This window comes from Melozone crissalis, unplaced genomic scaffold (genome assembly GCF_028551555.1).
Source record: "Melozone crissalis strain CALT ecotype California unplaced genomic scaffold, PUWL_Pcris_2 ptg000016l_1, whole genome shotgun sequence".
Classification (NCBI taxonomy): domain Eukaryota; kingdom Metazoa; phylum Chordata; class Aves; order Passeriformes; family Passerellidae; genus Melozone; species Melozone crissalis.
In genome coordinates, this window is record NW_026535794.1 from 47,877,816 (window position 1) to 48,000,728 (window position 122,913).

The following is a 122,913-nucleotide window of genomic DNA, read 5'->3' on the forward strand; positions in this document are numbered from 1 at the left end:
ACAGATGTCACTGGAGCTTGCCAAACCTAAGTGACACTGACTCGAACACCAAGCAGAGGAAGGATGGTGGCTGCCATTTGGTTTAGAAAGCAGGATTTTGGTGCAGCAGCTCCACACAGTTGCTCTGATGAGCTATGTGGGTGTGTGTGTCAGGAGGAGGAATATACCACTCTTCCCCAAGTAAGGAAAGCTCTTAAGCTCTGAAATGCAGTTCTGTATCAAGCAGTGGAGGGATTAATAATTTTTGCTTTACAGCTGGGCTCAAGATACAATTCTAAACCAGTTTGGTCCAACATACACTGACTGAGGAAATTACATCAACCAAGTTAAGCCTGAGGCTTGCTTTTTTTTAAAAGGAGGAGCTCTATTCAAATACCACATCCTCACCCCCCTTCCTAGCAATAGGTTAGAGTCGCTTTTCTTCAGCTCAAATCCGTTCTTGGATCTGTCAGCAAAAGAAGACCCCTTAGCAAATGAACTGGTGGCAGCCTTTGGAAATGATCCAGCTTGCATGTGAAGTTGAATGGAGAGCAAACGACACCCTCTTGAGCCAGGGAATGCTGTGGGTGACAGAAAAACACCCTGTGGTAGATGACAACTGTGTTTTCATAGCCAAGCCATAGCCTTGGGGCTACAGGAGAGGGAAGATGAGACACTGCAGTGAAACCACAGGGAGGAAGAGCTCTGTGCCCTAACCCTCAGGGAGGCCACTGTGGTTGCACCTCTGGTCACAACAAACCCAAGAGGATGACAGGTGATGTTCAGCCCAAAACACTGCACCTCCCCAGAGCAGCCCAGACCGGCAGGTAATTTTTGCCCCAGGCAGAAGGAAGCTGGTCCCACCTGGAAGCTCCAGCCCTACCTGACCATTTTGCACCATTCATACTTCTGGTAGGAAGAGTTCCGTACATGGGAACTCTGTGTTTGTGCCCCCTACCTCCATTGCTACAGCAAAGAGCATCAAAAGCTGGTTTATACTTCACAGCATTGCTCCAATACTGTCTTGAGTCATCATATTTGGGTATTAAAGCATCATAGTTTGCAGTAATAGGTCACAACATGTTTGCCAATTTTATTAATTTGGACAAAATAAGATAAAACTTATTTAGCTTTCAAAGTGTATGCACCATGCAAATGCCAACTGATCTGGGTTTTAAAACAATCTAAAGCTACAAAAAAAGGAAGAAAATTATTTTTAGCTCTGATTCAATGCACAGCAGCAAGCTCCCTGTATAACATAACGAGGAGCGTGGAATGATGCAGAGGCAGAGAAAAACAGCCTTAGAGAATAAAGCAAAAAAGAAAAAAAGAGAAGAGGAAACTTCTGAAGCTATTATTGCCTTTGCAGTCTTCTTATCTGGAACTGAGTACAAGAAATAATTGAATTACAGTGCAATAATTACTGGGTTAATGAGGGCAGACAGGCAATTGCAATATTCCTAGTTTTCTTCCTTCCCTTCCTTTCCTGAAAATACTTAAAAGAATTGGTAAACAAAGTGGGTTATTTATAAATACAGATAGACTATACATCCCAAACCAGTACAGCTAAGCAGGGAGAATGGAAAACATTGTTTGCCTGGGATTTGGAGGCATTTAAAGGAGAAGCTTCCCTTAAGGAAACAGCCAGCTGTATACTTCCAGAGCTAACTTCACAGCTGGCTGTTAAACACCCAAGCTGCTTTAAAACTCGACTTGGAGATGCTGAATACATAGTTTTAACTCCTAATGAGGTGTTAAGTGGCTCGGTAATTTATTTCTTTCCCAGGGGCTAATGATCACGTCAGAAGGGAAAGGGCGGCTATCAGCCTTGACATTTCGGTGATCCCCATCAGGACTGGTAGAATTATTATCGCCTCGTTCGCCACAAGGCAGCGAGCTCTCCCGGCGTCAGCAGCGCAGTGGGATATTCTTTTTTCCTTATTCATGTTATAGCAGCCTGTGTTTTCCCTGGCCAGGGCTAAACACCGCAGGAAGGATGACAAAGAAGGGGCCTGTGTCTGGGGAAGCTTGTCAGGCAGTCTCAGGAAGATGAGGAGCTCCCACTGAAAGCCAAAGCTGTGCCAGCTCATTAGCGCTCTATGGGGGAAACATCTCCTAATGACACGGGATGCAGCTACTTGCTGCCTTTTTTTAAGCATCAGGTTTTCTAACTCAGCTCAGGTCAGCTCTAATCAATGTGGGTTTTAAGCCTCAGGCTGCCAGCTGCTTTTGAGCAGAGCCTCTCAGAGCAAAGCTGGGAATGGTTTGCAAAGGTTCCCTTTTCTGCTTTTCCAGACCAGGCTGAAATCAGGAGGAAGTAAATATTTCATTTCATTTTGGTGACTTTATGCCCCTGTAGGTGCAGCTTTGCTGAGGCACAGTCTATTGTGCCAAGCAGCAATGTTTGTGGCCTTGTGTGGCTGCAGAACTCTCACTTAATTTCTCTGCTAGAATTGCTCACTGAGTGAAATGAGGCTAAATCCTAACAATTTCCATAATGAGGCCAACGCAAGAAGTCAGTCTGTCTGCAAGTTGGGAAGGACTGTGAAGAAGTTACCATTTAAGCATACTAATAATGATGAAGTCCAGATAAATTCTTGCTCTTTTGTGGTTTTGCTTGGCTCAGTAAAGATGAGCTGTGTGGGCTAACATAGAATCAGAGAATGGTTTGGGTTGGAAGGGACCAAAAGATCATCTCATTCCAATCCTCTGCTAAGGGCAGGGATACTTTTCAGTAGACAAGGTTGCTCAAAATCCCATCCAACCTGGTCTTGAACAGTGCCAGGGTTGGGGCATCCACAACTTCTCTGGCCAACCTCATACAAGTGGTAAGGTAAAGAAATCAACAAATCCTATTGTACTGACATGATGTGTGCGCTGAAGATCTGTGGCTGTGTATGGTCAGGTCTGCAGATGGACTTTGAAGGTGAATCTGAAAACAAAAGCCAGCTGCCTGGGTCAAGAGCTTGCAGAAAGGTGAATATTTAGATAAAAAGTATATTGTATTATTTTTTCTGTTCTTTTTTTTTTTTCTTCTCCTCTTTCTTTTTCCCTCTTGTTCATTTCTTGTGTTTATAACTGATATTCAGTCCAGTATGAAACATCACTATAGGTCTTGTCTTAACAATAATGTAGCTCTGGTGGGACTGGTGTTAGCTTCAGAGAAAGAAAAATGTGGCCCCTGATTTCCATGAATGAGGTAGGTAGGCTTCCTTTGTGCTGGGTTGTTTGTCAGAGCCCTGTGTTTCAACCTCTCCTACAACAAAATAGAGATTTTGGTGAAGATAAGGTGAAGACAACAAAATAGGCTTGGTAAAGATAAGATCACAGTAAAGGCTTGTCATACCTGTTGTCCAATTATGTCAGTCTATAAAAACAGCTCCAAGTGAATAAAAATAGCTTTGACAGTGTGAATTACAGTGTTCTGTTGTGTGACTAATTTCAGTGCCTTGGTGTGATAACTTAGTTGCTGAACAAGACTATAGAATGCCTTGGTAACAGATGTGAAACTCGGAGTTAGGCCCATCTTAACTCTTTGTCTTAGCATGTTTTTGAAGTGGACTTTGCCAATTGTCTTTTCCACCCCCCAGTCTAAGCTAGAAGGAGGAATAACATTTTTCCTGCTCTATTATCATGGCCATTTTTGAGTTTTAATCTATATATTTCAATCCACCTGTCCCCCTGCTCGCGCTGCCTTTTGTAGCTGCACAGGGCCAACTGCTGGATGCATTGCCAGGCTTAAAGGACACTGCTGACAATCCCATCTCCTGTAAGTCTGTAGGTCATGTTCCTGAGGTCAAGCAGCCTCTTAGAAGCCAGACAAATGGGACATGTGAAGCTAAAGAAACACAAACATGCATGCAGGACCATCAGACCACTAAAGCCAGTGGGGTTATGCACACTCTGCAAAATGAGCAGCTGCTTGGAAACTTTATTGCGTGGAGAAGGAGGTCTCAGCACAGGCAAGATCTTCCAGCTCACTCAGCTATACTGCATGATTTTGAATGACTGCATGAATAATGGCACAGGAAGGGAAGGGTGTTGTATAGGGTGACCCTTTTTCTTCTACAGAAAAATAACCACTGCCACAGAACCAGACCAAAGTTCTCCTTGTTTGGACTTCTTCCCCTCATGCTCTGCTGTATGGTTAGATGTGAGCACAAACATTACTGAAGACTCAGCTTGGTTGAGTTTTAATCATGGGTTAATCATGGGTTTGCAGCATGCCAGCTTCCAGGGGTATATTCCATTTTTAATTGCCTCTGCACTGCTCCTTTGTACTCTGTAATTTGTCACACTGCAGGGGACTCTTTTGCAGTGTCTGTGCTCCATTCTGTTGTATGTCACCTCATCTAAAGTTAAACTCCAGAACAAAATAAATGTTATCCTATCTGTTGAGCATTAGGTATTGAATAGGGGGTTTAACTGAAGTTAGATGCTATAATTCATTCTGACACAGCAAAGGATAAAAGGGATAATAAGAAGCCCTTGCATAGCTAAGCTTTTTATCTAAGAAGCCTTGTGGTATATAATTTTATCTTGTTAATATATGAATCTAAGAGTCAGGTGGCCAAGATTTCACAGTCCAGAAATAAAACCATAATGAGCAATGATTCAAATGCAATATATGTCCATGCCACCAGCCATTGCAGTACAATGACATTTAATTTTCACATGCATACAGAAATACCTTTCTATGGATATTGTCTTGAAAAATTGGTGAGCTGGTAGGAGAGGGTACTGAAGGAAGAAAATATTTGCTTTGACTCATGCAGGATAAATGCACTGCCCAAATGGTGTTTCTCAAAACAAATTGCTGTTCCAATTTTCTATCCTGCCCAGCTTGACTTCACAGGGTTGTTTGTATGTTGCATTAGTTCCAGGGGCAAGGGGAAAGCCTAGGACAGATCAAGCTCTGAGACTTCAGGCATTTTATTTTATTCCCCTGTTTTTCAGTGGTAAAAACAGCTTAATGGCACTTCCATTGCAACAAAGGTGCTATGAGGAAACATTTCTGTGATGTTCCTTAAGCACGTAGATTAGAAAGACTGGGCAAAGGACCTCAGCAAATGATTCCCAATCCCACATGGTTAGTTTTTCATTTTTCAGACCTGCTCCTTTTGGATCATGTAGAGCAAGTGCCTCTGAGCAGTTTGTTAATGTGGCTTGAGGTCATCAGAAACCTCCAGGAAAATCCCTTCCCTGGTAGTTTCCTAAAGGGTTTTCCCCTGCATGTCCTATCCTGGACACACAGGATACCCACATATTATGTCTGAACCTTGCTGTTACAAGAGAGGAAAGATTAAATACTCTGTGTGGTGCTCTACAACCCCTCTGGCTGTGTTCAGATTCATGATCCTTTGCTTCATTTGCCTCAGACCTCAGGCCACTGCCCTGCTGGCCAAAGTCTGAGAGAGAGCCTTCTTAGGGTTTTATGTATGGTGAGAAGACTCATGAGCCATACAGTACTTGGCCCCACTCAAAAACATTTATGCTCAAATCTTTCAGGCACTTTACTTTCATTATTTTCCATTACTGTAAAGTAATTTCTTAAATTAAGAGATCAAAACCCTGAAATCTCACTAACATAGAGACACTGAGGCCTCTCTCTTCTTCAGGTTCCCACCCTTGGGATCATTACGGTAGCAATGTAATGATCTGGGCACAGAAGTGAGGAGACAAAGCTCTGAGTTGCTTTTTAATGTCTTCATTAAAAATGAACATATTTTATGGGCATTTTCTTCTAATGTGTAATTTCACTTTGCTATGAAATCCCAAGTTCTTGGCAATGTGATCCCACTAGAGAAACATTCAGCAAATAACACAAAGCACAGGCTTTTACTGGACTTTCTAGGACTGCACAACTTATACTTTGTAGGAATCCTCAGTAATATTTGAGGGGATGATAATTATAAAAACTGAAACAATAACAAAAAACAAAAAAACCCAAGTTGTTCCTCAATAAGAGCTTGAAAAATACTCCATCTGGCTTTTATGAAGTAGATAACCAGGATCAGTCTTCTGTACAGCTGCTGATAGGAGAAATTGTGGTGTTGTCAGTTCCCCAGGATGAGGTGAGAGATGAGAATTTGACTCCGTGTTCTCAGAAGGCTGATTTATTATTCTATTCTATTCTATTCTATTCTATTCTATTCTATTCTATTCATGATATACTAAAACTATACTAAAGAAAGAGAAAGGATACATCAGAAGGCTAAACAAGAAGGATAATGAAAACTCGTGACTGACTCCTCAGAGTCCGACACAGCTGATGGTGATTGGTCATTAATTAATTTTAAAAATTCACATGGAACCAATCAAAGATGCACCTGTTGGTAAATGATCTCCAGACCACATTCCCAAGCAATCAGATAATTATTGTTTTCATTCTTTTCTGAGGCCCCTCAGCTTCCAACAAGAAAATCCTGGGCAAAGAGGATTTTTCAGAAAATATCATGGTGACAAGAAATCTCATGACTAAAAGAATGGCAGCATAGAACCTCTTCCATTAGCAGGGACTGTCCCCATGTAGAGCTTCTGTATTCTCTCAGCTGGATGCACTGACTGTATGCTCAGTCTCCCCTCAGCCTGACAGGCCATCAGTCCCCCAAAGTCACAAGGTTCTGAGCTACATGGCTCAAGAAACAAGGTGCTGAGCATGAGCAGCAGCCTTCTAGACTCACTCCTTGTTATGCAGGCACAGCATCAGTTGCCAAGTCAGCTCTGAGCACATCTACTCCCTGTGAAAGAGATGGAAGCTCCTGCTCAGATGACTGCTAAGGCTAAATGGAGCGTGGCTGATAGCCCTGAGACCTCAGAAGAGCATGATCTGTTTTATCCCCATCACAATTTTCATTATGAAACAACATTTCAGGGAACAAAGTCATTTTGAAGTGGTAGTTCAATTTGGTTAGCTTCAACTAGCTTAGCAAGCTGAAGGTGGGGGCATTTTAAGATTAAACACTCTTAAGTTTTTTTACAGTTTGGCATGAGGCAAAAATAATGGTAACAGTTCCTCATTGGGAATACAAATCCAGCATTTAAGCTTGTGTGCATCTCATCTGTCTCTGTCCCTGAGTTCTGATTTATTTTTCCCCCCTAGTCCTTTCCTGACATTTTTAAGCATTAAATGTTAATGTAATTAAGCTCTAATGTGACTGCAGCCTCTAAGAAACACAGCATGCATTTTTGTCATGCTCAGAAAGTCTCACAGTAGTGTGGGAATTTCTTCTTTTCCTTCAGTTTTCTCAAGCTTTGGAACCTCAGTTTCCAAAAGTGATGCCAGCAACCAGTACAAGTGGCCCCAGCACATGATGGGAGTGTGGCTATGGCATAAACTTTAAAATAAACATTTTAAACTTGAACATCAGACCAGAATGTTTTGTATCATATTGTATCATATCATATCATACCATACCATACCATACCATACCATATCATATCCACTGAGCCCTATCCTAGTAACGCAACTAGTCATAATAAATACAATAAAATAATGTTTATTTTTTTTAGGTGCTAACAAATGTAATGACCATGAGCTAGCAAGGATGTTTCATGCAGTACTGGGCAGGACTCTAATGTGACTTAAGTGTTTGAAATATTTCTTCTGATGGATGGAAAATTCCATTTGCTGTGGCAGATGGAGATCTTTTTGTGTTGCTTCTCTTTGGGGCCATGCTCTCCAATGAAGAAAGTGTTTCTTTCCCAATCCCAGAGGTATCTGTCCCCTTCTATTCCAGTGTAGTACATCACACATCATGGCATTTGTGTTTGGTCTGTAAGAGCAGTAAGTTATGGGAAAACACTCCTGTTGTCAATTACGGTAACTCCTACAAAGTAGTTGGCTGAAGTAAAACCTTCCTATAATGGCTAGGGCTTCTAAGCACAAACATCCCCTTCACATAGTAATCATAGCAACAAAAAGCCCTCCAACTTTTTAGTAAGGAAGTGTTCTATTGTTTCAATTTGCTGTAATTAAAGCCTGCTCTTCGCATTAGAAAATCAAATTCCATTTACAAGATGAATAATTCCCTTGAGTTCTCTTTGCTTCCATTGTTCTGAAGAGATCAAACTTCTCCCTGTTTGGCTAAGGAGGCCCTGCAGTTTTTTTTTCTCTCTCTTCAAATTAACCCCAAATAACATGCAGAGTGAGAGCAGAATAAGAGCTCTGTGATGCTGCTGGTTGCAAGCCGCCTTGTTTCTCCTTTTCCAGAGAAGGTTCCTCTCCTCGCACAGAAGGTGACTCCCTTGACTAGGGAGTCTCTCTGCTGCACCATTTCAACAGAGCTTTGGCTCAGAACTTGTGGATTTTATTCATACAGTATTAACAAACTACTATATCCCTTCCTGCAGAATCAGAATCAGAAACAAATCTTAATTATTTGAGAACAGATGGATGAGGATTTTCTGCTTGTTTCTTTCTTTTTCTTTTTTTTGATCCAGCTTAGATCACATATCTTCTTTAACTAAAAAAATCCCAAACCATACAGCTGTAAGCCACTTTACTGTTTAAAATGGGATGGTTATCCCCACGGATCTGCAAAGAATGGATATGAAACAATCAATGCCATACAACCCCTGCTCTATTCCCTTTTCTCTCTCTCATGTCTGTGCTCTCTGCAGCTTACCAAATCCTCCTCCAGCTCCTATTTATCATGCCAACAAGTCCAAGACCACCATTTTCTACAAAGCCGCAGAATAATTTAGGTTGAAAGGGAGATCATCTAGTCCGACCTGCTGGTCGAAGTTACTTGGAACCACAAAGAGCTGTGCTTCAAATATCTCCAAGGATGGTGATTCCTCAGGTTCTCTGGACTCCTGCCCTCGGGCTGCACCTCTGTCATGGGCATATCTGCAGGGGAAAGATCACTCAGAATTTTCTGCTGAAATTTAATGCATTTCAAGAGTTTAATGCTATTAAAATTAGTTCTATTACTCTTAATAGCCAGGCCATGGTTAGCAGTAATGGATTTTCTCCTCTTGCATCCAGGCATAAGGGACTCTCCTCCATCTCAGCAATCCGAGCACTGAATTTGAATCTCAACACAGCTTTAATGCCTCAGAGGCATAGGCAGGAGTCTCTTCCTTGTCAGGGAGAGCAAAAACGCCGCAGCAGTGAGCTGGCACAGCCTTATAAGCTGAGCTGTGAAGAGGAGATAAAAGAGGGAGCATGCTGGGATACCCAGAGAAATCCTTGTGCCATCCCATGCTTCCTCATCCAGCTCAGGCTTTGCTGCTGCTCCTGTGCCAGTGCCAGCTCCAGGGCATAAACAGATCTGAGGATCAGGGGTGGATGCCAAGGGAAAGGTGAGTTGGTGGCACAGAAGGTGGGAAGCAAAGTTTCTCCTGGATAATTTGCTCCTCGATATTAAATGGACCTGAGTATAAGTCTCTTGTGGTGACATCATATGAATCAAGGAGCTGCGAAATGAAGTCAGAGGCAACTGGGAAGACATTCTGAAGAGTGTTGGATATCTTAGCTGTGAGTAGCCTCTGTACTTTTTGTCCAGAGATTAAAATACGTGAGCATTAAATATCTGATCATACAAAGTGACACACTATAATGAACGAAGACCCTTACAGATGATTCCTTTAGCAACATAAATCAGTCAAATATTATAGGTTTTTCATGCTGCTTTGAAAAAAAAAATCCTTAAAAGTCTGGGGGCCGTTTTTAACAATGAGCTTAGAGCAATTGTTTGACATCACAAACATCCAAAACTTTGAACAAGAACAACTATGCTAACCAAGGAATTTTTGTTGGGATATTCCAATTTTCTAATTTGTTTGTTTGTTTGTTTGTTTAAAAGCTTAATTTAACACTTAAAACCAAGATTATAGTTGACTTTTTATTGCATGTTCCAGTTCTGGAATTTGAAACTTCTTGATGCAATGTTTTTGAACAATTTGATTTAAAAATGTGAGTTAGAGGAAGCACTGTGAAATTCCTGAATCATGTGAAAGAAACCTGTCTTGACCTTTATATAAACAGATGGTTTTTACCGTTTTCTGTTTGGGTGAGGTTTTTTGTTTGTTGTTTGTTTGTTTTGTTGTTGTGTTTTTCCCCTATTTGGTTTATGCTAACGCAAATTCTTGTCTTGCCTTTTTGTTTTCATGCACCACGCCTGGCCTGATCTCTCGGGAATCTCTAACCCTTCCTGAAATCCAAGGGGAAGAACGTCCCTGCCACTGCTGAGGGACTTGCAAACACTGCAGAGAATTTGTCTCTGGTATCCACTTTGACTTATGATCCTGCAGTGAGCTGGTGGAATGTTTTTGCCGGGCAGTGCACCCAACATTGTCCCTGCCACAGCCTCCACCCAGCAAAACCAAATGAAATTCAGAGCTTAATGCAGGACAAAACACAGTGCCTTTCTGATTCGAAGGATTTCTTCTCTAACAATGTTTCTTTCATGACTTGTTCTTGTGATACAGAGTTATCATTGTGCCTTAAACAATGACTAGCTTGAATCCAAAGGGAATCTGCAAGTTTGTGTCACCTTATCTAAAAGTATCGAGAAAAGAGAATATAGACAGAGAAAAACTCCTTCCCCACTTCTTTTCAACCTATGGCAAAGGTGGGGAGAAACCTCGAGTGTTTGTCTTTGGAAGAATGAGCCCTTTCAGAAGCAGGTGGTGTCAAGACCGATTGATGTGGATGCAGTTAAGTGTCCTTGCCAGCTCTTAGTGTGCATGGCTGCCTGTTCCATGCAGCCCCTGTGAGGGCCACATGCTGATACCCTTTCTCACAGTAGGCAATCCCCCACTCTCCAGCTAGTCACAGTCACACTGGAGAGGGCTGGACTCAACGAGGGCAGTGCAGATGGCAGATCCTCGTGCACAGTGTGCAAGGCAGGCTCAGATCCAAAGACCTTGCAGAGCTTCATCAGCAGCCATTAGAAACCTGCAAACTCCAATTGGTGTGATGGATACTAGTAGGAGTAACAATGGCAAGCAGTGAAACACCATGAAAAAAGTTGCAGGTGAAAAAATAAATAGTAGGAGTGATGACTTGGTTTGGTGAAAATCAGTCTCCCCATCCCTGTGCAGCATGGAGGTGACAGTGCATGTAACAACTGTTGCTTGCTTAGGGTAAGCCATACCTGGCAAATCTAATGGTCTAAGAGGTGAACTGAGTGTGGTGTGGGCAGCCTTGTGATTTGCCAAGGCAATGCTGGATGTCAGGCAGACCAAGGGAATCACACATCCAAAGTAGCTACTGACACTCTGAAGCCCAAGACACTAGTCCATGGAACACCACCATGCAGTCAGCCCTCAGTGTCAATCCTAAGTGTGGAGTGAGTTCTCATCCAGTTTGGGATGGCAGTATGGTACATACACTGAAGGAGCAGCAGCTGTCTTCTCAAAGGTGTTTGATTACCACAGTTTGCATGCACAGTCAGAAACAGTCAGAGTCAGCAACATGCACTTTTGGGATGGGCCTTAGTCAGCTTAAGTGAGTCATTCATCCAACCATTTCTCTGAGTTTGACTCCACTGAGTGTCCCACCTTGCTTCTGTCCTGTCTTAGGAGTCATGCTGGTGGGTTACCAGCATTCCCTGATGTCACTTGGTAGGTAGCAGGACAGGGATGCCCAGCACCTTGCAGTGTCAGGTGACAAGAACATCCCCTGAGTCATGGGAGGAGCAGTTCACATGCCATAGCTGCAAGTGCACAGGTTAAAGGAGACATGCTCCACGACTAACACAGGAAGAATGTGGCTCGTTTACTGGCTGGCAAGAATGTGTGTGTGTGACATGGCTACATGTGGTGTGAAATCAGAATTAATCAACTGCATGCTTTGGGACACTTGGGAGAAGGATTAGAACCTGATTTCAGGATACCTGGTGAGATTACTTTTGAAGCAGGAGGTGCTGGAGCCATTCCTGAACCACAGCAAAGTCTGAGAATCCATCACAGGAAAAACAGACATCCCACAATACCCAGCAGAGTGTTTGCATGGAAATGACAGCCAACCAAGATGTGCTGAGTTGTTTTTGTGGTGAGTCATGGTGGTGAGCACGCACCAGGTGAGCAGGAATGAGCGGCCTGCAGAGTGTGGGGAGCTCGTGCTCTGACACAATGCAAAAGCTTGTGTAACATGGTGGCAGATATTTTTCCTCACATCTCTTCAAACTTTGAAAAAGTCTCTCCAAAACATGTTATTTGGCTGGAACAAGGTTTGAAGCTGTGGATGTGACCTCAGCTAAAACTTCACACACAGTAAAAAGAATACTCTAATATCTCACCTACTTTAAACCTTTATTTAGGCAGCAAATTCCTCACCCCAGGATATGTAAGCTTTATTCCTGTCCAACAGAACTTCAGAGTTCCTGTGTTTCCAATTATTAGAGTACATATTACTTGGCATAAGCAAGGACTAGGATCTACCCTTGGAATAGTAAGCACTTCAGGGCTGTGGGGTTTGTTTTGGGAGAACTCTGGTTTTTGCAATGTGTATGACATCTGGCAGCAATTCACCAATACTTTGGCATGGTGGCTCTTAGCACCATGTTCTTGAGCGCAGCTGAGTCAATGCACAGCTATATTCTTAATCATGCTGTTGGAATTAGTGAGATAAGCTAGAAATAGACTTTGGTCTCTACTAAATGGGCCACCCTGATGACTCTTATTTATGTTTTTGAGCCTTTCCTGACCCATCTGTGACTCAGGTATACTCAATTTGAGTGGATGATGTTGATTTCTCCTCCCTAGGTCTCTACCAAAATTCATCTTGTCCATTTTGCCCTCTGGCTTTTGAATTTGAACCTACCCACCCAAGTCCTTGCAGGCTTTCTGACTCCACCCACAAGCTTTGTAAGTATATGGTCTCCCACACCCTCTGTCATTAATCAGCTCTTTCTGTCCTATCCTTCAAATCAGTAGTCCCATCAAAGAAAAAAGTGAGTTTGGTACAGCCGTGCTGGTGGGGTTTTTTGAACAGCTAATTACATTCCAAGGACTTAAAATCCTTATTTGTGCCAGGGTCTTTCCCATGATCAAAGCTAGGTCCTTCGGTTTGGTTTTAATTAGCTCAGTGGAGTTCAGTTCCAGGTGCTCAGGGGCTCCACTGGTGCAGCATTGCTCAGATGCTCTGCTGCCCATTCCCCAGATGCTGCTGACCTGAGCTCACCTGTCTCCTCCAAGCAGCCATCCTACAGGACCTGTTCCTAGAGGAAGACCTCTATGCTGTCTTGCTGTTCTTCCTCCTGCATGCTCTCATTTCAATAAAATCTGGCTCTCAGATGGAGAAACACACGAGTCAATTCCACCAACAGTGCAGGCCCTCCTGCTTGCCCAAATCAGCACAGCAGCCTTTTAAATCACTCTGGACATTTTCCTTTGTCTTCATGGGAATTGGATTGAGCTTTCACTGAAGGTGTCGTAACAACGAGGCAACTTGTGCTGCTTGTCAGGGAGGCTCCTCAGAGAAGTTCAAAGTCTGCTGGGAGTGGTTGAAGCCATTAAACCATTTTAATTGTTGGTACAGGACTTGAAATGTGAGAGACATATTTTCTCAGGAGAGCATTGCAGAGATGATAATTTAGGCAGTGTGCTATGTTTTGTGTGAAGAGTCTTAATCAAAACATTTTCTGTTTCATAAACCAATGATCTGATCCTCAACAGAGCTCTGGTTTTATACTGGGGCTCTATCCTCTGCAGATCTCTGAGAATTTGGGACTAAGGGAAAGTTTGACTCTACTTTGTGGCTTATTTTCTTCTCAGCAAACAGAATTATATATATGAAGGGAAAAAGACAGGAAACAAACATTGCACAAGTAAACCACACAGAAACCTGACTGACCCCTCCTTATAGATGAGAAAATTAGGAGAACTAAGAGTCCAGGTTTTGCCTATCTGAATAATTTTAGGGTCTGAAACACAACTGTTCAAGGAGTAGAGACTAATCCCTTATATTTTCATAACAAAAGACTCCCAACCAAACCCAAAACACAAACCAAAAGCAAACCCCCCAAACAGCAGAAGTTATAAGTATTATATAAGTCTGGGCAGAATTGCAGTGGCTGCTACGGTAACTGCAGAATCACTGAGTTAAAAAGCTGTAAGCATGAGTTAACTAATGGTCATGAAACTCTTTGAAAAGTAAAAGGTAAACATTATATGGATTTTTTACACATTTCTCTAAAACTTATTAGCAAGAAAATTAATTATGGTAACTTAGTAACTACAGGTAAAGGATAAAATTACAAATTATGCAAAACAGTAATTTATTCAGTTGAGGGGCTGACGGTACAACTGCTGATGACCAAAGTGCTGTGTGAAGTGCTGAAAGCTATACTTTCCAGCATATTGGTTTATTTCTCCTCTTCTCCTGCTTGGCTCTTGAGATGCCTAAAATCTCATTGCCTGTGTCTCTTCCACAAAAGAGTGCTGAAAGCTATACTTTCCAGCATATTGGTTTATTTCTCCTCTTCTCCTGCTTGGCTCTTGAGATGCCTAAAATCTCATTGCCTGTGTCTCTTCCCGCTTGCCTTTGTGTGGAACCACAGACAGCTCGCCCTGGGTGAGAGCTCAGGCACCTGGCTCACAAGTCACCAATTCTGGCTCTCCCTCGTGCCACATTCACACAGCAGTGATTTATGGGCATTTTTACTGGAGGCTGGATGGACTAGGCCTCAAAGAAAACATTAGCTGGGTCACAGCTCCACCACATCCCATGTTTCTCATCTGGGAAGTTCAGGAGATGCCACCACTGGAGGCCTGGAGTAGGCAAGCTTCTGTAAGCGTGGCCTCAATGAGTTTGCCTGGGGTCAAGGAAGGACTAGATTTTTTAGTTCTTTTCTATCCTTGTGCCCCGAGGGGTATCTGAGTCACCTCAGATGTGGGGCATGAGAATCAAATCCCCCCCTGCTGTCTATGGAAACTGGAAAATGCATCCCACGCTCTGCTGGAGATTGTGTTCTCTAGCTTGGGCTCCTTTTGTTTCCCTCTAGGATGAGCTGTCCTACTGGTGAGCCACTGGTTGAGATCTCCTCTGGAAGGCAGAGGTCTGCGTTTCAGACTCAAGCCCAAGCCAAGTGAAGCCCTAATCAAGGTATGAGGATGACTCACTTCTGCTCACCCTTCTGACTGTATTTCTCTGTAGGATGTGACACCCGTAACCTGGCAACACGGCACTGGTGACATCACTTTTTTTGCAACAAGTTTGGCAGCTGTATAGAATGCCTTACAGGAAAAAGAGCTCACATCATAGACATTGGATTCCCAAGAAAAACCTCATGTGATTGTGTGCTCTGCTGCTCGACCCCTCATCCCTTCCCCAGGGATTTTATTAGAGAGTGGGCTAATTTCAAGTGAATTTGATAAAGGTGAAATGTCTTAAAAAGAAAAAGTTTCTAAAAGAGCCACAAATATTGATGACCATTAGAACAGAGATAACCAGATTAGTGACCCCACTGAGACACTAATGGAGACTCAGTTTTATTAATAAAGACCAGAAAATCAAAAAGGGAAACAGCCGCCAAGAATCAGCCTTTGTAAGTCCCACTGCTTATGAAATTGCTAACTCCTACTTGTTATTACTTGTCTTCATAAAAACACTGCCTGTCTTCTCCCTCGGGCATCTGTTACAAGTGTTGCTGAAGATGTCCTTGCAGAAAGAAAACAATTACTTTAATAGCTCCCTTTAATAAGAATACAGGCACTGCAGTTAATCAGCTGCCTTTTCGAGCCCTTGCCCGTTAAGAGCCCAGTGCAGCAGGTCTGAAAACACAGGGTGTAAAAGTGTGATTGCCAAGCCCCCCAAGGCTGTGTGAGAGCTGGAAAAGGCACTGCTATCACATGGTGGGCTGGTAGGAACTGCAATTGCTGCCTGAACACTGAAGGCAAACTCTGTGTTTTTCTGTTGAGTAATATCTTCTGTCTCCTTCTATCCCTCATCATAAAACTCAGTTTATTTGTTTAGAGCCTCTGCAGTGTAGATAAGGGATATTAAAACAGGCAAAAATAGATTAATACATTCTTTTAAGACCAACTTAAAATGCTAAGAAGTTAGCCTTTAAAATCTATTGGCCTATAGGCAGATTTTTTGCATCAATTGTGCCAAAAGACACTGTTCACCAGCACCTGCTCTCACTCCATCAGGTTCAAGCACTTCCATATCATACTTAAACATTGCATTTATAGGCCTGAAGTACTGCAGAATCTCCTTCAGATGGAAAATTTTTGGTTTTGTTCTTTCTTCTTTGAAGAATTCCTGAAGGGAAGAGGCATTTGAGACCTCCAGAGCTGGCAAGCAGGTGACACAACCCTTTCCCTGGGTTTCTCATGTGACCAGTTGCTTGCTCTGGTGCCACTCAGCCGTCCAGAAACCTCTTTCACTACCAGTTTATGGGGACAGGATGTGAGATCTTCAATTGAGGAGGGCTGTGGACAGTGGCAAAGTAAGTCCAAGATCAACAAATGGCAAAACCATTGTTCTCCAGCTCCTTGCTTTGCAGCACTGTCCAGTGAAACACAAAAAGGCTCTGCAGGAAGTGTGATGGCTGCTCCCAGGGGCATTTTGAGGGTGTCCCCCCACACCTCTCACTGCTGGAGCCTGCCTGGCCCTGTGAGATCCTCCCCATTCACACCCTCAGAGCAGTGAAACTCAATTTTGCTGTCACTGAGAGGTTTCTAAGCCAGCCCTGGCCAGCAGCCAGCTGCTCAGTAGGCAGCAAGCTGAGGATCCTGAGGAATAAGCCACCCACGGTGTCTCAGAGCCCTCTAAACCTGTTGGGGTTGACGGAGATTCAGGAATCCTGGATTCATGGCCCCTTGCCAGGAGAGGTGCCAAGCAGACCAGGGAGGCTACCTGCCAACCAGTGATCACCAGGAGACCATGATCAACCCATCTCTTCTTGAATAAATTTACATACACTGAGCTCAGGATTGGATCAAAGGTAAAATCTGGTACCTACCTGGGTTTCACGAGATTTATTTTCTGTTGCCTACACTGGCTGTCAATAATTTTGCCATTGCTTTTTCAATAATTTAGTGACTGAACCTCATTTTAATGGATTGCCTCAAATTAATGGACTGCCTAACACTGATGTCAGGCCATTGATTAATCTTTTTTTCCTTTGTTTTCTGTTTAACTTTTCAAGACCTTTTAACATCTTTTGGTGCTTTCCTGAAATGTGCCAAAGGTTGACTCAGATCTCAGCAAGCTTCCTGTAAATGTCAACAAGAACAAAAAATAAAGGTTTGGGGCTAATGGAATGATAATCCCCTCATTCTCCCCCCACCCCCCAGCCCACATTTCACATTAGAATGAGGTCATACTCCGCATTAGGTGGTGGGACACTTGTTACATCCCTCTGAGCTCTGCTTCCTCAGCTGCATCCAGTCTCACGGGTTAATTTGGTGCTGCAGATTCAAGAAATGTTGGATAGTTGCTGTCAACAGAAAGTGCTGGACAAAAGGGACATCTGTTTTCTTTCTGAAGATGCTCCTGCCTTTTTTTCTGAAACACAGAAAATCTAGTGCTGCCTGCGACGTAGATGATGCTTCAGATGGATTTTGGGGCTTTTCAGCTTCAAAACTTAGTTAATGAGCCTGGATCAATGCAAAACAACCTGCTGTAGAAAGCAAAAGAGTGTGTTCTCCATTGAGATAACAGCTTGTGGAGCTATTACTGCAATAACACTGCCTTGCAAAGAATACTCATTTCAATGGTTAATTGTTTCCAGCTCCGTGCTGGTACAGTCCCAGCAGGAACAGGCCCAGCATGACTCCTGCTGCATTGGCCGCTGCTATCGCAGCGCACAGAGCACTTCCCAGCAGACGTGGAAGCATTTAATCACCTGAGTGAGCACTTTCTGCACTCCAGCAGCCAGCAGAGAGCCAATGCCCTGATGCAGCCAGTGCCCTGATGCAGCCAGTGCCATTCCTGTAATGGTAATTTTCTAACTCCATTGCTGGGGCGAGCAGAAGGGAAATGTGGGATGTGCAGCAGAGTGTCCAGAGCCAGGGTTAAAGCACCCGTGCCCCTGTGCAGTCTGAGAGCCTGGTAAAGCCTGGTGCAGCCTGCACCCCCTTAAGAACATCACATTCTGCTTTGCCAAGAAGCTGAATAAATGTAACTTTTTATTTCAGGTGAAAGCAAATAATTTCCATTAAAAATGCCAATTTCCGTTAAAAATGCCATGAAAAATACATGTACAAGCTGCTACTGCAAGCAGTTTCATTTCATTAGTGGGCCAACCAAGAGTCTTGATGTTGAAAGTATATGTGTACCATATTCTGTGCAGCTAAAAGAAATACATAAAGACAGTCAGCACAAGGCAGCATCAGGGCGCATAGCTGGCATCTGCAATCATATGTTTGCTCTTTCTTTCAGTTCCCCCTTCCTTTCAATTACACCCACCGATTATCTTTCGATTCATTGACATTGCAGTCACTCCTGTGTGGGCACAGTCAAGCTAGTTTCAAATGAGCTAATTTGGCTACAGATAACATTGGAGACAGTGCAGCATGGGACTGGATGCAGTAGAAACTGAGTAAATATCTCAGTGGCTTCCCCAGAATGGGCTGTGGTGGGCTGCTGTGGCTCTCAGCACACGAACAAACTGTGTTAAATCCAGCTGAGGCACACGGGCAATACACAGCCACGATTTTGGTGCAGAATGTGGTTACTCTCAGGGAAGGGCTAGGCATGCTGCAGACCACCACCTCGGCTGAAGCAGACCTAGTATATAGACCTAATGTGTCCAAAAGCATCATTCTGTGGGTGGGGAGTTTCAGTTTGTTCAGCACTCTTATAATTGCTTGAGATGTTAAATAAAAAAAAAGAAAGGAAAAATGCAGACTTTACCCTGATGTATAAAAGCATAGTGCCTGCAGGAGCACAAAACCAGTGGAGATGACTGATGAGGCTTTCATGAGGTCTGAAAACACACCTATGACCCACCAGATGCAGAGAGACGAGCCCAGGGAACTTCTGGGACAGTAATGCTGCAGGCAGCGTCTAAACACCTGAGACCTGGGGACGGGAAAAACCTGCCCTCAGCGGCCAGGCGACAGCACTGGGGACGCTCTTAGTCCCCCTGTGCCCAGGCGGGAAGGAGGAGGAGGTCAGCCTTCCTCCTGCTCCGATCCCCCCGCGGGCGCTGAGCCGGGATCCCTCCATGGGGAGCGGTGCCGGTGCCGGTGCCGCTCCCGCCCGCCGGGCCGGGCCGGGCCGGTGCCCGCGGTGCCCGGGCGGGGGCGGGCGCGGCGCGGGTGACGCCCGGGGGGCGGTGGCGGCGGCGGCGGCCCCGCCTCGCCCGGCCGAGGGGCGGGGGCTCCCGCAGAGCTGCTACTACCGCCGGCGGGGTGTGAGCGCCGGGGCCGGAGCTGGAGTGGGGCCGGGGGGACAGCGGCTGCGGCGGCTCCTCCTGTGCCGGAGAGCGGCGGTGCCCGAGGAGGGAGGAGGAAAAGAAGAACGAGGAAAGGCGCGGGGGCCCCTCGGCGGGGCGCAGGGTTCCGCTGACCGGGCGAGTGTGGCGGAGCGGGGTCTGTCCGCAGCTGCCCCGCCGCCGCCCGGTGCGCCCCGGCTCCCGCGGAGGTCCATGAGCGGCGGGCGGGCAGCCCCGGCAGCGCCCCGCGCCCGCTCCCCCGGCTCCGGCAGCGGCCCGTGGCGGCGGTGAGATGGGGGGCAGCCTGGGCTGCCACCGCTCCATCCCCCGCGACCCGGCCGACCTGTGCCACAGCCGCAAGTTCAGCGCGGCGTGCAACTTCAGCAACATCCTCGTCAACCAGGAGAGGCTCAACATCAACACGGCCACGGAGGAGGAGCTGATGACCCTGCCCGGGGTCACCCGAGTGGTGGCCCAGAACATCGTGGAGTACCGCGAGTACATCGGCGGCTTCAAGAAAGTGGAGGACCTGGCGCTGGTGAGCGGGGTGGGGGCGGCCAAGCTGGAGCAGGTGAAGTTCGAGATCTGCGTGAGCAGCAAGGGCAGCTCGGCGCAGCACTCGCCCAGCTCCGTGCGCAAGGACCCGGCCTCTGAGCACCACCTGTCCGCCACCAAGATCAACATCAATACGGCCACCCCGGCACAGCTCATGAGCATCCGTGGCATCACTGAGAAGATCGCCAACAGCATTGTGGACTACCGTAAAGAGCACGGGCCCTTCAAAAGTATCGAGGACCTGGTGAGGATGGACTGCATCAACTCCTCCTTTCTGGACAAAATCAGGCACCAGATTTTTGCAGAGCGCTCCAGGCCCCCTTCAACAAATACCAACGGTGGCCTCAGCTTCATGGCCAAGCCTCACCCCAGCCCCACCTCTCTAAGCCTGCAGAGCGAGGACTTGGACTTTCCTCCCGGGGGTCCAACCCAGATCATTTCCACTCGCCCCTCTGTGGAGATGTTTGGGGGGGTGAGGGATGGCAGACCCGTCTTCAGGGTGGCTACGTGGAACCTGCAAAGCTGCTCCGTGGAGAAGGCCAACAACCCCGGCGTGCGGGAGGTCGTGTGCATGACACTGCTGGAGAACAGGTAAGAGGCAGCACCTGACCTGCAAGCCCAGCTCCATGCAGGATTGTAGGCTCCTGCCTTTGAGGCACTGTAGAGTCTTGTTGTGATCCTAGTGGGACTGACTCCTTCCCGGGATTACTAAGTGTTTCCCACTGCTTGCATGAAACCGTGTTTGAGTCATAGCGCTGGGACTGTAGTGGCTGTCCCTCCATAAAGCTGCCGTAACCCTCGATGGGCACTGGAGCTCCTGAGGAGGGGTGTGTGTGTACACACAGCTGTGCAGGGGAGACTGGCCTGTCACAGTCACCTCAGGCCTGTTAGTGGTTGGTCAAGGACTGTTTCTCCATTAAGAGCCTTTTGAAGAGGTCGTGGAGAGCTGCCTTTCCTGCCAGCAGCTGGGGGGCAGTAGCAGGAGAAGGGCTGTGTAACAGGTGTGGAATGCCACAGCTCGTCCCGTCCCGCAAGGGTGACACAGCTTCTTAATGAGTGGTCACGGGGCATCTCCTGAGCTGGAGGGACTGCTCATCCTTGGGGATGTGAGACATGGAGCACCTGCCTGGGGAGGCTGTGCTGTCCTTGTGCCAGGCTTTGTGCCCTGACCGCACTGAGCACTTGGTGGTGTGGCAAACAGGACGGTACTTCAGGTGTTAATGCAAAACTGGGAGTTTGGGTTTTGGTTTTTTGTGTGTAATTGGTCAAGGGTGCTGGGGATGACTGTCTTACTAAATTTTCTGCTGGACACAGAAATGCAGATTGCAGTAAGCGTTTTGAAATAACTCCAGCCCTTTCCTTTTCATGTGTCAAATCTGTCTCAGCTGATCTGGTATTTAGTTTACAAGAGAGGTAAAGTTACTTTTCTCTCTGGCTGTGACTCAGACTTCCAGCAGGAAATGAATAGGGGCAGGGGACTCTTGGGCTTCTGCAAAAGGGATGTTTTGGGGAGGGGAAGTGCTCGTGAGCTGTTATCTCTGTCCTTTTCCAATAATATGCTGAATAACAGCTCTTGTTGGTGCGGTTGCAGAGGTCAGGCATGCGAGCAGGACAGTGGCAGTGATATGAAATCTGTGCTGCAGTACAGTATTTGTGGCCAGGGATACCTCTGCCGTGCACTGCTTGGGAGCCTGGTGCTCCCACATAGGAAACATCTGTCATCTCACAGCCACCACTGTCTGATTCCCAAAATGAAGATGATAAACCAGCAGGGTTATTGAGATGTTACACTGATAGCTTCAGCCTAACATCTGTCAATATTCTGCTTCACTAGTTCAGGTATCCTGTGCTTCCCCCTTTGTCTCCACTTTCTCTTGCTATTTTTTTCTCTTTTTTGGTGTGGGTTTTTGTTTGTTTTTTTTTTTTTTTTTTTGTTTCGTTTTTATTTTGGGGTTTTTTTTGGTAAGCAGCTGGAGTGGACCTGCTGGGGATAGAAACTCAGATTATCTCTAGTCTCATAATAATTCTAATAACAAAAGTGACTTTCGAGATTTATTTATATTTTTTATATACATAAATAAGGGATTTTTAAGGACCTCCTCCAGTAAAGTGCTAACTGTCACTTCTGCAACTTCAGCATTTTGGGGGGAAAAGCTCCAAACAAGATGAACCACCTATTACAAAAACCAGGAAGATGTAGTGGCTTCTAAAATAAAGCTGCCTTAGCCCAAGCTGATCACTGTGTGTGTAGAGTGGAAATTAGTTTAAATTTTGCCCTGAGACTGCATGGTGCTTAGTTTCTGTGCAGCCTAGCCAACAGGCACTTAGTTGTGCTGGGTGCTGTAAAATGTCTCCTGGATACTTTGAAGTTTCAAAGGAGCCTGGTAGAAATGCTTGGTTTTGTTCTGTTTTATTGCACATATCTGTGTCATCAATCACACAGGGTGAGTGCAATGCAATTGTTTTCTGTACTTGATCCAATTTGTGATAACGTGAGAAGCTGGAAAGAAATGAGAGCATTGTGTATCCACAGACAAGCCTGCAAAACTTTCCTGGGAAAATAAATGTGGGAACAGAAAAGAGCAGCACTATGCAGGAAAAATATATACATTGGGAAAAGCCATACTCAGCAACTCAGGGAGGAATTTCCTCTTGCTTGTGTGAGCATTGATGGGGTCAGGGGAGCTTTGTAGCTGTAAAACAGCCTCAGCTGAGGCCAGAATCTGCCTGCATTCTGCTTTTGAGCTCTGTGGTCTCACTCCCAGCTCAGGTTGTGTACCCTGGGAATGGACAGAATGCCTTGCAAACTAATCTTTGCACAGGTAAATCAACTTCAGTAGACAGTCAGCTGGAGAAATTCACCTCTTGCTTCTCCAGGCAAGAATATATCACTGCACAGGGCTCACCAGCTTTCAGCCTCACAAAATCCGTGGGTGTGTTTTCAGGGTGCTCTGTGGGTGTCCCACGTGTGTGGCTCAAGTCTCCAGCTGTGGCCCAAGCTGGAGGTGGATCTGAAGGCTCTTTGGCCTGACAGTAGGTGCTCTCATGTGCTGTGCTAATGGGCACCTGCTTGCTGCTGCCCGTTCCTGATGTGCAGGAATAAGTGTGCTCCTTCATGCTGGCTCCTTACAGTCAGGGCTGGGCTCAGGTCGTCCAGGATGCTCTCAGGAGCTGGAGTACTGTCTTGTTGCAGCTGGAGGAGCTGCCTCACCTTGTTTCTTAAGTCCAGAAATAAAGAACAACAAGTCAAGAAGATCAGTAAAACTGTGTAAAGAGAAGCAAAGAATCTAAATTTTATGAACTGCGGTCTTTTATGCCAGTTAAAAGGCTTGCTTTTTACAAATTTGTTGGTTGGGGTTTTTTTGTGTTTTAATGACATGGTCACAGCAAGTAGCTTTAAAACCCCTTGGGGTTGTTCTTTCAGGTGTTAACCACAGTACTGCTTCTTTCCAGGTGAGGTAGAAGGCTGTGATCCTCCTGTCTTCCAGCCCTTTGCCTTGAGGGAGCAGTTGTGTAGGAAGGAAAGAGGGCCAGACTTTCATTCAATCCAAAGAAAAAGCAAGAAAATGTCATATTGCAACCTGCTGAAGGGAGGAGAGGAAAAAAAAAAGAACTTAATTCAAAGTCTCATGCTTGTTCCCAGAAGTGCTAAATTTCTGGAGAGCAGTGAAGGGAATGTACACTAAATCAGTAAGCATGACTACTACTGCGAAGCTATTTTGAAATTCATTGCTGTAGTGCAAAAATAATGAAATACAGCAAGGTCCTCACCCTCTTTTCTCATATTACAAGGATCTATGTTTATCACAGTGTTTGAAGTGAAGGAGTGAGGTGTTTTCATTCAGAGGACTATAGGGTAATTTTAGAAGAGCTTAACATGATGAACGAGGAGGCGAGCATGACACATAATTGGATTGAAGTATCAAGTCTGGGGTGAGTTTGCCCAAACCTGCAGTGTTTCTTGCAGGTGTTGTTCAGAAAATCTGGGATTTATTGACAAAGAGTCAGAGTTGGCCTGTCTCTGGGGATGCAGGTCATCCCCTCTATCTGACCTCCATGTCCTCCCCATTCTCAGGGGGAACCAACTGCTTCTTCTCACCAAAAAAATAAAAAAAAATGTAGGGTTAGAGTAGCATGATTAAAAGGGCAAGTTCAGGTCAAAGGCAGCGAGTGTTTTTGTGGAGAAGAAGTAGCCCCATGTTTCCAATTCCAGAGGATGTTTCCTCTGGACAAGGATGGTGGAAGTACCTCAGAGCTGCCCCATACCCCAGGTTCATAGGGAAGGGTACTTTGGCCACTCCTTGTCCATACCTGCCTCAGGCCTGTCCCTCCTTGCCATAAATTGAGCTCGTGGCTCCTGTGACACCCTGTCACTGCTTTCTCTGGCTGTCAGGGTGCCAGCTGGATGATCCCATGAAGAAGTGTGGGGACAGGCATGAGCAACACTGACAGAGAGACAGGTGCAAACTGCAGTTTTGCTGTGTGCTTCGAAGTCTGCAAGTAGCCAAGGGCAGTGATCAGCTGTGCACCTTCCCCAGCATGGCTTCCAGTGGAGGTTTTCCAACTAGTTTTCATGATGTTTTATAATACTGAACAGCAACTTTGTGAAGACCTCTAAACTTTTTTTTTTTCCTTGGAAGCACACTTTGCAGTTGATTGAATGAAAATTGATGGAAGGTTTGAAGGCCAGAAGTTGTACTCTATGTAAAGGAGGAAGACCATGTGTCAAGATGATGGTGGGTCCAAAGGTCCACAGAGCCCAGCTCTGCTTCCTTTCAGATGTCAAGCAGTTCAAGCTGTTGTTTCCTTCTGCTGCTTTCTTTGCGCAGCTTCTTGATGTGGTTACATCTTCTACATGCAAAAAGTGTAAGTGATAAAGTCTTAACACTTGTTGCAAAAACTGCAGAACCACAGAAGAGCTCAGGTTGAAAGTGACCTCAGAATATCATCTGACCCATCCTTTCCTGGGAAGGGGAGCCTGGATGAAATTATCTATCCCTGTGTCCAATCACACAGGCTGGAGGCTTGAAAACCTCTAGGAGGTTGTTCCAGTGATTGACTCTTTTCACTATAAAAAGAGTTATAGCCTGCATGTCTATAGAGTAACAAATACAAATAGCAGTATAAGGTTTGGACTTAGCACTGGTGTTGTTTTTTTTCTTTGGCATGGACAGTAAGCTTTAGGAACATGTCAGTCCTTTTTTCTTCCCAAGGTTTGTAACTGGTGAGCTGTGTTCAGTTTGGTTAGATGCATAGAGGTCTCTCAAAGGCAAGAAATTCATCTCAATTTTTGTGTCTGGGACTTGAATGAGTGTTCCAGCTGGGGCAACAGTAGGTAAACCTCAGCCCAAAATTGCTTCCTGGGAGGCAGGGTGGACAGGCAGGCCCTGGGTAACCCTTGCTGTGCCACCATACTTGAAAGTTCCTCTTCTTAGCCTTACCTACCCTAGGAGACCTTAAGCACATCCTCTTGTCACCTAATAAAAAGAGAAGTTTCTGAGCCAACCTCTGAAGCAGTCTCTTCCTATTAATACATGAGGAAAACTTAATCTTGCTCAGGCCCCTGCACTAGGGGCTGGAGGCAGGAGAACCACTTTTCCCGTTGTTCCTCTACACTAAATAACAGGGTGGGGCTTTTACTTTCCTCTCTGGTCTCTTAGTCTGGGACAGGAGGCAGCTCTTTGCTACTGGGGCTTGTTAATTTGCTTGGGAAGGGGTATGGTGTGGTACCTTGCCTCTGGGATTGTATTGGGTTTCCTGTCAGGATGATGGAAAAGATTGCACCCTGATGGAGCAGACATTGTAGTAATTTATCATGGTAGTAGTGATGGGTGTACTTGCACACTTCAGAGGTTCATCACCAGCTTGTATTTGTTGTTTCTATGCTGTTGCTGGAGCTCTCAGTGGTCAGTCAAAGCCCTGAGGTGCATCTGTTTTATATCTCTTTCTTTGTAAAGCTACGTGATTTTCCCTCCAGTGGGTTAGGCTGGAGCCTTGCCAAGGAAAATTCCCCTGCAAGAAAAGATCAGGAAAGAGGGCCTGGCTTGAGTAACCTGACCATGCTAATGAGTCTTAAGCAGCAGAAGAACAAATACACCCTCTTCTCCTTATGTAATAGAGAGGAAATCCTGCCTCCTGCAACTTCAGAGAAAACTTAAGGAAAAAAAGGAATTGTTAGATGATATCATTTATGTGCACTCCACAAAGGGATTTTAATGAGAAGTAGAAAAAATGAGGCATATAAAGCCACCATTAATCTGCACTTTCTAATGCCTCAGAGGACAAAAATGTGGGGTGATGGAAGAGCTGTTGTTTTGGGGATTGGTTTTTTTGTTGGTATTTTTTTTGCTTCCGCCTGCATGAGACCAATGACATTTTACCTACTGGAGACTAGTGGGAGCCTTGAACTGCCTTCTGCATACCATCTGGCACGGGAAAGCAGCAGGTCAGACCCTGAGATATGTATTTTCCAGTGAAATGAGACTCAACTGATTTACTCCTGTTCAGGATTTGGCCCATTCCTTTGCCTGTGTAAAATCACATGAAGGCTGCCAAGCTTAATGCTAAAGAGCACTGCCCTCTCCCTGGGGCTTAGGGCTCCTCTGAGGTACTGCTCCCATCTTGGGTAGGGGCTCCAGCCCCTCTCAGGACTGCTGCTGGGGGAGCAAGTGATGTCAGTTTTAAATTATTCAAATAATATGCTAATTGGATTCCATTTCCAAACTTCTGCTTCCTATGGATGCAGTACTGAGCCCCTCTACAAGGGCATCACCTGCTCCTCCTGCAGGAGGGGGGCTGCTTGTTCAAGATACTTTGCAGCTCTTGGGTCTTTGCAGGAGAGATCACAAGCAGAGGGTGGACTTGCAGCAAGACTCTGAAGGGTGGATGCCATCCCTGTGTCCAGAGACTTGGAGAAGGCATCTGGAGCCACGTGCTCTGCAGGAGATCTCGGAGGAGAATGCACTGAGCTAGCTGCTTGGTGCTGCTGGGTCTCTGTTGCCACAGCCCCCACAGCTTTCCTTCCTCAGACATGACACAGGAATGTAGGGCAGGCCCTTGAAATTACCCCCTGAGTAGCCTTTCCAGGGATTTTCTGTTTTAAATGGAGATCTGGGCATTGTTTTAACTTTGCACAACTGCAGTTTCAGCGTGCTTCCTGAACATTCAAGAGCTGTATCCAACCAGTCATTTTTATCTGCTTTGAAGTTGAGAATGTGGCTGGAAAAATCGTATAGTTAAAGGCTGGTTTATCAATATAAAATAAAACATCATTATTCTTCTCCTTTTTAAAATTATAACCATGCCTTGCCACTGTTACTTGTGCCATAAAGCTTGACTAAAATTAAACAGATCAGTGGGGAAAGAGCTGGTTCATATATTATTCTTTTCTCCCAACATTTCTAATTGATACATCTGGCAGCACTTAATGGCCACATAGTTTCAATCCATGCCTGCTTGACTATTTTGCACGTGTTTTGTGTCACTGGATTCATGTTTTACATTGCAGGTATTTTGGTAAACCAGAGCCGCCAGCTTATTCCTGTAGATCCTGCAAGGTTTGCTTTATTCCATGTGGCAAAGATTAAATGGGTTGGCTGATTTATGGTAATAAATTGGTGAATTATTAAGTGATGCTGTACTGCCTGTTCCCGAATCACAAGCAGAGGCTACAAGACTGTAACCTCATTCTGCTTGACTTCTCAGCAATCTTGTGCCACATGGCTGTGGGAGACAGACTGGGTGTCTACACACAGGGCTTCGTCCTGTAAACAGAAATATTTAATGCTTTGTGACTTTTTCCTGTGGTTTGGGAACCTGCAGTACAGCTGCAGGAAGGGTGATTTTCTAACTTTGTCTTTGAAAAGAGCAACAAGACCATTTCTAATTCTTACTGGGAAAGAAGAACCAAGGCACTACTCAGTTCTTGACAAGGTGCAAGCAGAAGCTTGGTCAGTCACTGTTTACTAGAGGAAAACACTGTCTCTGCAACCAAGTGCTGGGTCTAGCTTACTGTGAACATGGGTCTCCAGCAGTGTTAAACAGGAATATTTTGGACAGGGTTTTTTCAAATTTAGCTGCATCCTTCTTGATGTAATTGAGCTTCAATGTGTTTCCTACAGCTTCATTGTTAGGAGGACCCTGCTTCTTTAGTTTCTAATTAGTGTTTCTTTGGGAACATGCTTTCAAGATTTGGCTGGATGAGGAGAGAAGAGGTGATAGGTCATGGACTACAGTGTGTGTGTAATTTTATTTTTAAGTCTCATTGTTCTTCATTGTAATGCAAGTGTAAGCTGACAGATGGAAGCACAGTGTCCTTACTGAAATAATTACAATATGCTGCAGTAATTTCTTAAGACTATTATATGGTGTGGTGTTGGAGACAAGAGCCACGGCACATTAATAATAACAGTGTTTAAAAATAGGAACACAATAGCTTCTTCACTTCCAGATTTTTTTTTCCATTATTATTTTGCAGAGGTACTGTGCTTTGTTTGAGTAATAGCTGGTGATCCCCACTGATTTATCAGAGAGTAAAAGTGCATGATGGCTTTGCTGTGAGGGGAGGGGAAGACCTACCAGAGACCTCCCTTCTCATGTTTCTCCTCTCCCTCATCTCAGGCCTAGGTGCTCCACAGTGGATTCCAAGATGCCTTGTAAGGTGCCAAGAGCATGGTGGGCACCATATCAGTGGTAGATAAACATGAAGGGAATACGCAGCTGTGGTAAAAAAGGATATTTTCTGTCAATGAACTGTTTCATCTCACCCCTGGCATATACAGCCTATCCATGTCCTGATCAGACCATGTGACATTTTCAAATGGCACGAGTGTTTTAAACGGCTTGGTCACCGGCAGGGAGGCTCAGTGCTGCTGACCTCCTTTCCCTCCCTGCTGCTGGGGGTTTGTGCAGGAAGGAGCCCAGAGTCAGCACTAAGCTGTTATTTTCAGTGCCTGTGGTAAAATTATTAGAGGCCAGTGAGTAAGAGAAATAAGTTTACCCTGCAGGTGCCCCATGTGCGTGCATGTTCCAAAAGTTCAACTGTGTATAAAAATATAATTTAAAAAACAATTGATTCCTATGGAAAAATACATCTGGGGTTGTATTGTTGTGTGTGCTAGGGGATGGCTGAGAACACTGTGGATACTGGCTGTGCACTGCGAGTGCAGTGGAATTAATGCAGCCTGCTTGTGCAGAGTGGATTGGAATCCCTCTGACTGAGTCCGTCTGGAAGGGAGCAGGCTGTCTGTCTGCTCTGTCCCTGTATCTGTCACGGAGCTGCGAGGAGAGCACAGTAATGCCCTTCTGCTCTTTGTGGTGAACATCCCAGTGGGCAAGGCTTTACCTGGGGGCAGCTCTTACTGTAGGCTTACGGATACAGGTAATGAGGAGGAACCAAGAAATTTCCTTTTCCTTCTGCGTGACTATTTTTCTCCCTGTTTTTAGAGGTGTTTCAGGTAATGTGACCAATCTCCTGTGCAAATTTAGCTACAACAGCTGTCCAAGCCGTTCACAGCTGAACGGGTTGTTAATGGGTTCCTGAGCAGCTAATTGATCGGCTCTGCTCTGGCTGCGTGAGGCAGTGGCAGCCTTCCTGCCCCAAATCCCTCCTGCTTGCTGCACGCCAGTCCTGCAGAGCCGCCGCTCCCTCTGCTTCACAGGGCGGGCGGAATAAAGGAGCTGCTGCTTTTGCCTTCGGACTTATCCTTCCCCTCCCTGGTATTTATTTATAGCCGCGCTGTTCCCCTGCGCTTCCGTGTCGCTGTGTCGGCCACAGCCCTGCGGGTGCGCTCGGCTGCCCGGGGCTTGCTCCAGGCTCGCTGGAGGTAATTGCCGGTCAGTGCCCGCTCTCTCTAGCTCGGGCTGGGCTGGGGTAAAGGTTAGCCACCTTTCTGCCAAGCTGGAAGCAGCGCGCTGTTGGATACACACTGGATGTTAACTTAGAAACCTTATATTTGGGTTCTTTATTTGTTCTGTTTAAACAAGTAAGACCAAGTGTGGTTCCGTCTCAGCGCCATTGAATTGCAGGGTGTTGTGTCAAAAGCAGGTCTTAATGAGGTGTTGAAAAATGAACTGTCAGGCAAGTTTTCCTTTCATATATGCAGGGCAAGTTCTTCGGGTTTGCTGTCAAACTTATTGCCTTTAGAATGTTAAATGACTGCCTTACTCTTCTTTTTTACTCCTAAGCAGGCAGAAACATGGAATAATGTGAACCCCTGTCAGGGAGGATACTCTTAGCTAGGAATAACCCATATGACTTGTTTTAAAACAGTCTGCTCTTCTAACAGGGCAGGAAATTTCCAGTGGTAATCCCATTTAGGCTAATATGGGCAGATACTGCTCTTCCACCAGACACATTGATGGGTAAAAATTGCCTTAGGGAAATCTTTGAGTTGTTCCCCTCTTGTGGTGTGTGGGGCTGATGGTGGCGAGGCACATACCAGCACCACAGTACACAGGAGAGGAAGTACACTGTGTCTGCAAGAGATTCTGCCCCCATACACAAAACACCAGAGCTGCTGGTGAGTTAAGAGCTAAAATAAATGCTGTTACCAAGAAAACACTGCAGTGGTACCTGACTACCCTTTGCAACCTTTATTCTGACTGGCCCAAGTTTTCCTATGATTCTGGCAACAATGACAGTGCAATTTTTGGCTATCTGTCTATATCTTCCTGCTAGTCCTTTGTACAGCTAGCTCTTTCCATTATCTATAGCTGTGTTTACAGTCCCCTTTCATAATTAATGGGGTCTACCAGCTGCCCACTGCTGTCCCTGTTGGCTGCTCTCCTGAAAACACTGCATTGAGCAGTAAGCAGCATGTGGCCTGGGTGAGGGCAAAGGGGTTGGTACTGCTGGCAGATAGCACAGAGGTACTTCCAGCACATCCCAGAGGGGTCTCTTGGTGAAGATTACCCATTGGTTACCAAGAAACCCCTACAATGTCTTTTTTTATTGCTTCTGAGTTCTCTAGTGCAAAGCAGCACTGCATGAAAGGAAGCTGTGGCTTAAAGGACAAGATACGGTTTCAGTCATCAGCTGGTGGATATAGACACAGATAGATATTTCATAGACATTTCAACAATGTTGACTCTGGGCTGTTGTCAGTGAAAGTTCTGGAAGCATTGGAAGCTGTGTGAAAGCCACCTCCAAGGATGTGGTGTTTCCCATTTCTATTTTAAACTGAGAGCACTTGGACTTTGCTGATGTTTGACTTGCTTCTCTATCCATTTTTCTTTTTTTTTTTTTTTGTTTTGTTTTGTTTTCTGTGCGTGTGTGTATGCAGCAGATTTTTTGAGGAGCTGGATGCAAGGATGATGGTGACCTGTATTGCCCAGCTGAGCTCTGAAATTTGGCAAAAAGAAACTGAAAGCAAGAAACTGGGCAGATATTTGTATACTGGTTGTCTCTAGGTTGAAAGGAAGTTGCCTCATAGGCTTGCTTCTATCTTCGACCTTATATTTGAAGCTTGCTCTTGCAACCTGAACATGAGTCCCCCTTCCATGTCCTCTTTCCACCCATCCTGAATCTAAAGCCTTTTCACTGGTTTTACTGGCTTTTTGGTATGTTCAAGTCTTGCCATACCTTGAACACTTCCAGTTATCTCAAATGCTGCTTGATCAAGCCTTTGCTTTCACACCACGAGGGTTGAATTAAATCATCTCTCACCTACAAGGCTGAGGATTTCAGTTTCCTTGGATCATCTGTGATACTTCCCCCAAATCATTCTAATGCCATCTTCTTGCTCCAAGATGTGTTGCAGCATTTCTTTCTCTGCTGAGGCCTCTTGCCAGGCAGTTTGAAAATCAGTGCCTTTTAAGATAGATCAAGTTTCAGGCAAAAGCTGCCTGAAAACTGCAGCCTCGCCTTTTATGTCTGAGGGTGCTAGGAATTCTTGCAATTACAGGAGGCTCTTGTACCATTGCTTTAAAGGAAAAAAGTATTTATGTTTTCTATCTCTTTTCCTCAGAGGCACTAAAAGCTCTGCAGAGAAATAGCTTCCTGATGTGTTGGTTGTGGTATTATTTTTAACTTCTTCGAGCAGTAGTTTCAAAGGAGTTTGTGTGTACGTTAGGCACTTGGCAGTGTGAGTACTCAGTATATTTTCCTATCTGATTATGCTGTGCGGGTGCGTGCTGCACTGACAGTTTATGATTCCTCTTCCATATGCATCCCATCTTCCTGAAGATAGTGTTGGAGATGTCAGCTCTGTGAGGAGAGACTGATGAATTTATATCAGAAGAATCTTTTTTGTCTAGCAGCTCTTCAGCACAGCACTCTGTTCAGAATATCTCTTAAAAATAGAAAGTACTGGAGGAATATCAGCTTTGTCATGACGGTGTCGTTCATCATCAGTGCCAAACTGATTTGGCTAATCCCTGGTATTAGTAGGAGAAAGCCTGAGTTGCCCACACAAGGTTCCCTGTGCCCCAGTTTTTAGAGTGCTTGGTGAGATATTTTTGATTATTGTTTTGGAGTCTACAGCCAGACCAGCACAAAGTGTGTGTACTCACTTAACTCATACCTAAGAGTGTTTTTCAGTAGGAATGTAACTATGATGGTCTAAAAACTTCAGTTCTTCTGGAGATGAGATTTCCTTGTGTATTTATCTGCTGCAGGCCAATTTCATGTTATCAAGGAGCAAGGGTCATACAACAGCATGAATCCAGCATCCAAAAAAAGCACAGAGATTGTTGCTTCCCTTTTTATTACTCCCTGTGCTTGGCTCAAGTTTCACCTCCCAGGTCTACTCCTCAAAACTGGGATGTTCCTGGAAAGGCTGTCGTATCTAGAAGTTTTTTTTCCCACTGAATTGGTGGTCAAACTTTGGACAGTTTTATTATCCCTTTTTTTCATCCTACTGAGTGCTTCATCCAATCAAATACTTCTGCATGTTTCTCTGTCACCCTATTTTTATGTCTTGTTTTCCATACTGGCATTCTGCCTTATGGGTACAATGAATGGCAAGATACATTTTAGTACTGTGTTATTGCCCATAGGTATTAAATTACTGGTTTGATTGTTTTTATAGGCTGTTTTTATAGCACAACTTTAGGAGGCAGTCAGTCATGCTAACAAAGTCTGTGTGAGGCACACCTCTTCAAATAATCTGGAATGATTTCCATGGAGCAATGATTACTTCCTCTTCAGAATAATCAAGAAACAGGAGTGGGATCAACATTGTTAAAGGTTTATAGTTTCTCCTCCATGACTTTTAGACCTGCGGGTTGTAAACACCATTGAGAAGAATCACTGGTGCCCTCTTTATGTTGCCTTATGTGCACTATTGAATTCAATAAAATTGTCACCAGGCCTCAGCATTCAATGTTCTTGCTCCTTTTCCCTGGGGGTGTCTGCACTGCCAGCTTCACCATTTCCCCAAAACACTGATTTTGGGGTGTTACCACCTGCTCCAGCTTGAGAAGATCAGTGGCAACCTGGAGGCATGCAGGGCATGGCAGTGGGGAGCCAGGGCATCAGGGAGAACCTATGGGGAACATCTTCACGAGCATCCACATAATCCTGTTTCATGCCCTGCATGTAGTTTGTTAAGAGTTTGTTTGACTTGGAACTTGTTAAGAGTTTGCCTTGGATCTTGTTACAAAACACGTAAATCATATCAAAAGCTGCACAAGACATAATTTTGCACCAGTATGTGCATCTCCATCAAGCACGATTTCCTCCTGTCATCCCTTTCCAAGATACATTTGCATTTCAGCTCCAATATTTGGAGAGCTCTGGGTCTGCATAAAGCAGACTTTCTCATTCCCACAGAGGTCTGGTGTTTCTAAGACTGTTTTGTGCCGAAGCCCCTGACCTAAATAAGGTTAAGGATCTGGGCCACACAATTAGCACCCAATGCCAAGAAAGGAAAAGCTAAACTTGAGCCACCATTCCCCCCTTGGCCAGGGCTGCTCTGCATAGATTGCTCTGTAGTCCTCTTGCATCCTTATGCTGTAAAGGCCATTCTTATGTGCAGACGTCTCCGAGCCTGGCACGCAGGGGTCCTCTGTGACTGAGGAGCTTTCAAAACTCCTTCCTGCATGTCATTGTGCAGCTAGGAGCTGGGATTGCTTCCAGCTCACTGAAGACACTCCGACATTGTTCCCTCCTAGTCCCCTCCTTCTCCCAGAGCATGGTTTTTCGGAAGGCTAGCATGTTCCCTTGCTGGCTTTCCAGGCGGGAACACAAGCGGCGGTTCCTGGGAATAGCGTAACCCTGAATTAGCGATGAGCCAAGGCAGAGGGCGGCTGCATGGTGTGATGGTGGGATGAGCCCTTGGCTCTGTGCTGTGTGAGGGAGGATGCCTGGCTAGCCAGGCTGGCTTGTGGCTAGGCTCCATTTATCTGCTTGCTGGCTTGCCAACAAGAAGCACAAGTGTTTAGCAGTGGTGGGGATGGGTTTCAGCAGGAAGAAATGCTGTTCCCCCATCCCCCTTCTTGCAGCCACTCTGAGGTTGATCCACACCTGGTTTGCTGTTTCATTTGTGTGCTGGTAGCCTGGGGAAATAAAAGCAGGTTAATGGGACAGGGAGGAGGGTGCTTTCTACTGAAGTGGCTTTTTTTTCCCCCCAAACCCAGATACAAGCAGAGAGAGAGAGAGAGAGAGAACAAGGTAATGAATAAATAGAAATATTCAGATATCTTTACAAGGGCATCTTTCAGTGCAGGGATTTGACGTTGGAGATTTGGATTGTGTCATTTATAAGATGGTGGACTGAAGGTGCGGATCCAGAAGACTTTGCACATCCCTCAAGGCATTCACTGGTCCAAAGGGAAAGAAGAGTAAAGGGAATTTATTCCAGCTAAGTTCAGTCACCTTTTCCTGCCTTCTAGCAGGTCAGTAACTCAGGTGAAATTAGAACAACTGGCTGTGCTACTGTTCACTCTGCTGCTCCTTCTGATGTTATTAGCTGTGTGTATTTGGAGCACTGAAGGAGATATTTAAGGAGAGGGAAGCTGGGATTGAAGCTGGGTTTTTTTCAGGTTTTCTTCATATGATGAGAACCTGGAAACATCTATAGCCATGAGCACCAGCCAGCATGACTGGGATCCCTAAATCAATGGTGGATCTATGGTGGGTCCTATCTATTCCCTGAATAGATGTTGGAGCCTCCTTTGCAGTGTCAGGCTCTAACTTTCAAGTTTTTCCTCTTAGGAATAATGAAAAATGGTGAAGATAGTTTCTGAAAAAAATAGCAGAATTAACTTAGAGCTACACTTAACAACTTTGCAGGTCTGTTGTGATCTGTGGTCTCACACATTTTGCTTTCATCCCTCAGAGCATGTCCTGTGGAAAAGGCTGTGTTCCTGGGAGACAGGACAGCTAAAGTGGGAGGTGGATAGTCAGTCAAATCCCACAATGATATGCATGATCTTAAATTGGATATTAGGAAAAATTTCTTCGCTGAAAGGGTTGTCAAGTATTGGAATAGACTGCCAGCCGAAGGGGTTGAGTTGCCAACCCTGGAGGTGTTTAAAGGATGTGTAGATGTGGTGCTTAGGGGCAGTTTTAGTGATGGACTTGGTGCTGTCAGGGTAATGGCTGGAGCTGGTGATCTTACAGCTCTCTTCCAGCCTAAACATTTCTCTGATTCTATGGGTTGCCACTGTGAACTTTGGGTCACATCCTGGTGTGACATAAAGGGCACAGCCGTCGGAGACACATTGCTCCACCTCCTCCAGCTAACCCACATCCCTTTACCTCACATCCTGTAGACAGGATGGGTATTTCCCTTCTTGAAAGAGGGCTTTAAAGCATTATTGTGTTTTGGGATGGGGGTAGGGCAAAGAGGAAATCAGAAGCCCAGCATGCTGGCTTTGCCGACTTAGGAAATCAGATGGTTTGCCTTGTGAGGGATTTCTTGAGTGCAGAGCTGGTTGTGAAGTGGTGGTTTGTGGCAATGTTGACTAATTCATGTTTTCCTGCCAGAGGAGGGGTAGTGTGATCCCAACAAAATGTTGGTTCTGCCTCATGGTGTAACAAAATTCCCTTTGCACGCTGTCTTTGTGTCTGTGCACACACAAGTTGCCCCTGCTTGCTCATCAGAACAGGTTATCTCTCTGCTTCTGGCTGTGGTCAGCAAGCTTCAGCTGGTGGGAGGTTTTGTAGTGACCCAGGCTCTGGGAAGAGCACCCTGCCATCCTTTTGAATGAAGGGAGGAGCATCACTGCTGAAGATCTGTTCCAGTGTTAGCTCAGCCTCTTCTGCCCATGCTGACTACTAAAATGTGTATTTTTTTTGCCTGAACTGTTTGTGCTTTTCTCTGAAGAGGAGAAGGACAATTCAAAATTCTCCTTTCTGCTCCCTTCTTCTACCCCACTTCTCTGGGAAAGCTGTCCTTAGCATTTTCCTCTATGCTTATGTCATGAGATATGTGACATATGTTGTCATCTCCTCCTGATGCTCTCCTAAAAGAGGAAGGCACAACTGCAGCCTCTGTAGCCTTTCTTCCCCAAGGGTACTGCTTCTTTCCTCATCCTCCCATGTCTCTACATGGTCATTTGTATATCTGGCACTGTCCAAGTGAGACCACCCAGTCTTGTCATCATTGCCTTGCTGAGCATCCTTGGTAAGAGGTTGGCTATGATCTGTGGTGTCACCCAGAGACCCATCCCACCTCTTTGCTCCATTAGGGCTCATCTTTATGTTTCCTCATGCTCCTGTCCCCAAGGATGGTGCTGCTTAATGGTGACCTTACTGAGATGCCAGAATTGCCATCTTGCAGTCAGCTTTTTTATTCAGTGAAGTGACTGAATGCTGCTGTACCTGCTCTCTTTTCATCATCTGTGATATGGCCAGTCTTTTCCTGAATATTGGAGTTTCAGGCATTGGGGAAGCAGTTGTGATTTTCCTTACTGGCTTATATGTATATGCCACAGCAGGGTTATCATTTGCTTAGTGTTTTATTGATTAGGCTAGTGAAGCTGGTGAGCCTCTAAGGGACCACAGGCAGTTCAGCTGTAGATAAAGATTCAGGGAGCCCCAAGTGCCTGATTGGCATTGTGTATGAGAGGAACCAGCCTGATGGGGGACTGCACCTTTCCAGCTGCTGTTCCATGGACTCCCCTTCATCAGGAGAACACGTGGATGTGGAGGTTTTCCTTCTTCTGGGTATCCTGGCCACCTGGACTGCAAAGCAACATCAGTCCCACTGAAGTGATTAATGTGTCTGGAAGCTTCAGTACTCTTAATGTGTGCTGCACATCTGCAAAAACCTGGAATGCTTAGCCAAGGTGAATGGAAAGGAGAAATGGCTTCTGCCTCCAAACCCCTTCTCCTTTCTGAGCCTTGAGTTATGGAGCAATAAACAGGAAAAGGAATGAAATCACCTTTTGATGCTGTGCAGGTATGTTAGAGTTATGCCCTATTAAAAGTTCAGTAAACTCTATTAACCTTTCTTACACTGCTAGGACTTGCATAACATCAGGAACTTCTTTCCCTTACAGTAGTACAGAGGCTGTGTCATGTGTGTGCTATTTTTCTCTTTTCTCTGTAAAGCAAAAAAGACATGCTGGTTTTGCTTAACCAAGGGAGATAAGAGAACTTCCTCTTATTCAGTCCTGTGGCAATGCAATCCCAACCCAATACTATCCAGCTGAATTTAACCATGTGGAGACAGCTGCCTTTGGCAACTTTTATTTTTATTAGTGAGAGGGAGTGAGAGTCAGTGTTTCCTCTCTTTCAGTGTGAATCCTAGTAACCCCTAAGATGTCTGGCTGGATCCCTGCCTGTGCAGGGTTATTTCAGTTCAGGCAGTGCACCCTGCTGCAGCTCGTGGCAGGCTGCATCCACTCACAGGCAAAGCGCCTTAAATCTTTGCCCTGCACACACTGTGTAGCACAAATAAGAAGATGCTGAGAATCATGTGTTTAACAAAATCTCCTTTCCATGGCTCTTTGAAGAGCTTTAAAAAGATTTATTTTTTTTTTAAATCCCCAACAAGCTCACAGTCTTTTAAAATTAGAAGGATTCAGGATTTTACTTTTAAGTTTACCTGTACCCTCTCTAAAGAAAAACCTTTGGTGACAAAGCTGACACAGCAGAATCGTGTTTATTGTCCACTATTATGCATCTAGTAAAGCAGATATGACAAGTCCTCTTTTCTTTAGACCTTAAATCTTTCCTTTTTTTCTTGGTGGATACTAGCAGGCTGGTTAAATAGAATTCCTCCATAGATGCAGTCCTCTGTAATTTATGTAATAGTAATTTCTACAACTTTGTAGAAAATGTAACCATTTTAACTGGTTATATACCTGCATGCTGGCTGTGCACTGCAGCAGTTGTGACCGTTTGCAGATATCACTGTTTACTGAGAGCTCTGAAATAAAATTAATGCCCCTTTACATCCTCCCAGCCTTTGTGATTTCTTAGGTGTTCTGCTTTTGGTTTGAGTTTTTATTTATTTTGGCTTCTTTTTTAAACAGCATATGGTCATTTAGGATTAAGCTGCAGCTGTTCAGTGTTTGGGAATTTATTTGATGCCCTTTGAGAAAGAAACAGACTTCTGTTGCTTAACAGGGCCTTGCTGAGAAGAAGACTGACACTTCCTGTTGCTCTCCTGGGCTTCTAAACTACCACTTGTCATCCACCAGGTTTTTCCTCTGCCTCCACAATTAATCCTCTGAAAACCAGGGCTTGCAATTTGTAATCAAGATTCTAGCTAGGAGCTATTTGACTAAACTGTGGGGGGCGACAGGGAGGAGGAAGGGGGGCTATGACAAAAATCAGAGGAATGATCCAAATAGTGAAGAGTAAATGCTGAAGTAGTGAATAATGCATTAATGCTGTCCTTAAGTGGGAAGTAGGAGCCCTGTCCACAATATAATTAGCACTTATATAAATGTATGCATTCCTGCACTGTAAAATGCCTAAATGAGGAACTAAAACATGAGATGGTCTAAGTGGAGCAGACTGTGGCTGGGAACTGTAGCCACTCTGGGTCAGTCCCATCTCCTCTCTGACACGATGCTGCATGAGTGCACTCACTTCTCTGTGGCTTCAAGCACACTCTGATCTGTGAAGAAGAAGCAGCACATGTCCCTGACATCTCCTGCTAGCTTCTTGTTACTCTTTCTCAGCACCCAGAGCTGATCCAGGTTAATCTGGGAGCTTCTTGTCTGCCAAGTAAATTGGCTTCACTTAACCAGCTGCTGAATACAGCTTGCTGAGCAGGAGTGGTGACTGCTCAGACCATGCTGTCTGCAGCTGCAGGAGACAGCCAGCCAGACTATGCCCTGGCTATTTGGGCCATCACCACTTGCTGCCTCTGTAAAGCATGTGCAAGTCCACAGGGAATGGTGTATGGAGACATTAACTTGAAATTACCCAGGCAGGAGAGCTGCTGTGTGGTGGGAACATGGCATGGGGTGAGTTTTCTGAGTGGTCACTTCTGGCATTTGATCAGTCCTGCTGCCCAGTGAGGGAGATGGAGCCCTGCCATGGGGTCACCCCAGGAGGGTGGATGTGGCCAGCATGGTCCTGGTGCTGGCACTGGGAGCCGCTGCCTGGGCAGTGCTGTTGTGTTTCAGCATGATGCTGCTCTGCCTGCCTTGTTCAGCTGTGTTGTACTATTCCTTATCAAATTCAGGGGCACTTGGAGACTGACACTAATTCTCATTTGTTTGCTTTTTATTTGTTTGAACACTCTGACAAATGCAGGGGTTCTGTTGGCTATAAAGTCATGACTCATGCTCTTGAAATTGTAGGAAGTGCTCTAGGAATTACATGGGGTTCTGGCTTCGTTGCTGCTCTGCCATTCACCTGGAGTTTCAGGAGGCTCCACTTTGATGGCATTCCTCTTGAGCTTCCACAGGACATGGCTTTTCCTTAGGACCAAGGGGAAACTGTGAGCCGTCATGCTTCTGTGCACAGACCTCTGCTGCAGGGAAACATTTACTAGGCAGGCTGCTGTGCACAGTGTTTGTGCAGACATTGACCAAAAGATCTGCTTTTGTAACAGTGCCAATTATCACAGGCAGTATAAGCTTCTGTTGTGTACACATATAACACTCTTGATTTGAAACTTACTGTTCCACATACAAGTATTCCACAATTTAAAACTCCCAGTGATAACTTCCATCACAGAAACTTAAGATTTTTCCTCTTCTCTAGGAGAAATAGATCACTTTAATGAGGCTCCTTAACTGATGGAGTTTGTCCTGATCTCAAAGTCATAAGATACTAGAACAAAGAGGCTGCTGTGATAAGTGAATGTAAAGTAACTCAACTGTGCTATTTGCTAAGCACATTATACAACAAGGGGAAAAACCTTCTGCTGTGCTTTATTCAAGGAAACTTTTAACATGGTACATTAATAAACCCAAGCCAGAAAATGCCACGCAGTTTAGGATCTAGGCAGGAGCTCAAATAAAGGATTAGTTGCCCTCCACCTACCTCATTCCTGGGGTGTGACTGATTTGACTGTGGTCTCGTCGTTGGTGAGACATCCCTTTTGTGTATCTTTTGGTCAAATATTTCACAACAGCATGTCATCTGCTGTGGAGGGCAGCTTCAATCTTGACAGCAGGCTGCAGTCCAGAGAGCCTGGGAACCACCAGATGAGATGCTTACGTGGACAGAGGTGACATCCTGTTATGAGAGATGAGAGCAGCAGGGAAAGTGGAAAAACCCTTTGCCATCCTTACCATACTTTAAAGAATCTGGCACAAGTACTGTTGGGGCAGGGGAAAGAAAAACATTACTTAACCCCTGTATCTGGTAAGATAAGCCTGTTCCTCTGTCAACAAAGACTGTTTGTGGCAGCAGATATTTGTCATGCAGGATAATTATCCTTTATGATGAGTAATAAGTTATTATGCTGTATAAGAGTGTGTAATTTGAGGGAGTGGCCACTGTGGCAGCTGGTAGCCCTTGAATCCAGAAGACCCTGAAGAAACTCAGCTGTGTCAATGAAGCCTTGTGAAGCTCGAATGGAAGCCCATAGCTCAGCACTGCAGGTAAAATAACGCCCTGCTTTACAAGTGGGCAGTTGGTTGGTTTGGGATCTTTAAAATAGACATTAAAAGAAGCTTCCTCAGTCAGAAGCTGGTGCAGCACTGGAAGATGTTATCTCAAGGTCATGGTGTCTTGGTGTTTTAGAGGTTTTCAAGACTACAGCTGACCTCATGGTAGCCCTGTGTTGAGGACACTGCTGCATCAAATGGTCTCTTTTGACCAATGCTCTTGTGTTTGTGGCTCTGCAGTACTGTAGAGGCAGGCACACAGGATTTGGTTAGTAGAAGTGTCTTCTCTTTGCCACACACAGTCTCAAGGAATTTTCTGAGATGCAGTACAAAAAGTGAAAGGTAGCAGCCTGTGGAAATAGACCATAGTCTGCCTGGTTGCATGTTTGCATTGCTTCTGCTTTCTTTTTGCATGGTGTGTCCCTTCTGCTTGGTGTATCTCTGCCAGCAAACTGAGCAGAGGCTGGTTTGAGGACAGCTGTTGGCTGGGAGAGTGTCGACTCAGCCAGTTTTTCTGACTTTGAGAGGTGAGGACGGATTGCATTTGCTCCTGGATTAGAGTTACAGCTATGTGATGCATCCACGGGAGGTTTAAATCCCAACCTTTCCGTGTTACTCCGATACTCGGAGCACAGGCTATATACGGTTGTGGCTTTTGGCTAACCAGAGGCTTAAGCTTCACATAACCCTCATCACACTTCAAAGTCATTACTGAAGTACAAAACAACTGGACTGATAGAAAGACCGTCTGCTCTGTTATTTGGGTTAAAGTTATATAAATGGCACTCCAAATGCCCCATAAGCTAAATTCCCTTTTCTAATGCAGTATCATGTGATGTTATAGATGAAGCTTATAGGATACTTTTGTTAATTAGCTCTTGGAAAGAAGGCTTTTAACTTTTTACCCTTATTTGACAGGTAGTTTTCTTATCTAATTTGTGCTTTCTGTGGGCTCTTGCAGATGCAACCTCAGTATTGGCTGACTGTTGTTTTCTGGCTACAATGTTCTTTGCATTTCTGGCAACGCAAGAGTGTAGTGTTACATCAGTGTAAACAAAATTCTTTATGGCTTAAGATCAACACCACTTGTAAATAGAAGTGAAGACTGACAGAAGGCTGAGATGTTTTCTGTGCCTTTTCTGACATTTAAAGGCTTGGGTGCATGCAAGATGGAGGAGTATCATCTTCACTGGTATGCAAAACTGATTTTCTGCCTTTGCTGCCTCTGGCCTGCTCCTCTTCACAGTTTTCCATTTCTTCACTTTTTGTTTTGGACTGTGCAATTGACCTCTGTTTTAGGAGGGTGAGTATTCATGTTCATTCAAAGCTTGGGTTGCTCTGTTTTCAGTAACCTTTGCGTGGGCTAGCTGAGTGACAGTTTTGAGGAATTCTCATCTATTGTGACCTTTCCTTCACCATCTGGGATAGATGCTGTAAGGAGAGCACCCCAGTTGTTGGCGGTGGGTCCTGACGCCATTCCTGTGTGTGGAGCAGCAGATGGCTGTGCTGACTGACGCTGCGCTGTGTTGACATGCAGACTTGATAGTGTTAGGCTAGGCCTGCTCTGGAGACTTTTGTTGGAGTCATAATGCATGAATGTTATCTTGTTAAACCCACACTTTCCCCCCCTCTGACGGCAACAAGATCTCAGTCACCTTGACAAGTCTTTGGATGCCTGCCCCTTGCCCTTGCAGAGCACTGGTGTCAAGGTCTTGTCACCAGCTTCCCAAGCTCCACTCTAGGAATACAGGTGGGCTGGCTTTTGGCCACAGAGTGGGAAGTCCCTAAAACATATGGGCTGTCTGCTAATGAAGTTTCTGCTTTGTTTCCCACCTGTTATAATGATGCAGTTCATTTTAGCCTTTTTGTCAAAATGTCCTTGAATTTGTGAGGCAACATAAGCTGCTTGTGAAAGAGCCATGGAGAAAAGTGCTTGACCAAAGCACTGCTCTTGGTTTCTCCTTTTCCCTCATCACAGTGCCTCTCAGTAATTTTGTAGGGTCTCTTGGAGCATTTCTTGTGCACATTCTTATGTTTCAATACCCAGTGTTCAGTGTCTTCCACCACTTAAACAATTCCATTTTGGCACGAAGTCTTCTGCAAAAGATGCGCATATGAAATGCACAATGGCTGTGGCGCTTCGCCAGCCTCTTCGAGGTAGGAGCCAGCTCTTGAGGGTCAATCTCTTTCTTAAGAGTGTGCTGTAAAAAACTGCAGAGTTCTGTATCCAGATTCAGCCAGGAAGCTTCAATACTCTTTGCACAGCACCAGGATAAATCTTAGTGGCACTCAGGTGTTACCAGCTGATCGTAGTTGTACTGCCATAAGGCTGCACCATTGCTCTTGAGCAAGTATTTTGTAAAGCAAAATGCCTTTCACTGTGTAAACTCATTTCTCTGAGATGAGGCTGTGCATGTATGGCAAAGTAATACTGCCTTAGGTTTCTGAGGCTGAATAAAGGGCCATGACGAGCTTTCACATGACAGCTTGATGGCATATGGTTCACGTACCTAGCAGAGAAAGGGACGTGGGCTATTTCAAATCACATTTTATTTTGCAGGGACACAGAAGCATATTTTTAAAGTAGAATCCCAATTAACCACTTTGCATCCCAAGGCCCCATAATTTTGCTGGAAGCTTTGGAATTCATGGCAGAACGGTAGTGTGGTGGTGTGCCCTTTCCAAGCATATCCATTTATTTAACTAGAGACTACTCAGTTTTTCCACTGCTGCTGTAGGGCAGGATTGGGTGGGAGAAGGTGCTGTTTCTGGAACTAGGAGACTCTACCCCAGCAGGGAATGATTCAGAAAATCCAGAAAAAGAGCCAAATGCCAGAGACTACGTACACCATAACATAATGCCTATATTTGGAACCTGTAAGTCACCTTTGATTTTTATGACCTTCTAAATTTTTGTTTTCAGTGTTGATCCTCCTCCCTTATTGGACAGATTTGAATAATTCAGTGCAAGTTAAATAAGCTGTTCATGTCCAGTTTAATGACTCAGAAGAAATCAATGTTGCCACAGACACAACATTCTCTGTGAGTCTTTCTTTTCCTGCGGAATTATAAGGAAAAAGGCATCTTTTGAAAAATTGAAAAATAAAATCCTGTGACTGTGGACATTATATGGAGGATTTTGCCCAACTTCAAAACAATTGAGCATAAGGTGAACTGGTTTGGATGAAGACATTATTGTTCTTAGCTAAATATAATAAGAAATTAAATACTGAGGAGGAAAAGTGCATTTTATCATTATTTGAATTAAGCCAAAAAGCAACTCTCCCCCTTTTTTTTTTAATGCAGGGAACTGATTTTGGTTTGCTGTCTGTCAGAAGGGAGTTGCAACAACTGGTGTAATTTTTTGTGCATAAATATAACACATACACACAGACACGCCACTTGCAGTAGTACTCTCTTCTGTTGCCTGAATTATCATGTAGTGAAGTGTTTGTCACAGGAGCAATCAGTGGAGGTGGAGGTGGTGACAAAGAAGCCTGCTGGACTGTCACCCTGAGTTTTGAATGATTTTGGGAGTTCAGCTGCATTGCCACTGTATGTAATTGGTTCCTGGTAGTATTTATGCGTGGACAAGATTGCTGTGTTTAGTATAATTTAATATAGGTATTTGATTTACTGTTTCTTTATTCATTAGGTTACTATTTTGTAGTCATTATGTTCCTGGCAGTCTCGGGCCTTTTGTGGTTTCATCTCATGCATTTGGGAATTTGGGACATATTTTCAGCTGCCTAGTCTATTTTAAACTCTCTTTTAAAATAAAAAATCAACAAATAATGGGTTAGAACAGATTGATCCTTTTGAGCCATTTGCCTAATTAACCTTTGCCTCTCAGGAATCAGCTTTGATTCTGTTCAATCAAGTGCAATGTATCCCAGCCCTTAAAACCAGCATTTCTTCTGAGGACCTTGGAAGTCTTCCCTGACTTTTACTTTTCTAACTGCTGCTGCTCTCTTGGCATTGCACCAGTTTGCAGAGACCGAATTGGAGAAGGACAGAAAAGAGTAATAACAGGATATCAAGAGAAAAGGCCATAGGACGGCCTCTAACTTAATCAAGTGTTTCTGAAAAGTACAGTTAGCACAGTGCTTGAGACTTCAAGGTACTCTGCCCCTCAAATGCAGATTTATGAACCTACTAATGAAAGAAAGAACAGTATTTACGTGTGCATTGCATGCGCCCAAAGGATGACCCTTGTGGGACTTCCTCTAGTGTAAAAGTTTGAGGGAATCTTCTGAGAGACTTTATACAGGTAGAAAGTCTCTTCCCCCCTGTCTTCTCTCCCTTCACCTGAAAAAACGAAACAGTTAGGCCCACGATCTGATCCTCTGTGTGGAGAAAGAGGTAAATGGGAGTCTTCCCAGTTGCTCCTAAATTACTCTCTCTGATAGAACCTCCCAGAATTTGCACAAGTGACCCGATAAAGCCTCACAACTCAGGACACACCTTTTCTGGGTAGATGGATAAGGGTGATGTTTCTTTAGCCTCACAGAGATTCTCTGAGTTTTGAGCACCTCCCCTCTTAATTTTGCTGAGTGTGACCTGCTCTGCTTACTGGTGCAGTGGAAGTCTGCATGCACAGCAGCATGGATTTCATCCATTTGGAAATAGCTTGGGTTGGGTGCTTCCAAGGAGGTGGTCAAAAAGGCTTCCAGGTTTCATTATACATGATCATTCACGTGTTTCCTGCAGTTGCTTGTGGTTTGGGTCATTGTGAGAATGTTGTATTCCCTTCCAGAAGTCTAGGAAGAAGGTTGCTGTTCTTGCAGCCTTTTGGTTTTTCTCTCATGCCTTGGGAATGCACAATGCTCAGAGTTTATGAATCATCGTTCTGTCCCTGCAGTGATACAGCTGCACTGAAACCACAGCATCAGCTGAGCATAAATCAGATCCTCAGTGCAAAGCTCATAGGTCCTGCAAAGGGTTGGCTTTGCTGCAAATTTGGGGCAGAGAACAGCAAGTGGAGAGCATCCCTGAATCCAGGGAACCACTGAAATAGGAAAGGAAAGAAATGAACTATTTCAATTGCCTCCTGCCTTGTAATGCTGCTGTTCTCCCCCTTCAACTCTCAGTAGTAACCATCCATAATTCATGTTTTCCTTCTTCTAGTTCCATTACAGTTTCCTTTCTCCCTGTGACAAATACTTCAATCACTCACATAATGTAATAGGATCCATGAATGCAAACGTCAGGGTGGGAGTGTTTGTGTGGCCTGCACTGCATTGCCAATTTGCTTGATGGATTTTGGCTTCTCTGCTCCTTCCATTTACTCCCGGTTCCCTTTCCAACTGCAGTGCCTTGATCTGCTTTTTGGTTTCAGACCATGGTGCAGGCAAATCAGCAATGACTAGACTTTGAAGAGTATCTGCTTTCATCCCAATGAGGGAGCTGCAAAAAAAGTAGCCTAAATAAATTCACCTGTTTTATAGTTGTGTATATATATGAATGTTTTAAAAATTATATATAACATGTATATGATCTGTTTTATGTGTATCTATAGTATAGATAGATATAAATACATTTAATATGTAGGAAATGCAGCTCCCTGATTTTATCTTTATTTCTTCTTACTGTGGATATATTTTTTCCTGAGAATCTTCCAACATATTTTGTTGTGTCATTAGCTGGCAGTTAGTCCCAAAGCAATATGGCATGGTATTCCCATCCAAACCCTTAAGCTGACTTCAGAAACTCTCTGGTGGCTTCCAGCAGCCGTTAAGATGTGGCACTGGACACAGTTTTCCCTTCCATTTAAGGAGTGATTGAGAAGATGCAGATGCTTTTATTGAAAAAGGAGAAACTGGGGATTTTTTCCTCATCCAACTCCACAGGGGTAGATGAAGGAAGTATACAAGACTGAAAGTCATAGAGGATGCTTTTCTTTCCTCCTTCTGCTTTTGTTTCTATGGGGGTGTGAGTAAACAGGGTCTTGGGGGGAAATGACTACTTTGTAAATGGGATATGCCAGCAAAAATAAGATGTATTTTTACAGTGCATGCATTGATGAAAGCCTTAAAAGTTGCTCCTTCACTATGACGGCATCCCACTTAGGTGACCCATTGTCCTGGTCGGCGTGGGCAGCCCCAAAAAAGGAGTGGCACAGATCCCTTTGCAGCATCAGGGTGCTCAGACTTGCTCCCCCATCATCTCACTGTGCTAAATTTAGTCTGCTAGGTGCTCTTGGTGCTATTGGTGGGAGCCTGTTCTTTGACCTACCCTTGTGCAAGGTATTCATCACAGGGGCAGGCAGAGTCAGGAAGAGAAGCCTGGGTCCCATTAGTCATTAGCAACAAGGTCCAGCAGCAGGTTTATATTTAAAACAAAAAACAGCCAAACAGAAAAAAAGAAGAAAAAAAAAAAAGAAACCAAAAAAACACCTAAACCCACCCCTTCTATACACACCACTCCCCCCCACATCTCCTCACGCCTGTTTAAGCCACAAGGATCTGCAATATCTGTGTTTGTCTGTGTTTGCCACTTTTGGGCTCTTAGCTTTCCCTGCTCTCCATCTATTTCTCTAAGTATCTAGCTATGCTTAAAACAATCAGAAAAGAGTTAATCACAGCCCTTAACCTCAGGCTGTTGACAGCTGGGGCAGCAGGGACCACCACAGCCCTCACAGGGAACACATACATGCATGGAGTGCTTCCCCATCCTTATTGTTACTCGCCCCATCATCCAGCAATGCCAAAGGAAAAACAGGGGCTGTGAATGGTGATGAGTGTGCCCTTTCAGCAGCACAAGTGGAGATTAAGGTGAGGAATGGGGAGAGCAGGCAGCTGATGGGTAGTGCTCCCTCTCAGGTGCCATTAGCACAGCTCAGCTGCATTTTTTTTCTTTTTTTAGTCCAACTCTTACATTTCATGCCCATCTCTTAGAGCAGAATAGACTTAGAGGCAAGGCTGGTTTGGATAGGTTTGCAGATACAATTTTGACATACAAATTTGGTGGCCCAAGTGGTTTTGTCCTGTTCTTTTTGTTAACTAACTCACGCATGTGGGTCTGTCAGTAAACACTTCAGTTACATGCATTCATGCTCTGCTCTTAGATATGTAAGTGTTCCCTAAAACTTCACCATGGGCCATAATATGTTTGTGGGATCTTATCTCAAGAGCAAAGAGGAAGAGTATGTAGACTAGAGGAATGGGAGAAAGGAATTATTTTATGTTGCTCAAAATGGTTTGGGATTGAGTGGTTTTTGCATGGGCTATTTATAATAATGTCTGTGAGTAGCTGAAGCAAGATTTGGTGCAGCTGTATGCTGAAGAAGGCGACAGAAAAGCAAGAGAAGGCAAATGGCATTTCTCAATGTTGTTAACTTTAGGCTTATGCACTGGCTGATAGAAAGCACGAGAGTTTTAGAAAAACTCAGGCCTCGAGCAAAGGTATGTCTTTTGTAGGGCACCGTTGTGAAGCCAAGTGTTCACTTAAACACTTCACTGAGTCTCTGATTGCTGAGCTTAATGCTTCACATTTTCCTCACTTTCTCCTCTTTCCCCTTTCCTCAAAATTACCAGCTCCATGCTGTGCTCAGCTCAGCAGAAATAGGTCACTGTGCTCACTGATGCTCTGCTCTGGGGACCCTCTCTCTTGACAGTGGCAGCCAGGTGACCTGTGTCTGTAATGGCTGCAGTTCTAGTTCTGTGCAGGGGTGGTCCAGAAATGGACTGTAATTCTAAAAACCTTCCTACCCCTAAAGCACTCTTCAAACTGATTTCTGCATGGATGGAGCTGGGATCTGCCTTGTGCAGCAGTCTCAGACCATCCCATCTGCCTTGCTGCAGAGCCATGGGTTCTCTGGTTTGCAGGAAAATGCCCCTCTAGTGGTTCTTAGGAGAGCCCCAACATTTCCCACTGCAAGAGCAGATGGGATTTTGTGGGCAATGTGAATTCAAGCTGGGGAGTGAAGCTTGGTGCAAATTAAACGCTGCCATGATGGCTCAGGGTGAAGAGGAAGCCATCAGCAGGCAAGGGACCTATCTGCAAGTTTGCAACGTTGCAAAAGACTGCCAAAAAAGACTTAAATTACTCTAGGGTATGTGGGATTAAAAAGAGAAACTCAATGCTACTTGTTTTTGAGTAGGAAGACTTTGAGGAAAGGATCGCAATGATACCCTGAGGTGTAGAAATGTAGGCATTTGCTCAGCACTGTGACTAATCTTCTGGAAACCAAAAGGAATTCCCTTAGAGGAGAATGCCGTGCGTCACCCATGGCCAAAAAAAGAGGGAGTCATGTTTCCTTGACAGCGCATCATGTTTGCATATTTTCAGTGCTGGAGGAGAGTCCTTCATCCTGATCACTGCATGTTTTCAAGTATTTTCAGTGTGCCTGGGGTGCCAGGATATTAATTTCAACAGCTTTGTTTAAATAGATTGCATAAGTAATTCAGTCAGTGAGTATTTATAATAGAGTTTCATATTCAAGCAGAAGCATTTTCAGTATAGTTACTCATATTACAGCTTCTTAACCAGTACAATTTAAAGCTGGGAAGTTAGAGCAGACTCTCCAGGAGCCATAAGGTTTCTTTGGGAAATATGACTTTTCTACAACGTTTTTCATGAGTTAGTAGTTGCACAACATGGTTGAGGATGAAAGAAATAATGCCAAGGATATACATAAATAGAGTAGTACTTCAGTGTTGTATTGTGGACTGCAAGAGCTTGGGCTTCAGCTTTGGCTTTTGGTAACTATTTGCATTTCATTTGAGTTTTTCTTAATTGGAGAATTCCTCCCCCTCTTTTCCCCCAGTTACTGTCTGTATTCACATCTCCTTTGAAATCCTTGTTGAACCAAAAAGCTACAAACAGCAAATGAATTTATGAGCTGCTCTCAGTGGTTGTAAGATTGCTGATGTAGTGCCTAAATAAGCAGCCTGAAATCTTTTTGAAGCATCAAATGCCCAAAGCAGCAGCCTTGGAAGAAGCTGCATTTCCAAGCTGACATGGCATCGAAGTAGCACGTACTAATGTTGCTTGGAACTGCTGGAAGAAATAGCAGTAAATAACTGGTTATCAAGAGCAATTTTCCAGGCTGTAATCCAATGGACAGAGAGAGTGTCTGTGATGGTTCTTTAAGGAAAGAAGGATCTTGCAGCTGATTCTTGTGTTTGCAGATTCCTTTTGACCAAGAAAAAATACCTGAGGTATTTTCAGGTGTCGCCTGAGGAGAAAAGAGTAAAGTACTGGGCAAACACTGATTTCTTCATTTGTAACAGCAGAGAAAGTATTTTTCTCTCCAGGAATCAAACCAAAGTTGCTGCAAATCATGCAGCAGCTTTGAATTGAGATTTGATTCTAACCCTGCATACGCAGTATCTCTGCAAGAGGTAAACCCTTTGTATGGTTTCTTCACCACTGAACAAGGGTACAGCATCTCCATAATATAACAAAACAAAGTAAAAAGATTCCTGCCTCCTGTTTCATTACTTGCTTCTCTGTGACTGGATACTTTTTAAAAAAATAAATACATAGCAGTTGAGAAAGTTCTTGTGGGGCTTTACAGGTACAAATGGGAAAGAAGATAGCTTTTTACAGTGAGAGGATGATTTTTAATGAAAGTGGTACTTGCTTTTAGGGCAGTCTACATCTTTCTTCTGTAGCTATTGAGTGTCACATAACTCACATATAACATTCTAGAAATAAATCAGTCAAATGGTAGAGGCATCCACAGCCTTGACTGATTTGATTAAGTAATCAGAAAGTCTAGCTTCAAAAAGAAAAAGACAACGGTAATTTGCATACCCCCAACCCATGTATGCATAGACTTGCAGCCACCTTTGCAGCAGCCAGGTGCATGTGAGCACCCTGAGTGTGTTAGCCTACCTCCCTCTCAGCTGTCCAGTGTATTTCTCAAATGCACTGCAACAGAGGTGAGTAATTCAAAATGAGGTGATTCCTGAATTCAGAGACAGGTCTTGACTGTGCCTGTATTGTTCCTGCCTGGGTTATTGTTCTCCAAGGTGCATCAGCTAAGGCTGCTTCTGAGTTGGACACAGCACTGCGGTGTTTTTTAAATGGAACTGCCTTCTTTCCTTGCTGCCCGGCCCATCTTTATTTTGCATGCTGGCTGAATTGCAATGAAAATTATGTTTACAAATACCTTGTATTGGTTTTGTACTTTCCCTAGCTGCCTTCCAGTTCAGCTGAATTTGTGTGTGTACAGCCTAGTGTGTTCACCAAACAGTAACACCAAATCACACGTCCCCTGCTACCACAGTGGTTGGGCTTTAATGGAATACCTTTTTCATTTTTCTGATTATCCCACTGTTTTCTGAACCATCTCCACCCTCTCTGCAGACTAGAAATGCATTGTCTGTGGCTATTTTATAATTCATTGGGTATAGGCTTTTTATGATACCTTGAAAACACTGAAAGCTAGAAGTCCATTAAAGTGAAAGCACATTGGTGCTTAGGGATTAGGCTGTGAATACCTGCAGTGGGAAGCCATAGAAAGACAGGACTAAAACTATGCTTTGCCAGCTGCTCTTGCAGGATGGATGTATATAATTAGCATATGAGGTGTCAGTGGATGCTCAAGAATTATGCAGTATTGCTCTGAGGATTTGAAAGGCTAATAAAACTTTTTGTATTATATCCTTTGGCAGGCTTCTGTGTTGACTATTCACACCCTCTTGAATATAAGCTTTTAACTATACTGGCTTTTTACTGTGTCTGTGTGCAGGGTGGTGAGAGTAATTTAAACAATATTTATATGCATCATTTAATTCTTCTGTTGCCATAAAAATGTTTTTGTAACCCTGGGTAAAGGAAATTATCCTCTGGAGTTCAAGGATAATATATTAAGTGACTGGGTTTAAGACTGGGTAAGGGAAGTGAGCCTGTGCAGTTGCAATACAGGTATGGAATCCTGTTTGAGTGAATCTCATAACCTTGTTGAAGTGAATGAAATTCAGGGTGCAAGATTTAGCCCCTAGAGGTAAACCTAGAAAAGATTCAGCAGGTGAAGAAATTTGGGATTGATTAACAAAGGGCATTACAAGAATAATAATTGAGGATTACCTTTCTACCCTAACTTTAAATGGTGGTGCACATTTCTCTCATCTCTCCCTCAAATTTCTTGAGCTGGGTTGTCTTAATTACTGCACCTCATATATAATATTGTGAATCCCTGGGAATGGTTTTTTGGGACTCGTAGAAACCTGTTGACCCTAAGGAACAAAGTTGACTACAACTGATAGAAATGTCTGGAACAATTTTCTGTGTTTGTCATTCAGAAGATCCTTTGGTGTTAATTTGGGATATTGCAATAGTAATGATTGATGCAGTTTCTCTGTAAGGCAAATTCAGATATGCTTGTAACTTAGAAACCAGAAAATCTGCTTGTGACAGCTAATTCAAGGCAAACAAAGTGTCACTGTCTCTCTTGCTTTGTTTTGTTTTATCATGAGCATTTCTTGTATTTCTTTTTTCAAGAGATAGGATAAAAACAGTGCTGCAGTTCTGCTGTTTCTTCCATTTCTGTAATGCTTGCAGTAGAGTGATTAATTCTCTTTTTCTCTCTGTTTTTTCTTACAGTATCAAGCTTTTGGCTGTGCAGGAGCTGGCTGACAGAGAAGCATTGGAAAAGGTATTTAAAAATGTATCTAATGCAATTATTGTAACAGATTTAAGCTTTTAAAGCCCTCTGTGTAAGGTATGCTTCCTAACTTCATGGAATACCATGCTGCATAGAATAGGATGTTTTCCTAGCTACATAGTGCATGAAGGCAGAGGGTCAATGTTTTGTCTAAGCTGACTGTGTGCTTTTGGTGTTTACTGATTTTACGGCAAGCTTGGGGTAAGCAATGCTTAATAATAATCAGTAACTGATAAATCCAATGTTGCTCTTCATCCAAGGGTATTGCAAGCACAGCAGGCTCAGGTCAGATAAGTGGAAGAAATTCTTTCCTTTAGGGGTGAGAAGGCACTTGAACAGGTCCCTCAGGGCTGTGGATGCCTCATTCCTAGGAGTGTTCAAGGCCAGGCTGGATGGGGCTCTGAGCTACCTGGTCTGGTGAAAGGTGTCCCTCCCATGGCATGAGGGTTGGAACCAGATGATCTTCCAACCCAAATTGTCCTATGATGGCCTGCTTCTGGGTGAAGAACCAAATTTCTTTCTGCTTTATGATCCTTCTGGCCTGGCAAGTAGGACCGGACTCCCAGTGCCCATACTGGGGCCAGTGGCTCGCCTTCACTTTCTACACCAACTCCTTCACCTCAAGAGCAAGGAGCCAGCTGTGAGGCAGCATGAGAGTCCTTTTAGCATGCAAAGAAAACAAGTGGATTCTGAGTCCCGTTGGAAAAACTGCTGTCCTAGAGCGGTCATTGAGCTGGTCCTGATCCAAGCAGCCCCTCTGTACCTATGAGTAGTGTGGCAAGGCTCAGGGAGGAAGGAGCAACCCTTCTCCTGCCTTGGACGCATCCTTGACTGTGTGAGGGAGGATGTCCTGCAGTGCTGTGCTCAGGCTGCATCTGCTGGGTGCTCTAGAAACAATGAGTAAAACAAGATAGAGCAGCAGTGGGTGCTTCAACCGCTGACTGGAGATGTATTTCACCAAGATCCTTCGTACACCCCAGTTAATTCACACAGGGCTGTGGTCATTGCTGGGTCCCCAGGGTGAAGCTGGAATTGAGAATCTGACTCCACGTTCTTAGAAGGCTAATTTATTATTTTATGATATTATCTTATATTAAAGAGTGCTGTACTAAAGCTATACTAAAGAATAGAGAAAGGATTCTTACAGAAGGCTTAACAAGATACTAATGAAAAGCTTGTGATTGACTCCTCAGTGTCCGACACAGCCTGACTGTGATTGATCACTAAGTAGAAACAATTCACATGTTGGATAAACAATCTCCAACCACATTCCAAAGCAGCAAAACATGGAGAAGCAAATGAGATAATTGTTGTTTTCATTTTTCTTGGAGGCTTCTCAGCTTCCCAGGAGAAGAAACCCTGGCAAAGGGATTTTTTCAGAAAATATGACAGTGACGTGGGGCATCTCTTCACTGGTGTTTGTCAACTCTGATTTTGACTTGAAGAGGTAGATTTTGATAAAAGGCAGTGACACAGGACTATGCAGGAGACATTGTAGTTTTTCACACGTGAACAAGACATGGTTCTCAGCCACTCATTGTGCAAATCAGGTTTATCTTAGCAAATTTTCATTGTTTGCAGCAGTTGGATCCTCTGGCTCCTCACACCCTGTACCCTTCCCACCTTTCCAGCAGACCTGTACCTCCCTTTGGCCCAATGCCTCCAAAAACATGGCCTGGCAAGGCTAAATGATCTCAGCCTGGTGGGAATGGCAGTTTGAGGCATTGTCTGAAGCGCTGCAGGAAGTTCTTCAGAAAGGCTCAGCCTCAGAAAAATGATCTTTCTAAATTGAGCTCTCTGAATATTTGATATCTGCTTTCATACAATGCCAAGCTTAAAGGATTTACAAGGCCAGTTTAGCCCTATGGAAAATAACAGGCTTGAATTATGCAAGTTCAAAGAAATTTGCTGTCTTTATTTTTTAAGTACAGGAGGGGAAAGAAGCTCACAGAATAGAACAAAATCCCTTGTCCACCCTGTTTGCAGAGTCAGGTTTTGAGAACCTGAGTGCTGAGTTTTGTATTTGTAAGTCATTATTTATCAGCATTATACTGCAGGAATACAGAATATGATTAAATGGTAATATTTTCATATTTATTCTAAAATGGGTGTTACTGGTTTTCAAAGGGAAGTTTCTTTTAAAGTAGCTATGGACGTGATAACTTAAAACTGTTTTTCCTGTTGGACACCTTCCAGTCTGTCGTAGATGGTTTTGAACTTTGGAAACTTTCTTGTTTCTAAAATTTGCTGCCCAGTTTTGAAAGTGTTCTTATATATTTTTGTCACTTGCATAGAATCCTGGAGTGAGCAGCAGCCCCCTGCTGAACAGACTTAGGGGCTGCAGATTAGCTCTGTGAAATCAAACCACGTTGAAATTGGGTGCATGTGCAGCAAGTCTCTGGAGAACCAGGGCCTCAAAGCAGTGTCATAAAATTATTCTGGCCGTGAATAACACAGGCAGACTGTGAGGTGAGGCACACGAAGCCAGTGGACTGTTGGAGCAGGCTGGGAGAACTTGCTTGAACTGTTGGGGTGTTGCTTGCTAGAAAAGGATTTTGTGCTGTTCTATCTTAGGTACCTAAGTGTCTTTAAATGTTTCTTCCACCTTGACTATTGAAAATGAACTAAACAAATGGAGTCTTTGCATGACGTAAAGCTTCTCACAGTGTGGTGAGAAGCTTTGTGTCATGCAAAGACTCCATTTGTTTAATTTCCTAAACCCGTTTTGGCAAATTGGGCCAAAATGGCCCTTTAAGCCCAAGATCTACCACACTGGTGGCATTAATGCCTGGCGTTGCCAAAACAGGAGGCATGATTGCCAGGGTTTAATTACAGCCTGTCCAGGACTTGGACAAGCTGGACTGACCCTTGGATGCTGTTCATGAGCTGGTTTGTTTTTCTGGGGTGCCACAGTCTCCTGCAAGCACCACAGACAGGGTGCTGCTTGTGGAGCTGAGCCCCAGCACCATGCTTACTGCTGTTAGGAGGAAAGGGAAAATAACAATTTATTTCAGTGAACCAGGTCACATAAGAAGAACAAGAGCCTTTACCTGGAGAAAATTCTGTGTCAGAGGTGGGTTTGTGTTTGTTTGGCCACAGTCTGTCAGATCCATTCCGGCACAGGCTCCATGTGAGTGGTCTTGCAGGCAGCTTAAAACCAAGCCTGTGCTTACCTGTATTTTGTCCTACCTTGAGCCTTCAAATCAGCTTCCCCCTGCCCCCTTGCTGAGCTTGCCCTGCTGCTCTGGGATTGTGTTACTTGCGTGCCTTCCCTTCAGCAGTGCTGCTGGCATTTGCCGAGGGCAGGGAGGAACACAGATGGCCAGGTGCCATGGGAGGGCTTCCAGCCATGCCAACCTCGTCCCCACAAGGGTTCAAGGCTGCTCAGGCTTTAGGAAGAAGTGTCACAGGCATTCAGGCCTGTTGGTGCAGAGTCCTGTATGGAACATCTCTTCCTCTTCCAGAAGCACAGCGCTGGGAGACGCTCCCAGTGACACTCTTGCCCCAGTGTGTGAGTACTTTGCTTTATCTAATTTTGGCAAGTCCTTAATTGCAGAAGAAGAATTCTACTTGCCAAATGTTAATTGTATTTATTTGGGGAAGGGGAAAAAATAATTCTCCCAAGGAACATGCTGTTTTTGTAGTTTAAAAATAAATCTGTGTAAGTAATTAGGTTGAACTGCCTGGCCAGGTGACATTTCTCATTGGTTACTGTTTTAGCATTTAAATTCATAGCCCTTTTCAATAGGCAAGCATGTACACCAAAGCAATTGTTCTCACTGGTGCTTGATGCCAGTAAGTTATGCAGGAAGAATCATCCATCTTACAAGAAAAATAAAAATATTCTTTGCATTCTAAGCATTTCCTGCTGCATCTTGCAAGTGTTAACAAGAGCTCTTGAGTTCATTTCTGCTTCAGAGGTGGGTTATAGAGGAAAATAAATAATTTGTACAATTCAATAATCCCCTGACAGCTTTTTAAAAGGTAAGCCTGCTTTGTGAGCAAGCAACAGTAACCCATTGTTTTCCTATTTGTGTATTAAAATGTAAATGCATTTGCTGTTACTCAAGATGACAAAGGACTGTTCACTTGACTCCACAGAGAAGTTTGTTGGCTTCTCATCTAGGAAATGCAAATCATGTGATTCTGATCTGCAGTTTGTAAAGTGTGGAATTCACTTGCAAAGTGATGATTGTTCTGCCTGGAGTTGGAAGAGATCTACTTAGACTGCTATGAGACACACTAGGTGCGCCGAAGGATAATAGGAATTGGGGTGAGAATTTTGATTTTGTTAAGGGATGATGTTCTTGAAGTTGACAATAACTTGCAGCTTGAAAATCAGTCTAAGTCACACAAGTTTCACTATTAAGGCCTGCCTATAAGAATGACTGCTAATTTATGTGAGCTATGTCCAAGAGGTCAGTGAAAAGAAAGCAAAAAGAGCAAAACAATTATCAGTAGGCTTGCACTGTCTGTGTGGGGATTTTCACCTTCACTGGAGAAGTTTTGGAGGTCACAAATCAAGAGGGATTGCAAGTCTTTCACCTGGTGCTGCTGAAGCACAGAATAAATTCTCTGGACACCAGGGAAGGCAGTCATGCACCTTCTCAATACAGGAAGGTCTCTCTTCTGTCTGCTGGTCTAACCTTACTTGGTCATCCATCAGGAATTTCTGCTGGAGATGATAGAATGAGAAAATTCTGATCAACCTTCTCCTCCAGGTAGATTCCCCCCACACCATCTAAAGAGACATTTCTCTTTCTTCATATTTACCTTGTTGCATTAAATGGAAAACTTAGCTCTGTAAACAGACAATGTCTATAATCTGTGCTCATTTTTGGCTTTTCCCACCTCCATGAGCAGTCCTATTGTCTTCCACGATATGGAATCAGTTTCCTGGATTTCCTCGCCCATAGGAAAGACCAGATGTCTGTATCTGGGAAATATTTGCTAAATTCAGCCCCTTCCCATCACACAGAATTTTCACACTGTGCATGAGGAAGCAGTGAAGCACAACTGAGGTGGTACTGAGAAAGTGGCATTATTTTACTAGAAGAAATTTAACATGCCTGCCATTGATCAGAAGTGGCTTTTAGTGAGGGGAAATTCAGTGACTGCTGTTGCACTGTTTTACAGGGCAAGATGAGGCAAAAAGGGGGTGCTTGTTTACTTTTAGTAGCATTGCTCTGCTGGTGCAATTTCAGCTGCAGTCAAAAAGAGGTTTGTAAAATGCTGAGCTGCCCTGTGTGCTCTCTGCTGTAGCCGCCTTCTTTTTACACAGCACGTGGAGAATTTTAACTAAAAATTTGCTTTTGTTTTCTTGATCCAGTGTACTGTTTCCTCCAGATATTATCAGAACATAAAAAGTGTGACGTCAATTGAGGTTCCAGAATTTCCAGTATGAAATGCATCTGCTGGAGGTTTTTATTTATCTTTTGTCTGCTTTTGAGTAGATTGAGCCAGATCAGTGTTTAATCATGATTAAGCCCATTGTAATCTCTGTTCTTTATAAAATCCCTCTCTGAGCAGAGCAGGTTGTTTATTTGTGAAAGGTTATCCCTAGGAGCTTTTTGGTGTTTGAAAGAGAGGTGCTGGTTTTCATTTGCAGGGGTAAGCATAGGCACATCGCATCTTGCTTGCATGGATATAAATGTGGTTGTGTGTGCATTTGATGTGATGATTTTTTTTTTTTCAAATGTAGCCCAGAAATGAAGTTAGTCTGGGACTGTGTGCATATTTTTAATTGCCATAATCCTTCTGTACAGTGTGAGCTCTATCTTGCAATCTTGCTTTGGGCTGTTGGTTAAAAAAGATCATAAGGCGATTTGCAACGAATGAATTAGTTGCTGAAAAGGAGTTATATTTACTGCCTGTTCTTAGACCTATCCTTTCCAGAAAGCAGTTGACCCCTTTGAAAATGAGGAACATTTGGATGTCCTCTAGAGTCAGAAAAGGCAACAGCAGTCTTGCTTTCAGAGATCAGAAAAAGGAGATGTCAACTTGGCCAGTGACTCAATCAGGACATTTGATCTGTTTCTTCCAGCCCTGTCACTGCCTCATTTTCCTGCTCCCCATTTTTAGAGAGGATAGCAGGAGTCAGGTCTCTGAGCTATGGGATGGACTTCTGCAGAGTTCATCAGCTGATGTAGGTCCTTCTGCCCTGTTTCTTCAAAGCCATCATAGAGTCAGTTATTGATCACTTAGAGTAAAAGGAGGTTATTCCAAATCATCCCACTGATTTTGCTTCTATTCTTTTTCTCACCTTATACCCTATTACTTTACCTTTTTGCTTTCCCACACCCTCCCTGTATTTCCCCCTCTCTCCATTGTCTTGCTTGTTTACCTGAGTGCAGGCAATACTCATGAATACAAAGTATTAATTTTTTTTCAGACTGCACCCCATGGGCTCATGAAATCTCAGAGTGGAGGAAAGAATACCTGTAATTGGAAAGCAATAATTTTTGGCTGAGTGGAGCTGCAAATGCTGTAACATTTTTTACTAAATGGGTGCCTTTTTTGGCATTATCATGTCTACTAAATTGTCTTGGGAGCACTGCAGCTATATTGTGTTTGCTTCCAGCCTTTCATATTTTTCCTCCTTTCTGTCCTCTAGGAGGGATCTAGATGGCTGGAAGTTTAAGGGCATGTATTGGTGGACCTTACAGTTCTGGCCGGGTCCATGATGATTTCAGTAGCTCTCTGCAGGAGGACCTGTGACTATTTTGTCTTTCCAGGCCCCTCACCTGCAAACTATCATCACTTGGTCAGCAGCATTGGAAGCACAGGCTTTCATCTACTAGGATTTCTGGTGTCTTTGATCTTGGCTGGATTCTTTTTCTCTGTAGTTGCATTGCCCATCTCTTTTTTGATGATCAGTGGACTTCAATAACCAAAACACTAGAAGCCATGCTATACACAGCACAGGGAGCTACAGAGAACACAAATTCTCTTAAAATGCTGTCCCTTATCAGGTGCCCTCTTCCCTAGAGCACTGCTGAGCCTCTCTGAGCAGTGGTGGTATGGAGATTCCTTGTTCCAACAGCTTGGCATTTTTTGTAAATCATCTGGTCGTATCCCAAACTCACCCAATAACAAAGTCATTCTCTACACTTCCAGAGCAGGGAGAAACAGAAAATATATGCTTATAAGTGCTGGCAAGTGTTAAGGTTTGGTTGCGAGTAGTAAAAGTAAGAGGGGACTTACTCAGTCCTTTTTCCTTGATTTCTTCTGGAAGACAGTAGAAGGCAAAGCAAGTTCAAAGAACAGGAACAGTTTTGAATAGTCATCAATTTGAGCAAGAGTGGTTTTTTTAATATATTGACATGGCAGCAAGGGTGTTTTAATGTCATTCCAAATAACTTTTTATAGTAATACATATGCTCTCTATGGGAAGCCAGAATCCATGGCATCTGTTGGAGCAGAACTTTGGTCAGGGTTGAAGGACAGTCCTGTAGACTCTGTGGAGGGCATGCTAATAAGGACAGAGAGAAAAGCATGTATTGTTACTCATGGAAACTTATAAATAAAGAATGAGCTGTTTCAGAAAGGAATCAATGTCAAATTGGGCCCTCTGAATTAAGAGCTAGAGCTGTAAAAACAAAAAAAGAAAGGAGTATGAGATTTTTTTTTTTTTAATTTTTTAAAGGTAAAATAACATGGCTTAGTGCTAGCAGCCTGGAAGAGGTCCTCCAGATAATAAGCATTAAAAAAAAAGGAATTAGGAGGTGAGGTAGATTAAAATAACTTTACAGAAGATGGCCCAGTGTTCTGTAGGGTGGTGTAATCAATGCCTGAAGGAAGAATAAATATTTGAGGCTGGCAGTGGTTGTGAGTCATATTAGATGTTTCTTTCTTCCTTGTTTTTGTGTCCTTACCATGGGAAAGAATGCTTGCTCTAAGCAGAGATGTAAATCAGTTGGGGAAAACAGTAATACCAACAGTAGGAAAGAAATGAAGCCACAAAACACCCAACTCACTTGCTATTACCTCTAGATATTATCATGAGATGGAGGGAGACCTAAGCTTACATGCTTAAGCAGCTTTCTTTGATTAATAACATTCAAATATTGGGATTTGCCTGCTCCCTTTCAGTTTTATTTGTTCTTCTTTCACATTAGAGCATTTCCCCCTCTTCCTCTTCTCCTCTGGCTGAAGGTGGCATGCAGATGAGGAGATTCAGATGACAGCAAATCGATAGAGCTCATTTTGTTTGGGGTGCTTTTAGTCAGTGAATAATCTACTGTTCCTTATCACTTTTGTATCTTATGTTTCATAGGATGGTTCTCTATTTGCTTTCTGTATTAAGGGCTAGGTTCTGATAAACTCATTGTCACCTCCTGGTAGTTCCTGGGTGAGTAAGGTTTTATTCACAGTGGTGTCATTTTACACCACACCGCAGAAATTGATTCCTGGGTTTCATGGGAAAATAATTGATCCAGGATTAAGTATAAAAAACCAAACCCTCAGGCCCTAAGGAAAAACAAAAAAAAACCCTCCCAAATAAACTTAAAACCCCAACAAAACCCCACAAAAACCCCACAAACAGCAAACATCTAAAACCCACACAAACAAAAAACAAACCAAAACCATAAAAAGATGTTCCAGAAGCCATTGACTCTTGGTTGCCCAGTACCTGATATCCAGTCCAAATGAGCACATAGTTTAGGTCTCCAGACAACTGCTGCATGGATGCTCATGATTTTTGTGGTTCTGTGATTTTAGCATAGCTACTCAGTTGAGTTGGGTGCTATGTGATGACAACACAGTGCAACTACTTGAACTCACTCAACTTTGGTAAAACCATTGTGATAAAAAAGATATTTTCACAGTCACCAGGGCTTCTTTTTATTCCTTTTTATATAATGTCAATCCCCTTGGCATGCCATTATAGCTGCAAATGATAATAGTGCCTACTTAACACTGTATTGAAAAGACTACAAGAAGAAGTTTGTGACCATCCTTGATGACCTCTAGAGCCTTAATTTATGAATTATGTTTAAAATAAAAAAAGTCTTTAGGAGTATGAAAAGAAGCAGTCAGGAAATATCTTCTGCCAAATGAGTCCATCCTGCAAAGTATAAGAAAAACCTCAGCTTGTGAATGGAAACATGAAAAATTAAGAACCCACAAATGTTCTACATAAAGGCCTGGTAGATGTGGCCGTCCCTTTCCAAAGGGAAAGGACAGCATAGATTTCCACCAAGCATCTCTGAAGACACCTTCCCATTAAATGGCAAATTGGATGAAAGATAATGAGTATTCAGTTTTGACAATAGGCAGCTGTACATCCCATAGTTCTTCACTGGTGTCCTCAGCACTAAAAATGTGTTAGTGGAGTTACTGTATTGCCTCTTTCAGTTGTTGTTTTGCTGCTCTGTGCCAAAGATTCTTCCTTGTCTTCCTTTTGAAGATCTATAAAAAGACACTGTTTATATAAATAATCACCTTTGTTTAGGATGAAGGTAGGAGAACAGGCCAGTAAATGATCTGCATTGTTCTTCTGGGAACATAGTGTTTAAAGGTGAGCAAAGAACTGGGTTTATGGGCAACAATATGTTTTTTAAATCATATATTCAAAGATTACAACAGTAATTTCCTCTTAAATAGTACAGAAAAGTAAGCATTTGGGTGGCTGTGGTGAGCTATAATTCATCTGGGAGGGCAGTGTAAAAACTCGCTGTTTCTCATAAGTTTTTCCAAAGCAAGTAAAACTCAAAAGTTTTTCCCAAGTAAGTACTCAAAAGGGAAAGCAAGTAACTTGGGAGTGCAAACTTAGGCTCCTACCACTCCCCAATGGATCCTGTAAAGCCTGACTTAGGGAAAAGAAAAAGTGATCTGATTCCAAGAAGTTTGTGTATGGAAACAAACCATCACCCACTTTTGATAACTGAGATAATGTAAAACTTATCGGCAGAATTATTTCCGGCACATTCCCGAAGCACAATGGGTGAGTAACACAGCAGCAGCAGGAGAGGGGTGCGTGTCCAGCTGGATCCACATCCAGGGGCTGCTTCAAAAGAGAGTCAAGCTTGTGAAGGGGCTCAGATACCTCATGTGGGAAACAATGCTGGAAGGTTTGAAAAACCTTCCAGTCCTGTCAAGCAGCATTTACCTGCTGCCTAACCCCAGGGTGCCTTAAATGATGGTCTCCTCTGATGCTTTGCTTTGCTGAGACATTGAGTTACCCACCTCTGAAGCAGGCAGAGGGACTGCACCACTTAGCTTCTAGCCTATGTATAGTGGGCTTGAAAAATGATCCTTCCTCATCCTGTCCCCTCGAGAAGCTCAGTCCCGAAGGTTTCCTTTTTTAAAAGTATAAAGCTTAGAAGTGGTTTTTGCAGCAAAGCTGGGAATTCAGGTCATCGCAAGGCTAACAGGGGTGAGGCTGTGGTATGGTAAATGTTTGCTCTGTGGTCTATAGCGTAGTGCCTGGAGCTGTCATTCCAGAGCTGAGTGAGAATTGATCTTCAGAGGAAAGAAATCCTTCCTCTGTGGGTGTCTGAATTACTGGTGTGCTCTTCAAGGAGCAGAAACAACATTTTTCCAGGAGAAAAATTAGTCCTTCTTGAGTTGAGGAAAAAGCTGTAGGTGCCTTCATATGGACCAAGCTTTAGGACCCAAATTTGCACATTATCCCACCAAATGAGCTTTGTATGTCCATAGCACACAAAGGTGTGTAGAGGTGATGACTGTGCCTATGGGTCCTGCATTATTTCTGAAGAAAGACAAGGGCTGAATATTTGGCTATGCTGAAGGACTCTGCCTTGATTTCACCTTTTGCAATGAGTGTATAGAGCTTTTTAAAGGGTGAATTAGGTAATGTGAAGAATGTGGAGGGTAGCAAGAATTTATTTGGTCATGAATCTAGATGTTTTGATTTAGTTCTAGGAACAATAAACCAGGACAGAAAGCATGGGAAGGTATTGCCCCAGGTTTCAATGACCCAGTACAAATAGGACACTCTGGCATGACCAAAGGGGCAGATAAGTTTTCCAGGCATGAATCTATGGCCTTTGCCTGTTCAGTGGATTGATTCCTTTTTTTTTTTCTTTGTTCTAGAATTTTTCTCCCAAACTTTTGAAATTTTAAGAATTATTTCCTCAGCTCTAACATCATTGTAGAATTTTGTACAATATTGAGAAAGAGAAAACTTTTCCCATCACAAATATATACATATGGCTAAGGCTGAAACTAATTCCCTGAACGAGGGAGTTGTTCTCCTTTGAAAACACTTATAATTATGCCTATCAGACCCTCATCTGCCTTTGTCTAATATCAATACATGAACAACACAAGCAGTAAAGATGATGCAGTCTTTAATGAAGTCTTCCTGAAAGGGACTATTTGAATGGGCATGTGAATAATGAACATATATTAACTTAACATAGGGTCACCCCAGTTTTCCTACATGCCACTTGTGTGGAATAGAGCTGGTGAGTGCATCCTGCACGGCAGGGGATGCATCTCCTCCTCATGTGTGTGTTTTTCAACTGTGTTGCAAACAGGAAAGGGATATGCTTGAGAGAAAGGCAAACAAGCAGTGAAGGCCTGAGACAACATTCTTGTCACTTTCAGGCTTTATTCATAATAAGGCTTCCTTCCTGCTGTTACACGTGGTTATAGGGGAATGCAGATGTCACTGAAACACCTGATGCTGCTCTGTGTGCCCTTCCTGAGTTGCTCCAGCCTGTGGGAAGTGCATTCAGTGTTACCCAGCTGCACAAGTGTGCTGAGCGTCCTGGCCCCGCTGTGTCTTTGATCTCCTCTTGGCTTGCCTTGCGCCAGGGTGTGCCTACACCAGGGCAACAGTCCCAAAGCCTCTGACCTGTCCCTACCTCAATAGCCAGTACAATAAAATACAGCACCCACAAGTCTCTTCAGCCCCCAACTCAGCTTTTCCTCCTCACAAATGTGATCTAACAGAACACTCATCTTCTGGAAGTCAAATCAGAAAGTTTTGCTTGAAAACCAAAGGTGTTGGTTTCAGGTTTCAGGCTGTAATGTTTCTGCTCCTGGCTTTCTGGGTCAGGCTTCCTTAGGGTGAGCCAACTGTAGCTGTGTCCTGTGGTATATTGGATTTGGATTATGGGTGTTCAAGTCTGCTTTTTCAATTAGAAATAAGCAAACCATCCAGTTGGATGAATAAAGAAAGGATAATAAATTATTTTTTAATTTATACAGTACATAGGAATAGAGCAGGGAAGTCAAGTATGGATTAAAAATTAACATTGCCAGATGGTCTCATGAAACCACTGTCTATTTTGTTGTATTTTATATCAGAAATAAATTAGATCATGTTTCGGGATGGGATTTTTATTGGAGAGTGTTGTGGGCCTTCTCCTCAAGTGCCACTGCTCAATTTACAAGGTCTATCTATCTTAGATCTCTTCTGTTTATCCTTCCTGTGTGCACCAAGTCCTTCATACTGGGAGATGCTCTGTAGCACAAAACAGCCCTTACCTCAAACTGCAAGTGTATTTCCCCATGGAAAGACAAATCTTTGTTAATATATCTGCACATAGCTGAGATGATAAGGAATTGATAGAAGTTTCTTGCTCATCTTTGGTACTCATTAAAGCTGCTCCCTCTAGTGCTTATTAAAAGAAAAGTAACTGTGCATATGTGACATGTAGAAAGGGAAAATTTATTCTGCTGTTCTCATCTCTCTTCTCAATTGAGGGGAACCAAAATCACTTTTTCTTTGATGAAGCAAGTAGTTGTTTACCTCAACTGCAGTGCCCTTTTGGCCTGACAGCTTCTGTGGTGGCTAACCAAAATGGATATTTAAGTTTTGAGTGCCTTTCTGAAGCTCAGGTGATGATTACTGCACCTAGATGTACCATGCCACAACAACAGGCTCACCCTGCAATCTCCCCTTCACTGCTCTTTCTCCCTGTGCCCTTCTCATAGTCTCTGCTGTGGCTCCAGGTCTGAAACAAAGGTATCCTCCAAAGAGCAATCCCTGGCTAATAAGAAATGTGTAATTTATTAAACCCTAAGGCATTGTTTTCCTGGGTCACATTTAGTTTCCTCAGGGTTTAGGAGTAGCCCGTCTTCTTTTTGAGCAGAAGATGTTCACCACAAGGGAGGTCGCTGGCTCAGGGGGGTCCCCAGACCTGGCATTGCAGGAGTAACACTTGCCAGGCCAAGATGTTCAGCATGGAGTGGTGTCATCAGCTGGGAAGGATGACCCTGCTGCACAAACAGCACCCCAAAATAAAACACAAAGTAACCAGAACATCCTGGAGAAGAGGATGGTGGGAGCTGCTTGTGTGCAGAATTGCAGAGCGCTCGCTGGCAGCTCTACTAGGGGGCAGAGTTACTGCACTGGGAGAGACCAAACTTTATGGCCAAGTTAGATGTTCTTGCAGTGCTTGGAGTGCCCTGGAGAGGCAGGTAGGTGTGTTAGGAAGACTGTAACTGCCTTATGGTCTCCAGAATGCACAAGCCCAGCATATGTCATTTTCCCTGCTCCTGAATTAGTCCAAGATCCCTTGCCTTTGCTTCTCCAGTCACACTTCTCCTCAAATGTGCATTTCTCCAGCTTCTTCCAGTTGCCCTCTGTTCTCTTCCTAAGTCAGCCATAAGTACCTGTCTCTGCTTCTGGACAGGCAGGGAGGGACTGGTGCCAGCTCTTTATCAGGGTGGACAAAGAGCAATTGCATCTTTGGATCCTCCCTTCTTGGGAAAATGACGTGTTGCTTATCAGCAATTGCAACAGAGCTTGTCCCATTTCCTGGGGTAGGGGCTCTTATTGGTGCCCTGTGTGCCAGACAGGGGCAATTATAGAACTGCAGGCTAATTTTTGGTTGGAGAAGACCTTAAAGATCACTGAATCCAATGGGCAGGTAGTTACCTGGCACAAGGAGGTTGATCACTCACAAGCACAGGCTTCCCTTTGTTCAGAGCATGCCTTGGAGCCTCGTGCTGCCGTGTTCCTGTTCCCAGGCAGCATTGCCTATGCCACAAAAACCAGCACCCAGCTGGAGGAGACCACAGGGCATCTTGTAAATAAGCCTGGGTGCTGTTGGTCTCACAGTGTGTGTGTGTATGTGAGCTTTGACTTGGTATATGTAGGTTATAATGAAGAGGCTGATTGAATTTCAGGAAACTTGCAGCTTGAAAGGCTCTAGGGAAAAATAAAGCTAGAGCTCTTTTCCTTAGGAGGATTTTGGGGGGGGGGGGGGGAAAAGTTGTTTTGATTAACTGGGATTTTAATTTTTCTTTACCACTTGAAGAATTGCCTCTCAAAGGGGGAGCTCTAACTTAGCTTTGCAAAAGAGGAAAGGCATTTTTTTTTTCATTCCCAACGTGGACTAGGAGCTTGTCTGTATATTTTTGCTGCATGAGGGAAAGCGTAATGTTGGTTGACGTTGGGTTTTGTGGGCAGAACAAGATGATTTGAAAAATGCCATTCTCACTTCAGCAAAAAAACATGACCTCAGCAAGTATGCTGTCACAGCTTCAAATATGTGTGCCTTTAAGCCTTGGAAAATGAGTACAGATTGAAATCAGCTGCTGTAGGCCAAGTTCTCTGTGGCTGGAGCCATACCCAGAATGGGCTTTTTCTTCTGAACAAACTGTGTAATCTTATTTGTTGTCTTTTTGCTTCCACAAAGTCAAATCAAGGCCTTAAAAAAAATCAATTTGAAGGAAGCAAACTATTCAAACTAGCCGACTGCAGATGTTCTTTTTAATAAAATGATGGTTTCTGTAGGATTTTTTCAGTCCTGTCATATGCTTTGTGCTAGCTGGACCTTCTAGGCAGCTGCAACCTAGAGATAAGTCTTTTGTCAGGTTACATTTAAACTCCTCATTTCAACAATATTTTTGTTTTTCTGATTCAAATTATTTAAGTGTAAGAAAACTCATTAACCAAATCACTCTGTTTGAAGACATCAGAATGGCATCAGGAGTGAATAATTATTGCTGCTGTGATTTATTGTGTTAGCTGGGTAGCACCTGGTGATCAGGTGAGAGCAGAGCTGTGTTCCCAGACTGTGCAAACACCCTACCCACCTCTGAGTTCCATAAATCAGCCCAGCCCCAGCACTGCCTGAAGGTACATAATGGGCAGCAATGTGTTATGTTACTGTGGCATTGTGAATAAAAAGCCCCAGCCAACCTCTGCACGTCAGAAAACTGTTTTAAAAGCTGAGCCGAGGGTTTTTGCTTTGGGTGTGCAACCAGAACAGCTCTTGGTCTTCTGAGGCAGATATGGGTGCCTGGGCTGTGTGTGTCTGAGAATCAATGCCTACAGCTTCAGCCTGCAGGATGCTGAACTTGCAGACAAGGGAGTCAGCGAAAGATCAGGATTTGATTTTAGTTTCCGAATCATAAGATAAACATGAAAACAACTATGCCATTATTTTACTGATATCTATGTAGGAAATACTTATATCCATGCAGCTTTGTAGCTCTTCAAACTGTATGAGACATCCCACTGCAAAGAGTCACTGTGCACACGAGGTTATTGTTTGCCTTGCAAATCCTTTGTTAAATTGCCGCTTGATCTGGAGGGGTGTTCTGGATCCAAGATTTTGTCTGAGGATCCTTGTTGATGGTGAAAGCTTCTGCATTTCAACCCAGTTTCTCCAGTACCAGAACAAAATGATGCATGGTGGAAGTCCCTGTTGCTCTTTCACAGGGATGAGTTTTTCCCAGCCCCTTTCTCCACAGCCAGAACCTCTGCCACAACCAGAGTGTCCTACTGCTGCCCATCCCTGCCAGCTTCCAGCCAGAGCCTGCCTGCAGCCAACATCAGCCTTGCAAAGGACTCTAGCACCTGTTGAGCCTGGTTTTGAAAAACTCCTAACAAAAAGTATTCCATATTGTCTACACCAAGGGGTTTCAGATCCCAGAAATTCCAGGGTGGTTTTTCTTATTTATTTTTTTAGTTAGTTAGTTGGTTTAGTTAATTAGTTACTTTTATTTCAATCTCAAGATGTTACACAGGCAGACTCAGGGGCTCTCCACAGTGTCCACAGTTCTGGTATCTCTGATCTGCTGGGCATTAGGATGCAGCCCCTCTAGCTCTGAGCCTGAGCTTGGACATGTGATGGTGTCTGAGTGCTGTGGCTATTCAGCAGTGCCCAGGGAGATGAGCAGCTCTGGGAAGCATGAGAAGGATGTGCTAGAGCTGCGTGCAAGTGTGCAGCTGCTTCCTTCATGCACGGAGGAAATGGAGCACGTGTCCCTGGCGTAGTCAGAGGAGCCTTAACCCCAAAGCTCCAGCTACTGAGCTTGGCCTACACCCTTCCTCTCATGTCGTGCTGGTGGCTGTGCTGTTGGAGTGGGGCCAGCCACGCTATGGGGGCCTCCTGCCCCCAGGAGGATTCTGCAGCTGTTTGAGAAGCCCCAGGCCGGGGTGGGATATGGTGCAGCCAGCATCTTCGGAGGCAGCACAGAGGAAACCCCTTTCCTGTCAGACAAGTAGCTCTGGAGGAAAAGAAAGCGGTCTGAGGTATAAATGTTCTCCTTGCAGGATTTGCACGGAGTTATTTTAGTTTCTATTTATCTCCAGTTTGGGGGTGAGTCAGCCTGGGATGTGGCTCAGACCACCTCCTTTGCAAGCCTTCAGGGAAGGCAGACAGCACAGCCTGTGCTCCTCTGTGCCTCTTACCATGCTTTACTACACACTTTATTTTGCAATTTTTTTAAAAACCTCTCCAAGCTGATGTTATTTTTTCCCCTTTCCTCTCTCTCTAGTTTTGTATGGAGCTGAACCAGCCGACGCTGCCAAACATCCGCAAGTGGAAGGGCCCTAGAGGATGTTGGAAGGGTGTTGTTTCCGAAAAACCCTCAGGCCAGCTACACAAGGTACATTAATCCCTAAGTCTGAACTTTGTCTTTGTTTTTTTCCCCTCCCTCTAACCAAGGACATATTTTGAATGTTCAAGGCGATACTTTTTGGCAAGGTTTGTATTTCTTGTTTTTTAAGCTGGCTGTTCCTATAGCTTTTAATTTGACTCTACAACTTATGTTTTGGAAGAACTGTAGCACACTTGTAAGGAGGAAGATGTGAGTGTGTATTTGGTGTGCGTGTTTTTGGGGGAGGTGGACAAAAGCAGAACATATATATAGATGAAAAGCCATGCTTTTGGACAAGATAAAAGTTCTGAGTTTTTCCCCTGGCAGACTGTAGTACTTCCGACATTTTTTGTGCAGGTCACCTGAACTTGCTCCCTGGTGCTGCACTGGCTGGCATTTGGAAGGGCTTCCCATTTTCCTACCATTTTCCTAGTTTGCAAGTGAAGAGCCCTCAGAGGAGCCCTGCAGCCTGCCATCCTCACCTAGAAGAGTTTAGCTTTTGTGTTCCCCGGAGTCCTCAGCACAGGTGTTAAAAATACTGTGGGCTCCATTTGAAATCTGCACTGTGCTGCACTGTGCTTTTCCCTGCAGCATCTTCTGCTCTGGGAATATATATATATATATATATATATATATATATATATATATATATATGTGTGTGTGTGTGTGTTCATATATGTATTTAAATGTGTGTATATAAATGTATTTATGTATATAAATTTATATATTTAAATGTATTAAATATATAAATGTATTTAAATTATAGAAATGTAGAAATGTATATAAGGTGTTTAAATGTATATATATATATATATATATGGTTAAATGTGTACTGCAGGGAGGTACTGATTTATAAGGTGGTGACAGCTGCACCTGCCTACTCTTGACAATATTCAAAATGTAGCTGCTCTTGGCTGGACATCACTGACAGTGCCCAAAAGCAGTTTCTCCCAAGGGAAATCTCTCTTTTTCACCTTTAAGGGTGCTAATGAGTTTCCAGAGTAGTGCCCTGCTTGAGCTGGAGACTGTTCTTGCTGAACAGGGTTGTTCAGTGCGGTTGTTGCAGTGTAGATGTTGTCGTGGGTAGAAGCAGGATCTGAGACCTGTCACATAACAAGTAGTGCCTGTTAGCACACAGGGCAGTCCTCAGCAATCTATTGATCCAGAATGATCCATTCTGAGCACTGTTATTACTAAATAAGTGGCTTCAGCTGTGTCTTATAGCCATGCTGCTTAGAATCCACATTTCTTTATTTTGGCTTTCCCAAATCAGGTTGCATCACCGTTCACTGCTTTTGGACTCATGTTTTCACAGGTGCACCTCCTTTTATTGCCCTTCTGAGAAAAACACAAGAATGAGGGGAAATAAACCCAAACAAACCAAACCCCACCACCTGGGCTGCACAAGGATTGTACTCTAGCTAGACAGACACACAGAGTCAAGAAGGGTCTGGAAAGATGCAGAATGTCTGAATGTGTCTAAAGTATAATACAATCCACACTTAATTGCAGTGCAGAATGTAAATGCCCTTCAGGACATTTTTATTTGTGGCTGGAGTTTTCCTTTGGGATCTCTTGTTAGGCCAGATGATAAAAACACTGAATATAAATAGCTGTGCAAAGTTGCCAAAGTTGTTCCCTCCACTTTTTCTTTTTTTTACTAAGAATTATTAATAAATATCTCAGAATTTCTATGTTAAATTCAGAGTCTTTAGTCAGTTCTTTCTTGAGCTGTACTTCCAAAGATAACAATGGCAGCTTTGACTACAGGGTGACTAAATAAAAATTATCACCCACGTTGTTTTACGGACAGGAATATAAGGATGAACAGTTTCCCAAGTTATGGGAGAAATGTGCAGCCAAACTAAGAATAGAAATTTTATCTATTGACTCTTCCTTTTAGCTGCTTTAACAGGAATCTGGCTGAGCTGTAGAACCCTTCAGTAAGCCAAAAAGTCTCTTCTTTTTCTGGGGCTAGTTAGTCCATCAGGTTTGAGCACTGTACACAAATGCAGTGACGTAACACAGTGTAACCCCAAGGACACAGCATCTTTGGCACAAGGTGATTTTGGGATGCTGTGTAGGGCTAAATAACACAAAATGGTTAATGGTGCTTCTGGCTTGTCCTTCCATACAGTCTGGGCATTTCAACCAGGCAGTTACTTGTGACTGCCATGTAGATACAAAGTCTGGAGCCTGGAAATAGCCAACAGCTGTTGACAGCAGTTTTATTATTTCACATCTTTTCCTGTATCAGTTTTTAGACCTTAGGCTTCTTACTGGTGGAATAATTTTGTCAGTATTTTAAAGGTGACTTATTGAAGGAGCTGCCAAAGAATTTGAACCAGCCTGAATCCCTTCAAGGCTCTTGGGAAGTCAGCGGAGCAGTTAACACTTTTTTATTGCAGCTGAAATGGAGAAAACTCTTCCTTACAATAGATTTAATTGTGATTTGCTAAGGGAAGTGGGTTTGAATGATGCCAAGGGAAATGGTGTCTGGGTGATGGGAGAAGAGGCTGACAGTGTTTGAATTAGATACTGCTGGTGGTGTCACCAGCATAGACAGCTTTCTGAAAATGCCAATTCCACGTCATAAAGTGATCCAAAAAAATCCCATTCAAGATGATAGAAGCAGAGCTGAAAGGAGCAGAGAGCTGAGCATGAAACATACAAGCTGGAAAAGACAGAGAAATTGATAGGGCTGAGAGGTCTAGACCAGATTTCATGCTAAGAGGCTGAAGGTGCGAGGATATTTATAGCTTGCAGCTGAAAAAAGGCAGTGAGATGGTGTGGAGCCTGGGGACAAGGAACAACTGTGCACAGCATCGTCTGCTGCAAGCCCTAGCAGTCACCCAGTGACCTCAGGACACCAAACTCATGGTTAGACAGTTAATCATGTGGGTAACAAACTGCCTCATTACTGACCACACTCAGAGGTATCCAATGCCTTGCCTGGAGTAGGAGGAAATGGGGATGTGTCAGCCAAACACCCACATAAGGGGCAGCATCCTTCAGCCCTGCAGTGGTCCTGACCATGCTCTGCCTCTGGAAGATAAAACAGACTGATAAATCCCTGGCTTTAATGGGGCAGTGCTGGAATTAGCTGTGTGTCCAATAGCCAGTGTGCAGGTGTGAGGGGCTGTGAGTAGCAGAGTGATGAGTGTTTCAGCTTGGCACATTCACTCTTCAGTGAAGTCAGTGAAGCTTCCCAGGAAGCATTCCTCCCACATCTGGTGGGAGTTTCAGTAGGGGTGAACTGAAGAAGCCTATTTGTCCTCTGTATCTTCCACTAAAAGCCCAGGAAACTGTTTCTCCTTTATGCTTGGGCATAGCCAATTGGGCTTCCTGCTCTCAGCAGGCACCAAGCCTAGATAGATAGATAAATAGATAGATAGATAGATAGATAGATAGATATGGGGCTGCCTTTGGGCAGAATGTTTTGTTTTTACCATCTTGTGACCGTCATTTCTCTTTTTCCTTTTTAATTCCAGGGAGTTGAATATTCTGGCTTCCTCTGGGATACAACAGCTGGCATTGAGCTGAAAGATGCCTCGTCTCAGGAGACTGCACAGACTAATGGCAACGGGAGGCACTCATATCCTCACCCTTATCTTGCACATTTCAAGGTAACTGCCACAGTGCCAGTCCAACCTTGCAGAACTTTTACTATAAAGAATTTGGCTATGGTGAAAAGAGACATAGCCTTCTCACTAATAAAAATTTGCATAAGCCTCTGGCCTTTATCATCACTGTCCCATGGCTTGGTTATGGATAGGTGCTTAATGCACCTTAATACATGTGGTAGTTCACCACAATCAGTCCTTTCCCTTGCTCCCGTGGGAGCAAAGCCTGCTGCAAGGGAGTATTTGAGAACCTGAGGATCAGTGGATCCTCAATAGCAGCCAGGCCACAGGGCTGGGATTCATCAGTGCCACAAAGAGGGATGAGTGCAGGGAGAATGGAGATTAATTTTATATATCTATATATACACACACACACACACACATATATATATATGTGTGTGTGTATGTATATACATATATAGAGGTATATATATATATGAGTATGTTTGTGTATAAGGTGCAGTGCTTCAGTGAGACTTGGGTTGGCCTATGTTCTGTTGCTGTCACACTTCAGAGTTTCCATTTTAAAGTTTTTTCACTAGGGTCAAACCTATCCAAAAGAACATAATCACTTCTGGAACCAGTTCTTGGGCATATGGTGGAGCGAATATATGAGCAGAGAGAGCCCATCTCCACACAGGCTGTGATGAAAGGGTCCAGTTTAGGGAACGTGACATCTCTGGTAATGCTTTGAGAGAAGCATTAATTGAATAATTATTAATAAATAAAGTATTAGTAATAATTAATCATACAAATAGGTTGAAGTGATTCCCAGAAGGTGAACAGGAGATTGCAGGGAGCCAACAGCTCCTTTCAAGGTACATTAAGTTTCTGGTTAGTCTCTGTGACAAGGCAGGGCTAATCACAAGACAGCAGTAATTAGCCCCTGTAATGACCATGACATTATTTGTAGCTTGTTAACAACTGGTTTGGCATAAACTGATTTTCATAAGCAGCTGACTTCTTCCTGCTGACTTTTTCACCACCGTGGTGAAAGGAAGCTGTTTGCTAATGCAAACCAGTTTCCCCAGAATTGAGAGAGTATGAGGTTACTGCAAACAAAGCTGCAAAACGCAAATGCCTCCCTCCTCTTCCTCCCCACACTGAGACACACCAGACACACCACATACACGGCAGTGTGAGTCCTACTGCTCCAGATTTACCTCTGAAGCTGCTGGGGGCAGGCACGTGGTTTTGTGTTGTGACCTTCCATTCCCCACGTGCAGGCACTGATTTCTCCTCCTTGTCCCCAGGTTGGAATGAATGACCTGACCGTGGTTAACCTGCACCTGGCCCTGCCGCCCTGCGCGGGAGAGAACAGTGGCAAGAACCACGACAGCCACAAACTGGCAGCCTGTGCGCAGAGTTTGCAGGAGACTCTGAAAGGTAAGGCACGGGTTTTTCCTGCCAGCTGTCACATGCACACTACCTAATTCAAAGGAATTTTTAAAAGACTGAACTTTGCCTCGGTGAGCATTTCAGAAATACCCTTATCAGCCTCACAATTGTCTCTACCCATATTTGTGTGATGCATAGCGTGACAAACGTGCTTTTTCCTTGCTCATTGTCTTACAGTCTTTCCTAATTAACACAAACAGCACAGGAGATCCTACTGGCTTTTACACCATTTTTTCAAATCAAGTTCCTTCTGGTTTTGTGCTACTGTAACAGCAAGTTCTTTCAAAGGAAAGAAAAGTCACTAGAGTTGAGATCTTATTTTAAGTGCTTTGTGGAAATGACACCTACCTGATATAAGAGCTTAATTTTTTTTTTCTTCCAAGAGAAATAGTTCTATATATTTAATTTTTGAATAATTGGAAGCTCTTTGGAAAACCCAATGTAAATTCGCAGATGGCTGCTAATGGAAAAAGAGACCAAATCCTGCTTTGGTACCTGGATGTATTATGTAGAATAATTTTATTGATTTGAAATAAGTGGCTCTGGCTTTACACCAGGATGAAATGGCACCAGAATTTAGACCTGAGCTTGAGCACTGAAATAGGCAGCTGGATTTCTTTACTTCATTTCTGTGAGTTTGCTTTTTTGAAGCTTGCAAATTATGTTTAACTTCCTGCGAAGCAGAACAAAGCAGTTTAGATTCTAAACGTTGCTGATCTTGTTATTGGAACAGAAAAAGTCCAGCCCTTTGTTTACTGCTCAAGAAAGATGTGAAAGGGTTACAAGGTTATTCGTGTGATGGTTTTCAACTTGGCCCAGCTCAGCAAGTTTGGTAACTCGGAAGTGTTAATGTCCCTCTTGTATAACTCAAGAGGTATTTGCAGTTTCTCTGCGTGCTCTATTGTAGTTCCTTTTGAGCTGCAGAAGCAAGTCAGAGCTATTTTGAGTGCTACTGATTTAAGTGTTTGTCCACGCACTTTAAAATTGGAAAGGATGAAGGTAAACAAAAGGATCATTTGTTTAATCCCCAAAGGCTGAACTGAAACATGGGATAAATGTGTAGCTCTTCTGAAGTCAACTGAGCAGCACTTCCACTGCATCTAAATTTAGACTGTTGGTGTTCTCTTTATTTCATGTTTTAATATTTTCATATGGCCAGCACATTACTGGAGCATGCTTGTTCTTGGCGTAGTCTTTCACCAAAGAAGAAATTCAGATTCCTCCAAACTTGTGGGATGCAGGTGTGGTCTCCTAAGGAAATGGTAGTGCACACATGTGACTTTGAAGTACAGAATTATCCTGCCAAAATGAATTTCATGCTAAAAATGGCCACCATCCTCCAGTTTCTTCCAAATTAGTCCACAAAATATGGGCAGTAAGAACTGGTTTGTGTGTGGGTACTGCAGTACATTTGAGTTTCTGTTCCCATTTTGCTAACAGATGCCTGTTCTATTACCTTTTATTCTTACTAAGAGGCAGGTGAGCATTTGAGGAACATTGTTTACTATCCACAGCCTCCCTTGATGCAGGGTGTAGTATCTCCATATTTCTCCCATTAGATTGGTGGGTCCTGGATCCTTTTTCCCTCTCTTTTCTTCCTTTCATCAGTACTGGAGAGATGCAGTGGCTGTTAGCTGCTCACAGCTAACTCTTTGCAGCAGCTCTTCTGTCTTCTCCCAAGAGCTCCCCCAGTTTGGCTCCAGTGTGGTGCCCATGGGCACACACAGATATTATTCTGGATGTCCTGGTGGTGGCTGGACCCAGGGACCAGGGTGCTGGGTGCATTGAGAGAGTCCTGAGGAGAAGAGCTTGCAAGTGCTGGTGGATGAGTGGCTGGACATGACCCAACCATGTGCACTTGCAGCCCAGAAAGTCAGCCTCATCCCTGGCTGCATCAAAAGCAGCGTGGCCAGCAGGGTGAGAGAGGGGATTCTGTCTCTCATGTGACCCCACCTGGAGAGCTGCATCCAGCTCTGGGATCCCCAGCCTAGGAAGGACATGGACCTGTTGGAGCAAGTCCACAGAAGGGCTGTGAAGATGATCAGAGGGCCAGAACACCTCTCCTGTGAAGAAAGGCTTAGGTATCTGGGGCTGTTCAGTCTGAAGAAGAGAAGACTTAGGGAATATCTTACAGCAGTCTTCCAGTACCTAAAAGGAGCCTATGAGAGAGCTGAAGGGGGACTTTTTACAAGGACATGTAGTAATGGAACAAGGGAGAATGGCCTTGAACTGCAGGAGGGTAGTTTTAGATCAGATATCAGGATATTAGGAAGAAATTCTTGATTATGAGGGTGGTGAAGCACAAGTTGCCCAAAGCAGCTGTGGATGCTCCTCCTTTGCTGTATTCAAGGCCAAGCTGGATGGGGCTTTGAATGATCTGGTCCTGTGGGGGGACCCATGGCAGGGGGCTCAAACTAGATGATCTTTAAAGGGCCCTTCCAACACAAACCATGCTGTGGTTCTGTGATATCTTCTCCCACTTGGCTTGGCCATGTTCCATGGGTTACCCATGCATCAGGGACTGGACTTACAAGACTTCTGAGAAGACTTCTTAGCAGCCAATGTAACATCACATCCTTCTCATCATATGTGTGTCACTCTGTCCAGGAAGGATTTGAGCATTTAAGAGTCTGTTTAATTCATGAGGGAAATCATCCAGAGCATGGTAAGGGCATGGCAGGAAGTATCTCCTACAGAGGTCCCCTTGCCCTGCCATGAAGCAAAGGAGGGTTTCCCAGCTCCTGCAGAGAGGCAGATTTCAGCACTGCAGACCTTCTGCAGGCACTGTCAGTCCCTCAGCTGATTGCCTTGGCACTCCAGAGCTCAGCCACTGCAGCAGAGGGCTGAGTTAAGCTTCTGCTTTGCTCTGCTGGCCAAGAGCCACCCGCAGGCACTGCCAAAATTTGCCGGTGCTTTAGTGAATTTGAAGATGCCTTTGCAAACAGACCAGACTTGTTTTTTCACCTGAGGAGTTCTCCATTGACAAGGCACAAGGCACATTTGGGCCCAGAGGGTGTGAATGTGTGTGAGCGCTGCTGAGAGGTCACAAACAGGACACGTGCCTGGCTGCTGTGGGCTGTATGACACCATGTCCCAACAGATGGAGGCTCTGGGTCCGTGTGGACAGTGCAGTCTGTGTCAGGGACCTTTGCAGCAGAAGATTGGTTGCTAAGAGAGCTCCTGCTGCTCTGTCTGTTGGAGGAGGAGAAGGACCAGATTGCATTAGCCGAGGAGCCTCTGGCTCCTGAGGAGCAGAATCAAGCCTTGCCAGTCTTAAACTCATTTCTTCCAAAAGAGGAGAATCACAGCACAGCACCAATACTATTGTCTTACTTTCTGTTTTTCTCTCCATCTGATTGTAATAACTGTGGGCATCATGCTTGCAGTTTTTGATCAGTTATCATCCCTCATTATGAGAAAGGGCATGATTTCTTCCAGAACTTTTGCTAAGTTTGGCTGAGAGCCATTGGGGCTCGTCCATGAGACCCCTGAGAGCTGCAGCTGCTGTGGGCAGCTCTGCTCCCTGCCTCTCCTGAGAGACCCAGGAGTGTCCAGTGAGACAGAGTCACACACTTGGGCGCATCCAGGAGGGTTCACTTCCTTCCCTGTCATGGCTGGATGTCTGTCAAGGTCTTGGGAGACAGACAGACACGAAACTGCAGTGCTGGCATGCATGATGTTGTTGTTGCAGGAGCTGGCAGAGGTAGGAGCAGGGCTGAGAGTGAGCCAGGACAAAGGGGAAATGAAGTTGGTGGTTGTCTAGAAAACTGGTTGCTTGCTCTTCTTTGCTTTTAGCACAGGGCTGCCTGATGTGTTCCCCACTCCTCTACAGTCTGAGGAGCCCCAGAAGCTCCTCTCAGAGGGGAACAAAAAGTACTCCCTTCTCTCACCAATGGCAAATGGGGTTTCAGCTTCTTTAACAAGCTCCAGCCTGTTCTGTCTGTCAACTTTACACTTTGTTATGATTTTATGCTTAGTTATTCTGCATGCAAATTCTAAACGGGTGAAGAATATAGTGATTCTCTCCCTGGGCAGTCAGCTGCAAGCTGACTTTTTACCTCCTTCCAAGCATGCATCCAAGTGCTGGATCATTTATCCTCTGCTATTTCTAACCTCTCCAGAAGGGAAAGGTTAAAATTTTCAGTCAGTTAAAATTTTCACTTGTAAGTACAGTGGGGTTTTTCCATAGATATTTCATGTAAGGGAGGTAGTCTTGAAGATTTGCTAAAAAAAGCATGAGTAGTTTAGGATAGAATAGATTAGATTTTGTGCATAATCAAGGTACTGCTGTTAAGGTCCCAGCCTGTCTATCATTTTTAAATACCAAGGATGTGCTCCAGAGGTTTCTGTAATGGCCTTTTCCAACATAGTGTGGAAATGGAAGGAGCCAAGTGCTGCCTGGGCCATTAAGCAAGTGTTAGCACTGAAGGACCAAAGTTACACTTCAGGATTCCTGGTCCTGCCAAACAAGAAATCTTGCAAGAGATCTTTGTCATGAGATGTATGCACAACTACCAGCTCACAGTAGGCATGATCATCCCATTAGAAAAAGACTGATTTTTCTTTTGGGTTCTGATGGAGCTTTAAAAAACTCAGGTTCAGATTCAGCTGGGTTTTTTTTTCCTTCAAAGGTGGGAAGACTGCTGTAATGAATGCTTTATAGAATAGTATTTAAACTTCATTTATTTACAATATAATTTGGGACTTAGGGCAGAGAAATCACAAATATTTTCACTAACTATTCATTGCCCCTCTTCATCTTAGCAAGCACCATGTTTTGAAGTATTTGTAAGTAATATCCCTTCAATCTCTCTTGCTCTCTTGCCTTTTCCCAGTTCATCTTTTCTGCACTGCAAGACAGGAGTGGGATAGATTTTGTTGAGCTTGTGCTCCCTCTCCTGGAAAGCGACTTCTACAGCAACAGCAAAAAATGAGGAGGTTTATCCAGAGCACTGAGTGTGGTAGAGAAAGTCTGTCCATCCCATCCCCTCTCACACTTCAATCCCAAGAAAGAAAAAGCCTATAGGCTATTCATAGATCTCTTCTCTGAAGTCAACTTTGGGATAATTTTTTTTTGTGCATTTGTGCCTCATTTCACCATCCTTCTTGAGTGCCAAGTAGTGCCTTGGTAGCATCTCTGGTCAGCTCTCAGCATTCTTCTTCAGTTGTCTTGTCAGACATTTCTGGCAGTGGTTTGAGAGGTGTGTGCTTTGTCCTCTTACCCAAGGGCACAGGTGAGATGTTTGCATCCACATCTGTGAGGCTAGGAGATTGGGGTCTGGAGTTTCTATTCTCCTTTATTAAGGTTGGAAACAAAACATAACTGAAGTAATTTTCTGTTTCAAGTTGAGCAGTATCCCTTCAGTCAGCCAGGCAAAATAAAGTTGGTCTAGGCAGGGAGTGGCTGTGTGGTTTCTCACCTCATCTTCTGCCATCAGGTTTGCAGACTGCTCCTTGGTCCTATTCCTTGGGATTTTTTAATGCAGAGGTTAGAATGAGCACTGCACTTTTGGCAATGTGGTGTATACCAGCATAAGGCTGCGTCTTCCTGGGTTCCTCACAAAAGTGTTCTTGAATCTTAAAGAAAATATATTTTAAAACAATGTCTGCATAAGTTAAAGCCAGAAGATATTTCTTGCAGAAAAACAAAACAAAAAAAAGGGAACAGATTTCTAAAAATTTCTGAGACTAAAACTGCTTGTCTTTGAGTTTGTCAATAACAGGGAGTAGCAAGGAAAAGACACTAATCTTTGGGCTTCAGTAATGCTTGTCTCTCACAGTACCCCTCTGGACAAAATGTTCAGTACACATGTGGATAACCACGTTACATGATGGGTGAGCAACCAGGTCACAGATCAGGCCCAAAAATTTACAGTGAATGGGGTGACATCAGGCTGGCATCCAGTCACTAGTGGGGTTCCACAGGGCGCCATCCTTGGCCCAGTTCTCTTCAGCATCTTCAGTAATGGACATGGGACTTGAAGGAGTACTAAGTTTGAAAACAACACTACAATGTGAGGAGCTGTCAGCTCCCTTGAGGGCAGACAGGTCCTGCAGAGAGACCTCAACAAACTAGAGAGATGGAAAATCACCAACCATATGAAGATTAGCAAGGGAAAGTTCCAGATTCTGCACCTGGGATGGGGCAACCCTGGTTGTGTGCACAGACTGGGGAATGAGAGGCTGAAGAGCAGCTCTGTGGGAAAAAGACCTGGGGCTCCTGGTGGATGACAAGTTGAACATGAGTCAGCAGTGCCCTGGCAGCCAGGAGGGCCACCATGTCCTGGGGGGCATCAGGGACAGCATCACCAGCTGAGCAAGGGATTGTCCCATTCTGCTCTGCACTGTGGTGGCCTCACTTTGGGTTCTGGGGGCAGTTTGGGGTGTCACAACATAGCAAAGATTTAAGCTGTTAGAGAGTGTCCAGAGGAACACCATGAGGATGGTGAAGGGCCTTGAGGGGAAGTGGTATGAAGAGCAGCTGAGGTCACTTGTCTGTTCAGCCTGAAGGAGAGGAGACTGAGGGGAGATCTCATTGTGATCTTGAACATCCTCAAGAGGGCAAGAGGAGGGGCAGGTACTGATCTCTTCACTTTTGTGCCCAGGGACAGGACCTGAGGGAATGGCCTGAAGCTGAGTTCAGAGGTTTATGTGGGGTATTAGGAAGAAGTTCCTCACCCAGAGAGTGGTTGGGGACAGGCTCCCCAGAGAAGTGATCACAGCACAAAGCCTGCCTGAGTTCAAGAAGTGTTTGGACAGTGCTCTCAGGCACATGGTGTGACTTGAGGTGTCCTGTGCCAGACCAGGAATTGGACTCAGTGACCCTTATGAGGCCCTTCCAACTCAGCATTTCCTATGATTCTATGTCTCTATAATAAATGAGATTGTATTTAAAAATAAGCATCAAATGTATATGGCTGGTTTTATTGTCATGAAGAGAATGGCCATGAGTGAACAGTCAGTGAAAAGGGCTTTTAAAAGCATTTCTTTCAGGAGTTCAGAATACAATCACTTTGTTTATTCAGTATTTGTACTTTTCCTCTTTCCATTAATCCTCTTTTACTTGAGTGATGGATGTCCATTCCTCCCATTCTTTTCTATTTTTCTTGTTTTCCAGGAGAAAAAGATGTAATAATCCTTGGAGATTTTAACCAGGCCCCAGACAGCAGCGACCATGACATCCTGAGGAAGGAGAAGTTTCACCACCTGGTCCCTTCCAGCACCTTCACCAACATCAGCACAAAGAACCCACAAGGGTCCAAGTCGCTGGATAACATCTGGATCAGCCGGAGCTTGAAAAAGGTTTTCACAGGTAGAGCTTGTTTGAAGTCATGTAACCTTTATTTGTGTCAGGCTCGCTCTGGGCAGTGTCACCTAACATTTCCCTGTGCCTCTCTTTGCTGCAGGCCACTGGGCTGTTGTGCGAGAAGGGCTCACAAACCCATGGATCCCCGATAACTGGTCCTGGGGTGGGGTGGCCTCGGAGCACTGCCCCGTGCTGGCTGAGTTTTACCTGGAGAAGGACTGGAACAGGAAGGAGGTGACGCGGAATGGGAACGGGGTGACGGTGGAACGCAGCGACTCCCACACAAAGCACGAACGATGACGTGAACTCGAGGGTGCCTCTCCTGCCACCCAGGGAAGGCTCTGGTCACTCGTGACCCCACGGCAGAGCAGGACTGCCTTCCCCTCCCTCTCCTTCCTGCTCTCCTCCCTGCACCTAGAAAGCATCAGCACTTGATTTTGGTGGTCCTGGCTTTGAGCCCCTCCTGGACAGTTCTGGACGGAGCCTCATGGCAGCAGAACAATCTGCAGCTTTTTCCGGGGACACAGTGGACATTTCCACACCTGGAGATTTGGATAAGAATTGTACAGAAAAATAAAGTGTACTTTTAATATTGGAAAAGCTCTTTGCTGAAATGCAGCTGAACAGGGTTTTGCTGGGAGGGGGAAGGGCAGGTGATGGTTATTTTCCTTTGCCTGCTTGTAAGTTGAGGTAATAAGAGAGACCCCAAAAAGAGAGACACAGTGGACATTCTTGACGACTCTCAAATGCCATTCAGCACTTGCAAAAGCTGCTGGAGCTGGTCCCTATGTGACCTGCAGTGAGACCTGAGTGGTGCCTTTGCCCCAGCCTGGAGAGACACTGTTCCTCTGCAGGCCCATGTAGGCACCCCCCTCATCCTTTCTTTCCTCCTTCCTTACACTGCTGGCGGTGTCATTTTGCCTCAGAATAGCTTCCTGGAGCTTGACTTTGTCTTTTTGTTTGGTGCAACATTCAGTGTTGGGTTTTCTTCCTGCCCAATAGTTTTCAGGAGCTGGGAAAGCACCACCTTGTCCCTCTGCATAGCCAGGTCCACTTCTCCAGTGCCCTTTGCCTTGCTCCCTGTTGGGCATCCCACAGGAACAGCCCTCTGTGCCTGCAGCTGGCATCAGTGAGATGTAGCCATAGGTCTTTGTCTAGGAGTTGGTGTTCTGCAGGCCATGCATCCTGGAGGTCTGTAGATGAGCCCATATTTATGTGATCCCTGCAGGGGCTGCTCACATGATGCAATGACCTCCAAAAGTCCATTGGCTTTTTTAAGGGTTTCAGTTTGTCCCTCTGGCAGACCAGGCAGTCATGCATCCCTTTCCTGAGCCTCACTGCTGCATAAGCCTGGTTCACTGACCACAACCACCACAAATCCAGCGTGTGGTCATTGACCATATGGCAGGGATGGGGCTGATTCCAAGGAGGTTTGGGTTCTGGGCAAGTCCTGGGTGGGGGCACTTCAGTCGCTGCCTTGGCAGTGCCAGGAATGGAAGTTGAATTTGCCACCCACATGAGATTTTTCATGCAGCAATCAATAGCCAGTGACCTAGAAGGGAAACAGATCAGCACTTCAGCAACTGCAAAAGAAATAGTTAGAGTGTGAAAGGCGCTGAGCTGCCCCCTAACCCAGTGCCTGCTGCTCTGGGCTGCAGATGACCACACATTTTGCTGCTGAGAGGAAAGGAAAGCTCTCTGGCATGGCTCACTACTCTTGAAAGCAGTGCCACACCAAAGGAGATGCTGTAACTGAGGGTTTTAGAGCAAAACAGTAAAATATTCTTGCAGTATTTTTATTACTGTAACTTTCTGAGATATCACCTAATTTCTAACGACTCAATAATAACTAATTTCTCAACAACTAAATAAATTCCCATGCAAGCACACACAGTTGAACAGCTTTTCTATCTGTATGCAAAATTAAACCCAGAAAAAGGTGGCATAGCATGGGGGTGACTCTCAGACTGAGGGAGATTTCAAGGATATTTCAAGAGGTCAAGAGAATGACTAAGAACTCGGAACATCAGTCCAAAAATGTACCTTTAGTTGCTCAACAGTCCCTGTTGAAAATGGAAGGTGCAGGCACTTATTTCTGGTCATTAAAGAAACTAGCTGAAGACCTTGCTCCAGCTTTCATTCTCAATTCTTGCTGCAAGTCTGTCCTTTTCAATCAGGCACAATTTTGCTGCCCTCTTTTAATTTGAGCAGCACCAGATTCCCCAAAAAACTCTCACTGGATAACTGCAAAATATAGGCAAAGATGCAATAGTCAAATGAATATTCCATGAGGTGAGATGCAGTAATATACCCAAGAACACACTCACTCTCTTGTACCAGCTACTGTTTCCCTGCTATAAATCTGTTTGGAAGCTGAAGTTATTTTATAGCTCTAGAAATAACACTTGGAAAGGCCAGATTCCATTTATTCTGCTGTGTGTAAATAAGTGCAGAGGCATCAAAGCTGAGAGAAGCATCTGCAGCCTCCTGAGCAGGTGACAGTGCTCACAGGTGCTGCAGGGGCCCTTGCTCTGGCTCATGAGTTAATAGGGGCTGCAGGTGTGGGAAATGGGCTGAGCCCCCTTCATAACCCATGAGCTGTAGGGAGAGTTAATGAGGCTGCTCTGTAGCCCAGAGGTTCCTCAGCGCAGTGGAGAGCTCTGGAAAGATGATTACTTGATGGATAAAAAGATGGATTGGGATAAGATGGGAGGAAGATGGAGGAATTGGATACCTACAGGTGAAATTCTGCCTTGCATGGAGCATCTGTATGAGGTATGTGCCTGGTTACTTCATGTTGGCAATCAGCAGTGCCTCACTGTGTCTCACTGGTTTTCAGAAATTTCCTTTTTTCTGACAACCCTGGAGGAGGATGAAGTGGTTGTGAGTTTGATGGATTTTGGAGTTCCCAAGAATATCTGTTGTGCTATAGTTGTTCAGAAGCTGAAGTGGTGGCTGTGTTCTTCCTGCCCCTGTGGGAGCAAACCTAAATAGCAATTTTATTTCAAGATGCCCCTAGTGCAAGCTCTGCTGGCCCAGCTGGCTGTGGCTTTAGTGCCCAGGTAGTGCCAAGGAAGGCAGCAACTAAGGAGGGGGTACAGAAGCAGTGAGCCATTCCTACAGAAGGATGGATACACCTTACACATCTTGGGGTCCCCCCAGGAGACCAAATTTTGTGAGGCAGGGTCCTGCTTCATTAGTAATGTCACCAATGGCTAGAGAATGATTTGGTCTGGGTTTAATTTTTTGTAAGGCCATTTATGTCAGCTGTGCAGAGTGAAGGCTGGTGAAGCTCTTCCCTGCCCACTGCACATGCAGCCTTGGCCTCTTCCTTACAGCAAAGTGCTGCCTCCTGTCCCCTGCTGACACGTGCCAGCCTCAGACCTCCCCTGGCCAGGGGACATGGTGACAGCTGATAGCACATGGTCCCTGTGGTGGCTTCTGCAGGCTTCTGGAGGAGAGGCAGCTCCTGGAAAAACACATTTGAGTTTTCTACCTTGTAGCATCTCCTGGAAAAAGCTTAAAGCAGCATCCAGCTCACCAAGGCTGAGGTGGCCATGTCTAGCATTTGGCCTCTTTGCTCCTCTCAATGAAAGCTTTTAAATTATTCTCAGCCAAATTATTCTCCTTTCCTATTTGCTCTGACACATTTGCTTCATGGGAAACCCTCTGCTTTGTCCTGTGGGCTTTTTAAAATTTCTTACTTAACTAACTTGAACTAATGTCCATTTGGTCACTTGGCTTTGCAGTGTTGCTGCACTGAAGTATTGCAAGCCATCTAAAAAAGGAGGTGTGATATAGAAGGGTTTGGAGAGTTGTTAAAAACCTCTGAGGAGCAAACACAAGGAAATAACTGTCCTGGAGATGAACTTCCAAGAACCAGGTTGTGGCAGCAGTGGGTTGACAAATCCTGATGCAGCAGGCAGGAGTGGAGGCTTGGCTGTACGAGTTAATCAGCCTTGGTCTTGGCACTCTTAAACCCTAAGGGGAGTCAGTGCTCAGAGTTCCTAGAAAATGGCAGAAAAGGGTCAGTCCAGAGGACTTCAAGGTTTTCCTAGACATCTAAATGCTGCCTTCTGACATGGAGTTGATTTTTGGTTTTAAACCTGGTGTTTTGATGGAGCATACTGGCCATGGGCAGGAGCCAGATGCGATGGTAAGCAGAGCTCCAGGGTCAGCAGCTGCTGTTCACTGGGAGCACGTCAGGTCATAAATTTAAGCACTCAGAAATTAGGTGGAAATGTTCCATATTTAGGTTACGAGCTTTTCCTTAGCTGCAGGAAGCAAGGCAAAGTCATGCAGGCATTTCCTGGCCGCTGACTTTAACACTTTTGTACAGAGTTTGTAGAGGGGAAAAGCTTTATAGGAGGCTTATGTTCTTTGTTTTTCCTAAGCAAAATGAAAAGTTCTTCCCCACATGAGGAGTCTCACTGACTGTGAATCCGGGCTCTTGTGGGAAACAGCCTGCAGCAGCTTTTTTCATGCCCAGAAGAGATGCAGCAGCAGGTCTCTGTGAGCTGGCTGCTCTCAGGGTGACTGGAGGGCCATGCCAGCAGGGCATGCACAGCTCTCACTGTCACCACTCAGCAGTTCTGGGTTGCTTCCCACATTCCACAGAGCAGGACAAGACCACAATTACAGACAGAGCCCTTGTCTGCTTACCTGGTTTTTAGGGTTTTAGGCCTTAAGCAATTTTTACCTCCGTATCTGTAGGTAAAAAAGCTCCCTTGTAAAATCAAAGTAGCTAAAAGGATTTACTCTCAAGTACCACAGGTTAGGTGCACACTTACAGGAAATATGTTGCTGGATGACCCTTTAATGACCCATCCTTCTGGCCATCTCATAACCCTGCACAATGAGATGTTCCCAGCCTGAGGGATGTCCAAAGTTCTCTTTATCAGCTGTGTGAAAGGCCTCATTTAAAAAGGGGGAAAAAATGGAATGTGCACAAACCTGAACTGCAACACTGCTCAAACTATGCGAAAACACAAGGAGCACCAGGGTCTCAGAGCACTTCTCCATCAGATTTTAGGGAGTGGCCTTCAGGGAAACTCTTCCTTCTGACCTCCTTATTTCCTTGTCTATAGACAAGAGAGGCTGCCTTGCAGCTTGGTGGTCAGTTTACCTCCCCACATTTTTTACTGCCTGAAGTTCTCAGCAGGCTCCCACAAAGAGCACCTTGGTACCCTTGCACCCCCTCCTTTGGGGGAACCTTAACTTGATTCCTTCAAGTGCACAGCCATTGTTCCTTTTACTGACCAAGGAAGATGGAGGAGTGTGCACTAGAGAGACTGGGAAATGGGGAAGGACAGAGATGAGACAACAGATGGAGGAGTGAATCTCCACTGGAGGCTTCTCCACATGATCCTCTGGTGACATATCCTGCCCATGCCAGGAAAAGCTTCTTGGCTGAAAGTTCTATGGGAAGATCAAAAATACAGAACAGTTTAGCTTTAAAACACTGCCAGGAGGAGAGGAAGAAGAGGTTGACTTCCAGATCACCTGTGAATTTTTGGTGGGTGGGAGTAAGTTTACTTTCTAGGCTCAGAGATGCATGATATGGCAGTGAATATATTCCTTAGATAAAATGGAACGTGAAGGACGTGGATTAGAAAAAAAGCAGCCTGATGAATGAGTGCTAGAGAGCAGGATAAAAGTCAGACAAGACAGAAATAAGCCAGTAAGCTGGAGACAACAGCTTGACAGGTCTCCTGTGGCTTGGAATGTGCCACAGGATGGAAATTGGGCCCTGAAGTATAAATGAGAGACCCTCCAAGTGTCCTTTTCAGAGCACTCCTGGGACAGGCCTGAACATGAGCCCAGCTCTGCTGTATTGGAGTAGCTGGAATTGCACAGATCCAGTGAGGAGGTCCCTGCAGGGAGGTGTCCATCCCACTCTGACCCTGGGAGATGGCAGGAGTCCCATGGCTTCATGCCAGCCCCTCCTGTGCCACCATCTGCATTTCTCCTGCCACCAACTTTTTTAGGAATTTTTTCCAGGAATTTTTTCTTTTCAAAACCATGTCTGTACAACCTGGCCCTGCTCACTCATGAGAGCCCTGCCTGTGGGCTCTCTACCCCTGCTCTTTCCTGCTTCAGGCTGTGGCCAGTGCACTTCCAACTTCAGCCTCAGTTTCTTCACTTCCTTCTTCTAAAGAGCTGAAACAATGCTGTACTTCATCCTGCTTGTCCACCTCAGAAAAAGATGTTTAAAGTGTCTCAGGGGCACTGTGTGATTGGGGAGGATACAAACCATTTCAGCAGCAGCATAAAAAATTAATTTGGACAATTTTAATGGTAAGAGTAAGGATATTCCTTGAAAGGTAGTCCTGATGACATCTTTCTGCAAAGGAATCAATGAAAATGAAAGGGTTTAAAATTCAATATCCAGATTTTCTGGATTTAATATAGACTGTGAGAAGTCTCTCATTGTTCAGCAAAGCCCAAATAGATTCTCCCTGCTGTATCTCAGACACTCATTTTAAATTTCATACTGAAAAAACCCTCTAACTTAATTTTCTGTTAATATATTGCAGAAGTTATTAGGACACTTTTAAATGACTATTCCCTTAGAAAACCCCAAACTGACCAACAAAATAAATAACAAAAACAAAAATCCCCCCAAATAAACCCAGACAAAAGAATTGTTCCAGCTGTTTCCTTTTGCCTTTCTCTTGGCTTAGACAAGGTGTCTCTCAGCTTCCACTCTGACTCATGGGTCTCCAGATTTCCATCCCAGTTTCCAGCATAAATGATTTCCATCTTTCCCTCCTTTCAGAGAACCTTGGTGCTTAAGTTGCTTCTCAAACTGGTGGCAGGGCATCCAGCTTCACAGGCCTGGCACTTGAGTGCTGCAAAAAAACTTCAGAGCGGCACTGGTCCTGCAGATCACCTGTAAGAAATGTGAGATTTATTCAGTACTGAAATACACCTGCCAGTCATGGCTGAGGGCTGTGTTTCCCCCTACTGATGCTGTACAAGGGTTGTCAGAGATGCATGGGGCAAGGGAGAGCAGTGGTGGTTTGGGAGCCTTTGAAGGGAACAGATTTCAGGCCATGTTTTCCAAACCTCCTAGTTAGGGAAAGGGAATATGGTATGATAATACTTAGCAGGCTTGCAAGGAAAATTAGCAATTGACTTTGAAAATATTTCCTTTAAAAAGAACCACAACCCTTGAATGTTACCCTTACTTACACATAAGGAGCTGATGGGACTCCCTGGAGATAAGTAAGCACATTTTATAATGTGAGAGGGGATGGAGAGCACTGGAATGAAGCAGCAGGGGAGAGGGGGTTTTGGGGATGGATCAAAGTATTAAAGTGGAACATTTGGAGTTGCCATTTCCCACATGGATGGTGCTGAGAATTGCATTGCAGCAAAGAGGCTCCAACGCTGCCTCAGACCATATCCTAGAAAATAGGAGGATAATTTCCTTATGAGCAGCCAGGCCTTCTGACTGAGCAGGGAGAGCCATACCCAGTGTAAAACTTCAACAGACCCTTCATGACTCCAGCCCTAAGTGATGTTTTTGAAAAGGAGTCAGAAAGGCCCCTCTTCCACACACAACACAGGATGTCCAAGTTGCTGTGGAGACGAGGCCACTGGAGAGAGCAACCCTCTGACACAACATGATGTAACACTTCAGTACTCTCATCTCTGTCAGTATTTTGTCTTTATTTGTAAAAGTTGTATAAAACGCCTTTCAAAATTGGTCTGGTGAAACGGGGAGGCTTTTCCAATGCCAGCCAGGTTTCTGTATAGGAATAACATAGCAAGACATAGATACACACCAAAGCAACCAAGGCAGACAGCCAGGAAAGGCTGCCAACACAGCACTGACACCATGAAACTGTGCAGTGACATGAGCTCACTGCTGTCCACGCACTCCATCACAGAACTTCAGAACCACAACTCAGTAACCAGCCTCTTCACAGTGACAAACAAAAATTCAGGAAAATTTACAAAAGCTACACTTCAAAATTTGAGACATTTTTAGAAAGGAGGAATGACACAATGCCAAAACCAGAAGCTGACAGCTTCACCTATTGCTATATATTGATGCTGACCACTTCCAAACTCCAAACTTTGCACCAGGCAAGTCTATTTCTAGAATAATGAAGAATGGAAGTTTAATGGCACCTACTGCTTTGCAAAAAAAGGTGCTGCAGGTCTTCAAGTAAAGCAAAAAGGCCTGTAGTAGTGTATAGGGCTACGGAGTGTAAAAGAGTCAGGCCTGCAGGCATGGCATTTTGTGGCAAAAGTGTGACTAGCACAGCCTCCTGGTTTTGAGGACACATTATGCACGAGCACTTTGATTGTAAGATGCTACTTTTGTGGGAGGAGGAAAACCACTTCGCTTATGTAAAAGTCATGGGAGAAAGGCAGGGATCTCTCCTGTCAGCATAAAATCAGTTCAAAATTGTTCCTTTCTTAAAGGACTGTCCCTTTTGCATACCCCAGGGTCAGCAAAGTGAGCCAGATTTTTCCACAGTGTAGCTCAAATGATCTCTGCCCAGTTCACTCCAAAGACAACCTTTGACTGTAATCCTTGGCTTGACTTCAGTCATGTGTGACTTTCTTGCTGTTTCTGGCAAAGGAGCCAAAACCTGCAGCACACGTGCGGGACTGCCTGCAAAGGGCTCCTGTCAGGCTGCTGCAGCAGCTCTGTGCCTGCTCTGCACAGCTCCAAAACAAAGCTGGGCAGGCCAAGGCACCAGTGATCAAACTGGACAGCCTGAAGGAGGAAAGGAGAGAAAACAGCATACAGAGGCTGAATGGCTTTCAGCTCCTCAACAATACTGACAACACAAAATTAAGGCTGCTGCAAGCAGTTCTCTGTCCCTGCCTTGAAAACAACTAAATTTAGTAAATTTATGCTTGTTGAATGCATTTTCTTTTTCGCAGCAGTCAGCCAGCCACTGCAAACAATCTGCAATAGCATCTGAAAGGCAGCTGCTTTTATGGGATTATTCATAAACCTTCAGACCTCTTAGCCAGCTGTCACCTTTTTCTCATAGATTTTCCTATGGATCAGGAAACATGTTCTCAAGATTTGTCTGGTAATGTCCTGGTACAAAACAAGGTGGGAGAGTTATTGCATTTGTTACGTTAAAGAACATAAGAGGGGAAGGATACTGTGGCTCAGGTCCATGCAAATGCAGTGTGGAGGAAACCTTGGCTCCATCTACTCACCTTGTCCCATGCCAGGCCTGTTACCAGTGGGCAAGAGCAGCAGGATAAGAAAGGCCAGAAGCCCTGTCCAAGGCTCCCACTAGTTTCTGCCCAGCCTCTCTGACCACAGCTGCTTCCCAGGAGCTCAGAGGAGCCCTTGTAAAATTCTGTCTACTAAAAGAAAACCCTCTGTCAGAATACTTTGCCTCACCAACTCCATAATACACCCCAATCAGAAAATGTAGCTTATGTAGTAAGTCCTCCTGCATCATCTAAGTTATTCATCATGTGACTAGAGAAAGCTCTTTGCTGCAAGGAGCTTTCTTTCCTTGGTCCTAGATATAGCACCAGCAGTTAAAACAGAGGTAAAGTTGCTCCAGAGTGGTGCAGCACTTCTGCTGGAACACAGGAATAGGGCACTTGAAAGTTGTCTTCTCTCCCCCAGTCACACCTTGTTTCTAAAACGAGCTCTGCAAGCTCAAGCTTGCTGTAGTGTGGGGGCACTGCTCAAAAATGTGACCTGGTCCTCTGTAGGCTCAGGTGATCCAAAGAAGAAGTGAGTGTTGCCTGCTGTGCTGGATTGTGGCCCTGTGTTCCTGAATTTATTTAGAACTATAGGTCATGAAATCACAGTTTTGCTCGATCCTCCTTCCAAAACACTGCCATGCTGAATTTCCTAGACATGTTATGCTTGTCCTCAAAGGAGGGAGGCCCTTCACAGAATTCAGCTTCCTGAAACATGTACTATACACATAAAGATGTAGAACAGTGTAACTTTTTGAGGGAATGAAAGGGAAAGCTTTGCTACCCGTTTACAACCATTAAAACAGCACTACCTACCTTTTCTCTCTGATTAAAATGCTTATCCTCTCACTAAAAAAAAAACAAAACCCTGAAACATTTTGTAATGTTACAGACTTCAATCCCATGGCACAAAGACCTGCTTCTGTGCACTTTTTTTAAACTTTCTGTTTTCATTGCAGTGATGACTAAATGGGAAAGTTATGCAGACAGCAATGCAGCATAATCTACAGCAGTTCTATTGCTATGAACCATGACAGCTATGACCAAAGATAAGGCAAACAAAAGTGAACTAAGGGGGAATTTCTCCTCTGTCTCCTTTCCTCCACCTCTAAACCTGGGAGGGAAAAGGCAATATATTACAAGAGACAGTACTGAGCACTATACAAGCATACAAAACAGAGTAGATGGTTGGACAGATCACTGCAGAGGAATTTCTAAGCCAAATTTTAAAAAAATGCACAATCCCTTTAAAAAATCATCAGTATACAATCACAATGCAAAAGGACATAAAGGGGCTTTTTCTGAATTCCACATATTCTGGCCACTCTTCCCTCCCATTCCTCGTAAGTCCCTTTTTGCAAGCTCTGGGAAGTCCAGTTCCACATCCTCACACAGTAAGTGAATGGATGTCTAATACTGTTAATTTATGAGATCCTGGAGCTCCTCATCAGTCAGCTCATTGACTTCCATGATCTTTTTCAAGTGTTCCATGTACCGGGCGTGGTCTTGCAAGAAGTGTGGCACCCTCATGTTTTCAATCACAGCCAATCCTTTCAGGCGATCCACGTCCTCATAGGAGATCTGTAAGGAAGGACAGGGGTCAATTTAGCAGTACAGTCCCATTGCCTCTCTGCTGTTGCTGCTATAAATTCTCTCCTGTAAATGAGAAAATGTTTCGGAGCAGGAGAATTTAAAACCTTGGAGAAGCGTTTGGAAACATGAGCAACTCTGCGCTTCAGTGGAAGATGCAAAAGAAGTGTTAATTTAGCAAATGCCTTCATAATTCCTGATTCTGTTTTGATTCAATCAGTGAACAGACTTGTAGGAATGTGAATGAGAATCATCTACAGCAGCTGCAGGAACAGAGAGGAAAGGATGGAGCACATGTGAGTCTTGGAATGTCTTCTCAAAAAGGCAGAAAGATTTACAAGAGAATGGAAAAAACGCTGTGCAAAAGCCTAAGGAACTAAAAAGTGAAGGCAGCACAGGCATGGCACAGGAAACAGTTTGGGAAATGCATGGTGCCAGCTGACCTCGACTTTGCTGTTTCATTTTCATGAGTAAATGTGCTTATGCAAAGCTAAATTAAAATGCATCTCTAGTAACTAACTACAGCATGAACAATACCTAAGCACCCCAGTTTTAGGTTGTTTCCTCATTCAATAGTGGAGTGCACTGGGTTTGCCTCATGGCATCACAGCCTTCTGGGTATTGGTGCTGAACTCTCATTTTGCAGCTATTAGAGGATCTGGTAGCTTTCTTCCCTAAGGAAAATTGGTATTTCTATCTTCATAGTCTTATGATTCTAAAAGCTAGGACTTCTAATCACAGTAGCTCAAGATGCTGTGAGTGATAGTCTAGAAGGGATGACTGCTTTGGCTGGGCACAAGCTGCCATGGGAGCAGAGAGCACGACTCCTTGGGCAGCTGTCCAGTGTGATGAAATCTGTGTGGTTGTCACTTTGTCCCCAAGCTGTGTGTTCTGGGCACCCTGCAGACAGCAGCATATGCTCTGGCAACGCCCCCAGCCTTGCTGTGCTTCACACGAGCTTTGTGCCAGGTGGCTTGAGTGGAGCCTGCTCCTTCCAACCTTTTTGCCCCATGTTTCCCCTAAGGAGCTGAGCCCTGCAGGGCCTGGTTTCCCTGGAAGCAGCCTGCCCTCTTGGCAGGTGATGGTTTCTACTCAGCAGCGATTAAAGTGCACATGAAGGATTCACCAGTGTGCAAGGGGCAGGAAGGGCTTCCTGCAAAAACAGGACAGTGCAATCCAGATTGCACTAAACCTGACCCACAGGGACAGGTGCATATCTCAGCAATGATAACTGGAACAAAGCCCACAAGGAGAATCAATTTGCATCTGAGTACACAAGTGTGCTTTCCTAGTTGCAAGGACAAGATGCACCCAATTAAGAAAACAGGCACCCATGCTCAGACTTATTCAAGTCACTAAGATACTGCTGTTTGATTAACTTACTTAGAAGTGGATAGAGAGGAGCTCCACAAAACCATACAATCTCGCAGTTTGGAGACACAGCACCACGTAAAATTCAATTCTACCTCTTTTCCTGCCTAAAGAAAGAAAAAGGATCCTTCTCCCCTCATGTTTATGTTCAGAGGTTTCTGTTACTGCTGCAAACAAGAAACATACATCTATAATCTGAGATATGTTTTGAATGGGATGCATTTCCCCAGTCCTTGCAATTGCTAAAAAACTACCAAAGCTGACATCCTGAGGAGATCAAAAAAATAATCCCATCCTATGGTGGAAACAGGTTGCTTGCCTTGCCACATTTTATTGTCATTGCACTAGACAAAAAAGACTGAGGTTAAAACAGACTTACTTATGCTCTTTGTAATGTGCTTGTGTGTTTCTCGGGAAACACAACAGTAGGTGATATTTTGCTGCTTTTACTTTTTCAAACTCTGGTAGTTATTCTAAACTCAAGAGCACCCAATATCTGCATTCTATTTCTCTTTGGCAATATTTGCATGCAATTACCATATGAATATTTTGCAGTGCTTCCTGTATTTGTGTCTTTCCTGTGAAGTTTTAAAACTGCTCCTTTTAAGAAGCCCCTTTTCTCAGGTTTCAAGTGTTTCCCTTAGTCACTTCTAGGTGTGTTGAACAGTTTGCATGTATCCACACCACACTCTTCTACACTCTAAGTAATGTCAGAAGCAACAGGAAGGCAGGACCTGGAAAATGTGCCAGCCAAGCTTAATACTCCCTTTGGAACAACATGATCCTCCCATTCCACCCTAAAAAATCCAAGTAAATCCCCCATTTAAAGTGATGATAAATCACTAGCCTAGATCCCAGTGCAAGTTTTATGCTTCTCTCTTTCATGAGAAGATATATTGGAGTGGGCCTAGTGAAGGGTCACTAAGATGATTAAGGCACTGGAGCATCCATCCCTCCTGTGAGGAAAGGCTGAGAGCTGGAACTGTTTAGTCTGGAGAAAAGCAAGCTCACAGGAATCATCATTGTGTATAAACATGGGAATGGGGCTCTTCTCACCAGCACACACACTGGCAGGGCAAGGGGCAATGGGCACCAGTTAAAATGCATAAAATTCCATCTGAACAAAAAACACTTTTGTACAATGAGGGTGGAAAAACACTGGCACTGGCCCCCCAGAGGGGTTATGGAGTCACCATCAGTGGAGATATTCAAAGCCCAACTGGACATGTTCCAGGGCAAACTGCTCTAGCTGACACTGCTTAAGCAGGAAAGTTGGACTAGAGGATGTTGAGATCTCTGCAGACTTCGATAATCTGTGATGCTGAGAACAGACATTGCCCTGATACACAAATTTCCAGCTTGACTGCAGATGTCTGAAGCTAAACCATTTAGAACACATTTTAAGATCCCTTGATTTTAAAAGTTGTAAAGTCAAGCACTTATAAATTATTATACTGCTAGAAATAAATTGCTTGTAGACCCTTAATGTGGGTGCCATGCAATGTGGATCATCTGTAATTTTATGAGGAATGACTAAGTGTGTTTTTCAAGTGGCCTGACAACCTGCAGACTCCCTGAAGAGAGACAGGCATAAAGCAGTAAAGGAACTGTGTGTTCAGTGGTTTAGCAGGCAGAAGCTGTGTGGAGTTAAGCAGGCTTAAAGCGCAAGGAAATTTCAGAGAGAAACTTGCAGACTTATTTGACAGTGTGATTTTATTTTCAAAGCTTCCTAACTTGGTTCAGCTACCTAAATAGCTCTTGCTTATCAATAAGGATGATTCTGACAGTAAAGGGAAAACTCAAATGTAGACCAAAACCCTCTATCATAATATGCCCCTTCCCTTTATCACCCATTGATTGCTAAGTAGGCAGAAATGTTGCTATACCAGCTCTAAATTCAAGCTCAAGTCAATGTGACTCCCGGTCTATGTATGAACCCTGCTTAATGAACTGTGAAAGCTTAGCAATCCTTGGGTTTAGGAAGTGTGACAAAATTTCTGCACTTTTTAGGATGAGCTGAAGACAAACAAGCCATGTTTTTTTTTTAAAACACCTGCCATCAGTGAGAGAACTTTGAGATTAAATAGTCTTTGTGGTGGAGGGGGGTGCATTAATGTCAAATGGTTGGTTCCTTTTGTCATCTTTTAGTACCTGTCTTGTTTGGCCAAGGCAGTCTGTTGTACTGCAAATCAGGTAGTATCCCATAAAGGTAGGAAAGTCTGAGAAATATGACCATAAAATCTTAATCTGATAAGTGAAGAATGAGGTCAAGCTGATAGAAATTTTTAGGACCTCAAAATACTTGCAACGTGCACAGTGTAATTGAAGGTGCTGTGCAGAGCAGAGAATTCTAGATCAAAGTAAAAGCACTGTGACTCATAGTTCATTACAGGCAGGCTTGCTGAAATGATAAAACTGTACCCTTGGGAATAATGAGTTCAATCACCTTTCCAAGGGCTGTCAGAAGATGGAAATCAATGGACTCCCTGTATCTCAGGATTCGGAGGATGCCATCCAAGTACACCTGGTCCTTATTGAAACAGCCTGAAAGGAACAGAGATACATTGCACTCTATCAGTGTTTGGTCAAGGCATGTTCTCAGAAGCCATTATGAGCAGAACAATTTTATTTTTAAAAACTAGATATTTTTATCGCTGACTTTGAACACCTTTCCAAAAACTAGCTAGAAGGCAAAACCCACTAGCCAGAAAAAGAAATCAAACAGAGAAGATAGGGCCTGTGAATAACCACAGGCAATGTTACATCTGTGGAAAGCAGGTCAAACTGTAAGTATGAATTTTTTCAAAGTTTTGCATTTATGTTCCATTTCCACCAAAAAATACAAAAATCCTTTACTGACTCAGCTTGAAGGTCTCACCCAAGAGCATTTTCAGCCTTGTTTTCCACAGCAGAATTCCTGAGACCCCATTTCAGAGAGTGTGGAGACCAGTGTCTCCCTTTTGCAAAGGTCTTATGTGTGACATGATTAGGGAGCTTTGTGCATGTTCTGAAAACCCCCCTGAAGTACAAAACAAGAGAAGACAAACAGGGAACTCACCTGGCTGTGAGGTGTCAGTCCACCCTCTCTTGGCCCGTACGCAGTAATCCCACCTAGTGTTGGGGTCCTTGACAAATTTGCCCACATCCTGGAAAAGCTGACTGAAGGACATTTGGCTGGCCTGGTACACCGTGTAGTAGAGCAGGGCAGCTCTCCAAAGGAAAGGGTCTTTGCGGAACAGGACGCTGTGAATGCTCGCTAGCCCCTCTTCTGTGGGGTTGATTGGCTTTAACCCGTGTTTCCTGCGGCCGTTGCGGTTGCACCAAGGCTGGCTGTTGTTGTTGAAACCCCGAAAGTAATGAGTTCCTGAAAAAAAAAAAGAAAAAAAAAAAAGAAAAAGAGGAATCTGGCACTTAGAACATGTTAATCATCCAATGATTAACAAAAAGTTATAAAATATATAAGGAGAAACCCATTTCAGAACTCTGAGCTGGTAGGACTGGGCACTGGGAAAAGTGAGGACTTTAGCGTTGCCTACAACAAAGTATTTTGTCAGAGATATATATACCATGCAAATATTCACCTGCTGACTGCAAGTGAAATTCCTGAAAATGCTGAAGTAATGCAACTATCAGGAGGACTTTCTAAATCTATGAAAAGGAATTTTCCGAAGTCTTACAAGCTGAATTGTATCTGGCATAGGCTAGGCATTGTAGGGAAGAGCAGGAAGGAAAATCAAAGTAAAAGGGCAGAAATGTTGCCTCCTGAAGGTGATTAAACAGCATGACTGCAGCCTTGGAAGATGCTATGTCCCCTAAAATGTGAGTAACAGTGGTTCTAGGTAATTGCAAGGCTTATTCTTCAGTTGCTCTTCAGGCACTAGACAAGTTAATCAATATTTTAAGTACTTTGTTGAAACAGATGCACTGAAAAATTTGTAGAAATTTTCCACAGGGCTGGGCCAACCTTGTGTAATGCAAAATCACAGCAATTTTACACCAGTTTAAGGATCACTGGGTAAATTCTTCATACCTAAAGCATACCTACATTTGCAAGCAGTGCAGCGTGACAGACGCAGGTTTGTAAAGTGACATGGCCGGAGCCGAGGTTGAACAGTCACATTATTTCATTATTTTTATTTCCTTTTTTTTTTTTTTTAAACTCTAGAGTAGTTAAAAAATTTGCTCTAATGAGCAAAATGTCCTTAAGCAATGACAGCACAGAACGTATGCCCTGGAGCAGAGCCTCTGGGCTAGCATCATCTGAAAGGATTACTCTCTTTTTGCTCCAAGAATCCTTTGGCATGGGAACCTCAGTGCTGTAAGTGGGACTGGCTGGTAGGCTTACTTTGAAAGCTTGCTCTGGATCTGACCTAAAATGCTAGTGTCCATGAACCCTAGGAATCCTTTTCAAAGGGTTTCTCCTTCCAATTGAGCACATCTAAAGGTTTCTCCTTCTCTTTAAGGAAATAGAAGGTTTCTCTTCCCTTCAGCTCATCTCCAGCACAGGCTCTTTGGATAGGGAAGTTCCCTCCTTGTGTACCTGTCCAGTGCCTGGCCCACCACTGTGCCATAGGTAAGAATGCATGCAAGTACTCCCCAGTGCCTGCAGCAGGGGTGGGGTGCCCATACCAATCTCGTGTCTCAGCATGCCCTCCAGCCAGTGCTCGCGCGCGGTGGAGACATTGATGGTGAGAGTGGGGCGGCCGTTCACCACCGTCATGGAGGCTCGCGACAGCAGGTCCTCCGTGAGATGGACCACGATCTGGAGAGGAGAGAGTTCAGGCAGGACTGAAAAGCTCTCTTCTCACTCGTGATCCTGCTTTTTCCTCTGGCTCTTCCATTATTTCATGTCTCTTTGGTTCCCTGCCCTCCACAAATCTGTCTTGCCATCAGTGGTCACCTGAGAGAGCCTTTGGAATGAGTTTATCCTGCTCACCTGGGCTACTGACAGAAGCTCAGACTTTATGGGGTGAGTAAGGGTGAACATTGACCAAAGTAAGACTGAAAAATTTAGTATGGTAACACTGACTAGACTCAGAGGGCAGGGAGCAATTGCAGGCACAATAAATTAGAGAAAATACCAGTTTTTGACCTGTGTTGAATTATCTTAGAATTACTGAGAACTGAAAAATACTAGACAAGAACACGTAAATTGACTAGGTATCGATATAATTAGTTGTCTGAATGCATTTCAGTTGTAATTCTAAAGCCACTTGAATGAGAGAGGGAAGTACTGTGTACATTTTCTCCTGTTACATGAAATATTGAAATACTGACATTGTTTTGTTCTACACAGCAGAATAGCTCTTGCTTTCCTGTTCTCTCTTGGAAAACTGGTAATCAAAACAAAAACTAGCAGAGAAGGAAACTAATGCATATTGGTATATTGTATTATTTGACTTAAAAAAGCCTTTTTAAACAAGTGACTGAGAGGGAAAAGTGAAACTCTTTGTTAAAGACTAAGCACCTTTCCCTCTTCATGTAAAGCCTAATGAAACAGTACTGCTCAGAAGTGTACAAGGGAGACTACTTTAAAGAAAGATTACTTTTTTAGTATCCAAAAAAAAAGGACCCAGAGATCAAAGGCATGAATATAACACCTCCCTGTACTCAAAACTCACCCTCAGCTTCAAGTTCAACAGCAAACCATCAGTCCCACAAAACTTGCATTTAAGAGGCAGGAAAAAAAGGTAAATCCCAAAGCATTTAGATTTAAAGGACAAGTGCCACTTAGCTTTATTAACACCTCTTCAGCTGAAGAGAGTATTTTCATATTTTAGACCATCCTAAGCATGAAGTATTAACCCCATTTTCACAGAAAAAGTGAAGCATTTCATTAAGAAGGACATGGGCTGCTGGATGAGGATGTATGATCCAGTTGCCATGAAGTCAAACCAGGCCAAAAATGAAGAGAGAGATAAAAGTACAAGAAAAGAAAAAACATACTTTTTTTTCTGCTTGCTCTAAACTGTAGTTTATTAATCCCATGCTTATAAACCCAGGTAAAGTCTGGTTATCACTGTCAAATCATAGTCTCACAAAAATGTGTAATGAGTTTAGCAGTTTCTTCTAATAATATTATGTTTACCAATTAAACCTAGTTTCTGGGAAATTAATTTTTGCCTTATGATTCCAGACTCCTCCTGATCACTGCCAGTGATCTCATCCAAGTCTTTGACTCTGTCATCTGGTGATTTCCCTTGGATTAATCCCTTTTTTACACATTCAATTTCATCTGACTTTTCCAAGCAATTTCATGTAACTTCATCAAACTAGTCTTCTAAAATTCTGAATATAGAAAATAAGGGGTTTTTTTCACAGGGCTCCAAAAATTAGATGGTTAAAGCCAGGAAAAAACAGCACTTAAACCAACTCAACAAGTTCTTTTAGACATTTTTATTCACTTATGTCACTTTCATTTGTGTTGCTTCTTATAAATCACTCTCTTGGGCTGCTGCTTATTTTTCTTGGCCTTTTCTTAACTCTTTCCTTTGGTGTAAATAATTTGATACAGGAGAACAGATGGCAGAACTGATGAATAAATGGAAATGTGCTGGTCTCCAAGTAGCTGAAAAAGGAGGGAAGGAAGGGTGTCGTTCTTGGGTACTCCCAAAAGAAGAGAATTTAAGAACAAGCATATATGAACCAGGAAACAGGCTCAGAGAGATGACTGAAGCCTTCACAATGAATGTGTGTCATTTCAATTGTTCACACATTAGACTGGGCTTAGCTATGAGAAAAGTGTGATGTAAGGAATATTCTTGTGATTATGGAGGAAAGGCCTCCCAGATGGTCTCTTGGGTCCATCCAATGTGAAAGGTCTGTCCACACAAGTGTTTCTTCCCTGATCCAGTGCAGGACTTACCTCACCAAGACAGCCTTCTTTCACCATGTACTTCCTGACGTGATTCCAGATACGACTTTTGGTCAGCAAGCTGCCTCCAGTGGCCTGCTCAAATTTTTCATAGCTCCCATATTTCTGCAACGTCCGCTTCATAATGTTAATGGACTATAAGATGAGAAAACATAGCAAATATCAGGGCAGTAAGATCCCCATGCCATATTGACACTTGTAATCTTTCTTTCTCAATCTCTTTTTTCCTTAGTTTAAAATCCTCCTTTTCTTAACTCACTGGCAGTCTCACTAACAGGCTGTACTCATTTAATACATGCTGACATGCTCTGCAATGAATTTATGCCATCTTCAGATGTACATTAGTGCCAAAGTACTGGAAAAAGATTCTGATCAACTCATCTTAGACCCACTTACATCAGCGTGATGATTAGATGATTATCAGTCTAGTGAAATAATACCTATTTTCTCTTCAATTTTGGCAATGTTGTACAACTGCCTTGTAAAACAGATGAAACAGGTCTCCAGGACATTTGCAGTTTGACAGCTTGTTTCTTTATATGTTTTTCCAAAGAATTTGAAAAAGATCAACTATTACTGTCATCTTGCTTCATTTCTTGGCATGTTCTAATTTAAGAACACTGATTAGGAAGATGTGTAACTATAATTTTAACAATAATACCTCTACCAAAAATGTCTCCTTACAATAAAATCCCTTGTACCATGGGTGTCTGGGTGAGAAAGAGGAGAGAGAGCAGGAACTTTTATTTACAGAACTTTCATTTAAACTTTTTATTTAGACCACAGTACTTTTTTAAAACCCCCCAAAATGAAGGCCTATTTCATAAGATAAATAGAGCAGTATCAACAATTCTCCTATGAATTGCTGCTAGAAGAAGTCCCTTGAGCAAAGCTCAGCACAATGCCCATAACCATGACATGAACTATGCATATTGAAGATTTTATTGATGGGGTGTGACATGCTCATCCCTAGTTATCCTCTTTCCAGCACATCATTACACACCTTAAAAGAAAATGTGCTATGGAATAACTTCTTTCCCAGCAACAATCCAGCTACAGGGAATAGCTTTTTGTCATAGACTTGATAATAGAAGCTCTTGGCACTACTTAAAAAAAATTAATGTTCTTGCTAAGAAAATACCACTAACATTAACAGGTGAAAAATCTTGTAGACTGAATCTCTTTTTACACTATACACTTATATCCCTTCATAAAAGCATTTGTCTACAGCTATGTAAATTCTGACATTGGCAGGTTGACTGATTTTCCACAAAAACTGGATTAATTTTTTATCTTTCACAGCTACCAACAATCCTTCTCTAATGTTTTTCAAGTTGAAACTAATCAACCCTGAATAATTGCTACTGAAACCCATAAATGACAGCTAGACATATCCTTAAAGTCTAATAGCTCTTTGATGAAGGAAATGTCACTTACTGGAAGGCCACAGAAATATTGCACCTAATGATCAGTATTTCTTTGTCTTGTATATTTTTCCAAACCATTTTTTTCATTTTTTAAATTACCTATGAATTTTAACTTCTAAAAACATTGTCTGTTTTATAATTCTTTTAGTGTCTGCACATTCTAAGGCATTTGCCTGACTTATACAAAATCCTTGGTTAAAGAAGCAAGCTAAACATTCCCACCCTTTTCCCAGGAAGTTAATACTCAGCCAGCAGCATGAACAATTCATGGTAACAGTTCTTCAGTCTCCTTTGCCAGGTGCCAGATCCATAAGATATTTATGTCACCTACTAGTTGTTTGTATATTGGATTTCTGTGGACAATTAATTAACTTCATTTGTTCACTCTGGAAGAAGTCATCTGTCAATCAACCTTCCAGCATGAAATTTGTCTTCACAACTTGTTGATTTTAAATTTCAATTAAATCTATTAGACTACACACTAAGTACCCACTTAAATTCTAGGATGCCTAAGTTCATTTGAAATGAACTCAGGGCTGACCTTATAACTCCCTACACCTCCCTGAAAGGTGCCTGTAGCCAGGTGAAGGTTGGTCTCTTTCTCCAGGCAGCAACTGACAGAACCAGAGGACGCAGTCTCAAGGTGCATCAGGGGAAATATAGGCTGGATATTAGGAAGAATTTTTTACAGAAAGGGTGATAAAGTTCTGGAATGGCCTGCCCAGGGAGGTGGTGGAGTCACCATCCCTGGATGTGTTTAAGGAAAGACTGGTTGTGGGACTCAGTGCCATGGTTTAGTTGAGGTGTTAGGGCATGGATTGGACTCAATGATCTTTAAGGTCTCCTCCAAACCAATCATTCTGTGAATTGTGTGAAATCCCAGAGGACTCTCCAACCCTAGCTGGAGTGCAGCTAAGGTTTAGGCATTTTCTAAAACGACCTCATCACAATGAACAGTGAGAAAATGAGCACTGAACACATCAAACCTCCTGCCTGGCTGTCTGTAACAGCAAACTCCCTGGAGCTGAGACCTCCAGGCTATAGAAGGCAGCATGATTTTGGGAGTCAGGAGACCCAAGTTCTAACTCTTCCTGCCTGCCTGCCTGCTTCCAGGCACATTCCTGGGCTGTTGAAACTTTCCTAAATGCTGTGAGACACTTGAATCAACAGCACAATACAAACAGCAGGTTCTCAGACACAACTCCTCCTCAAGAAAGACAGACCCACTCCAACCTCTCCTACCTCAACCTGACAGAGTTCACAGCTTCAAGGGGAAACTTCTTTATGTGCCACACTAGGTAACCCACATCCTGGCATTCCATCCACATCCAGATATGTGTTGCAAGTTTGAGCTCCTGCATACTGAGAAAGTTGTTAAGCTTAAACCTCCTCTTTGCTGAACAGATATTCAGAGATTACTAAGAAGGGTGCTCACCCCTATATCACCTTCTCTCTTGACTCTGTTTCAAGTGAAACAGAAAAAAGTCCCAAGAATTCTTTCCAAGTGGGCAGGTGTGGCTCTGGAAGCACTGAAACAACAGGGACAGCCTTCACACACAGACACATTACACACAAATCCCTAGGGAGTGGCAGATGGCCCTGACACTGGGGCGAGCCCCATCCCCAGTGATGCTCCTGGTTTGGACATTTCTTGCCACAACCACTCCTGCTGGGGGTGGTTCCAGAAGGGAAAAGGTTTGGGAAATGTTTGGTTTCCAGGCACTGACTACTACACCAAGCCCTTAATTTGGGATTCTGCACCTGCCTCCAAGGTGAGATGACTCAGTCAGCTGTTGCAAGAACTTGCTGGGAAAGGGGAAAATCCAGACCAGCATGCCAGCTGCTGCCTACGGCAGTATCCAACTGTGAGCTAATTTTCCAGCCTCTGGGCCAGCAGAACACTGGTACTGCTGCACTTCCTAAGGCCAAACTGTGAACTCTTCAGCAACAAGTGAAAAAATGGAAGAAAAGAAGAACTACGTGGCTGCACCAGGTTACTGGTTAGGAGTAATAATTCCTGTTCTTTCCAATATTACCTAGAATGTCTGATTATCCCTCTGATCACTACCAAAGAGTGCTAAAAGATGTAGCACTCATAAGACAAGCCCCTTTGCACAGCAAACTCTACTGATGCTCAAGAAAGCAATGACACACAAGCACGAACAAGAGCAAGGCAAGGCTGTTTCACTGACTGGATTAGGTTACGGTGGTGTTGGCTTTTTAAAACAAATTATTTACAGCCAAGTAGGTCTCTGAATCTCAAGACATCCATGTCCAGCAACTCAGCTCAATGGTTGAGAGTTATTGTAGAGATGTGTACTGATAAGACTTCTTATGAGTAGTGTGAGGCAAGCAAGTCTGAGAAGGGTCTCAGTGATCCAGGAGAGCTCCCTACTTGAGTCAGCTCATCCTACATTTAGTTCTGCTGCAAAGGAGTTGCAATCTCTGCTGAGATTTGTAAGACAGATAAGGTAGACACACACCATTGCTCTTCTTCCTGCATAACTTACCTGCTGGGGAGAAAAAAGCTTCCAAGGGGCATCATTAGGTAACATTTAGTACCAGGCTGAGCTTGTTAGTTTAATCAACAGCCATAAAATGGTGGCTGTTTGGGTCAAGAGGAATGGAGGGAGGAAGATAAGTACCTGTTTCTAGTCTACTCAGGCTGTAGTAGTTGGGGTTTTATTTAGTGTTTATAGGGGTTTTTCTTCTGCATGCTTGCTCTTAGTGGTATAAAGGTCATGTTTAAGTAATTTAGAGCTGGTAGAAATATTTTCAATTAAACACTTTTAAATTACTTTGTAAAGAATTTGAAGTTAATACTCACTGGATTTTTTGTATGAGACTGTGCTCTGAAGTAAAGCTACCTTCCCACTGTGGTATCACCAGAAGTGATCTATTAGTCCCTTCTAGGGGAAGAGAGCTGTTTGTGTCAGACCCTGAGAAGCTGTGCCACTTGGATGGACTGCCATGCTTTGTGTTATGTATTAGCACACCTTATCCATAAATCCTAGTTAGCAGGGGAATTTGTAACTAGTGCAGAATGAGGTGTTTTACAATTCTGTGCTTTATACAGACAGTGTCGTGTCCTTGAATCTTCCACATGCCTCAGCTGTGACATCACTTGGACATAGTAAAGGATTACTCAGTGTTGAATGCCATGTTGTTTAGCCTTCCTGCTCCACCTACATTTTTTTCCCCAACATCTGATAAATTTGCTAATTGTAGGCTACTTTTATTATTGTCCTAAAAGGTGTCACACAAACACTTGCAATGTGGTGTAACTGGTTTATTTATGAATTTAAAACTGCTATACTTGTATGTATAGCAAGGGAAGAGGATGTGTAACTCTTTTGTGGGAGGATCACTCATCTGATGAAATGGTTGGGGGTTTTTTGTTTTTTTTTTATTTTTTTTAAATGTATACAGAAATACAATTCTTGCTGCCATGTACAATTCAGAGAAACAGGGTCCCTAAAATTACAACTTGCTGATTTTGGTTCAGCAAATTGCAACTGTTAAGTTCATCTGCTCTGCAAACACTGGGAACAACTATTTCTAAGCAAATATTGCCACCTCTAGCATCTGAGCAAAAATAACAAACACTTTGAGTGCTAAGAAACTTCACAATGAGGGATAAGTAGCTTGAGCCAGAAAACTTTTAGAGCACAGAGCTGCTGCAGTGACCCTGAAACACAGTGGTAAGAAAATTAACTTCTGTAATACCAGATATGTTAATCCTTCTGAAGAGTGCAAATCTGCATGCTATTTTCTGTTCTCCAGTTTACTTCCCTAAAGGCACTGGGTCACTGTGTGACTCATGAAAAAACTTATGAAGAAAATATCATAATGTAGATATGGAGAAACAAACAGAATACAGTATGAGAAGGAAGGCTAGCATTTTTCAAATGCATTACTAACTCAAAAATGTTTCCTCTATATCTGTGAAAAGTCAATCAATAGAAGTGTTGGGCTCTGCCCAAGGTTTAAAAGCTCTGATTTAAGCAGAGGCATGGGGTAAAGAGGATGCTCACAAGCCTGTGTGCTCCCCACTGCAGCATTGCTGGGTTAATGGTCTGCAAACTTTCAGTGCTCTTTGCCTTTAAAAAAAGTAAATAAATGGGGCAGAGTGTGATTTGTCTTCCAGACATATTTCAGTAACGCTGTATTAACCAATTTCATAGACATGCACAAATGCAGAAAAGGCAATAAGAAAACACAATCTGTCTCAATGTCCTTGCTGGCTATGCACAGCTGTGGGTAAAAAGATTTCTGAGATAACTGAAAAATTTTCTAAAATTCTGAAATGTCAGGTTTTGAGCTCATTTTGCTTAAGTATCCTAAAAGCCCCCTATAAACATGGTGGGTTCAGTCAGTAAGAGCTGGGTTTACAGCTTTTTACTCATAAAAGAGCAAGCAAGTGTAAGTTGTCATGAGCACCTTGTATAGAAAAAAAATAGGAATAACTATTCACAGTTACCAAGGCTTTCTAAAATAAGTGGAGCAATAAACAGAAGCCAAATATGCTTCCAAAAAAAACCCCAACAAAACTGAACCTTCTTGTAGCAAAAATGAGGACTACACACAGTTGCATTTTTACTGCAGACCCAGCTCTTGACACTGTGAGTACTTTTTTTGCAACTGAAGTCATCCTTTCTGAACTTCCTGTAAGATACCTACGTGTTTCTTCTGACAAGTAAAATCTGCCTGAAAAAAAATAGCAATGAGGAAAAGCAAGTGCTCCCACAATACTTCCTGATTAAAATTTTTGATTAATGCTGCTTTTTCTGGATAGTAAATTTGCATGAAATTAAATTCAAATTTGCGTGGAGATGAAAATTTCTAAAGCTAGTTGTAGATAAAAGAGAGAGAGTGACACCTGCTGGGCTTGGAGCTGTGTTAAAGCTGCTGGTTTGGGATTTTTAAGTGCAAGGTATTTTTGTTTAGTATTTTTAGGAGCTGAACTTTGAATCCATGCTTTTCTAGTGACTCAAACTAAGTCTTGTGAAACAATTTACATATTTCTTGTTAATTGGCAGAAATATCCTTGCTTGAATGTTAAATCCTTTACTGCCTTTTATAAAGTTGTTACAGGGCCTTTATTTTCCCATACTTTTTATGGACAGGGAAAAAGGTAGAGTTACAAATCAGAAAAATACTGAGCAATCATTAATTCTTAAAATAGTCAATATTTACACTTATGGGTGTTTGTTAAAAGAAGGGTAAACCAAAGACAAGTTTGCTCCAGAAAATCATCATGCATAAAAGGACTTCCAAGGCTCTGCTAGCCCACGCTAAAAGGGATAATTTGTATTAAATTCAGTTTTTCAAATCAGTAGTTGTTGATTTGCTGTCATCTATGTTGCTAATATTGCTAAAAAAATCAAAGGAAAACCTATTAAAAAGCTCTAGTCAAGGAGTAGTTTTATTTGTGTCATTACAATTTAGTTCATTGCTTGGAAGTATGGAATATGATTTTTAAGAATAGAACAGCTATTCCCTTTTCTCATAAAGAAAATAAAATTTTGATGAAAACTCAGAAACTGAGTTGTTAAAATATACAGATATTTTCAGTGTGAAAATGGAGACTATCAATACAATGATGTAATGGGTAACAACACTTTTGTATATTCTTTGGTTTAGAAGAAGAAAAAAAAATATCAGTCTGTTCACAAGTCAGGGATCAGTTCTTACATTCCCTAGTCCTTTTAATTCATGTATCTTTGCCACCAGGAATTTTAGTTTTAAGTGAAATATTCATATCACAAAGAAGTGAACCTCATGGAACGGTAGGATGTCTTTCCAAGTTAAGTATCACTTGAATACGTAAGAGTCTCTGTTTAGAAAAGCTTGTCAGACCTAAATAAGATCTAAACCATTTAAAAATAAAAAAATCTTCTAAACCACTTAAAAATAGCAAAAGTGGGAAGAATACTGCTACTGTACAGATAAGCACTGGGTTTTGTCACTTAGGTCAAAGTTAAAAGCAGGGCTTTTGCTGTTTAGGTTTTTTGTAATCGGGTAGGAAGCCAAGGCAGTTACATAGAACGGGAATGTCTGTAGCTATGTTACCAGTGTGGCTGCAAGTTATGAAAAACCAAAACTGTCTTCTTAAAATTTACCTCTCTCTGGAATGGAATTTGGCAGCTGTTTGATTGAGTCTAATGTATATCCAAATACCCTTTCAAAGTTGATTAAAACAAGTAACATCAACATATGCTTATCTAATAACTATGACCTCAAATAATTGCGATCCCCTCTCAATCCCTGTGTCACCAAGAGGATTGGCAGGATTTCTATGCTGCCTTATTCCTCTGCCTGCTTAGGCACTGTATTTTTCTCTACTGGATCCTGCTTCATTGCCTACAAAAACTTTCTTGCTTTAAATTATGTTTCATGTAAACCCATTTAGAAGGAACTGCACCTTTATCCCTTAAAATCCTGTAAATTTCAGAAAGGTTTTCATTTCTTTTTTAATTAAAAAGATTTTATTTCCGTTTTAGTAGTACATTCTCATATTTGATGCATCTTTCAAAGAGCAGGGATGTGACAGTGCTCACAGGGCTCTGAGGATGAGGGAAGAGATGAGGATCTTCCTCCATGTTTCAGAAGACTTGATTTATTATTTTATGATATATATTATATTAAAACTATACTAAAAGAATTGAAAGGATTTCATCAGAAGGGTAGCTAAGAATAGAAAAAGAAGGAATGAATAACAAAGGCTTGTGTCTTGGACAGAGAGTCCGAGCCAGCTGACTGTGACTGGCCATTAATTAGAAACAACCACATGAGACCAATCACAGATCCACCTGTTGCATTCCACAGCAGCAGATAATTATTGTTTACATTTTGTTCCTGAGGCCTCTCAGCTTCTCGGGAGAAAAAATCCTAAGGAAAGGATTTTTCAGAAAAGATGTCTGTGACACAGGGGAGAATAAGGAGAAATTACTTGCTACAAACAAAGCCAAATATCAGGCAGGTGTAGGAAGAAATAATCAATGGAAATGGAGGGGAGTAAAAGCAACTCTACCTGCTTAAGAAATCTGTCGGACGCATGGCTGTGCTTAGCCAACACATTTGGCAGAGCAGGGTTTTCATATTCAAACTGAGGATTGTACGTGAAATCCGAGTCGAAAAACTTGACCTTCTCTTTCTCCACGTTGGACGGCTTGATCGCAGTCAGCAAACAGAGCTTCTGCCCAGCGGCCTCGCCCTCCTGCCCGTGGCCTCTGGAGGCCGGGGCCTGCTTTGGCTTTGCGAGGCTGGAGTGCTTCTTAGCCCTGCTGCGGGGCCGGGCCGGCGGGGCCGGGGCGCTGCTGAGGGCGGCGGCCGCGGGGCCATTGCCGAGCAGCGGCGGCGGCTGCCGGGGCCCGCAGCGCCGCCCGGCCGGCAGCGACAGCGGCGCCCTCCCGCGGCTGCCCCGCGGGCTGCAGGGCCGCTTGGCGGCCGCTCGCCGGTGCTTCCTGTGGTGCGAGGACGGCTGCTTCTGAGCGTGGTGCTTTTTCTCCTCTTTGCTCTGCAGAAGGACGTTGTAGCTGCTGGTTCCTGTTGTGAAAATGTCCTTAAGGATGCCAGAAGGAGGATGCTGGAGGCTGTTTTCATTGTTAAGGTTCAGTTTGTGTACTTCCAGACTCAGGACTGATTTCCTAGAAAGCTCTGTCTTAGGCCAGTGAAGTTTTTCTGCATTAAGGGGGGAAAAAAAGGAAATAATGAGGACAAACTTAATTTTCACTAAGTGAAACTAATCTTAAGGACTCAAAACTGCAACATAAAGGAAACACAAAATGTCTTAACTGCAGCCACGTCACATTAATCTTGACTTCTAGGCATAGGGGAGAACTGAGTGTGTATATCACTTTTGAACAATTAGACTGGACTTGTAAGGTCCAGCTAAATGAGTGTTTTATGCCTGCATCTCCATGCATGTGAAAAACGCCAATCACTTGTTTTTAAAATTTTAAAAGTTTAATAGTAATAAAATGGTTCTAAAATAGTAATACAATTAGAGTAATAATATTGTGGACAATTTGAATTGGGACAATATGAGACAATAGAGACAAAGAGTTACGGATGTCCAGGTACCTTCTTCTGGCCAGCACAAGCCTGAAAAAGGATCCCCCCGTTAACAAAGGATTAACCCTTAAAAGCAACAGCCTGTTGCATATTCATACACTTCATACATGATGCATAAATTCCATTCAAGGAGAGGATTCTGTCTGGTCATCATCAACTTCTTCCTCTGAATCCTAACAGCGCCTTCGAGGCGGGAAGAAGTTTGTTTCTTCTGATAAGAGAACAACAAGTTCTTTCTCTCTGAAAGATTTAGGTGTCCTATGGCTGCTATCTCACTGCGAGTCCTTTCTTTAAAAAAAGTATCCTACATAGCATCGTTTCTATTTTAACATTTTTTATAACCTAAAACTATATTTAACACTCTACTTAAGAGAATTAATACAACATTACTTTCTAACACAACACATATAATATTAATTTTAATATTTGCAAAAAGCCAGTCATAAAATACATGCATTTTTCACAATGCACAACTACACTGCTGGCAGGTAAGAACTTAGTTGTTATAAAAAAGACTCTGCAGGACTTCACGAACATTTACTGCTACATTAACAAATGTATAGTTTTGAGCTGAGTGATCTTTATCATGCAAGGAAGGCTTTCTGTAAGGACAGAGAATAACTTAAAAAATAGGAAACTGCATAGAAGCATGTGAGCAGTGTTTACAGTGAAGTCCCACAGGGATCTGTACTGCGATACAAGCAGTCTGGTGTGATCTCATCTGCAACATCTGATTCACAGAGTTTACTCTCAGAAAAGGGTGTGAATATTAGAAAGGGCCAGCCACTCTAAACAATTTTCAACAGTATATGGATAGTAATATATGTTTAAAAGACTTCAGTTTCATGTGTTAATACAGTTTCAGTCCTAATACAGACAACAATCTATATTTGGAGAGGCAGGAGAGATCAGCTAGCTACACTCCTGAAAAGCCTTAAGACAATAGTGTGTGTTTCATCTAATCAAAGTTGTTCTGCCATAACAGCTGGCTTAAAAAAACACTTGAAAAGAAACATTATAATCAAACTAAGTGCAAGAAGCAAATAAGGTTTCTTTAATTAGAGTGAACCACCCTTTCTTGCTCTGACCCCTGGCATAGCCTTTGGGGAAGACTGGTCCCTGGCGCAAACCGGCTGCACAGAAAAGTCATTGAGGATTAAAACTGAATTTAACATTTGTGCTGGCTTGTTAGAGAGAAGTGACCTCACTTCACTGGTTCTAACCCCTCCTCTTGACAACCAGTTCTTCCCACAACATTAGGTGAGCTGAAACTACACGTACAAATAAATTGTGCCACAGAGAAATATTTCCTACTTCTGTACCTAAAAAAAAAAAAGATTCACAGAACAGGAGATACGGCTGTGGCATGATTAAAGCCTGCAAAAGGGATTTGAGCTTCATCCCCCAGTAATATGTAGTTGAACTGTAATTACTTTACATACAGTAATTATACTCTGAAGGTAATAGCAGCAAGAGATCATTAAATGCCTCCAAAGTGGAAAAAAAATCAACAGTGGCTTAATTGCGGATTTATTTTCACAGTAAAATTCAGTTTTGCTCCCAACATAAGCACCATGACAATGTATTTCATGCTGTTGGACCTCTGTCAGTTCCATATCACCCTGTGTTCCTGAGCTCCCCCGAACATCCTGCCCTAAAAACCAAAAAGACCAGAGATCCAGTTTGCATGAACATGTGATGAGTGATCTGCAGCCAGGGTGTTTTCTCCACTGGAAAGAAGAGAGGTAGAAGCATTAGATTATTCCCTTACACTAAAGCACGTGTATCCTATACAAACTCAGTTTTCTTCCATCATAAGTCTGTGAATCCTCTTCCATGCTTGGCACAGGAGCGTGCTCCTTGGCATTCCTGTTCAAATTCTGTCAGATCATTCTCATCACATACGTGACAACCTGCCTACATGGCTTATCCTGCTCTCCCATGAGCTGTCGTGGTGAGAAACCACAGTTCCCGATCACAAGGAGAACAACTTCAAACTAAATACATAAGAGAGATGCATTTTTTGGATAACAGAATGCGATGACCATGCTCATATTTCTGGTCTTTGAGACTGACCTCAGACCTGTATCAACTGCTACAGTATGAAAATCCTTACTTTTAAGAAGGGTAAGTGAAAACTAAGGTTTCCAGAATGTCTGAACACATTGAATTTCTGAGCATGACTTTGCTTAGGTAGACAAAATTGGAGTTGGAAATTACACAGCTACTTCTTAAAATATAGACAAAGAAATAACATGGTACTAGAGGCATTAATACTTCACCTTCTCTATTAACCAGTTCTTAAAAGCCACAAAGGATATAGAAACCTTATATTGCTGCTGTAATGGAACAATTAGAACTAATATCACATAAGTATCTAAGAAATTATAAATAAAAAAGAAATAGAAATTTAATTCAAGGAAACAACTCAAAATGACCTTAAACTACCCATTCCCTCCCTCCCCCAAAGCTTGTGTCAATCTAATACCAAAAACCCATGACAGCAAGCTTTTAGAGCTAAGAGGTACAGCTGGCCAGTAATAAATGCTTTTGTATGTAGACAATCACTGAAAGCCTTAAATCAGAATTCTCCTGGAAGTGTCACAAATGGTGGCTGAGTGCTGAACGTGCACTGGCAGGTTTCACATGCACATGGCTGATATCAAAAATAGTTGTTCCCAATCTGTAGTTACTCTATAAGCGCAATCTCGTAGCAAAGTGATTTTTCAGCTGCCAAACTAAGGGTGGGTGTCCTTAATTTTCTTCTGACTAAAGGATACTGTTCCATGCCTATTTGTGCTCGAAACCTAGAATCAACAGGTAATCTGGCACATTTGAAACATTATAATAGACAACAAAGTAGTTTTCACAGAACTCACTTAACTGGTATTCCAAAATTTTGTACAGGTCTTCTGATCATCATTACCAAATAAATGAGAAAAAAATATTTGAGACTATGTCAAAATCATGCTGCAAAGCACCAAATTTAAAATCCTTTCTCTAGTACATTTGTTTAAGCTATAACATATTTTAAACTCACATCTGTAAATCGGACGGCATCAACCAAATTAAGAATATACTGTCTTCTAGGATACTTGACTTACTACATCCAAGGGTTCCCAACGATTAGCAATGTCTGGTGATTGAAAAAGAGATCTAGTATTCTGAATATAAAACAAATTCATTGCACAAAAATTCACTGCCTCTTGAAAACCTGCTTGAGTATTACAAAAAGTACTGAGATACTGTGCTGCTATAAAGTAGCCAGTTGGAATGGATTATCAACCCAGATTAATTGCATGGTTTGCTTAGCAGTGATTCCCAGCTTTTAAATTCTGGATACCATTGGACAGATTATTTCTAAAAGATATAAAAAAGGCAAATTGAAAACCACCATGCTACGGTGGAACACTACCCTGCATACCAGAATACAGATATCACACTACAGATCCTATAGGTTTTATCTTTTGTATCTCATTCACATGTGCTACATGTGTTCTGAGAAGTATGATTCTGAATTTCCTGGCTTATTTCTGTTTTTCCAGTAGAAAACTGTCAAAGAATGTATGCCCCAGGCTCTAGTTACCTTTGAGAACCTCCCTCATGTAATTTTCATTGTTCTCACTTCCTAACATTCAGTAGCCACAAAGGCACAAGCCTTTCAGCAATGAAAAAAAAAACCCCAAAACCCACAACAAAACTAATACAATCTCTTCCTAAAAAATTCTCTCCATCCTGTTTACTTCCATTTATTTCTATCTTGTTCCTTTCTGCAACAACACTAATAAAAACATGGTCCTAGAGACACAGGTGAAATATTACATGCAACAATCTGCCTCATTGGGAGTGCAATGTGATGGCAAGGGATAAGCAAGGAGGGGACAGAAGGGCTGCCTGTCCCTGTTTTGTCATAATTTAGGGTACCAAAGAACAGAAAACCCTCCTGTTAAAGGCAACTTGGTCTGTCTTGGGCTTAAAGAGTACACCTCTACCACTCTTGAGTGCAATGGTGTTCAATGTCTGAAGTCCCATAAGCTGGGCTATCAGGGCAGCCAGCCAGCCAAAGGCAACCACCCCTGTGAGTCTCAAGAATCTCACAAGAGAGCAGGTTGTGCCCTAGCCAAAATCCCATCATTGTCAGGAGATCAGTTGGAACTGGCAGTACTGGACTTACTCCATCCTGCAGACACAAGTCACAGAACAATTCAAAATACCGCAGGCTTCATTTTGCAGAAAGAGGAGTTTTATCTGTAACTTCCATTTATACACAGGTAGCTATTCCAGTGTCACAGCAGTACAGGAAAAGGGGTGGAGCCCATGAGTGCTAACAGAGAATATGTGGGAACCACAAATTTCACGACAATTCTGCACTTATGAAACACATTCTATGTATAAATTGCATCCCAGTCACTAGCCTGGAGCCTTGCATCACTGCAGACACTGCCTAATCTTGTCAGAGGTTATTTGTTAGAATAAAATGTTAGATTTTTATGCTATATTTAGGACCCAGGTCATATTATTGGTCTCTGTCCTTTAGAAACTGATGGATTGAGCTAATAAGTCAATAATATGCATAGTAAAATCCCAGTGTAAGCATTTTTCTAGCCTTTGGAGTGTGTTCTATAAATAATACCTTCCTCTAGACTACAGGGCAGCTACTAGCCAAGCAGCTTCTTAAATACCTGTTCCATAGGTGGAATGAGGTTAATGACAGGTATTTGTGGCACAGATATCTCTGTCTGGCTAGCCTGGCTCTAAAATAGCAGAGAGCTCCCGCAGTTTTTGAGCTGCTGTCACTCAGGTTATGTATGCACAGTGAACAAATCCTGTCCAAACTGCACCTGTGACTGAAAGTGCTTAGCAAACATGTTCATGGAGAACTTCCTCCTATCCTTGGGATGTAATGGTTTGAGCCACTACTTTTGTTTTTAAGATTACCATTACTATGGTAGAATATGGCTGAGTTTCTTTTTGCTCAAAATCAGAAATCATTTCAAGGCTGACTTCAATTTTCAAATTTATAGGAATGCAAATAATGTATGTGATCTATCTACAAGCAATAGATAAGTCTGAAATTGTGAGATGAGAAGGAACTACACAGATGTGACAAGTAAGATTCTTCCCCTGACACACTGTGCAAAGTTACAATTACTTTACAAAGAAATGTTTATCTCCAATATTCAGAAAATTTGAATAGATTCACAACACCCTGTAGTTTATGGGCTCTAGACTGTATGGCTTGTCTGTGCAGACAGCTACAGAAACAATATTTTGAAAAAAAGCAGGCAACACAAAGTCTTGTATATGAACCTGTAATGTTCCACTGCCTCTCAAACACTACAGGCTTGTATTTGTGGCACAACTGAATCTCCGCACAATCCTATATTCTATTTCCTCACCACTGGAAACCCCTTTAAAGTTTAAAAACACTCCAGTTTTGAACAGAAGCTGTCATGCAACTTGAACTAGAATGCACTGGAAGCTCTGTCTATGATTGAACATGGATTAACAGCAGAATTAGGCAATGAGTTTCTGTAAAAACACTGACATTGAGTTACTTTCTATTTTCACAAGCATCTTAGTTATTAACTAGAGCCTGTATGATATTGGGAACTTTTACATTTAACCTAAGACTCTTTTTTTTTCCCCCCACCCAAAAATATCCACCTATTTACTTTTCTTCTATAAAGGTGTTATCTGTCATCCAGTTTTTAATTCTGAGCTTCAAAACCAAGGGTAGGTTTCAGCTATCAGCTAACTTGTATATCTATTAATTAGCTGTCAGTGTTCATAAATAACTATGCGTTTTTAGGGATGACTGGCAGTTTGGATTTTCTTCTTCAAAATGACAATGCTATTTGAGATGTACTCTTTCTACCCTAAAAAAAAAAAAAAAAAAAAAAAAAAAGACTCACTTGCATGCAGTTTCCTGCACGTTTACTTCTATATTGAAATACAGTATTATGTAACTGACTCCAAATTCAGGCCCTTCAAATTAAATTACATGGGCACAGTAATAATCAATAAAAGGGACGACTTGGCTCTAATTAAATCAAACAACAAACTCCTACTGATGTAATAAACTCAGGATTATAATCACAGAACACTGATTTCATCCTGTGCAGGAAGACCTGCACAGGATGAAACTCTCATCCAAGCAGGTCTCTGGCTTCTTCTGCAATACAGGTGCAGTCAGGAATATTTGATGGAAGGATATGGGCTAAAAATAACTACTTTTCACAAAATCTCATCCTTTCAGATTGCAGTGGCTATTGCGTATCTCCAGGGTTGCTCTGATCGATCCCATGGAACTTTATTTCTGTTCCCATTATCAGGAGTAACACTCTAGTCATATCCATGCACAGATGGAACAGCATATCAATTATGCAGAGAAAGAGTAGCTGTAAGAGATCTTAGTTATGATTGCAAGGGTATTGAATGAGGGCACACCAAGACACCTCCAGCAGATTTCTTGTAGATAGATTTCCCTGTGGAAAAGTAACATTGGCTTGAGCCAGCTGAAGAAGTGACACAGGAAAGGATGTCAAATTTAAACAAGGAAAACATCTGTTTTCAAGCAGCAACTGTATGTACACAGCACAAGAAGCCAGTTTTGTGTGGCACCACGTACCTGTCTACATTATCGTTATACAGTCATAACAGAGGTTTGTATACACACATCCTATAGGGATTTGTTAACTTCTCTGAGAACACAGCAAAGGGTAGAGCCAAAACGCGTAAGCACCAGATATAACCAGCAGTTTTAGTGGCATTCTCCCTTGCATGGTCTGTCCCTCGCTCCAGCGGAGCGGGTGTCACCCCCGCACTCCTCGGCATCGCAGGGCAGGGCCCGCAAGTGACACCCTCACTCCCATTCACCGGGGGGCTCCTGACACCCTCACTCCCATTCACCGGGGGGTTCCCGCTCCTGGAGCCAGGCAGGTGTGGAGTCCTTCCCGGTCCCCAGGGGACACCGAGAGGGGTTCCCGCTCCTGGAGCCAGGCAGGTGTGGAGCCCTTCCCCGTCCTCAGGGGACACCGGGGGGGTTCCTGCTGCTGGAGCCAGGCAGGTGTGGAGCCCTTCCCCGTCCCCAGGGGACACCCCACCGACACCCGCGGCGCCGCCCGGGCGATGCCTGCTCGCTGGGCGGGGAAGCGCTGGCGGCCGGCCGGCTGCCCTGGGCGCGGCGGGGACCGCGCCGCCCCCGCTCCCGCTCCTGCTCCCGCTGCTCACCGGTGACACAGATGGACTCCAGCATGGTGCTCCGCCGGGCAGCACCGCCGCTCTGCCCCGCCGGCTGCCCCCCGCGCGGCGGGCTCCCGGCTCCCGGGCGGGGAGCCCAGAGGGGAGGCGGCGGGGAGGCAGCGCCCGGCGCCGCGGGATGTGCCCGCCTCGCCGCCTCGGCGGATCCGGGGAGCGCGGCTGGCCCCGGGCCGGCAGGCGGGAGCCGCGCCGGCAGAGCCCCCGCCCGCCCGCCTCTGCGGACTACAAGTCCCGGCGGGCTCCGCGGGGCCCGAGCGCTGGAGGGGGCAGGGCGCAGACGCGCTGCACCCTGGGATCTGTAGTGCAGCTGTCGGTGTCCCGGCGTGTCACCCCGCCGACGGCCCCCGGGAACATCAGCGCGCTGTATCCCACCGGCACGGCTGGTCCCAGGTGTCAGCAGCATAGGCGAGGCTTTAGTGCCATCCTCTGCAGGAATCGAGCGAGCATCACTCGCGCACAGACCAGGGCTGCGGTCCTCTGATAATCATCAGCTACCATCATCGCTGCGATTGGTAATAGTTGGTGTAATTGGTAATTATCTGCTGGATCTGCGGCAGGCAGAGGAAGGACTGCATGGGACAAGGGTGCTTAGCAGGACATGTGCCACCCTGGGAGACGGGTCTTGTGCTTGGGAATGTCCCATGTAACATGAAGGGAGGAATTGCATCAGGGCAACGGTTTAGGGCTGTAACTGATGGTTATCATACACTGATAAGTAGTAAACAGAATTTAAAGTAGAAGACAGACTTTATATTACACCCTCCTGTCACCTTACTTGTTGTGCAATCTGTTGCTTTGCTTGTGAAACCTTTCACTCCTTGAAATACAATCTGTGCGTTTTAAAAATGAACATCAAATAGGAACAAGTTATTTTATCTTAGCAATCGTGGTTGTGTAACCCATTAATGTAGGCATGGTGTAGGAAGATTCTGTACTTTTCATGCAGGCTTAAGGTGACTACTGAAGTCAGATTACACATCAATACATTTCACTGTGTTAATAATGCGTTTACTTTTCTTAAATGGCCAACATTTATTGGAGAGAGCAATTTAATTGAAAGTGACTTACCAGCACAATAGTGCTTAACACAGATTATGGGAGTGATCTCCCAAGGAGAAGAGAGCTGGGAAGTTGTGTGGTGCTTTAGTTGAGTATCTTAAATATCTGCCATCTCATCAATAAATCCGTACCTGCAATGTGCTCTACACAGAGATTGCCTCCATAGCACTGTCCAGTAACACCTGGCTGTATCATCAGGTAGCAGTGGAGGAAATTCTACGGATCACAGCTTGTTGATACTTCAGAGATACCCCTTCTGCCTCCTATCTGGAAAAATTTCAGAGATTTGTGAATCCTTCGTAGACAGACATGCATACTTGCAAGTATGCAATCCCGAGACTGAGTAAACACTGCTCAGATAGCTCTGTCTGCTTTAATGTCAGTCTTCACAGGCAATTATTTAAAAAAAACAACAAAAATAAGGGTTTAAAGCAAATATTTTCATTTTATTTTTTATTGCCTCACACACAGTCAAACCCAGGTACTCTTAAGACCAGCTATGAAAAGACTGAGGTGTCATTTTTCTCAGTTGGCTAATGAGGAGCCGGTGCTGAAACACACTTCTACCTAGCTGACAAATCTGATGTCTCTTTTAACTTAAATTCTTTGAAGATTCAAAAAGATATATGCTCTGTCAACATGTCCAAGTTTCACCTAAAATACCCTCTAAACTATTTTGCTGACAATATCGCATCTGGAACTTGCAGGCATGTCTCCAAATCTCAAATTGCAGGAACTGAATAAACACTTTTAAATTTAGAGAGACAAAGCTATCCCTAATGGGTTAGAATTTGCTTGTGATACATGGCAATTACAGGGAAAAAAACCCAAAAACCAGTTCAAGCACTACAAATAATTAGCACTGCTGATGAAGAAATGATATACAACTTCTAAAATATAACGTCAATGTACCATTTTAATGAAACTTCCCAGCAGTTTAGCTGCATAGACCCTAATTCTCCTTCTAGAGGTGCTATTTTATATATACTTGGATGCCATAGCAATGAAATTAGTAACTAACTGGCTATCATTGTGTATTTTACACATGTACCTCCTCTCCTTGCTCCATCCAGTGGATGCCTTCTCTCCATCTCTCTCATCTCCTGCCTGCTTCTCCCTGGTGCCCTTTTTTCATGACTGTTTGGGTAGTCAGTCACCCCTGAATCTGCTGCCTCCACTTTGTTTTTTTCTCCTTCCCCACTAGCCTTTTCCTTTGCAGGATGGCGTGAAGGTTTTTTTAGGTCATACTAGCTCCTGGCTGTAGCAAGAGGATGCCAAAAGCAATAGCAGCAGAAGGCACAGAGGAGGGATGCTAAAGGGCCACCTGTCCCAGCTTTCTGCTTCATCTACGAGCAAGCTTTGTCACATTTGTTGATGAAAAGCATAACATGGAAAGGTCAGTTGAGAAAAACATTACTGAATACCTCATGACAAAAATGCTGCACACACACATATATAATTATATAATTTTATATATATATATACAAATAGATATATTTTTATATATATATATATATGTATAATGTACCTCTAGCAGTTCTGACCTTAAAGACATCTTATCTTGCAAGTCTGTCTGAAAAGACAGCAGGGAAAAAGACAAGCTATTCTGTCATGAAAAAATTTCTGGAGGCTATCAGTGCAGCTGGCACTTGTAGCAAGATGAGGGAACATAGGGACAAATTGTGATGTTTAGATGAGCCACACTGTGGAATACAGCTTAAATGACACAGTTCCACAGTCCAAATGGATCTATACCCATTGTTACGAGCCAGAATTAAAGGGGACATGCATCTTGTATTTCAGCTCTAACAGAACATTACTTCCAGATAATTTCGGATTTAGGTGGTCATGTCTCCAGAGGTAATGTCATAGTCACTTGATCAAAAACACTGCAATGTCTTGCACACAGAGGAGTATCTTTATAGGGATGTTAGCATCAACAAGCTCTGCAATGTGTACAGTTTGGAAGAGCAGTGACACATTTTATTGATCTCTGTATCTGTCGGAAGCTAACACTGCAAAATTCCAACACACACACACATATATAAATGCACATACATATAGATGCATATAAAAATATAGATGTGTATATTTGCATTTAGATTTTATATAGATATAGATATAGATATAGATATAGATATATAGATATATATACGTACACATGCTTGTTTTAACATCGGTTTTATTTGGTTCCTCCCTCATATTCACACCATCTTTCCACCACTTCGCTATGACAACAAAGAATCACTGATGAACTATGAAAGCTGAGAACGAGAGTCCTTAACTAACTCTGCCTAATTTGGCACAGCTTCAGGTCCTTCAGAGTGGGAAGGGCAGCCTTCCCTCCCCACTCAGTGACTTAGCTGGCTGAGTATCTCCTGACCAAACAATTTCACTGACCAAATGACTCCAACTGACTGTCCTTCCAGACATATTCTTTTTAGAAGCTCTTTCAGAAATGTCTGACATTGCCTTCTGATTCCAGCTGGGTCCTACACTCCTAGTACACAGCAAATGCAGCACATGCTTGTGGGAGCTGCTTACTCATAGACTTATTCAATGGGACTGCTATTTTAAGATTCAGAAGTTGATACAGCTCCAGTATTCAGATTGATTTATCCACTGAATTTGTTCACACTTTATGCTAAGGAAGCTCAAAACCGTACACTCAATGCAAGAAGGGCAAACAAAACATAGGCAAACCTTGCAGTAAAGTACAGAGAAGTGAAAGCAATGTAAGATCCCTGTGATGTGAACCTATGAGTGCACCTGACTGTTGTCTGCTATCACATGAGGAAAGAAATCTAAGAAGTCTATTGTACACTCACAAATGCACTTATACCTACTAATGAAAAAGAGGCTGCTTTCCTATGGCAGACAAGTGGCTTACAAAAATATAACAGTCATAGTAAAGCATTCACCACCTTCAGTATGGACTGATGGACCAACTCACCCCTCTTGACCTTTCCTCCTCTAACCGTCTGTCCGCTTGTGCAGCAATGCCTTGTCGCTGCAGGGGTCCCTCTCAGAAAGGCAGGGTGCTGCCTTTGGCAGGGGCACGCAGGGCTGGCAGGCAGCAATGGCAGGCAGCCGAGCACAAGCTGCCTGCTGGACTGCAAACACCAGCAGATGAATCACAGGTGCCTTGCTGTGGCAACACAAATACCAGGTCAGGCAGCACAAGACAATCTGCCCCGTGCTGGTTCTGGCTGAGCTGGAGTTAATTTCTTCACAGTGGCTGCTGTGGGGCTGTGTTTTGGATTTGTGGTGAACACATGGTTGATAATATAGAGAGGTTTTGTTACTGCTGACCTGAGCTCACACAGAGCTGAGATCTTTTCTGCTTTTCCTACTGCCCTGCTGGCCAGGAAGCTGGGGGTGAATGGGAGACTGGGAGGAGATGGAACCAGGACAGGTGACCCAAACTGACCATAGGGACATTCCAGACCATGTGACATCGTGCTCAGTATATAAACTGGAGGGAAGAAGGAGGAAGAGGGGGATGTTTGGAGTGATGGCCTTTGTCTTTCCAAGTTACTGCTATGTGTGGTGGGGCCCTGCTCTGCTGGAGATGGCTGAACACCTGCCTGCCCATGGGAAGCACTGAATCAATCCCTGGTTTTGCTTTGCTTGTGTGTGCAGCTTTTGCTTTTTCTATCAAGCTGCCTTTATCTCAACCCACAAGTTTTTCTAGCTTCCCTTTTTCCCTGATCCCACTGGCGGGGGAGTGAGTGACCAGCTGCATGGGGCTTGGCTGCTGGCTGGGATTAAACCAGAGGCCACAAAAAATGACAATCTGTTATACATTTGTACTTTGTGCCTTTTGAAGTTGGTCAACTCTTCTGTGGTGCTGGGATAATTTCAGTTGAAAAGCCACGTTTTCCTAGTAGTGCATCATTGTTTTTGGCTTCTTAGGTGAGCAATTCACTTATTTTTCTTAACCAACCTGAAAAAACACCATGTTCCTCTCTCTATTGCCATTCACTTTCTTATCTTTTCCTCTTCCACTTTGTTTATTTGATCCCCTACTTTTTGCTAGTCCAAGCTATACAACAGACTTATAAAACGAGAAGGGGATATCCAACAAACACAAAACACCTCCTTAGCAGATTTTTACAAGAAACAAACTTAGTATTTGTGCAGTAGTAAGTGTGAGTACATGAAGTTTTGGAGGCATCTCTAACATGCTGGGCCTAGCACTCTCCTGCAGCAGGAGCTCCAGTGCTGGGAGCAGGGGACCCTTCCAGCTAACATTAGGGGGCAGTGATGCAATAGCTGTGCAAAGAGTGATGAGTTACTTCTTCATCAAAGCATTTAATTTCATGGGACATCCAGATTCTCATAGTTAGGACAGGATTTGTAAAGCAGAAGGGACTTTTCCTGGCCTGGAAAAGGTGATCTTCTGGTAAAACCTGTTTTCAAGGAGAAACACTGACTCAGTGAGGGGCAGAACCCAAGGTATAAACTCACTCTCTT

At 43.6% G+C, this 122,913-nt stretch overlaps 2 protein-coding genes across 2 annotated transcripts; one reads left to right on the forward strand and one right to left on the reverse strand.

Moving 5' to 3' along the window:
* The first annotated feature begins 19,580 nt into the window (after positions 1 to 19,580).
* Positions 19,581 to 82,160, forward strand: EEPD1 (endonuclease/exonuclease/phosphatase family domain containing 1). Its single transcript, XM_054273896.1, has 7 exons — positions 19,581 to 20,462; positions 52,386 to 52,437; positions 69,154 to 69,264; positions 72,747 to 72,881; positions 74,132 to 74,264; positions 81,394 to 81,588; positions 81,683 to 82,160. Exons 1-7 carry the CDS (start codon positions 19,609 to 19,611, stop codon positions 81,880 to 81,882), a joined length of 1,680 nt encoding a protein of 559 aa, XP_054129871.1. The 5' UTR covers positions 19,581 to 19,608; the 3' UTR covers positions 81,883 to 82,160.
* Positions 82,161 to 89,245: 7,085 nt separating this feature from the next.
* On the reverse strand, positions 89,246 to 117,420 carry MATCAP2 (microtubule associated tyrosine carboxypeptidase 2). The gene is made up of 7 exons (XM_054274192.1): positions 117,349 to 117,420; positions 109,073 to 109,722; positions 100,604 to 100,747; positions 98,368 to 98,500; positions 96,797 to 97,102; positions 96,185 to 96,282; positions 89,246 to 92,358 (listed from the first exon to the last, which is right to left on the reverse strand). The coding sequence occupies exons 1-7, from the start codon at positions 117,371 to 117,373 to the stop codon at positions 92,197 to 92,199; spliced, it is 1,518 nt and encodes a 505-aa protein (XP_054130167.1). The 5' UTR covers positions 117,374 to 117,420; the 3' UTR covers positions 89,246 to 92,196.
* Positions 117,421 to 122,913: the final 5,493 nt, after the last annotated feature.

What these genes read in the sequence shown, in the direction of transcription:
- EEPD1 (XM_054273896.1), top strand. Translation starts at nt 19,609, where the DNA reads ATGGGGGGCAGCCTGGGCTGCCACCGCTCCATCCCCCGCGACCCGGCC. An exon ending in ACAGAGAAGCATTGGAAAAG is followed by an intron (nt 52,438 to 69,153) that starts GTATTTAAAAAT and finishes CTCTCTCTCTAG; the next exon opens with TTTTGTATGGAGCTGAACCA. An exon ending in TTTGCAGGAGACTCTGAAAG is followed by an intron (nt 74,265 to 81,393) that starts GTAAGGCACGGG and finishes CTTGTTTTCCAG; the next exon opens with GAGAAAAAGATGTAATAATC.
- MATCAP2 (XM_054274192.1), bottom strand. Translation starts at nt 117,373, where the DNA reads ATGCTGGAGTCCATCTGTGTCACCG. An exon ending in CCGACAGATTTCTTAAGCAG is followed by an intron (nt 100,748 to 109,072) that starts GTAGAGTTGCTT and finishes CTCATCTTATAG; the next exon opens with TCCATTAACATTATGAAGCG. An exon ending in TTCTGACAGCCCTTGGAAAG is followed by an intron (nt 92,359 to 96,184) that starts GTGATTGAACTC and finishes CCTTCCTTACAG; the next exon opens with ATCTCCTATGAGGACGTGGA.